Source organism: Chenopodium album, chromosome 6 (assembly GCF_948465745.1).
Source record: "Chenopodium album chromosome 6, dcCheAlbu1.1, whole genome shotgun sequence".
Classification (NCBI taxonomy): Eukaryota; Viridiplantae; Streptophyta; class Magnoliopsida; order Caryophyllales; family Amaranthaceae; genus Chenopodium; species Chenopodium album.
In genome coordinates this window covers 76,223,720-76,326,498 of record NC_137839.1, presented here as the reverse complement: position 1 = coordinate 76,326,498, position 102,779 = coordinate 76,223,720, and the positions used below count along the sequence as shown (strand labels likewise).

At 36.6% G+C, this 102,779-nt stretch overlaps 9 protein-coding genes and 2 pseudogenes across 11 annotated transcripts; 5 read left to right on the top strand and 6 right to left on the bottom strand.

Moving 5' to 3' along the window:
- Positions 1 to 1,309: 1,309 nt before the first annotated feature.
- LOC145636371 (uncharacterized) lies at positions 1,310 to 7,824 on the top strand. Of its 2 annotated transcripts, none has more exons than XM_081687912.1 (3): positions 1,310 to 1,421; positions 1,753 to 2,817; positions 7,690 to 7,824. In XM_081687912.1, exon 2 carries the CDS (start codon positions 1,893 to 1,895, stop codon positions 2,811 to 2,813), a length of 921 nt encoding a protein of 306 aa, XP_081544038.1. In that variant the 5' UTR covers positions 1,310 to 1,421; positions 1,753 to 1,892; the 3' UTR covers positions 2,814 to 2,817; positions 7,690 to 7,824. The 2 variants fall into 2 exon arrangements, with proteins under 2 accessions (XP_081544038.1, XP_081544039.1); XM_081687913.1 differs by lacking the exon at positions 7,690 to 7,824 and adding an exon at positions 5,745 to 5,862.
- On the bottom strand, positions 3,350 to 10,496 carry LOC145637296 (uncharacterized). Its single transcript, XM_081688761.1, has 14 exons — positions 9,574 to 10,496; positions 9,165 to 9,305; positions 8,944 to 9,062; positions 8,611 to 8,821; positions 8,272 to 8,509; positions 8,024 to 8,174; positions 7,620 to 7,948; positions 5,736 to 6,580; positions 5,455 to 5,595; positions 5,225 to 5,343; positions 4,941 to 5,151; positions 4,630 to 4,867; positions 4,386 to 4,536; positions 3,350 to 4,288 (listed from the first exon to the last, which is right to left on the bottom strand). Exons 1-14 carry the CDS (start codon positions 10,412 to 10,414, stop codon positions 3,959 to 3,961), a joined length of 4,065 nt encoding a protein of 1,354 aa, XP_081544887.1. The 5' UTR covers positions 10,415 to 10,496; the 3' UTR covers positions 3,350 to 3,958.
- Positions 10,497 to 11,722: 1,226 nt separating this feature from the next.
- On the bottom strand, positions 11,723 to 12,163 carry LOC145637295 (putative cysteine-rich receptor-like protein kinase 20). Its single transcript, XM_081688760.1, has one exon. It carries the CDS (start codon positions 12,161 to 12,163, stop codon positions 11,723 to 11,725), a length of 441 nt encoding a protein of 146 aa, XP_081544886.1.
- Positions 12,164 to 12,921: 758 nt separating this feature from the next.
- On the top strand, positions 12,922 to 21,279 carry LOC145637294 (uncharacterized; annotated as a pseudogene). The gene is made up of 14 exons (XR_014114160.1): positions 12,922 to 13,729; positions 13,881 to 14,030; positions 14,120 to 14,250; positions 14,404 to 14,614; positions 14,787 to 15,022; positions 15,880 to 16,030; positions 16,174 to 16,450; positions 17,724 to 18,539; positions 19,202 to 19,330; positions 19,438 to 19,568; positions 19,776 to 19,986; positions 20,070 to 20,307; positions 20,490 to 20,640; positions 20,781 to 21,279. The product of XR_014114160.1 is annotated as an uncharacterized LOC145637294 (transcript).
- A 14,183-nt stretch (positions 21,280 to 35,462) lies between these two features.
- LOC145636370 (cysteine-rich receptor-like protein kinase 10) lies at positions 35,463 to 38,686 on the top strand. Its single transcript, XM_081687911.1, has 7 exons — positions 35,463 to 36,283; positions 36,647 to 36,751; positions 36,883 to 37,004; positions 37,167 to 37,380; positions 37,454 to 37,691; positions 37,785 to 37,935; positions 38,340 to 38,686. The coding sequence occupies exons 1-7, from the start codon at positions 36,019 to 36,021 to the stop codon at positions 38,664 to 38,666; spliced, it is 1,422 nt and encodes a 473-aa protein (XP_081544037.1). The 5' UTR covers positions 35,463 to 36,018; the 3' UTR covers positions 38,667 to 38,686.
- Positions 38,687 to 51,137: 12,451 nt separating this feature from the next.
- On the top strand, positions 51,138 to 55,074 carry LOC145637293 (cysteine-rich receptor-like protein kinase 15). Its single transcript, XM_081688759.1, has 7 exons — positions 51,138 to 51,903; positions 52,072 to 52,203; positions 52,340 to 52,464; positions 52,587 to 52,797; positions 53,134 to 53,371; positions 53,758 to 53,908; positions 54,745 to 55,074. The coding sequence occupies exons 1-7, from the start codon at positions 51,138 to 51,140 to the stop codon at positions 55,072 to 55,074; spliced, it is 1,953 nt and encodes a 650-aa protein (XP_081544885.1).
- Positions 55,075 to 60,446: 5,372 nt separating this feature from the next.
- Positions 60,447 to 64,638, top strand: LOC145636369 (cysteine-rich receptor-like protein kinase 25). The gene is made up of 7 exons (XM_081687910.1): positions 60,447 to 61,279; positions 62,479 to 62,613; positions 62,727 to 62,854; positions 63,138 to 63,348; positions 63,440 to 63,677; positions 63,828 to 63,978; positions 64,086 to 64,638. The coding sequence occupies exons 1-7, from the start codon at positions 60,466 to 60,468 to the stop codon at positions 64,338 to 64,340; spliced, it is 1,932 nt and encodes a 643-aa protein (XP_081544036.1). The 5' UTR covers positions 60,447 to 60,465; the 3' UTR covers positions 64,341 to 64,638.
- A 2,699-nt stretch (positions 64,639 to 67,337) lies between these two features.
- LOC145637292 (uncharacterized) lies at positions 67,338 to 67,996 on the bottom strand. The gene is made up of 2 exons (XM_081688758.1): positions 67,779 to 67,996; positions 67,338 to 67,683 (listed from the first exon to the last, which is right to left on the bottom strand). The coding sequence occupies exons 1-2, from the start codon at positions 67,994 to 67,996 to the stop codon at positions 67,338 to 67,340; spliced, it is 564 nt and encodes a 187-aa protein (XP_081544884.1).
- Positions 67,997 to 71,530: 3,534 nt separating this feature from the next.
- Positions 71,531 to 89,101, bottom strand: LOC145637291 (cysteine-rich receptor-like protein kinase 8). Its single transcript, XM_081688756.1, is given in 8 exon segments — positions 71,531 to 71,824; positions 72,282 to 72,432; positions 72,591 to 72,828; positions 73,000 to 73,210; positions 73,358 to 73,632; positions 80,931 to 81,649; positions 83,607 to 83,638; positions 88,598 to 89,101. Coding segments are annotated over 8 exon segments (1,950 nt in total). The 5' UTR covers positions 88,628 to 89,101.
- A 1,837-nt stretch (positions 89,102 to 90,938) lies between these two features.
- On the bottom strand, positions 90,939 to 92,291 carry LOC145637290 (putative cysteine-rich receptor-like protein kinase 9). The gene is made up of 3 exons (XM_081688755.1): positions 91,508 to 92,291; positions 91,078 to 91,082; positions 90,939 to 91,007 (listed from the first exon to the last, which is right to left on the bottom strand). Exons 1-3 carry the CDS (start codon positions 92,289 to 92,291, stop codon positions 90,939 to 90,941), a joined length of 858 nt encoding a protein of 285 aa, XP_081544881.1.
- A 4,490-nt stretch (positions 92,292 to 96,781) lies between these two features.
- LOC145637289 (cysteine-rich receptor-like protein kinase 10) lies at positions 96,782 to 102,560 on the bottom strand (annotated as a pseudogene).
- Positions 102,561 to 102,779: the final 219 nt, after the last annotated feature.

The following is a 102,779-nucleotide window of genomic DNA, read 5'->3' as shown; positions in this document are numbered from 1 at the left end:
TTGAAAATGAGTGGACTGTCCAACATCACACACATCAGGCCCAAAATTAAGGCCCATTGGCTGCAATGCTTAAATGGTAGCTTTTTTTATTACCAGTTTTTTTCCTTTGGAATGAAAATTGTAATGGTCAAGACATACACTAAGAGCTTCATCTATTGATCTGTGTATATTATGACCAAACGTCCAAACAGTGCAAAATTCGGCGGCTTCAAGTTTGGATATAAGCAGCCTCGATGAAGCAGTACTATCGAGGGTAGACCTGTGTGATGGAACCCTCATTAATTGAACAAGCAGGCAATTGACTACTCGATTGGTTTGAACTATGTTCCGGTGAAGGCATACTTGGTGTGTGACTTCGTGAGAAAAACGCAGGTTGTGAAGGTACGTTGAGAGTGGTGGTGCTGCTACTTAGCATAAGACCTATTGAAGACGTCGTAGGTCTATTGGCCATGTTATGTTGCACACACAACAAACCAATGTGTATGCATCTCAATATTTCTGTACTAAATGCAGGGGATAATGTAGGATCAACTACATTCCATGCATTTCCTTCTAGCCAAATTTTCCATGCCTGTGACATCGAAATAACTTTGTTAGGCTATTTAATTTATTTTGTTAATTATCGATGTTTACTATTTAGTAATCATACTTACAAAGGTAAGCATATTTTCAGGATTGTCTCTAGATTGGAATGAGCTAATCCTTTGACCGCTTACAATCTCTAGGACAAGTACTCCAAAGCTGAAGACATCGGACTTCAGGGAAATGTGACCATGAGGCATGAAGGACGTACTCTGGTGCCATATATCCACCGGCAAAATCAAATTATATACTCCCTTCGTTTTTAAATACTTGCTTCACTTTCCTTTCTTGATTGTTTTTAAACCCTTGCTTTATTTTCTTATTTGGAAAACTTTTACAATATTTAATTCATTTTTCTAAACTAGTAGACCTATTATAAATCATATTTTTAATCATTTTATATTCTCTTTCTTCCAATTCTCTCAACTACTGGTAGTCTGGTACTGTTTAGAATTTTTTATTCTTTTATTTACCCCACTACCTCCATATTTTATTACTTTCTCCAAATGCTCCTAAAATTCTGCACGAAAAAATGGAACAAGTATTTAAAAACGGAGGGAGTAATTTTCTGTCCAAGTTACTAGCTGGACCGTATTATTGGGCCGTAGAGTTTTGGATTTTCAAGCCAAATTCGGGTCAGGACTCAAAATATATCGGGTATTATTGGCATTACGGGCCACTTAATCGGGTCAGAGTATTTTTTTTGTTCTTCCCTTCAATCAACATCAAACAACTGAAACTGTGCAAAAGAGTAACCATCGTTGACTTTTTTTTCGCCGGGTTCCTGAAGATCATTTCAGCACTAATATTTCATCTCAACCCCAATTTTCAATTTTCAGGTATCAAATCCCCAAATTTGTACTAAATTTTTGTGTTTTAATCTGATTTATCAGTGGAATTCCGCAATTATTATTGTTTATTATTGAACTTGGATGATTTTAATTATTTCTGTAGATACACCTATTTAGTTCAATATTAATCGAATTATTAGCGATTTAATGAATTGCGATCATTGATTCAGTCCAATAAGAAGAATTGAGTTTTATTTTGGATTTGTTGATTTCTTTGTGAGTTAGTGAATTATGCTGAGATTCAATTGATTAATTTCTACTTTCTTGAAAATTTGCTTATGAAATTAACATTTTGTGAATCATTGTTATGAAATTATAGGGCTAATTGAACTTGGGATTATTGCAAGTTTCCATTTTTGGATAGATTCTTTCTTAGAAACCAGAAATTCCATTGTTAAGGACAGCATAGTGTGATTGATTTGAGAATTGAGAGTAGTTTGTGTAAGTTGGTTAGAGGCAATGAAACTCTTTGATGCACATTGTCACCTTCAAGACCCGAGGATTTTAAGCCTCACCCCACGATTAATCAATACGTCTCTTGAATCCGGCATTGATTATTTTGTTGTTAATGGGGTTTCGGAGAAGGACTGGGATTCAGTCAAGCAGATGAGTGAGTCATATCCATCTGTTGTTCCTTCTTTTGGTGTTCATCCGTGGTTTGTTCCTGAGAGGACGGCAGACTGGTTTACCGTTTTGAGACAGTATTTTGAGTCAACACCCTGTGCAGCTGTTGGGGAGATTGGTCTTGATAAAGGGTTCAGAGGGAAAGAGATTGATTTTGATGTTCAGGTTGAGGTGTTTAAGAAACAGCTAGAATTAGCGAAACAGCTGAAAAGGCCGGTTTCTGTTCATTGTGTTCGTGCCTTTGGTGAGATTCTTGATGTGATGAAGGAAGTTGGGCCTTTTCCTGATGGAGTAATTCTTCACTCTTATTTAGGGTCTGCTGAGATGGTTCCTGAATTAGCAAGGCTTGGTGCTTATTTTTCGTTCTCTGGACATCTTATGCCAATGGAATCACAAAAGGCGAGGAACATGCTGAAAGCAGTGCCTTCTGGTAGAATACTGCTCGAGACTGATTCCCCTGATGCCTTGCCTAAGTTCAATTTGGGTGATTTGTATGTGGTGGAAGGTGATCCTTCCCTTCCTCCTGAACTTCAGACACTAGAAGAGAATCCACATTTAAGGGATAACTGTGACATATCAGAAGCTGAAAACGAAGCACAAGAATTGCCAAAAGGAATGTTGAATCATCCAGCTAATATTCATAATGTTCTGACCTATGTGGCTTCTCTGCTTGAGATAAGTACAGAAGAACTTGCAGAAACAAGCTACTCAAATGCAGTTCGCCTGTTCTCTTATGAAGGATCTAAAGTACTGTAAGAAGGTAAGTTTGTTTTAATCTGTGTTCTTACAAGACTTTCTGCATTATTTTCTTAAATAATGTTCATTCTGTGAACAAGTGATGCATGATCTTGGAAAACAAAACATAAAACAGGGTACTCATGTTTCCGTAGTTTTCTCTGTTATAAAACAAATGCTTTGAATCGAAGGCCTTTTTAATATCAATGATTCTTGATCTCGTAAAACAAAACATATGTAGAACCTTTCTAAACCATGAAAGGTTCATGTTGTTTTGCAGTTTTGCTCAAAGTGTACTCGTCTTTCTTAGTTTGTTTGAAATTTAGAATGCTTGAATATTTTACTACACTGTGCACCAGTAAGATTACATAGGTAGTAGAAGTTTTAGTGTAAATGAAGCATCAAGTCTCTATGAATTCATATATTCTGGTATGTTATGGACTTTGTCCACTTTTTTACGCCATATCTTTCTCCACTTCTTTGTATTGGTGCACAAATATAGATTATGTAGTGTAAAATGTAACTGACGTAGTAGCAGATTGAGAGATGTAGTCATGTAGCCTTAAGCTAATCATGTGCTTTGTGTCTTGTGTTATTTCTCAAAAATGGAAGCTTACATCTCTTGTAGCATCAACATATACTTGTGATTTATTTTAGTCTAGCATAACTATAAGACTTTAATTACTCTGTTGATTGAAATCTCTGACAAAACTTCTGCATTTCCTTCAAACAATGCTTCTCATTTATCCCAGATGATTGAAATTATGCCAGCCATATTCTTACATTTTAGGTTAAGGATTCAATTAACTGAATGGGTCTTTCAATCTTCACAATACATAAATAATGATCAAATGAACCAATGCATTTGTACACACCTCTTAATCTTCCTAAAATGCCTTAAAATGAAGAAGGTTGTTTAAATAATACACCTCTACAGCTAAATTATAAAGCTGAATGGAACCTGTTCCCTGTTGGCTGCTGTACTTCTTTCCTCTGCATCACTTCTATGTACAGCCATAACTGTTCATAGGAACTCTATTGCAAGCCCCTGCTTTCTTGCTCTCATAGATTATTTCAGAGTCGTATGGACTAAAAAAAACTGAAACTTTAATCATGTAAATAGTTTATAAGGATGTTCATCTATCAGAAGCTTCAAGTAGTAGGGTTTATCGAGGGTAGATTTCTGTCATAGAAACCTCATTTATTGAACACTCAAACATTCTACTAGTAGATTGACCTGAGGTATTCCCTTGAGAGGTTGCATTAGCTGGTGTATGGCTTCGAGTGAAAAAAGCTGGTTGTGAAGGCACCTGGAGAGAAAGAGAAGAGCTACTTAGCATAAGCTCAACCAAAGACATAGAAGGTCTGTCTGCCATGTTATGCTGGACACACAGCAAACCAATGTGTATGCATCTCAATATCTCTGTACTAAATGCAGGAGATAATGTAGGATCAACAAGATTCCAAGCTTTCCCTTCTAGCCAATTTTTCCATGCCTGTGACACAGAAAATATATTGTTAGCTTACTTATCTTGTGTGATTAATCAATGCCTGTATCACCTGAATGCAAATAAGATGATCATGTCCACTTACAAAAGTAAGCAGATTTTCGGGATTTTCTCCAATTTGGAAAGAGCTAATCCTTTGACCGCTTACAATCTCTAGGATAAGTACACCAAAACTGAAGACATCGGACTTCATTGAGACGTGACCATGGAGCACATACTCGGGTGCCATGTATCCACTGCCAAAAAACAAAGTATTGTGTCTCAAAGTTAAAAAATTGATAACAAAATCGATCATATTTGCATATAGGTATTATTTTAGTGATACTCACTAGGTTCCAACAATCCTGCTTGCTACTGCCTGAGTCTGGTCAATGTTAAACAACCTTGCCATGCCAAAATCTGCAATCTTTGGGTTGAATTCTGCATCTAGTAGAACATTACCAGCTTTAAGGTCCCGATGAATAATGCGCAGTCTAGAGTCTTCATGAAGGTAAAGAAGCCCTCTTGCAATGCCGTTAATGATTTTGTAACGTGTTTCCCATGGCATAGATTTACCTTGCATAGTATCTGTATTTTTGAAATGTCAGACAATCAGAGCATAACATGCAGGAATGATCGGTACAAATTTTTTCCTACTAACCAAATAGGAAGTTGTCAAGGCTTTTGTTGGTCACAAACTCGTAAATTAGAAGCATTTCATCTTCTTCCAAGCAGAATCCTAGAAGCCTCACTAGATTCCTATGCTGAAGCTTAGCTAATATCAGAATTTCATTCTTAAACTGTAAATCTCCTTGAACTGAATTCCTTGCTAGCCTCTTTACTGCTATTTCTTGGTGATCAGGTAGCTTCCCCTTAAACAGCGAAGATGATTCATTAACTTTAGTTCAGAATTGATTATTTGACAGATTTAGGAACTGATTTTACCTTATAAACAGTACCAAATCCACCTTCTCCAAGATAATTATTATCTGAAAAATCATCTGTTGCAACCTTGATGGTTCCAATACTGTATTGCAAGGACTGGAGAGTTTCAATTTCTTCTTCTATTAACAGACACATGTATAAAAGGTTAAAGTTAAACTACATAGTTAAAAACAATTAAGTCAACAAAACCAAAGTATATTACTTCATAAAAAAGTAGTGTTCTGGCTTACTGTTAATTTTTGTGGTTGACTGTTTTAGCTTCTTCTTCCTTAGTGTGAAACCGATTGAGGCTATGATTATGATGAGTACTAGTGACCCAAGGATTGGGAGAACGATGAAAATGGTGGTATGAGACTTTTTGCTCTGTTCAACTATCAGGAGAAATATAGTAAACCTATGTTATTTGTTCAATATCATATAAGTCCCAGAAATCTGAAGACATTCAGAACCTATAATGAAAATAACTGGTAATAAAATAACAGTTGATTCAAAACTTTTGTTTATCCTGTACCTTTTGCAGTAGTACTTCTGTTTGATACAAATGATGGTGGTGGTAGCAGTGGGGGTGGTGATGACGGAAGACCTACATCAGTTACATTACCATAAAAACTGTAGATTTCGTACCGAAGATTGCAGCTGGGCGTTATCAATCTTGCTCCTGCAGCTGTAAATGTAGGCGTAACAAACCACTTTGGAAAGAAACTGAATAGATCCTGTACACACACGACACAATCATGCCTAGACAAATCAGGAGAACACTGCACAAGCCCATACATTGTATTATTTGTACCAGTAAGATTAGTCTGTCCAGAAGCAGATTTCAGTTCAGAATTTCCTGAAGAAGCCTGATTCTGCAAGTTCTTCATTAAGGCAGTAAGTGTATTGTTGAACCCTATGATATCAGAAACATTATTACCATTCCATAGACCCCACCTTGGCCTATCTCTTACAACGTGAAAAGTAGCGTTGTTTGAGTAAAAGATTATGCAGTGATCGGAGTACCCAAATGCCTGTTTTTGATTCGGACAGAGCAATGGGAGATTGGCAGCCGAGTCACGCATACAAAGGCGACAAGTATTCACCGGGACATCTCCCCTACAGAGGACCATAGCTTCGACTTTGTCGGGCTTTTGCCCCACGGTGAGGTTGTAGTAGCCATTTGTCACTTGAGTGGTTGAAAGAGAGTTGAGGACTGTTTTGAGATTGGATTGGTAAGTGCTGTTCGGGGTGTAGAAACTGGTGTTTCCACATTTGCTGTAGAGGAATTGGAACTGGGCAGATGTTTTGGGAATCAATGAAATGAAGATGAATTGAAGGACTAATAAGAAGAGTGGTGTTAGAAAATCCATAGTGTAAATTTAGTTTAAGCTAGAGAATAGAGATTATATATCAAAGTGACCAACAATATGAAGACTTATGGATTGACTGAATTATCTAAGGCACCTTAATCAAATTGTATTATATATTTTTTTTCATACTTTAATTATTCGATCTATATGTGCTAATTTGCTCATACTTTCTGTTTATATATGTGGTGCTAAGTGCAAAGTCTGTAGAGGCTGCTATCTTCTGTTTACAATTAGCATGTAGGGCCATGCATTCTCATTCAATGTACGTGATTTGTGTTAATACTCGGCATTTTCCGTTTTGAGTAACATATACTCCGTAATATGCACATGGTAGAATTTTAAACATCAGATCTTATTTTTCTAATTTTAATTTATTCCATTGACTTTTGACTAAAATAGACTAAGGTTGTGTTCTCCAATTACTCCCTCCGTCCGCGAAAGAACGACCCATTTGGTCTAATTTTAGTCTCAAAAAGAATGACCCATTTACATTAAAACATCCACCAATTTGCAATAATATTTGTGCAAAATTAGCTTTCCCATACTAAAATTTGATTTTCCATGTAATTTTAATACCTTCTCTCTCTATTTTTTTTATAAACCCCATGTAAATTTATATTTTCAATATACTTTGACTTCTTTTTATTTAACTTTCTTAATACCCGCGTAATCAACCCAAATGGGTCGTTCTTTCGGGGACGGAGGGAGTATTTAAAGTAGTGGTAGGAATAAAATAAATTTCAGCAACAAGTTGATGTTAGTAATTACTTGGTATTTATTAAAGACATATAGACAAAGATTGAAAACAGCCAAGTGTAAGAAAACCACAGGATTGCAAATGCAAGTTGAGTAAGATACGGTCTATTTTGAATAGTTTTATCCACTCAAGACGGCATTGAATCTAGAAAATATTCTTAGGAAAAATAAATTAGAAAACAATTCTATGCTTTGTGGCCCAATTGGAACCGGGCTACGAATATTTTGTAGCCCAGATAGGTCCAATTCAAATAATTTGACCGTTTACTCCCTTCGGTTTTTTTACGTGCTATCTGGGGTATGGTTCTGTTATGGTGACCTCATTAACGGAGTTTCTTCTTGTTCTGCTGCTTGATTCAGTTGTAGTGTTCTGTTGGGGACGGCCATTTGTTTTAGAGATGCTCTCTGTGAAGAATGCAGGTTGTAATGGCCTTTGAAGGGAGAGAGACTGTCTACTTAGCATAAGATCAATCGACGACATTGTTGGCCTGTCTACAGGGTTCTCTTGAACACACAATAAACCAATGTGGATGCATCTCAGTATGTCTGTACTGAAACCAGCTGATAAAGTAGTATCAACGACATTCCAAGGTGTGCCATCTACCCAATTCTTCCAAGCCTATAAAAAAACACATTATGTAAATTTACATAGCTATAAACAAACACTAGTCACTTGTACTATAAACAAACTTACATAGCTAAGAAGATTTTCGGGATTCTCTCCATTTAAGAATGAACTAATCATTTGTCCGCTTACAATCTCTAGGATGAGTACACCAAAGCTAAAGACATCGCTCTTCATTGATACTTGTCCATGGAGCACATACTCAGGCGACATATATCCACTGAACAAAAGTAATGTATCTCAAAAATTAACTGTGATAAGAACAGAATGAAGTGCAACCTGAATTTACTATTTAGGTGGAAGTTTAGGACACTTACTAGGTACCAACAATTCTGCTAGCCAATGTCTGACTTTGATCAATGTTAAACAACCTAGCCATACCAAAATCTGCAATCTTAGGATTAAATTCCTCATCTAGAAGTACATTCCCTGCTTTAAGGTCACGATGGATGATTCGTGTTCTTGACTCTTCATGAAGGTAGAGGAGCCCTCTAGCAATGCCATAGATAATTTTATAGCGTGTTTCCCACCTCATAGTCTCACGCTGCACAGGATCTACCAAAAAAGAACAAATTCTAGAACTTTAGATGTACTTTTTTAATTAGGTAAAGATCATACAAGTGTTAAATTGAGTTTTTAGTGTTTTTATTGCTTACCAAATATAAAGTAATCTAGGCTTCTATTAGCAACAAACTCATAGATGAGAAGCATTTCTTCTTCTTGCAGGCAAAATCCTAGTAGCCTGACCAAATTCTTATGTTGGAGTTTGGCCAATATCAAAATTTCGTTTTTGAACTGTAAATCTCCGTGTGCTGAATTCTTTGTTAGCCTTTTCACTGCTAGCTCTTGTCCATTAGAAAGCACACCCTGAAATTGTAAATAAGAAAACACTATTAATTCACAATTTTATTATTTTTTCTCTTAGCAATCTTAAGCTCTTAATCAAGATATATCTGACAAATTTATCAGTATGTCGGATGAACAATTACCTTATAAACAACGCCAAATCCACCTTCTCCGAGCTTATTTACCTCTGAAAAATCCCCTGTCGCATGTTTGATAGTCCCCAAACTGAATTGCAAAGACTGAAGGGTCTCAATTTCATCTTCTGCACTTAACATAAATGGATAATTAGGTACCTTATCTTGAAACTGTACTTGTAAGTACATTGCTAATAATGAGGAGCTTCTTATTAGATTTCAGAGCTTACTGTTGAATTTCAGCATCCAGGCCTTTCTCAACTTCTTCTTCCTTAATGTGATGCAGAGGACAACAGCAATAATCATTGTTGTTGCGACAACGATTGGGACAGCAATAACACTAGGATTAAGAGATTTCTTTCTTCTCTTTACTACAAAAAACAGAATTTAATTCTATAGAACATCAGAGATAATATCCCATGTCAGAAGAACAACATAGGTAACTACACAATTTACCCAGTCTAGCAGAGTAGATGATCTAAATTGTCTAAATTAGACCTGCCCCATATTCAGTTTTCCACAAATGACTCAAATCAAACTAACCAAAATCAAAGGACTTGTTTGTTACCTCAACTCAATACCCACCAACAGTTCAACAAACACTTTCAGAATGTAAAAGAAGACAATTTTTATATATACCTGCAGTAGATGTTGAATTATTATTGCTTGGTGGCGAGGGAGGTCCTGGTGATGGTGGTAGTGGTGGCGGAGTTATATTAGGCACATTCCCTGTAAAATTGAAGAGCTCATACTGAACAAAGCAGCTCGGTATGACAATTGTTACCCCTGAAGCTGTATAAGAAGGCTGAATACAACATGTTGGGAGAATTGAAAGAGATCCTTGAATACATTGTATGCAGGCTAGCCTTGACAAATCCGGAGTACACTGTACAAGCCCGTATAACTTCTGACCTCCACCTCCAGTAAGACTAGCTCCTCCAGTAGCATATTTCAGCTCAGAATTACCTGAAGCAGCTCGATTCTGCAACGAGCTCATTAGAGAATAGAGTGTTTGGTTAAACCCAATAACACCAGTCACATTTTCACTAGTTGTCAGATACCATTGTCGCTCATTCTGCACAATACCATATATAGCGCGATTTGATATAAATATTTTGCAGTTTTGACTGTAACCAAATGCCTCTTTCTGGTTAGGACAAGTCTGAGGGATTAAACTAGCAGAGTCTCTTACACAAACCTGGCATGTTCCTAGAGGAACATCGCCTCTGCATACGACTAAAGAGTTTACTCTGTCTGGACCTTGTCCTGCAGTGAAGTTATAGAAACCATAGGTGATTCGAGTGTCCATAGCAAGGGAGTTTAGGACTGCTCTAAGGTTAGATTGGTAAGTGCTGTTGGGTGCATAAGTAGCGTCGCCACACCAGGTGTGGCGGAATGTAAATTGAGCTGAAGTTAATTCCGGAATCCTTAGAGCGAGAACGAAACAAAGTAGCAAGTAAGATATGTTTGATGACTCCATTTCTTTGAGTTGTAAGGTAAGAATAGAAAATATGAACAAAAGAAAGGTGGAGTTTGGTACAATATAGTTTTTAATTAAAAAGAAGTTAATTTTGCATAATTTGACTATTAGTACAGTTGTTTAAAGCTTACTTTTAGATCAATATGCCAAAATTTTATGTGCCATTCAATATTATATGATGTATCTTCTATCAGTAGCCAGTAGGGTAGGGGTTGCTTTGTCAAGTGGGAAATTAAATTGGATTTTTCCTTTTTTTTTTCTTTTTTATTTTTTAACGAAGTTGGTTGTATTTATAATGTCGATGATTATTGTAATTTAATTTTTATGTTTTAGATTTAGTATCTTGATTCTTGAATATAGAAAAAGAACGAGGATGCCCCAGTTTCTCATGGTGTCTCACATGTCATTTTCGTAAATAAACCAACAACTTTATTCAGTTGTGAAGCCCATAATAATGAAAAAGTTGTTGATTTATTCACGAAAAAGCCCCATGAGAAACAAATTTCGTTTCTCACCATGAGAAACAGGGAATTTCCCAAAAAGAACAGTGGGTGTAAAAGTAGAGTAATAACGTACTCTATAATTGACTTTCCCCTATTTTTTTTTTCTCTAATTTTTTTTTGTTACACTAATTTTGGAATGATTTAGAGTTAATTACTTACTTTCGAATTAATCTTTGATAATATCACGGAGGATCAGATGTTGATAGAGATGCAAAGTGTATTGACAAATCATTTAGTGCCATTGTTTAGCATGAGAAGAACATCAGTCATGACTCAAGAGGCATCTCATTAAATTCGTGTTATTGCAAATCTTCAAAACATTAATATTATTGAATTTTAAATTAAAGATTAAAGACATTAAAGGTTGAAATTTATGTTGACAAGAAATTTCATGGATGGTTGATCTCATATTATAACACAGTTGGCGGCGAGATGAGTTCGTTGCTTGTATAGGGTGTTTGTATGGACTCTTTTCTTCAAATTCTTAAAGTTGCAGATCATGTTTTAACTCGATAAATTTCTGCATCTCTTAAAAAACACCAGTAAGGTTCCTCATTCGTTTTAGGAAGGTCGATTTAATCAATTAATCATAATTTCTAAACATAAAGGCTCTTCGATATCAAAAGACAATTATTGACAAATTAAATAATGTTTGTTCTAACAGGGCGTGTTATCTTCTGACCTCCACCTCCGGTAAGACTAACTCCTCCAGTATCATATATCAGCTCAGAATTACCTGAAGCAGCTCGATTCTGCAACGAGCTCATTAGAGAATAGAGTGTTTGGTTAAACCCAATAACACCAGTCACATTTTCACTACATACCATTGTGGGTCATTCTGCACAATACCATATATAGCGCGATTTGATATAAATATTTTGCAGTATTGACTGTAACCAAATGCCTCTTTTTGGTTAGGACAAGTCTGAGGGATTAAACTAGCAGAGTCTCTTACAAAAACCCGGCATGTTACTAGAGGAACATCGCCTCTGCATATGACTAAAGAATTTACTCTATCTGGACCTTGTCCTGCAGTGAAGCTGTAGAAACCATAGGTGATTCGAGAGTCCGTAGCAAGGGAGTTTAGGACTGCTCTAAGGTTGGATTGGTAAGTTCTGTTGGATGCGTAAGTAGCATCGCCACACCAACTGTGGCGGAATGAAAATTGTGCTGAAGTCAATTCCGGAACCCATACAGTGAGAATGAAACAAACTAACAAGTAAAATAATATGTTTGATGACTCCATTTCTTTGAGCTGAAAGAGAAGAATAGAAAATATGAACAAAAGAAAGGTGGAGTTTAGTACTACTACCTCCGTTAACTTTTATTTGCAACTTTGGGGTATTATTTGTGAGACATAAAATATTTCAAGTTGCAAATAAAAGTTAACGGAGGTAGTATAATTCTACTATTTAGTAGGGCAGGGGTTGCTTTCATGCTTTGTCAAGTGGGAAATTATATAGGACTTTTCCTTCTTCTTTTTCTTTTTTTTTTTTATCGAGTTGGTTATATTTTATCATTTTGATGATTGTTGTATTTTATCTATGTTTGATCCATGATTTCGCAACAGGCTAGCTCTCTGATAACAAATGACAATTATTAACAAATAATGTTTTTCTAACAAGGTGTGCTAGCTTCAACCTTGTGACCAATGCCTAGTTAAACAGGGGCTGCTGCTTTATCAATTTGGCTTAATATATTAATTTTCTGATTACAATTTTGGCAACTTGGTTTTATTATAATTCGATTATTTTGAGTGTATGAGTTTAAAAATGAAAAAACATGGGCAATTACTAACCATACCAAATGACTATATTTCACAGTCTTCTTTACTTTCTTCTCTTGACTTGCAAAGTTTTTTTTAAAAAATTATTCAGGTATGAACTCTAATTAAACACGCGGTTTTAGATTCATATTATACACATTTTGCTAATTTTGCCATTTTAGCTAGTATTTATGATCCACCTAACGTCGAATGACAAAACAAGGAGCTGAGACACGCCAATGGGAATGTCTAGAGTTGTTCATATTAGCATTGTCATTCATTTTTACTTAATCTCCATCGCGATTTGCCAACCAAATTTCATAACTCATTTGTGTATAGACACTTATGGTAACTATACAAATTCCAGCACATACAATGCCAATCTCAATACCTTCTTCAATTCAATATCATCTAATTCTCAAATCAACTCGCGTTACTATAATATCTCAGTTGGCAAGGAACCTGACCGAGTTTATGGGGAAGCACTATGTGGAAGTGATATGACTTTCCAAGATTGTCATGGATGTCTCAATAACTCAATAAGTTTGCTTCCACGGCTCTGTCAGCCACAGAAGGAAGCTTATGGATGGTACGACGACTGTATGCTAATTTATGCTAATCGAACAGATGCATTATGGACTCTCAGTACAAGACAACCTTCCTACTATCTAAGCAATGGAAACTCTGTGAGTGATAATAATGTTGAAGAGTTTAATCGAGTGCTAGGATTGTTATTGAACAGGATTCAAAATGAAGCTGCATCGGGTGGTTCTCAGCTTAAGTATGCAACCGGAAATGCTACTTATGGAAGCTTAAAGAATGTTTATGCACTTGCTCAATGTGATCCGGATTCATCATATCAAACTTGCTTTAATTGTCTTGGAGATTGTATTAATAATGTGTTTCCTAGTTGTTGCAATAACAGCATAGGAGCACGGGTTATTGGACCTAAGTGCAAGATAAGATACGAGCAGGATCTGTTTTACAACATTACTAGTCCACCACTTACCCCACCGTCGACTGCACCATCTCCTCCTCCTCCATCAGGTAACTGCGAAATTATTCAAGTTATTACTTTATTTTGAACATCAGAATTCTCAATTACAAGTTGGAATGCTAAACTCTGAATTGTTAATGGGTTTTGAATTCAATTCTTGCTATTTATTCTATAATTTGAACATCATTAACTTGTACTTAGCTACTTTCTTAACTTCATCATCTGCAGGAAATGGAAGCAATAAGGGAACAATTGCCGTACTTATCATAGTTCCAATAGTCGTATTAATTGCTCTTGCAGTAGGCTTCACTTACTTGTGTCAAAGAAGAAAGAGAAGGAAAAATATTGAAAGTTTGAGTAAGTAAAAATTGTCTTGAATGTTTATATATATTGCTATTATGATGCTAGTCCTCTGATGATATTCTTAACCTATGATTTAGATGGTGAAAATTATGAAGAAAGCAGAGGTTACATGTCTCTACAATATGGTTTTGACACTATTAGGGTGGCAACAGACAATTTCTCTGATGCCAATAAACTTGGCCGAGGTGGATTTGGTATCGTTTACAAGGTACTTCTAACATTATAAGCTATTGAGATCAAAACTTTGTCTTTGATTAGTTCTAGTATAATTTGACTAATTTTTACAGATTGTAAAAGAATACTAATTCATAACTCAAGTTTGTGGGTCATTAAGCTGTATGTATATGTTTGCTAAAACCAGGGAAAATTAACAAATGGACAAGAAATCGCAGTGAAGAGACTCTCAAGGGATTCTGGACAAGGTGACGGCGAGTTTAAGACTGAAGTTATGCTAGTGGCTAAGCTTCAACACAGGAATCTTGTTAGGCTCCTTGGCTTCTGCTTAGAAAAAGAAGAAAGACTACTCATTTATGAGTTTGTTCCCAACACTAGCCTTGATCACTTCTTGTTTGGTATGGTTTATTTTCTTTTTTAAAGCATGACAAATGATGTACTCATGTACATTAAGTTTATACTATTATCTTTAGATTTTCTTAAAAAAAATTGATTGGCAGATAAGTTTATGCTAAGGAAAGTTGATGAATTTAACTTTATGCTAACTCCATGAGTATCATTTGTGTGCAGATGTAAGCATGCAATCTGTTTTAGATTGGCCCACTCGCTACAAGATTATAATTGGCATTGCTCGAGGAATCCTATACCTTCATGAAGATTCCAGACTACGAATTATCCATCGTGATCTTAAAGCCAGCAACATACTTCTAGATGCAGATGACTCCCAAGATTGCAGATTTTGGGATGGCAAGGTTATTTGGAGTTGACCAAACCCGGGGGGATACCAACAGAATTGTCGGTACCTAGTAAGTCTGCCAAATTAATTAATAAGACAGTTTCCTGCCCAATTGACCAAATTGGTAAATAAAAAAGACCCTTAGCAACAATTTGGTAAAAAAAAAAATTCCAGCGACAATTTGGTAAAAAAATTAACCCTAAGCGACAATTAGATAAATAAAATTATCTCAGGCGACATTTTACCCAAAAAATACAAAAATTTCCAACAAATTACTCGTGAATACCTAATTTAGTTCGTTTTTTGTGGTTATTTATCAATCCTTTTTTTTTATAGAAATAACAATTTCAAGAAATTACATGTTTAGTATCAATTTTCACTTAAGTTTCATACCTCCTATTAACGAAATGTTTTTAAAAAGGGGTAGGAAATAAATTTGGTATCAAGATTTAGCAAAATAAAAAGGAAATGGCATAGGTATTCAAAATTTATAAAAGGAAAAATAAATTTAAAATCACAAAAATAAATTAAATTATGATTTTTAAAGAGTTTGTCGGAAAAAAATAGATTTTTTTGGTCTAAATGTCGCCGGAGTTTATTGTTTTTACCAAATTGTCGCATATGGTTAGGTTTTTTTACCAAATTGTTGTCGGATCAAGTTTTTTTACCAAATTGTCGCTTGGGGTCTTTTTTATTTACCAATTTGGTCAATTGGCCACAGTTTCCTAGACTAATGTGATCATTTTTATGGATTTCTAAAAAAGGACATGAAACTATTAATTTTATTTGGACATGAAACAGATTATTTTTTTTGATAACACATAGATTTGACTATATGAATGAGAAAATCATGATAAGTATGAAAGCCTAATAATGTATGTAATTTGTCAAAAAATAATGTATGTAATTAATTTCCTTTTTATGCAGTGGGTATATGGCACCAGAATATGTATTCCATGGATTCTTCTCTGTAAAATCAGATGTCTACAGCTTTGGTGTACTAGTCTTGGAAGTTATCACAGGTCGAAAGAATTCTGGTTTTCAAAATGAGGAATACACAGAAGACCTATTTAGCTTTGTAAGTGGTCAAGAATAAAGTCATCATCTTAATTTGATGACCTCTTAAAAAATTACTCGCTTTCAATGCAAATTTCTATGTTGCATACTCTGTAATAATGTCCTGCAACTAATCTATGTCGCGTACATAATGTCTTTGCACAGGTATGGAGAAATTGGAGAGAAGGAACAGCAATATCGGTCATTGATCCAATACTATCAACGGCATCTAAAACTGATATAATAAGGTGCATACACATGGGGTTGTTATGTGTTCAAGAAAGTGTAGATGACCGTCCAACTATGTCTTCTGTCGTGTTGATGCTTAGTAGCAGCTCGCTCTCTTTGCCGGTTCCTTCTCATCCTTCATTCATCAGTGTCAATGCGAGACAATCAGAGAGTATTTCAACTAATGAGGTTTCAATCACTGATATCCATCCACGTTAAACCGATTGTTCGTGAAGGTCGCAGTTGTTTGATATCTCTTGTGTTGCATAAAAGTTTTACGTGATTGCTCTAATAATTTCAAGTGCTAACCTAGTCCTGGTCAAAAAAATTTAATTGAAGATGAGAGATGGTAACAATAATAGAATTAACTCATCTACCTTATAAAGTGAAATATCTCTCAATATTTCTCCAATGTGGGACACTCACAAGTGGGCTACAATAGGTTTCAACAATTAGTAATTAATTAAAGACAGTTAAAAGATGTTAGATTAACAAGAGCAGAAAGATAAGTATTTCATCTTTAAAAAAAATGTTTCTTTCTAATAAATCATAGATAATTGATCTAATAATATATTTGTTGGCGATCTTGTATTGTTGTATTGGTTCAAAGCATGTTTGTATGAACTTTTTTCCCCAAAGCTGTAAATTACAATTCTACATTTATAATAGTGGTTTGCTTGACTTCTCTAGTTCTCTCCAAAAAAACATCAACATGTTTCTCATTCTTATGAGGTAACAAATGTGGGCTAGCTCAATCTTTCTCTAAGAAAAACACCAATAGGTTTTGTTCCTTCTAGGAGATCACCCCAAAAATGTCGCTCAATACTTCTCTTAGCACCAATAGGTTTATCGTTACTAATAGAAAGGCACCCTACAAACGTCTGCTTGATCTTTCTCTTAGAAAACACCCATCCGTTTTAAAAAGGTCGCATCACAAACATTTGCTCGATCTCTCTTAGAAAAAACATCCATATTTTCCTCATTTGTTTAAAAAGGTCTTCCCAGAAACTTCTGCTCGATCTTTCTCTTTAAAAACGCCCATAGGTTCCTCGTTCGTTCTGGGAAGGTAGCGCCATTGTTTCACAATAGACTCTACAATTGACCAATAATGTGGTCGTTTCTAACAAGGTGTGCTACATTGTCATTAGTAGTCTAGTAACTAGTGGGACAAGGGCTGCTGCTTTATCAAGTGGGAAACTGAATTTTGTTTATTGTATCATTTTTTTGAGTAAAAATTTGGCAACTTGGTTGTATCTCTATACTCGAATTTAGAAATTATATAATGAGAAGGTACCAACCATGCCAAAAGACTGTTTTCCACTCTCTCCCATCTTTAGTTTCTTCTCATAAATTCTTCCTTTTTCTAGTCTTCTTCGAGTATGAACTCAACAAACGCGGTAGTTATACACGTTCTCCTTAATCATTTCGCCATTTGTAGCTTGTATACATGATCTCTCTTACGTCGAATCACAAAAGAGGGAGCTGAGATTTAAAAATAAGAATGTCAAGAGTTCTTTATATTTTGATTCTTATTCATTTTTACTTCATCTCCATTTCTTTTAGCCAACCAAATTTCATAACTCATTTGTGTATAGACACATATGGTAACTATACAAACACTAGCACATACCACACCAATCTCAACACCTTCTTCACTTCGATATCATCCAACACTCAAATCAACTCGCGCTACTATAACTTTTCAATTGGCAAGGACCCTGATCAAGTATATGGGGACGCGCTATGTGGAAGTGAACTGTCCTTCCAAGATTGTTATACATGCCTTAATAACTCAATTACTCTGCTTCCACGGCTCTGCCCTACGCAAAAGGAAGCTTCTGGGTGGTACGACAATTGTATGGTACGTTATGCAACTCGTTCATCTGCATTGTCGAGCATGAGCTCAAGACAACCTGCCTACTACTTAACAAACTCCGCTAGTGTGCCTGATAATAACGCTAAAGACTTTGATGAGGTGCTGGGATCGCTATTGAACAAGATTCAAAATGAAGCTGCTTCGGGTGATTCTAGACTTAAGTATGCAACCGGAAATGGTACTTATGGAAGCTTGAAGAATGTTTATGCAGTTGCTCAATGTTCTCCGGATTTGTCATATCGAAACTGTTTTAATTGTCTCGGTGATTGTATTAATAATGTGCTTCCTAGTTGTTGCAATAACAGTATAGGAGCACGGGTTGTTGGATCTAATTGCGAAATAAGATACGAGCAGGATCTGTTTTACAACGTTACTAGTCCTCTTTCTCCTCCACCGTCGACAGCACCATCTCCTCCACCACCATCAGGTAAATGGGAAATGTTAAAAGTTTTTACTTTGAAAAATCAGAATTTTACCTTATAAATTGGATTGCTAAACTATGTGCTTTCAAAGGGATATTCAGTCAGTTGATTAATATATATCTAGTTGTCTAACATGGGTTATGAAATCAATTCAACTCTTGCTATTTGTTCTATTATATTATTTTAGCTTAGCTAATTAAGCTTATCTTATGAGAAAATTATATGTTACTTTCAAATAATTAAAATAAGAACCTTGAGCATGTGGGAATCGAAGTGGTCAATGGACAATAAAATGAATAGGTACATATCACAAGAAGTCGAAAAAAAATATACTTGTATATTTTTCTTATAGAAAAGTTTATGAAGCTCACCAACTAGTCCTCTACTTATTAAAATTTCGAGATAAGTGCAAGTATAAATATAGTGATGGTGATACTATTATATTAAGGTTTGATAGAATAATTAATTAGAACACGTCAATGTATACTTATTAGATGGAAGTCAAGAATAGCTTAGTAAATTAGAGCTTCCCTCTTGGTTATAGGGGGTTTTAGAATCGATTCTCATTACATGTCTGGCTTTTTAAACGCCAAAAAATATATAAACGTATTGGATGGAATAATAAATCATATTTCAGCTACTTGATTGTCAACTTCATAATCTGCAGGAAATGGAAGCAACACGGCAATAACCACCGTACTTATCATAGTTCCGACAGTTGTATTAATTGCTGTTGCAATTGGCTTCATTTACTTGTATCGAAGAAGGAAGACAAGGAAAAATGTTGAAAGTTTAAGTAAGCAAAAGAATGTCTTCTATGTTTATAATCATTTATGGTACTTGTATAGATCTTGATATAATAAAATGATGCTAATCCTTTGATTTTCTTAACCTTTAATCAAGATGATGAAAATGATGATGAAACCATAAGTTATATGTCTCTGCAATATGGTTTTGACACCATTAGAGTGGCAACAGATAATTTCTCAGATGCTAATAAACTTGGTCGAGGTGGATTTGGTTTTGTTTACAAGGTACTTATAAGTTATAACATCGTAAACTTATAATTGAAAATACTAAGTATTATAAAAATTATATTGCAACGTTTTGCCCAAAAGCTTTCACATATTTGGTTGAGTGTTGCAACTTTTTTAAAGCAGAGGAATGAAGTTTTATTTGACTAAATTTTGTAGAATGGGGCATAACTCCATAAGTTATATGTGTATGTTTGTTTAAACCAGGGAAAGTTATCAAGTGGACAAGAAATCGCAGTGAAGAGACTGTCAAGGGATTCTGGACAAGGTGACGGCGAGTTTAAAACTGAAGTTATGTTAGTGGCTAAGCTTCAACACAGGAATCTTGTAAGGCTCCTTGGCTTCTGCTTAGAAAAGGAAGAAAGACTACTCATATATGAGTTTGTTCCCAACGCTAGCCTTGATCACTTCTTGTTTGGTATGATTTGACTTCTTTTTAAAGTATGATGACATAAATTTATGAAACATGAATTGAACTTTATGATACCTCCTTATGTGCAGATGTAAGCATGCGTTCTGTTTTAGATTGGCAAACTCGCTACAAGATTATAATTGGCATTGCTCGAGGAATTCTTTACCTTCATGAGGATTCTCGACTAAGAATTATCCATCGTGACCTTAAAGCCAGCAACATTCTTCTAGATGAAGATATGGCTCCCAAGATTGCAGATTTTGGTATGGCAAGGTTATTTGGAGTTGACCAAACACAGGGAGATACCAGTAGAATCGTCGGTACCTAGTAAGTAAATCATGCTAATGAGGACATTTCCCTAGACTTTTAGTATGTGGTCATTATATTAAACATCTAAAAAATGACATCAAACTTTAATTTGCTTTGATATCACATATATATGATCATATGAACAAGCAAACCATGAAATATATCAAAGCCTAATGTCGTAATTAATCTCCTTTATGTAGTGGATATATGGCACCAGAATATGTTTTCCATGGATTCTTCTCCGTAAAATCAGATGTCTACAGCTTCGGCATACTAGTCCTAGAAGTTATTACAGGTCGAAAGAATTCTGGCTATCAAAATGGGGAATACACAGAGGACCTATTAAGCTTTGTAAGTGTTCAAGCATTCTTATATATCATCTTTTACTACGTCCTTAAAATTACTCACTTTTAAGGCAAGTTTCTATGTTACAAACTCTGTAATAGTGTCCTGTAACTAATCTATGTCCGATATATATTGTTGCTGAGCAGGTATGGAGAAATTGGAGGGAAGGTACAGCAATATCAGTCATTGATCCAACATTGTCAACGGCGTCTAAAACTGATATAATAAGATGCATACACATGGGCTTGTTATGTGTTCAAGAAAGTGTGGATGACCGTCCAACTATGTCTTCTGTCGTGTTGATGCTCAGTAGCCGCTCGCTCTCATTGCCGGTTCCTTCTCATCCTTCATTTGTCAGTGTTAACGCGGCTATGGACACTAACTCTGATACTCATAAGGAAAGACAATTAGTGAGTTTGTCCACAAATCAGGATTCCATCACTGATCTCCAACCATGTTAAACAGATTGTTTGTAAAGACGCAGTTTATCTCTTGGGGGATAAATGTTCAGATTAAAATGATTGAGAAATTAAATTAGTGGTTAAGTTATTATTTTGTAAACACTTATAATCAAGATCACATATAAAGTGAACCACGATTAGTGATGTGATTCATGATCAATTATTCAAGTATTGCAATGAAGGATAGTTTTGCAATAGCTACATTAAAATTATAGCCATTATATTGAGTGAATCTTAACCCTCTAATTAATAAAATTCATCTTATCTATTTATTGATTGACATATAAAAAAACCAGTTATCAATAAGTTAAATTTAATAATACTTAACCAAAACCCAAAAAAAAAAAAAAAAAAAAAAAAAAAAAAAAAAAACAAAACAAAAAAAAACGTAACATAAAAATTAAAATTATAAAACTTTTTCTCTCTTTAATATTTTTTTTTTAACACGAACATAGGATAATACACCAAGGTGCAACTTGTGCATCCGATAAATAAAAAAAAAGGTGGAAATAACATACTTTGGTTTAACAAAGAACATACTCATGTTTGACAAAGAACATACCTACATATGTTTGATAATATGTTTTTTGAATTTGGCTCGTATTGAGGTAATGAGTGATGCACACATTCTTTTTATTTATTTTTTTATTATCATATATCTAAATTATTTCTATTATCATATGTTCTTTGAGTTTGATTAGTGTGTTCTTTAGGTATGAACTATATGTTCTTTACATTATACTTATGTTCTTTTAACTTATGTGATTTTGAATATTAAAATTTGAAATTTAATTTGAAAATGAATTTTTGAAATATTTTTAGTTGAAAATAATTTTTGAGAGTGAATATAAAATTGTTATGAAAAGTTGAATTTTTAGAGAGAAAAAAAAAACTAAATTTGGGGCAATGATATCTTTTGTTTAGGGTAATTTCACCCTGCCACGTGGCCCAATCAGAGGGTGACACGTGTCAGCCCCAGATTGGTCTAAAATGGACCAATCCCTGCTCGACACGTGTCCTTCCAGAAATCAAGGGAAAAGGCGGCCTTCAGGCCCAAATCCCGAGAACGCCGCAAAACGGCGCAGCCCACCAATGATTAGGGTTCAGTGACCTAATAAGGGGCACAATTCCCAAAGACCCTATAAATAGGGAGATGTCCCTCATTTTGAGGGCACGTTTTACCATTTATTACACCTGCATTCTCTTACATCAGAGAAACACCTGAGCTTGGAATCCAAGCAGATCCCCACCTCAATTTCCGTACTCTTTATTCCGTTTCAAGTTACTAACTTGACCGTCAGAGGAGGAGCTCCAACCACCCGGAGTCTCCGTTATTTTGCAGGTACAGACCAGCCAGACCAGACTTCGTGACATAACTCTCCCGAGAGACAAAAACACCCGAAACATTTGGCGCCGTCTGTGGGGAGAGTACCTCGAAGATGGTTCAAGAGTCTGTACCAGCCCCTAACCGTCTGGGCGAAGATCCAGAAGTCTTTACAGACCATGAGGAGGATGAGGATCCTCAAGTCGAAACCTCCACAGCCGAAGACGGCTCTCTCAGAGTCAAACACATTCGGTCCAGAGAGACTCTGGACCGGGGTGCCTCCTAGGCGGGTCCAAGTAGACCCACTGGGCAGCCGGAAGGGGCAACCCAAACGGCCGCTGGATCAGCCCCTGTCACCCGAGACGAACTCATGAGATTCATGACCAGTTTCAAGGGTGAAATCACATAGCTGATCACCAAAAGCCGGGCTGGCCCAAGCAAGGGTCAGTCGGCGAAGAAGACCCCTCCAGAGAAGGGGAAGTCAGTCAGAAACCGGCAGCCCACTCCCCATCCAAAGGAGAAGGCAGCCGGGACCATTGATTGGTAAAAAATTCTCCTCCCTGGGAGGAACACCAACAACACTCGCCGGCCTCAGCAGCCGGTGAGAAGCAAAAAATCAACTATTGATGCCCAGGAGATCATCAACCGGAAGAGAAATCAATCGCTGTCTGAGTCGGCTTCAACGTCGAATTTTCCAGACAGCTTCAACAACATTTCTGCAGGGAGTGCACCCTCCTTGCATGAGAGTCAGACAGGCGGTAATACCGTCCATTCTGGCCCTCATATGATTGGAGTTGTCCCGTATATGCCTACTCAGGCTTACGAGCAGTATCCTCCTCACTTCATGCAGCCGACCTTCTTTGGGGGTCAGGCGGCATATCCAAATGTCCAGCCATTGGACTGACAGCTTCGTTTGCTGCGCCTGGGTGAACAACCTTCTGCGTTCACTCGGGAGATAATCGAGGTGGCTCAGCCGGCCAAGGTTAAGAACGTGTTGGTTGGTACCTATGATGGTACCTCCAATCCAGAAGACCACCTCATGGCGTACACCAATCTCATGTATCTGCAGGGGTTGGATGATGCCACGTGGTGTCGATGTTTCCCGGATACATTGAAGGGCATTGCCCAACAATGGTTTGGCAATCTGCCAGCCGGGTCCATCGATAGCTTCAGGAAGCTCGCCTTTCTGTTTGCTTCCAACTTCTCAATGAACATCCTTGCTAAGAAAACAAGTCTTGATTTGAGCATTGTTAAGCAGGGAGAGAGAGAAGGGTTGCGCTCATATGTCAGATGATTCAATCTGATAAGAATTCAGATTCAAGGACTGTCTGACGAGGTAGTTTTTACAGACTTTTTCAAGGGTCTGAGAGACGGGTCGACTTTTAAGTTCGACCTCGTCAGAAAAGGGGCTTTCACCTTACAGGCGGCCCTGAGGGAGGCGGAGAGCTACATCCAAGCTACTGACCTCTGCTCGCCTGGTAGCCAGTCGGACTCCAAAAAGTCTGACAAGCAGAAAGACAGCCGGTCAGCTCAGCCGGCCAAAAACAAAGAAGAGAGCAAGAAAAAAAAGAAGTCTGGGCGGTTACTGACTCTGACCAGCCGTCCCAGAAGAAAAAGAAAGAGTTTAAACCGTACGTCCCCAAGTACGAGTTTAACAAAGACTGCAACTCTATCCTCATGGAGGTAAAGGACCGGCTGTCCATTGAGAAGCCGAATCCTATGAAGAGTTCTGTCCAGTCACGGAACAAAAATAAATTCTGTCAGTTCCATGAGGAAGTTGGCCATGACACCAACGACTGCTTTAGTCTTCAGCGGGCGTTGGACCGTCTGGCTGACAAAGGGCTGCTGAAGTCCTACATTACTAAGTCCCCAGCCGGGGCAAAAAAGAAAAACAAGGGTCAGTTCTCCAAGACTACCCCCCAGCCTGCTAGTAGCTCTGATACCGACAAGGAGCCGGTTTACACTATAGCAGGCGGGTTCTCATGTGGTGGCCCTACCATCCGGGGCACCAAGAGCCATCTTCGAAAGATGGACAAAGATGATGATGAGCAAGCGGAAGCCAGCTCCTCCTTCCCAGACGTCTTGACCACTGAGAAGGATAGGGGCAGCGTCCGCCGCCCGCATGATGACCCGGTGGTGATTGAATGTAAGGTTGACAACCAGCTGGTTGGACGGATCCTTATAGACACCGGCAGCTCATCAGACATCATCAGCCTCCGGTGCCTGCAAAAGCTGAAATATAATGTCAGCAGCATGCATCCGGTCACCCACCCCTTGGTTGGTTTTGGGGGTGGAATGGTCTACCCAGCCAGGAGAATTGACTTACCCATCCGGCTGGGAGAGAAGGGCCAAGGGCGACATATTGTCATCAGGTTCTTGGTCGTTGAGGAGTTGACCGCCTATAACACTATCCTTGGCAGGCCAACCCTCAATGTAGCCAAGGCGGTAATCATCCCGTCTCTCATGCTCATCAAGTATGAGAAGGATGATGGCACTGTTGGTTCCCTGAATGGGGATCAGAAGACGGCTCGGGAGTGCTACCTCTCAGCCATCAGGGACACTGTAACCCCAGGCGTCCAGGAACCAATAGACCTTGACAATGTCAAGGATGCCGATCCAGCACCTGCCCCACCAGCAGCCGGTAAGAAAAGAAAGGCACCTCTGCTGGTGGAGGTGAAGAAGGAGAAAAAATAGCAATCACTGACCGGTGAGCGGTCAGATGAGCTCCGTCCCCAACCGGCTAGCGAAAGCATTGATCTCGTTCTGGATGACAGCCGTCCAGAACGTACTGTTAAGGTTGGGACGGTCGCTCATGCTACTTTGGGTGCAAACTTGCACCTCCTGCTGAAGGAATTCAAAGACATCTTAGCCTTTGAAGTGGAAGAGATGCCAGGCGTCAGCCCGGATCTCGCTGTCCACAAACTCGCCGTGGATCCCAAAAAGAAGCCCATCCGGCAAAAGAAAAGAAACCACGGCGGGGAAAGAAGTCAGGCGGCAGCTGCCGAAGTCAAAAAGCTGCTAGACGCCAGGTTCATTCGGCCTTGTAATTTTCCCAACTGGGTGGCCAATGTGGTCCTTGTTAAGAAACCGAATGGGACCTGGCGCATGTGTGTTGATTACACATACCTCAACAAGGCGTGTCCAAAGGACAGTTATCCGCTTCCAAAGATCAAAAGTCTGGTCGACTCTATAGCCGGCCACGCCTTGATGAGTTTTATGGATGCCTACTCCGACTTCCATCAGATACCCTTGTGGAAGAAAGATCAAGAGAAGACGGCCTTCGTCACTGATCAGGGGTTATTCTGTTATACTGTGATGCCGTTTGGCTTGAAAAATGCGCCTGCCACTTTCCAACGGATGATTAATACGGTCTTTGTTAATCAGATTGGTAGGAATGTGGAGGCGTACATTGATGACATGATAGTCAAATCTAAACAGCAGATGGATTACCTTGTCGACCTCCGAGAAACCTTCACCACACTCAGGCGGCATAAGGTTATGTTAAATCCTAAGAAATGCGTCTTTGGTGTTGAGTCTGGGAAGTTTCTCGGATTCCTGATTGATCAAAGGGGGATAGAGGCTAACCCTGAGAAGATAAAGGCGGTGATTGACATGAAGTCACCCCGTTCTGTCAAGGAAGTCCAGAGACTCACTGGTTGCCTGGCCGCCTTGGGAAGATTCCTCAGCCGGTCAGGTGACAAATGCCTCTACTTTTTCCAAGCAATCAGGAAGAAGACCAGATTTGAATGGGGGGATGATGCTGAGGCGGCGTTCCAGAGGCTGAAAGAGCATTTACACTCTCTGCCTAGGTTGGTCAGTCCTTTGCCTAGGGAGACGTTGTACATGTACTTAGCCGTCTCATACCATGCCCTCAGTGCCGTTCTCCTTACTGAGCGAGACGGCGTGCAGCTCCCGGTTTACTTTATTAGCCATGTTCTTAAAAATGCTGAACTCCGGTACCCCATGGTTGAAAAATTTGGCCTTGCTTTGTATATGGCATTTAAAAAATTAAAGCCTTACTTTTTGGCACATCCGGTGGTGATCTACACGGACCAACCACTCAAGCGGCCAATGTCTACCTTGGACTCATCCGGGAGAATGTTGAAATGGGCTATTGAAATGCACAGTCTTGAAATCACTTACGAACCAAGAAAGGCAGTGAAGGGTCAGGCGTTTGCCGACTTCATTGTAGAAATGACTCGTCCGGTGGCTCCGGATAATCTTGATCAGGTTTGGAAAGTGTATGTAGACGGGAGCTCTACAAAGAACGGCTGTGGTGCAGGCGTAATTTATGAATCTCCTGAAGGGGACAAATTTGAGTATGCACTACGCTTCAAGTTTCAGGCCTCTAACAATGAGGCGGAATATGAAGCCCTGCTAGCCGGCATGCGCATGTGTAAGGCGGCGGGGGCCATGAAAATTGACGCCTACTCTGATTCTCAATTGGTTGTTAGCCAGTACGAGGGAAGTTATGAGGCTACCCATCCGGCTATGATCAAATATCTTCAGGCAGTCAAAGAAGAGGCCGGGGCACTTGAGGAATTCCGGCTAAACCAAGTGCCTAGAACTGAAAATAACCAGGCGGATGCGTTGTCAAAACTGGCATCTTCCGCCTGCCATGATACGCCTCGGTCTGTCTTTTGGGAAGTTCTGGAAAAGAGAAGCATCAATGAAGATCCCATTTGAGTTTTGGACCGAAGCTCTACCTGGATGGATGGCATCCGGGCTTATCTTTCAGACGGCACACTTCCTGATTCGCCACAGGAAGCAGCCGTCCTGAAGAAGCGAGCTGCAAGTTTCGAGTTGAGAAATGGAGAGCTCTTCAAGGCGGGGTTTCTTAGGCCCCTGTTGAAGTGTGTCACCCCAAAAAAGGGGAAGGAAGTTCTCGAAGACTTGCACTCGGGATTCTGCGCTTCTCATATAGGCGGCAGGTCCCTAGCCGTCAGAGCCAGACGACATTATTTTTGGCCCACTCTTGAGGCAGACGCCAAGGAGTTGGTTAAGAAATGTGACAAGTGCCAAAAGTTTGGCAAACTTATTCATCGCCCGGCTACTGATTTGACAGCCATCCACAGCCCAATTCCGCTTCCAAAATGGGGCATGGATATTCTAGGTCCCTACACGCCTGCTCCAGGCGGAAAGCGTTACATCTTAGTGGCGGTGGATTATTTCACCAAGTGGGTTGAGGCTGAGGCGGTTAAAAACATCAAGACCTCAGACGTAATTTCTTTCATCTGGAAGAATGTTATCACCCGGTATGGGGTACCTATGTCTATGGTGTTTGATAATGGTCCTCAGTTTGAGACGCCTCAGCTAAAAACTTGGTTGGGAGATCAGGGGATCTCAAGTTGCTTTGCATCTGTTGGCCGGCCCCAAGCAAACGACCAAGTTGAAGCCTTCAACAAACTCATCTCAGACGGAATTAAGAAGAAAATAGAAAGAGCCGGTGGCTTGTGGGCAGAAGAGTTAATCCATGTCCTATGGGCCATCCGGACAACAGAAAAAGGGGCAACCGGTGAAACCCCATTTCTCATGGTTTACGGTGCTGAAGCCGTCTTGCCCATCGAACGTTACGAGCCGACTTTTAGAGTCATGCTATATGATGAAGAGGCAAACTGGGAAGCAATGCGCCTGGCATTGGATTCACTCCCATAGCGCAGGGGCAATGCCGCCTTGCGTCATGAGATTTACCGTCTGAGAATGACTAGAGCCTACAACAAAAAAGTACACAAGCGTCCTTTGAAAGTTGACGACTTAGTGTTACGAAAAATGGAGGCAACTGGTAGGGCCAATAAGCTGGGAAAGCTAACACCAAATTGGGAAGGCCCCTACCGGATCTATGAAGAAGTAAGGGACGACACCTACCGCCTGGAAACCCCAGACGGCAGGCGCCTGCCTAGAACTTGGAATGTAGATAATCTGAAAAAGTACTACTTCTGAGAATGTAAATTTTTTGTAAACAAATCAATGAAATTAGACGTTTGCAAGATTGAGTTATTTTTTGATTGATTATTCATCCGGGTAATACCCAGGCGGGTCTCTCTCTACTCAACTAAGTTTAACACTTAGTAAAGGTTACATTGGACCGCCTGGGTAATACTCGGATACCTTGTTTATTTAAGTTTGACACTTTGTTTATTCAACCGCCTGATTATCCGCCTGGGTAATACTCAGACGGATCTATTTGTTTAAAAAGCTAAGTTCGATACTTAGTGTAAATTCAATACTAACTAGAAACTAAGCACAAAAACGTTTAGTGGCTACACAACCGGTCTCAAACAAGACCAGAGGCTAAATTGGCCGGATGGTTGCTCATTTTATAAAATCGCCTGTCCCAACATGGACAAAGGCGTCCGTCGACACCCCTCCGGGTGCAATCGTCGCAGAGAACGGAATATTTGTCGGTTCTACGTATCCATGCAGACGACAAAAATTGAATGACCAAATTGGTCAACTCATAACCGTCTGACCAAAATAACCTTCGAAGAACGAACAAGTTCCCAGATACCGGATGCCCAAAGGCATCAGTCAGTCACCGGCTGAAGTTCTCTCTTGGATTATTTATCTCAAAATTGCACCTCCCACCCCAATTGGGGCAAAAGAGTTGGTTAATGGCTATGAAATCTCTACAAAGACGGACATACGCCGTCTGTGTAGTGATCGACGCGCCTGTTGGTGTACGGCTGTGCACTTGGTTTGGGGCAATCACTACTGTGATTGATTGACTTACAAATGTATCATGCTCTTTGCAGCATCAGGCGTTTTCAAGTCAATCAACCAACTCCACTTGAAACCAATCACACAGCCGTCCAGGGGCAAGGACAACCAGACTATTGACTAGTTAGGCAAGAAATCGCTGCCGCATGCTTTTGATAAGTTAGGCGAAAATTATAATTTGCAAAAAATAAAAACTCAAATGTAAATTGATCAAAACCGACTCAGTCGGTGCATTTCATAAAAGTCCATCCAACCAAACAGTTGTAATGGATCAAATGTTAACCGGACCCCGTCCGGAAGAAAGAAATTGTAAATTAACCCGGCCCCACAGCCGGTAAATACACAGATACTCGGCACGCAGGCCGGAAAAAGCAAGTTTTGGCATACAGCCGCTGAACAAAAAGAAAATTAAAAGAAAGCAAAGATTGGCATACTGCCGCTGAGGGGTCACTTCTGGCCTGCAGACGGAGCCTCCTGGCCCTCTCCTTTCTCCTCGTCGTCTGAGGGAATTTCCTGCGCTTCACTAGGACCAGGAAGCTCAGGCGCGGACGGCTCAGTGGAGTTGACCCAGGCTTCAAAGGAGGCAGGCTCTGGCTCGCCTTGCTCTCGCAAGTACACCACGTACTCAGCATAGCTGTGCGCCATTGCCCAGATGCTGTAATCCGCGTCTGGGTATAAGGCTGCCCAAGCAATCTTCATACGTGCGTCGTTGTCAGCATCACTCTCAGCAACAAGGCGGTTTTGTTCCGCCTCCAAGGTTGCTGCAAAGTTTTTCTGAGCCTGCGCAGCATCCTTCTCCAACCTCTCAACCTTGGTCTTCAGTTTGCCAAGGTCCGCCTGGGTCTTCTTGAGCGCCTTATTAGCCTGTTTGGCGCTCTCGTCTGCCTTTTTCTGGGCCTCCTCCGCTCCCTTCTTGGTCGTCTCAGCATCCGTAGCCCGCTGGTTAGCCGCCTTCAGATCTAGCTCCAGCTGCTGGATTTTAGATGCCTGTGTCATAATTATTGCTTTAGTTTCAAGTTCATTTACGATAGTCGAGTGTAAAGCAATATTATCAGCGTCTATGGCAGACTTCTTGGCCCTTTTTACCTCTTCCCGTTTGCGGGAATAAGGACGTTTGAGCCCGTCCACCCGCAGCATGTCCTGCAAAAAGTCAGGCGGTATAAGTATTCCAGGCGGGATAAAACACTTGGAAAAAATAAGTTGAATTGACAAAGTTTCTTACCTCGGCCACAAGGGATAGAATGCGTTCAAGGTTGAACGTCTCTATCCCAGGGATATTGTCCTTATCCCTTTTCCGGACGGCCTCCAGCATGGCCTTGGCATGCTTCTGGACGTCTAGCCAGCAGGGAGATTGAGATTGATCTGCACCACAATCAATAGGTGATGAATGCGAAACTAAGGCGACACCTATTTGTATCCGGCCGTCTAAGGATGACGTCTGTTGGGAGTGGGATTTCACCCGCAAAGGCCACCCCAGCTCAAGCGGGGATTCAAAAGGGTTCTTACCTTCAGAGCCGGCCAAGCGGGTACCGCTTGCAGGCGTGGAGAACCCCCCCGGTCGCTGTAACGGGGTCAACGAGGTCAAGGCCCAGGCTGCCGCCTACCCTCTCGTTGCGCCCCGCTATCTGCATCTGTTGATGCCCGGCTGAGGCGCCAGGAGTCGACGCGGAGGCGGCCTTCTTTATTTTGTTGAGAACGGCTGGGGCCTCCTCCCTAGCCCGTTTGAGATTCTTCTCAAACGATTTCCCAACTTCTCCCCCCTGCGAAAAATAAGCAAGTAAAAGTTAGCATCCGGAAAGGACGGCTTTTAAATTAACTTATGGAAGGAGCATTAACCAAAAATTCAGAAAAAAATTCCCAGCCAAGTAATCGCAGTTTATTTTTTTCTCAACAATGGCAGATTAATTTGATTTTTGACCAGGTGTAAAGAACGAACCTAGTTTAATAGCTATGCTTCTCGAAAAATTCTTAAATTTTGCAGGTGAAAACTAGACAAAAAATTAACCAATTTGAAAAAAATAATCACCTCAAAATCTTTAGAAAGGAAGGAGAACCAAGTCGATCAATATGACATTCGAAACTGAGTTTTTTGACACAAATTGTCAAACTCGTCCCTCGTCAAACAGCAGCCACACCAATTTGATATGGATTTTGATGGATATAACCTTCAATCGCAGTTAAAAGGTTTGGAATCTTGAGTCTCGGTCAAGAAACGCTAAGCAACACGAGCTTAAAACCTAAACTAGGCCAAGAATACACAAGCACAAGCTTACGTAAACCTTTATAAATTTCAATTTGACAAAAACTGATTTTTATTAAGAGCCTAAATGCCATTATATAGGCTACAAATAATTACTAAGATTTCTAATTACATTAGAAGTCCTAGATAAAATCAACTAGTCAAATTCCTAAACACACTTCTAATAAAGATAGAACTATTTAAAAGATAAAATTTCCTAAACTTAATCTTAAACTTAAAAACTAATCAAAATAAAAGATTAAAATAAGGAAATAAATCCTAACCGCTTAAAACAAGAAAAACCCTTTCAAGTGAAAGGTAAAAACTTGTAAGCAAAATCTAAAATAACAATTAAGCTACTAAATTTCGAAGGTTCCAAGAGAGGTAAGATTTTTCACTATTATTCCATATCACCTTGGCCCTGAGTTCGGCCGCAACTTTCTCCGCAAGATCTTTGCGGATGGTCGCAGAAGACCGCTTGGGAGTTTTCTCTGACTGCAGCATGTTCAACGCTTCTTCTGCAAAAAGAAAGAAATTGGTCAACATCATAAATCAATACCGATAGAAAAATACTACAGGCGGTATGAACTCAGGTGCATACGTTTATTAAACATGTGCCCTAGCCCGCAGGCAGCTAGGAAGCATTCATCCCTGAACCAGGTGCTCTTGGGAATCCAATTCTTAGGGACTTTTATTGTTTCCCCGGTTGACAGAGTTGCGTCTGTGAGGCCGATAAAGTCTGCCTCAATTATTTTGTCAAAGTCTTGCTCTGGGATCCGGGGAAGAGCGCACTTCCTGCCCAACAAGTCAGGCTTCTTATTGTACAGACGAAATTCATAATTTTCCCGTCTGGTGGGGGCTGACATCAGGTAAAACCTGTGCTTCCAGCCGTCGAACTTTGAGACCTTGGCCAAGGTCATCATGTATTGCGGATGTGTGGTTAGAGTATACCACGCCCTCCAGCCGCCTGGGCTTCTGCTGAGGTAATGCATACTTGCAAAAGCCTCCCAGCCGGGGTTAAGCCCTTGAAACTCGCAGGCGGCAACATACCCCAGAATGTTGGTCCAAGAATTGGGGGTAAGTTGCCAGACCCCAAGGCCGTAGCCTCTCAAAATTGCCTTCACCGCCCGGTGAAGGGGGAAGCGAAGGCCGGCTTTGAACTCCGTCTCATAACAGCCAAAATAGTTGTTGGCGTTCTGTTGATCGTCCCCCCAGGCGATGGTGCCAAGCTCAGGCGGCACCCGGATCTTATACCCGTCTCCAAGCGGGTGCATTTGCTTAAAATTCTCTAAATTCTCCCCCATTTGGATCCGGTCCTTGGAGGAGACGTGGATGCTGAAGGGATCGTCCTTCTCACTCCACTTTTTCTTTTCTTCCTCCTCGCTATCCGGAAGAGGGGGCAAGTCGTCGCTGCTCTCAGAGGTAGAGGCGGAGCTGTCACTCTCCGTCTCACCCTCACTCTGTTCCAAGGGGGCAGAGGCGGCCTCGTCACCACCTTGGTCACACTCTTCCAAGAAAGAGTCAGCGGGTGTTGAAGGGGCGCGCGGAGGGGATCTCTCCAGAGCCGTCTGATCTCCCTGACCAGACGTTTCTCCCTCAGGCGTTTGGCCGCCTGAGCCTTCGCTTTTGTAATTTGGATCGGTGGCCGTCTGCATAGTCCAAGCCATGGTGTCCTGCACAGACACATAACTGGTCGGAATCCATGGCAAAGGGTGGTCCCAACACCCCGAGCCGGCACTCCCAGTCCTAGACTCAGCCGTCCCTGGTGACCAGCTGGACTCTAACCTAGGTTGTGCCGTGTGTGTTGGTGATGCATCCATTTATTGCAAGAAATATGTACAAGCGGTGAAAAAAGAAAAGAGCTGAGAGAGACAGAGACGGTATCTTTGGATTTGATATCTGAAGGAAGGCGGGTCCGGCTGGGTTGCGGAAGAACAAAGTTTCTTGCTCGCGCCTGACTCAAACGGATGACTTCTGCTCTCTCAAAATTTTTCTCTCTAGAAAATTTTTGTAAACGTACAAAACTATGAGGGTAAAACGGCTATATATAGAGGGTAAATATGGGGGCATTTCCGTAATTTACCCGGAAGGTGAACGGTTACTCTGTAACGGTAAAATTACCGCCAACCGGAGCGTGACATGTGTCACAGATGCCACGTGGCGTGCCACGTCACATCTGTGAGGGGCAAATGTTTAGGGTAATTTCACCCTGCCACGTGGCCCAATCAGAGGGTGACACGTGTCAGCCCCAGATTGGTCTAAAATGGACCAAGCCCTGCTCGACACGTGTCCTTCCAGAATTCAAGGGAAAAGGCGGCCTTCATGCCTAAATCCCGAGAACATCGCAAAACGGCGCAGCCTACCAATGATTAGGGTTCAGTAACCTAATCAGGGGCACAATTCCCAAAGACCCTATAAATAGGGAGATGTCCCTCATTTTGAGGGCACGTTTTACCATTTATTACACCTGCATTCTCTTACATCAGAGAAACACTTGAGCTTGGAATCCAAGCAGATCCCCACCTCAATTTCCGTACTCTTTATTCCGTTTCAAGTTACTAACTTGACCGTCGAGGCGGAGCTCCAACCACCCGGAGTCTCCGTTATTTTGCAGGTACAGACCGGCCAGACCAGACTTCGTGCATAACTTTCCCGAGGGACAAAAACACCCGAAACATCTTTGGTAAAAAAAAAAAATTGTTAATGTGCAATTTTTTTATGAAATTTTAATAAATTTTTTTTATCGCGTTCTATTTGTAATGTCTTTAAGTTCTTTGGTAATGTATGTGATTTGTCAAACACAAACATGTTCTTCGTCAAACACTTGTATGTTCTTTTTCAAACACATGTATGTTCTTTCCGCTTTTTTTTTTATAACTAGGTGCACCTTGGTGCACACATCAAGCATTAACATAAACACAAAAACTTTGTATAAGCACTACCACATTTAATTTTTTAGGAAGAATCTCCGGTTGAGGGAGCTTAATTTAATTTGTAAGATTTCAATTAATTGCGGTAGAAAAAACAAGGGAATTCTGTAGCTGAACACAATTACATATAAATTGTCTTTAATTTCGCATTGTAATTGTTTTAATTTCTCGATTGAAAATTAGAATTAGGGTTTATATGCAAAATTTGAATTTAAGATTTTGCAAATTACGGGAATTTGGGGCAATTAATGTATAATACCTGATTTAGGATTATGTAGACCAATATTGTCACTTAATTTGGGTTTTTTGGAGGAAAAACGGAAATTCTTGCCAGAAAAACAAAACGTGGTAGTGCTACTCAAAGTTTTGTGTTTTTGTGGTAGGTTTTTTTTTCTTTTTTTTTTCATTAAAAAAAAAATCTTAGTTATTTTTCAAAATGGTCATTTAAATGGTGATTATTAACAAAATTACTTTATAGTGACTTATAATTTTCATGTAGGTATAGTCTTCCTGCAATGAAGAACTTACATTTCCATGAATCTGGCAATTGTAAGCTAATTTGTTAGTCTTTTACTGTAGACAATCTTAAGTAGCATCTTAGTTGAATATAAGGGTGTGTAATTAGGTGTGTTATATTAAAATGAATTTTACTTAACAAAACTTATCAACTCTATTAAAAGTTAGTGGAAAAATGCAACTTGTCAAACCTGTCATACTTAGTGATTGAGAGAGTCAAGAAATGCAATGACCATAATGAAAAGTCTAAAATTTAAATGACACGCAAACACCATTTTAGTTTGCAAAAATCGTAAAATTATTATGAAAAGTGTGAAATCTTATCACGGCAATTTGAAGTAAAATCAAATGCTAGAGAAATTGAATGCAAAATCCCACTCGACGACCACTCAATATTTTGTACGTATTCTTCCGAAAATATATGCAATACAACTATACAAGTGTTACACTGCTATTATTTTCAGGTTCATCATATTTCATAATTTCATTAATTTATATCATTAGTGAGGGTGAAGGATATCTCAAGTAGTTACAGCTTCCCTCCCGATTCTAGGAGGTCATCGATTCTCACCCCCGCCCTTGTGACTCTCTAAACACCAAAAAAAAAAAAACAAAAAAAAATTTATATCATTAGTGTTAAACCAAGAACCAAAATGAAGGCATCCTTGTTTCTCTGTTTAGTTTTCTTTACACAAGTTACTTTTATCGCAGCTCTGGATGTATTAGCCTGTTTTAATTGTATAGATTCCGCAGGCAATTATACAAGCACAAGTGCCTACCGTAATAACCTTAACACACTTCTGTCCACCATATCTACCACCACCCAAATTGAAAACGGATTCTACAATATTTCTGTGGGTGATTACCCGAACCAAGTTAATGGAATCGCGGTATGCAGGGGAGATCTTTCAGTTTCTGACTGCCAAGACTGCCTGTCTGACACCACCAAGAGGCTCGCAGAGGATTGTCTCACACAAAAGGAAGCCATTGGGTATTATTTTAGTACGTGTATGGTACGGTATGCAAATCGGCCTATATTTGGAATCAAAGAACTTAGCCCGAATTGTGTACAAAGAAATTCATACAAGATACCTTCATCTGATGCAGAAAAGTTCAGGTATAAGCTTTCAATCTTGTTCGATGGACTAAGAAACAACGTGTCTGCAGGGGATTCCCGTAATAAATTTGCAATTGGATATGAAAATGTTACTGTTTCTCTCCCAAGTGTATGGATTAATGCAGTGCAATCCTGATTTATCACAGTCCGATTGTTCTGATTGCCTTCAAGTAGGGATTAGACAATTAGAGTCATGCTGTATTACTGTAAGTTCTGTAACTGGAGCTGGAATATATGGACCGTCCTGCAGTGTTGAGTTTGAGAACTATCGATTTGTCAACATGACTAGTAATTCACAACTGCCAATTCCATTTCCATCTGCTTCACCTTCAATTCATACCCAAAGTAAGCCAGGTGTTTTTTTTTTTTTCTTTTTATTGCTCATTGATTCTTGAATGATAACATATGCTCACATCACAAAAGCCACAGTTTTCATTGTTTCGTGTTTTCTAGATTTTTCTGACTAATTTGATAGGCTATAGTGATAGTAACGGTAAAATACTTAATTTCTAAAGATAGTTTATGCCATATTTTATTAATCAAGTACAACGATACTTCACCTCTAAACATCTCTTCATTTTTTTTTTTTTGCTAAATTTTCATCATCACATGTTGGGAAGACGTGGCATTACATTGACCATTAATTCTATATTATGATGTGCCATACTTAAATTTAAATATGTTGTTTGCTTGAATACTGTCATTCAGGAAAAGGATGGATTGTCATTGTTGTTGTCCTGGTTATTCTTTTAGCCGCACTTGGGTTGTGGCTCTCCGGAAGAAGGAAAAAAGCGATACATAAAGAAGTTAGGAGTAAGTACAACTACAATACTTGTCAAGAAAAATCAATGCTTCAAAAGTTGTTAGACATTATTTGCTACTCCTCTGTTTAGTTACCTTACTTTAAAAAAAATTCTAAACTGTTCTATATTTTTCCCTTCAAGACAATGACCAGATAACATGTGTTGACTCCTTGCAATTCGATTATATCACAATACAAGATGCAACAGATAGCTTCTCTGATGCTAAAAGGCTTGGGAAAGGCAGTCCTACGAAAGTATATAAGGTAGGTACTAATATCGTATAGCTAGCTAGATCTAGTTGTCTTGTGCAATGCATACAATTGATTTTTTAGACAGTTCATCATGAACAAACTAATAAAATTGAAAATTCGAATAATTTTCTTACTCTAAATTGATTTAAACATCGTTCCTTGCATTCTATATAGGGCATGCTTCCCAATAATGAGCAAGAAATAGCAGTCAAGCGGCTCAGAAAAAATGGCAGGCATGGTGAACTTGAATTTAACAACGAGGTTTGGTTGTTGGCCGATCTTCAGCACAGAAATCTAGTAAAACTCTTAGGTTTCTGCATAGAAAAGGATTCAAGACTATTAATTTACGAGTATCTGCCTAATGAGAGTCTCGATTGGTTCTTATATGGTAAGGCCTTATGTTTATGTTTAAACATCAGCAGCTTGAAATGTACTTGAATCTTAAAGTATATTGAATGCAGATTCTGTCAAGCGTGCAAACTTAAATTGGGAAATACGTTACCAAATAATTCTAGGAATTGCTCGAGGTTTGCTTTACTTACATGAAGATTCTCAAGTAACAGTGATCCATCGAGATTTGAAACCCAGCAATATACTCTTAGATTTAGCAATGAACCCCAAGATTTCAAATTTCAGCAAGGCTAGCGTTGTTCATGCAGACCAAACTAGGGGAGATAGTACCACAGTTCTAGGTACCTAGTAAGTGTCCTGTTCTAATAATAGCTGTTATTATTGTACCATTATCGGAACCACATTATATATGCTAATCATCATACGCGCTGCAATATGCAGTGGATATATGCCTCCGGAATATGTGGAACTGGGACATTTTTCTGTCAAGTCTGATGTGTTCAGCTTTGGTGTTTTAGTCCTGGAAATCATAAGTGGCAAACTGATCTCTAAGTTTTCGGACGAAGGAAGAGGAGAAAGCCTGCCGAGCTATGTAAGTAATAACATCAATGTTGCCAGATTTTTTCTTTCATTCTACAAGTTGACATGGGAATTAGAGATACTCCCTCCGTTTTTAAATACTTGCTTCACATTCCTTTTCCGGCCGTTTTTAAATACTTGCTCCATTTCTTTTTTTTGGAAAGCTTTTACAATATTTAATTTATTTGGTGGACCCAACATAATACTCTCTCTCCTCCTATTCTTCCACTACTTTTGCTTTTTACAATTTTTTATTTTCTAACTACCCCACTATCCCCATATTTTATTACTTTCTCCAATTTCTCCTAAAAATCCACGCATGGAGAAATGGAGCAAGTACTTAAAAACGGAGGGAGTAGTAATTAAAGAGGCCGGGGAATTGAATATGGAATTAATTAGTTTGCTTTCGGGTTTCAGGCATGGAGGAAATGGGTTGAAGGTAAGGCCGTAGAAGCGGTGGATCAATCACTTCCGCAACTACAGAGGGAAATGACTCAAATCTTAAAATGCATCAAAATCGCGTTGTTATGCGTTCAAGAAAATCCAACGAGCAGGCCTAATATGTCTACTGTTGTATTCATGCTAAATAGCAACCTAGTGTCGTCTATTGCTGAGCCTTCGAGACCTGCATTCATTATCTTTAGTGACATGTATCAACCGTCAAGTAGTTCTAGTAGTCAAAAAGACAAATCAAATGAAGCATCTGTAAACGAGGCTTCCATCTCTTATCTTGATCCTCGTTAAGTCAAAGCTAGATAGTTCAAATGTTCTACCAGTAAAAAAAATGTTCAAAGAAGCTCAAGTCTGTTTTAGATATGCAAATACATTTTTTTGGGGGAACACAAACTTTTAAAAAAATCGGGTGTACAATAATTATTGTACATCCATTTTAAATCTCTCTTAAAGTGATTAAAAGTTACCCCTAAAATGAATAAAAGTTACCCTATTATATATAAAAGTAACCCAATACAAATAAAAATAATCTACGTTTTATTGGTAAAAGAATCACATTTTAAATGACTAAAATTCAATTATTAGTGATTGAAAGTAATTTTATCACCCTTATAAAACTTTTCTTGTTTGATTTATATAAAAAAAATCATATTATGTTCAAAGTTACTCAAAAAAAGACAAAAAGTTACCCTAAATTGGCTTAAAGTTACCCCTATACTGCTCGATGTACACTAATATTAGTGTAAAGCGGATGTATGCAAAAGTTTTTGTTGGAGGAAAGATAAGTAACTACATACATATACACATATAGCTTAAAAGTTCCCAAAAAGATTTTTTTTAAACACCAGAAGGGTTTCAAAATAAAAGTAGACATACATGGTACAAAGAGTTTGCGTCCATCTTTATCTCGAAAAAATGGGGTGTCCTAACCATCCAACCACTATCTAATAGCCGTTATATCATTTGAGCATGCAAGTCTTGTGCGTAGTAGTTATGTACATATTGTAATCACATTTGTGTATGAAATTAACAAAATAACAGTGTGTTTGGATAAAGAAAGAGGAGGGAAAAGAAGGGGAAGGAGGAGAAGATGAGGGGAGGGATCGGAAGAATGACGAGTGATCATTTTCCTACAATTTAATTCATCTATGTCTCTCACCTTCAATTTGCCTTCCTTCTTCATTTGTTATCCAAATGAAAGACATCACATCTCTCCATTTCTCTTCCCGTCTTTTTCCTCCATTTCCTTTAATCCAAACACACCGTAAATTATTCTTCATTTTATTTGTAAGGTAACCTTATTTTTTTGTGTGCTCCCATTTTTATATACTTCGTACAAGTTATTGGGAAATTTAGAATAAAGAAAGCCATGCCAACAGAGTAATAATATAATATGAAGAAAAATGCTTTTTTCTTGCTTAATCAAAAGATTACTTCAATAGGCCTTAGGCAAATTACAACACATTTTATATAAATTCGAGTGTACATAGAGGTGGATTCATGTAGGGATGGTTTAATATTAAATGAGTAGAAAATTATACCTAATTAACAAGTTTAGCTAAAAGCCAGCTAGGCCAAGACCCCAACTAGATAATGGAATATGTGATCCACTAGCTACTTCCTACTCAATCACTCATTTAATCCCTTTTATTTGCACCATGAACGCAGTTTATGTGAAAGCTTTATGAGTCATATATATGGAGCAAAAACAAAAAGGGATAGAAGCGTATGTTCCATAAACAAGAAAAAATCAACCTAAGTCAAAGTCTAAATAAATAAAAAAAAAATATTAGTTAGTGGCTATTACATTAACTTATTGTTGCTAAAATAACGAAACGAGAAGTAACACGAAGGGTCTGTTCTGTTCCGTTGAAATTCAGTTCAGTTCAGTTCAGTTCAGTTCAGTTCAGCTCAGCTCCTAATTTCCTTCTCTTATAAAATATTCATTTCAGTTCAGTTCAGTTCAGTTCAGTTCAGTTCAGTTCAGCTGAGTTCAGTTCAGTTCAGTTCAGTTCAGTTGAGTTCAGTTCAGCTCAGTTCAGTTCAGCTGAGTTCAGTCAATCGGAACAGGCCCGAAGTGTATGGTGTACCTATAACAACACAAGTAACATAGAATAATTAAAAACAAAATTAACTCTATTTGTTTATATTATTTCAGCTAGTAAAATAATAACTCTAGATGTTTATATGAGTAATTCCTTTATCTCCATTAGATAAACGTAACCCCTATCTATTAGAAAAACCCAATTGATCATTGCTATAACCCTTGGCCTAGTACTCAATTAATTGTTATTAACCGTCATACACGTGATCGAGTTGGTCATACCATCCACTAATAATGTAGCAGACTAAATATATACTTCGTATAAGAATTTGTAGAAAGGAGAATGGAAAAAGATAATGATGTGGACGAATCCGATCCAAATTTTCCAAATAAATAATTTTCCATCAACGCGTTAAATTTGTTGAAGACTATTTCAACCATTGTTTCTATCGTAAAGAAAAATTTCTATCATAATAATTGTTAGTTTAGATGAACTACTACAAGAGGGGGGGTGAATGGTAGTAGGTTCCAATCGCGGAACTTAAGCGGAAATAAACAATTAAAACGTAAAGGAACTTAAAGCACACATCAAGTTTTACGAGGAAACCATCCAGTGCCTAACTGGAAGTAAAACCTCGGCCCTATTGGGACTTATAAACAAATTCCACTATAATAGGCAACTCTCCTAGTACAACCTATTACACAGACCTTTGCTTCGCAAGTTCCACCACGGACACTTGACTCTATGATAGGACACTTCCTACCAGACCTAAGACACTTCTCAGGACCCTTTTTCTCCCCTTACCCAGGACACTTCCTAGGTGACCCAAGACACTTCTCAGGTTCCTTTCACTCACTGTGCACTCACAGCTACCACTCGAATTTTACGAGATTTCAAACTCATCACTTGTGTGAATTTAAGAGAATTCACAATCTCACCCCAAAATACAAAACACTCAAAAACCCTTTTTCCCATTACAAGATCTCATTGAATATCCCTAAATACATATCTATGAATAAAGAGATAAAACTAATATGTTGAACACTCGAGACCTGTCTGGAACTCACTGGACATACTGTAACCAAAACCTGATAGGAACTTTGACCAGGAGAACTGACTTAGCTTCGTGGTGAAGGCTAAAACCATTAAGCACGACCACTACACTTCGTCAGCCTCAACTTTGAATGAATACATATGAGCATATTTATAGTACACTCGAATTATTCATTTCATCTTGAAAAAGATAGATTTTCTGAAAAGATAAGTTTAAAAGATATTTTCTAAAAACAAGTTTTCCGAAAATATATCTTTTTGTTAAGAATAAAATCTGTCAATAATAATAAGATAAACTTAGCATAAAATCAGCTTTTATTCCAATCTTATCTTTTAGTTTAAAAATACTTTTTAAACAAAATTTATCTTTTTCCAAAAGGGATTTATTAGAAGATAAATATCTTTATTCAGTAAAACCAAATCCCTAAAAGATATGCACGTATAAGGTAAATATATATATCATTAAAACCGACTTTTAACAACGTGCACACTTAAGTTCCTATTAGGTTCCTGAACTCTGACAGTCTCCGAGTTCCTGACAAGTCAGTTACTCTAATTTCATTGACTGTTTGGAGTTCACCTAGGTTCTATATAGACTTGTTCCAGACCGACTTTTATGTCCAACATACTTACATGAATCCTAGAGCAATATACTTCTATTTCTCTGTCTTCATGTTGCTTCTCTGAAACTCTTGTTCTGGAATCCTGTAGTCTTGATATATTCTGGATCTTAGGGTTTGCCCCAGCATTACACCAGAACCAGGTCGTTACAACCCGTTTTGAAGTTCCTGTTAAGAAACTTCTGGAAGTTCCATTTCTGGAACTCTTCTTCTAACTTTACTTGTATCCTCATGGATCTTCTAAAGTTCCTCTGTTTCAGTTCCTACTTCAGCCCTCAACGCTTACTGAACCTGCAAACATCACAACACTAGAAAATCCTTATTAAATGGAAGTTTGCTCAATTCTTAACATCATCATCAAAACCTCATAAGGGTCAACAAGTTGCCCCTTTTTAATGATGACAAACTGAGCAAACTTCTGAGGATAACAAAGTAACTCAGAAGGTTAGTTTTTTTCATTTATAAAAACAGTAAAGAAAACTAAACTAAATTAAAAGACTCCTACACATACATGACATATATATGTATAGGATACTTACCTCGTGAAGCTAACATATGTAAACACCTATTTACATAGTTACCTTCATGGTTCCTTAGCCATCATCATGCTTATCAACCGTAACACTTATCATTGTTCTTGTTCCTCTATTGCTTATCCTATATTGCTCAAGTTCCTTATATATATACTTGTCATTGCTCAGGTTCCTTGTATCCTGTTCCAAACATAACTTGCTCTTTCTATGCACAACTTAACATACACGTTAGATAGATAATCATCATTAGTTTATAATCATCAAAACCTAATTGCTCAACAATTTCCCCCTTTTTGATGATGACAAACTAATGATGCTTATCACATATTAAAGGATAATCGTTGTACATTTATTCCCCCTTAGTTTTTCAAGGAAATAACTTATGAACAAGTTAAGAACATACACAGGAACTTAACATAGTTAGGAACTTAGCAATACACATCATTTTCAATATATATATACTTTCAACGATCATGATGTAAGAACTTTAGACTTAATTACTGCATACCATAAGCATCATACATATTCTTCCCCCTTTTGTCATTATCAAAAAGGGTATTGTTCCACATGTTTGTTTTTTGTAAATTATACACACTTAAAGTCATATGTCACACCTACCACCATATAATAAGTAAATATATAATGGTTAAACACTTGTTGTTCCTAAAAGCCTCAAGTTACTCACTTTTCAAACACGGATGCCATTTTCACACTAATTTCCAACTCACAATCCAAAGGCCCAACTTCAAAACCCTTAATTGAACTTGACAAATAAGAGGTTAAGAATCAAGTAAATATCAGAGCTAAAAAGTTAGGAATGGACTGCATGAATAGACAAATGAAAGCGCAAGCTCAAACGATATATAAAGAAGCATATGGAACAAAATAAGTAGAGGGAACATGAAATGGAATTTGTGCTCTTCGTTTAGACCTTTTGAGATGATAAGGTTCTCCACATTTGTTCTTCATTTCATACTCTTGAACCTCCTGCTAAACACAACACATATTCATCTTACCAATTGATAACCAAATTCCCTTACTTCTACCACCAACTTCTTTGAGGAACATTCTGCATACTGGAACTTAAATAGATTTCAGTTTCATCATAGCCAAGTTCCTTCAACGTTTGTCGTTGTTCCTTCACTAGCTCACCAAGTATACGAGTACTCCACATCAAAGTCAATATTCTTCATCTTTAGATATCCAGGAAATTAAATATTTGATCACCCTTTTCTTTTTCTTTTCTTTTCTTTATTTTTTTTTTTTTTTTTTTTTTTTTTTTTTTTTTAAAGGGTGTCATTATACAAATTTTGCATACTTTCCTGGAATAACACATTTTTAAATCAATGAAGATATTACTTACTCATACACTTGAGTTCCACAACCAGATCTGAACCATTTTGATTTCTTGGTTCCTGCCTTATTCCCCCTGAGTCCCTTACCATTCTTCTTCCTTTTCAAGTACTTACTTCTTTATTTATCTTCAACTTCCCCCTCAAAATATAATCACCATTTTTCATGTTTCATCAAATCATAAAAAGATGATCAACAAACTTAGAGCACATGGGAATCAAGAATAAGAAGTAAAAGTGTGTGAACGGAAAGAGGAAATTGAATTGGGTGAATAAGAATCTTCGATTTTCTGAATATGGGACAATTAAAGTATATGCAACACGGACACACAACTTAGAGTTGTAGAATAATGTTGCGATCGAAGATATATGACGTGGATGCTTGAAAGTTGGCTAAAATATAGGTTAGTTCCCTCTGAAATTTAAACAAGTGAGGTGTAAACGGTCTGGGAACTTACCTGTCTTGTTCCATCAAAGTTTCTTTCATTGTTCCTTTGGCAACTTAGGAACTTCGTGTTTGACAGCACCCATAGTTCTATTATGAGACCTCTAATACTCTTAGGCAAGTAAGTATGTCTTTTACAACACAAGAATTAAGTGTGACACATAAACAATAAGCACATATTCTTTACTTTAAGTATTACATGCATAGGAACCCCAGCTTGACATAACTTATGGGAAAAATACTTTATACTCATGTTATGTTTCATCAAGTCTTGTTCTATTAAGCAATAAACAAGAATATGACAAGTCAAGACAAAACCATAAGAGAATCAATTCACAAATTCACATATTGCATTCATACCACAAATATATCAATTCAATTCATCTAATGCCGACATGTGAAAAGGAACTTGTATCTTATGTAGTCTCTTACCAGTAAAAATATAACTTTAAAGCATTGGTTGAATATGATGGCTTACCTTGGAGTTCTTGAAGTGGCTGTTATGTTCCTTGATGATCTCGAATCTAATATGAACTTCCACTTCTAACTCAAGTTCCATTGTCAGTGGTTAATGCTTACAAATATATTTTCTTATCATAAATTAGCAAAAATCAATGCACAATGGCTCGTTAGTAGTACCAGAGATATATCAATGTAAACAAGTACTACTAATAACTCAGTTCATCTTGAAAACAAAAATTGATACTTTTTAAAACTCAATTTTCAAGAAGGAACTTGGATAGCATTCTATCCTAGAGTATGTTCCACATAGACGTCTACAAAAATTCATATCAAGACATACAGGACATCTATGTGGTACAACTCTAATCCCATATAAACAGCAAGAACAAATATTATTCAATTTGCTTCAAGTCTAGCTACACACGCAACAAGTTCCTTAAAGACAATACATACCTTTGTATTGGTTGTTTCTTTTAAGAACCAACCTGGCCTTGTTCCATCCACGTGCCTTACTCAATAAGCATTTTCCAGAACACCCTTTTTAATCTCCGACCCTTTTTAGGTGTTCTAGAATAGGTTCAGGATGTGACATGCATCCTCTTCCTTTTAAGCTTATTAAGTTCCTGCTGCACATCTAACCTGATAACAACCAATTATATGTTTACATCAACCTTAAAAACAAACTTATCTTTTATACAACTATGAGTTATGAAGTCCATCTTTTTCAGTTGATATCTCGAGCTCTTCTCTGATCCTTGGTTGTTAAGGTTTTCCCTTTGGTTACATATGCATGAAAGACACTTTAGTTCCATAGTTTGTTGAGATATTGCTGGTCGGAACAAATATTATCTCAGCTCTGGAACTTCGTTGGAACTTGCTTTCTTGTATTGAGTTCTTTGAACTTTGCTGCATGAGTTGGAACTTAACATCTCGAAGTTCCTCAACATATGTAGCTATCCCTTGCTGTTATTCTTAGTGACATATTTCTTTACTAGGAACTCAGATAGTTCTTCAAGAACTTGCGAGTTCACCTTTTATCACCTGTCTGATGGGAACAAACATGTTAGTCTCAAAATATGTTCACTTATTGCACATTAAATAAGATAGGGTAAACTCTTTATGTTTTGCTGTTCTCGGCGTTTATGGATAAATCGCCTTGGCACTTCTATCATCAAACATCCCTAAGTGGAACATAGGGTGTCTTGTTAATCAAAGATCTATTGCTTCAGTGTTGATGATGTAGCAAGAGGCATTGAAAACTATTCCAAAGAACCTGCAAAGACCATTAGTATATAACTTTGTTCTCTTCTTGTCTTTCATGATTCAAAATTGAAAACTTGTTATCAATCTGTGTTCCTGCAACAAACACTAAACATGACTGGAACTAGGTTCCGTTGTTAGATCTATAACCTCATAGATGATGAACACTTAGCCACTTACCCTGTGATAGAAAAGACTTTCAAACAATTCATCGTCTCTTCTATTAAGAAAAGTAACCAAGTGCACATTTGCTTTCATTACTTATAAACAAGACATCTCTTTCAATTAGTCTCTACATATCACATGGTAAACATATCCATATCACTAAGATCCAATGGATTAGTGTTGCTTACCATCTTCCTGATGTTGAAAGAGAATGTAACATGTGTTTGATTCTCATGCTTTTCGATCTTAACCTGTTTGGAACTTACATATACATATACCTATTATCGAGTTCCTACTAGGTTTATCAAGCATGAAAAGATTTACATGTTCACAGTTTGAAGCATAGAAGTATCTCATCTTCAATAAAACCTAGAAATGTCAGGTTGTTGTTAGGAATCACCTTGAGATCCACAAATGATGTGTTCCCTTTTTGATTCCCTTCATATGTGACATTTCCACTCTTTATTGATGATGTCATCTTGAAGCCATGAAACAAATAGAGTTACAAGCAATTGAAAACCAGAATGTGCATTAAAAACTCGACGAGAAAAAATATTCACAATGGGATAGGAACTTGACTTACTAACTTCCTGTTATGTAGAAATTTTACCTTTCGTGTTAGTATTATAAGTCAAAGTTCTTCCATTGTAGGTTTATAGTAAGAGATACCTTGATTTGGCTATCATCATCTCTTTTGGAACCTCGCTGTCGAGATAATGCGAGTTCCCTCCTATTATAAACCTTCAACTCTTCCATGTTCCTTTTGACATAAAGTTGGAACATGTCTTCTGGTCCTTTAGACCATTGTATCTTGGGTAGAGGAACGTGTTGATTTAATCTCAAATTCTTCAACACCTTGTCAAAGTCCCTCATATTATCATTCAAAAGATATAACCTGAAAGTTCACAACCCAAGAGATTCCTTTGTGCCTTTAAAATGTCAGTAGGTTAGTCAAAAGAGATAGAAAAAACCTAAAGCATAAAAGTGTTGAAACATAAAGTTCCTGTAAGAGTACTCCCTTTTAGATGTCGTTCCATCAACGAAATGATGAATCTCCAACACGCAGTCAAAGATAATCATCTTAACTCATCATCCTTCATAAGAGTCTGCTACAGGAATTAATGCTTTGTTCCAAGGAACTTTGAATACTAAGAACTTAACTGGAACTTGAACCAGAATCTTTACAGGAACGTATACGCTAACTCCTATAGCACCTTGATATAGAAGCTTTGTTATTCCTGTATCCCTAATTCGTTCTATCATTTCAAGTTCACCAAGTTCCAACCAATTTAAGCACTGAGCTCCTAATGGAACAAACTTTTATGCACCAATTTGTCTCAATGGACAAACCTACAAAACAATCATTAATAACTTGCACAAAACTAGAAGAGAAGTTAGTTTGTCATGATATACATTATAAACATCAAAACAACTTCTCTTTTTATCCATTCACAAATAACCTTCATAAGAATAGGGAATTGAATTTCAATAGGAATTTGTGAAGGATTAATACATACCAAAAGCACATGACCAATATTTACAGAGAGATGTATAGGTGACTTACACACTTATCCATATTGTCGCTTCACCTACTATAACCCTCTTATAAAGGCTTTCTAGTGAGCGGAACTTGCACATAATTTCTTATATACAAACAACCAAAGATCATCGTTATTAATAAGTTGTCTTCACTCATATAGCCTGCAAAATCAGTCATCTTTTGGCTTTGGTTACCCAATATATATTGGGTACCTTCATGTTAGTAATTGACGTTAATAATCCATAATTAAACAACTACGGTTAAACCAACTATCTTTACTAACAATAAACATCATGTGTCTACATAATAAATATTCAGAATAACACATACACATGATAAGGTCATTCTTTGGCAAATATTCAAAATATACGTTCATTACCTTGCCCAAAGAATTAAGTTTCCATACAGCAGTAATCCAGGTTCCAAGAGACCAAATATGCATAATTCTACACAATACGTTCCTTGAACTATTTCTAGTAAACCGATTCTTTAAAAATAAATCAATTTGTAAATCTGACAAATACTTTTCACACTACAAATCAGATTTAAGGTTACACAGAATTGATTTGCAAACCTTCAAAACAAAATCCAAAATTTAACTAGAAATACTGCAAGGAACTTGTACACATAATATCATGCATATAATCAAGACTTCAAAGACGAGACACTTACCTCAAAGATGTTCATCTTTAAATCTCTTCTGCTTCACAAGCGGACTTTGGTCTTCACGTGGTATTGGGTACGTTCTAGGGTTGAGTTCCATTCGTTGCATTCTTTGTAGATATCCATCATAGCCTGGAACTTGCTCCTCGGGGTTGCCCGGTTTACCAAGAGCACCTGCTCTGATACCAATTGTTAGTTTAGATGAACTACTACAAGAGGGGGGGTGAATGGTAGTAGGTTCCAATCGCGGAACTTAAGCGGAAATAAACAATTAAAACGTAAAGGAACTTAAAGCACACATCAAGTTTTACGAGGAAACCATCCAGTGCCTAACTGGAAGTAAAACCTCGGCCCTATTGGGACTTATAAACAAATTCCACTATAATAGGCAACTCTCCTAGTACAACCTATTACACAGACCTTTGCTTCGCAAGTTCCACCACGGACACTTGACTCTATGATAGGACACTTCCTACCAGACCTAAGACACTTCTCAGGACCCTTTTTCTCCCCTTACCCAGGACACTTCCTAGGTGACCCAAGACACTTCTCAGGTTCCTTTCACTCACTGTGCACTCACAGCTACCACTCGAATTTTACGAGATTTCAAACTCATCACTTGTGTGAATTTAAGAGAATTCACAATCTCACCCCAAAATACAAAACACTCAAAAACCCTTTTTCCCATTACAAGATCTCATTGAATATCCCTAAATACATATCTATGAATAAAGAGATAAAACTAATATGTTGAACACTCGAGACCTGTCTGGAACTCACTGGACATACTGTAACCAAAACCTGATAGGAACTTTGACCAGGAGAACTGACTTAGCTTCGTGGTGAAGGCTAAAACCATTAAGCACGACCACTACACTTCGTCAGCCTCAACTTTGAATGAATACATATGAGCATATTTATAGTACACTCGAATTATTCATTTCATCTTGAAAAAGATAGATTTTCTGAAAAGATAAGTTTAAAAGATATTTTCTAAAAACAAGTTTTCCGAAAATATATCTTTTTGTTAAGAATAAAATCTGTCAATAATAATAAGATAAACTTAGCATAAAATCAGCTTTTATTCCAATCTTATCTTTTAGTTTAAAAATACTTTTTAAACAAAATTTATCTTTTTCCAAAAGGGATTTATTAGAAGATAAATATCTTTATTCAGTAAAACCAAATCCCTAAAAGATATGCACGTATAAGGTAAATATATATATCATTAAAACCGACTTTTAACAACGTGCACACTTAAGTTCCTATTAGGTTCCTGAACTCTGACAGTCTCCGAGTTCCTGACAAGTCAGTTACTCTAATTTCATTGACTGTTTGGAGTTCACCTAGGTTCTATATAGACTTGTTCCAGACCGACTTTTATGTCCAACATACTTACATGAATCCTAGAGCAATATACTTCTATTTCTCTGTCTTCATGTTGCTTCTCTGAAACTCTTGTTCTGGAATCCTGTAGTCTTGATATATTCTGGATCTTAGGGTTTGCCCCAGCATTACACCAGAACCAGGTCGTTACAACCCGTTTTGAAGTTCCTGTTAAGAAACTTCTGGAAGTTCCATTTCTGGAACTCTTCTTCTAACTTTACTTGTATCCTCATGGATCTTCTAAAGTTCCTCTGTTTCAGTTCCTACTTCAGCCCTCAACGCTTACTGAACCTGCAAACATCACAACACTAGAAAATCCTTATTAAATGGAAGTTTGCTCAATTCTTAACATCATCATCAAAACCTCATAAGGGTCAACAAGTTGCCCCTTTTTAATGATGACAAACTGAGCAAACTTCTGAGGATAACAAAGTAACTCAGAAGGTTAGTTTTTTTCATTTATAAAAACAGTAAAGAAAACTAAACTAAATTAAAAGACTCCTACACATACATGACATATATATGTATAGGATACTTACCTCGTGAAGCTAACATATGTAAACACCTATTTACATAGTTACCTTCATGGTTCCTTAGCCATCATCATGCTTATCAACCGTAACACTTATCATTGTTCTTGTTCCTCTATTGCTTATCCTATATTGCTCAAGTTCCTTATATATATACTTGTCATTGCTCAGGTTCCTTGTATCCTGTTCCAAACATAACTTGCTCTTTCTATGCACAACTTAACATACACGTTAGATAGATAATCATCATTAGTTTATAATCATCAAAACCTAATTGCTCAACAATAATGACCCACAATCCCACATTGACCAAGTCTACAAAAATTGTATGGCTTATATTTGAACACAACAGAATGCTAGATTCCAAATTGACATGCAATCTCAATGAGAAATTTGTGTTACACGCAAACACGACAGGTGGTAAAAAACAATTCTGTAGTATAATAAAATTTTAAAAATTTTGGTGGTAAAAAATAATTTTTTGATTTTTTTTTTTTTTGTGGTCAAAGTAAAAAAATCCAATCAGTTTCTTTGTTTTCTAATTTTTATAATACGTTAACAAGTGCAGTTAAGTACAATTACTGTATCTGTAACGCAAGATATATAACATTCTACTTGATTGCCTTCAATCATCAGAGACCCCAACACTCTCAAAACTCATCAATCATGTTATTTCTTATAATTATGCAAGTTTTTCTTTACTCAATAATGTCTCATACCACGACTGCCCAACCAAACTTGATATCCCACGTATGTCAAGACACATTTGGAAACTATACTGCCAATAGTGCATTCAAAAAGAACCTAGACACCTTCTTTTCTACCATATCATCCGACACAAGTATTGATTACGGGTTTTATAATTTCTCAGTTGGCAAAAACATGGACATAGTTAACGGAATTGGCTTATGTAGGCCTGATGTCGCTAGTGCTGATTGTCGCAGCTGCCTCGATGAAGCAGCACATGGAATTGTCCAAGACTGTCCTACCCAGAAAGACGGCATTGGATGGTATGAAAGGTGTATGATAAGATACTCGGATCGTTACATTTTTGGGAAGAAGGAGTTTGGCCCGTGGTATACCTTGAATAGTTCGTTATTAACTCCCGTCGATAAGAGGAGATTTAACCAAAGTGTAGCAACCTTGCTAACTAAGTTGCAAGCAAAGGCCGCCTCTGGAGACTCTCGTCGAAAGTTTGGAGCTGGAGAAGCTAATGTCACCGCTTCCTTAACCGTATATGCACTAGTTCAATGCACTCCGGATCTCGAAAGTTTTGACTGTTATGATTGCCTAGACAATGCAATATATATTACCCTCAACAATAACTATGGTAAAAATTCCCGTGTATTTTATACCAGCTGTAATATTCGACATGAGAATTATCCCTTTTACGATTCAAAGAGTTTAATGTCACTGGATCAACCACCGCCAAAGCCAGCCTTTCCTCCACCCTCAAACACTATAACTAAAAAAGGTATGTACATAATAGCAAAAAACATGTGCTTTGGTACTTCAATTCATATATATGTAACACTTTATGTAACTCTACATTTATCTTATACCAAATAGTCATGCATATATACACTGCCTTTTGTTAGTAAAATCACTTAGCACAATAGCTGTTTATCGTTTAATACTGTAGGCAAAGGAAGCAAGAAGGCAAGAGTTCTAATCGAAATTCTTCTTCCTATTATCACGTCCATGCTACTAGTCTCCGCTCTCCTTGGATGCTACTGCTTAAAGAGGAAGCCGAACACACAGAAGAAAGTTAAATGTAAGTTTGCTACTAGACCCCTAGACTCGCACCCTCTTTTCCACTATATCTTTCCCTATATATATAAAGAGTTGCCTTATACGACGACAAAGATGCTACGGATATGCGGACTTACTCTTTTCTTTTTTTCTTGAAGCTGGTAGTAAAGTTGTACGAAACCCTGAGTCTTTGCAAATGAATTTCGAAGTAATTAGAGCTGCCACTGGAAACTTTTCAAATGTTAACAAGCTTGGTCAAGGTGGATTCGGCGCAGTGTATAAGGTAACATACTCGACGAGGCATACTTCAATATTTTAAGACTAGTTGTAGTCCTTGTAGATTGTTTATGTTAAATAGAAATGGGCAGTTTATTAAACAACTTTTTTTTATATGTGATGATACAGGGTAGACTTCCCAATGGGCAAGCAATAGCGGTTAAGAGATTGTCAAAATTTTCTGGACAAGGTGAAGAAGAATTTAAAAACGAAGCTGTCTTAGTGGCAAGGCTTCAACACAGGAATTTGGTGCGATTCCTAGGTTTCTGCTTGGAAGGAGAAGAACGCCTTTTGATCTATGAATTTCTACCTAACAAAAGCTTGGATCACTTTCTATTCGGTACATAATTCTATATATTTTGATGCTACTTACATGCACATACACTATTAGCTGCGGTCAATCAAAAACTTAATACTAAAACAGACATCGGGAGTGACACATGTCACATCCTGATGCTGTTTTTTCCTTCTAAAACCCCCCTTCTCTTTTTGTTCAATTTTTTTTTTTTGTTAATATTTGATTCTATACGTAATAATATCATTTAAAATTTTTTGTTTTACATTATTTTATCAAATTTTATTAGTTGGATATAATTAATTTTGTTTTAAAAAAATTGGACTTACTAAGCTAGTTGTCTAATAAACCCCTTAACCAACTTGTTTGTGCCTATTTTAGATCCTATCAAGCGTGTGCAACTAGATTGGCAAACCCGTTACAAAATCATAAGAGGCGTTGCTCGAGGGTTGCTCTATCTTCATGAAGATTCACGCCTTTTGGTTGTCCACCGTGACCTGAAATCTGGGAACATCCTCTTAGATGCAGAAATGAATCCAAAGATTGCAGATTTTGGTATGGCGAAGTTGTTTGGTGTAGATCAAACTCAAGGAGATACCAGCAAAATATGTGGCACCTAGTAAAGTTTTTGTTAACTTTCATGCATAATTCTCATACATTTAGGGGGCGTTTGGTTGGTGTATTTTTTGAATTGGAAACGGATTCGATTAAACCAATACCGTTACCATGTGTTTGGTTTGAAGGCATAGTAACAATTACCATTACCTAAGGGTAATGTTTACCCCTTATTTGTTACCTCTCAACAACTTGGGGTAACAAATACCCTTACCCTTCTCTTAACAAATACCCTTTCTATGGTTAAACCAAACAAATGAAAAGGTAATAGCTAAATGATTCATTTCCCCTCTCTTATTTGTTTCCTTTCCACTCCGTTTCCACTTTTCAAACCAAACGCTCCCTTAGATGATAATATAGTATATAACAAGAAGTTAACATTTTATGCAGTGGATACATGCCGCCGGAGTATGTGCAACAAGGGCACTTCTCCTTCAAGTCAGATGTTTTCAGTTTTGGAGTGTTACTTTTGGAGATTATAATTGGCCTAAGAATAAGCAGCTATTACAATTCAGAGACTGGAGACACTCTTCTTAGTTTTGTAAGTATTGTATTAACAATAATTAAATTATGGAAATTTTGACAATTACCACCTTCTGTTTAGTCCATTTTAGCAATTACCACCTTCTATTTTTTGTTTTGAAAATTACCACCTTCTATTTTCAAAAACATTAAAAGTTACCACCTTCTTGCCTTCCAACTACCACATGACGTCATTTTGGGCTCATTCTTTCCCTTTCCTCCCTATTTCCCTCGCATTTCTCATTCCTAACTCGATTCTCATCCCCCCTTTCACTTTTTTTTCCCCCAAACAATAAAAAACACTTCAATTCACTCCTCCAAATCAAAATTGGCGAACAATTATTGGTGATTTGGGGAAAAAAAGTGAAAGGGGAGATGAAAATCCAAATAGGAATGAGAAATGTGAGGGAAATAGGGAGGAAAGGGAAAGAATGGGCCCAAAATGACGTCATGTGGTAGTTGGGGGACAAGAAGGTGGTAACTTTTGATGTTTTTGAAAGTAGAAGGTGGTAATTTTCAAAAAAAAAAAAAAATAGAAGGTGGTAATTGCTAAAATGGACATAACAGAAGGTGGTAATTGTCAAAATTTCCTTAAATTATATACTTCGTACAAACTATGATAATAATTACAGCTATATATATAGAACTATTTGTTGCAACGCAAGCTTATTTGGATACAATTAACTTTATTTTAGTACAGACAGGCTGGAGTTGTACAAATCACTACTCCATGTTAAAATTTATGCTATAGATCGCGGTCTTTAACAAATTTATGGTTTTTAAGCTTTCAAATGGTAAAGAAAATTTACATCCAATTATGTTTTGGTCTTGAATACTTCTTGTTCACTTTTTCAGGCATGGAGAAATTGGCTAGAAGGCACCCCGTTAAACATAGCAGATTCATCAATGACGACTGTTAATAATACTGCTGAAGTATTGAGATGCATCAACATTGGGTTGCTATGTGTTCAAGAGAATATAGCTCATAGACCAATCATGTCGTCGGTTGTCCTTATGCTGAATAGCAACACCATTGCTCCTCCCGTGCCTTCACATCCTGCTTTTCTCCTGGACAAGGATGAGAAATTCGAGCAATTAAACTCAAAGGCATCAACAGCTCGTAGAACTATAGTGCTTGATGACTCTGCGAATGAGGTCTCCATATCCGAGCTTGATCCTCGATAATGTGAAAGATTTTTGCTTAAGTTTTCAAGTGTGGGAATAAATGTGCAAGTCATTTTGGATGGTTAGAGGAGGGTATCTCTAAATGTGCAATGTCTTTACATCCTAAACAGGGGCAAATGGATATCTCTCTTTTTTTTTTTTTTTTTTTTTTTTTTTTTTTTGTTAATTTAAAAATTACGGATTCTGATATAATATAAAATGATGAGAGAGATAGAGAGAGAGAGAAAAAAAAAAAAGGGTGAATCTCTGTGTAAGTGAAATCCTACATAAAAAGGAAAGTGATATATTTAAATTGAAACTTTCTTTTTTAGAAATTGATACATCTAAAAAAGTACAATGAATTAATAACTTTTTTTTTCTTCGAAATTCAATCAAATCTGTTAAATTTCAAAACAATATGAAATGAGTCTAGGCAATCCGAACAAGGAAAAAGAAAATTTGGTCCACAAACTTGGTTTTGGAGCTTCCACACTAAAAACAATTGGTAATAGTAAGAGTAACTCCTTTACCTTAAAAAGTGGAACCACCTCTTCTCTTTCTCCAATATGGGACACTCACAAGTGGGCTACAATGGGTTTCAACAAAATCTACCCAATGAAGAATATCCCAACAATTATAGTGAAGTGTTAGACCACCGCTCCTAGAAGATTGTATACCAATTGTTACTGTAAGAATTATGCCATAGAGCAAAATCTTTCCAATTGTTATTATGTACTTGTATTTGTTTAATTTGATTTCTTAAATTTGTAGATATAGTATTACGGAGTAATTATGTTATAAATCTATTTTACTACGTAGTACCTCTCTTCCAAGTGATATACTTGGTATATATATACGGATATACCCATTCATTGTAGGCCGGTTAAATAAGTCAAAGTTTGACAATGTATTCTCACCAACATGTGTAAAAAAAATAAAATATAAAATAAAATAAAATATGGTTGATTTGTTGATGTTAAAATCGTTTTGATTGTTTTCAAAAGTAATATTTTTATGACTTTTGTTGATACAAAATTGAAAATATCATCGATTAAAGAAGTACATTAAAAAAAAGTTTAAATAACAGATTATTGCATTATAAAATAAAATGATGTAGGGCCTGTTCTGATTGACTAAACTCAGCTGAACTGAACTGAATTGAACTGAACTGAACTGAATAGAGCTGAACTGAACTGAACTAAGCTGAGCTGAACTGAACTGAACTGAACTGAACTGAAATGAGCTGAACTGAACTGAACTTATTAATTAGTGATTTTTAACTACGGATTAGTGATATTTGATTATTTATTACTATACATATGTGTATATACAAATGTACATATTGTTATTAATAATAATAATAATATTATTATTATTAATTATTGATTATTATTATTATTATTATTTATTGATTATTATTATTATTATTATTATTATTATTATTATTATTATTTATTGATGATTATTGTTATTATTTATTGATTGTTATTATTAGTATTATTATTTCAATTATTATTTTTATTATTATTATTATTATTATTTATTGATTATTATTATTATTATTATTATTATTATTATTATTATTATTATTATTATTATTATTATTATTTATTACTTATTGATTATTATTATTATTATTATTGTTAATATTATTATTATTGTTGTTGTTGTTGTTGTTGTTGTTGTTGTTGTTGTTGTTGTTGTTGTTGTTGTTGTTGTTGTTGTTGTAATAAGAGCTTAAAAGAATGAAATTTGGCTTTATATCATTAGCAATATCATTAGACGTAAATTAAGAGCTGAACTGAACTGAACTGAAATGAACTGAACTGAATTTCAACGGAAGAGAACAGACCCGTAGCTAAGTTTGAACTTGTCAAATGATGAACCATTATTGGCAACATGTACTCCACTATGTAACTAAGAAAGTCCAACTTCAAGGGAGCTATGGTAGTCATCCTATCTTACCACTATACTTTATTTTCATTAGCGGATTTATGAATTAATTTTTGTTGATCAAACTTTTTTAAAATGTACTTTTTCAAATATTTATTCCAATAAAAAAATTTATCCAAGCTATTTGAATTTGAATCTATTTGCTCAAACCATTCTTTAACTCTACTAGTCACTACCAGACTCATCAACACGAGATAATTTGAATAATTAACAACTTTTACAATTTTATTCAAATTAGAATCGTCGAAGATAATAGTAATCCAACCAGCTAACTTAAACTTGAATAGAGCTCAAGGATAACCCAACTTGAAATTTAATCACCACAAAGCTAACTCAAAATTATCTTTCGTAGTCATATTAAACTCGACTAGATATAATTGCATTTGAAATTAGACCTGATCCCAATTTGGCTCAAATTGAGCACTAGGCACACTGGCACCCAAAAATGTGTAGGAGTCGATATAAATTAAACAAAACTTGACGTGATTCAAACCAAAATCCGAGAAGGAGATTGGCTTGACCCAACATGACCGACCCCCTGATGGTCACAACTCACAAGACACCTGATTTAGCACAAACTCAACATTGATATTGAAATTTACAAGTCCTGAACTCAACATTCATATTCAAACTGACAAATCTAGTGGTATTGGGTGCTAACAAAAATCAATAAAGAATAACACTTGTAGGACAACATCGATAGATTTTCATATTGAAATTTCCTTGCAAATTGCGCTCAATTCAATTACTATATCACTTTGACAAAATATAATTGTGTACTAAATGGATCATAAAAGTCGTAGATGTTGTAACTTCATACGAGTATGTACAAGTAGAAAATTAAATAAATGAAGGTGGTCGGACTCCCGTCAAGCACGGTACAGAGAAAATGAGAACGATGGGATAGAATTAGTCCATTTTGATTATGACTGTGGTCTGTGGTGGAGGTGAACTGGTGATATATATGACATTAACGGTCAATTATGTGATGTCCCAGCCTTTACTTTTGGTCATGTAACAAACATTGATACTTTGAATTAATCTATGCATCTTTCCCTCAAAAAAAAAAAAAAAACGGTCAATTATGTGAGACCTTATGGGGATCGGAACTCGAGTCAAGCACGTTTTACGTTTAGCACTTGTCACCTTGACTGTTGATGGCGTGTGGAAAATTTAATACGTAGCATTTTCTCATTTCTCAATTAATTGTTTCACATCTATTTTTATTTTTTGTTTTAAGAGCTACAGCCTACAGGTGATGAGTCGGTCTCAAGATCTGAAATCGGGAAAGAGGCTCTAACAACCTCAACTTTTTTTTAAAAAAAAATGAAATAGGGAGGTGTGATTTCATTAAATAATAATAGTCATTCGGCACTTTCAATCATCCCTTAAGAGATATGAGTTCCCAATACAAATATTAAACACTCCTAAACTAATGACATCGCTTCTGAACTGATCCTGAATAATTTTAGATATCTTTGCATCGTTTTTTACGGGGCTCCATTGATGTATAGTCGCAAAAGTGATAAAACTTGATTGATCATCAAGATCTGCAAATCTGAAAGACGAATCTTCTAAATCTGCACCCCTATACCAACAGACTTGCATCCCCAAATTTGCAAGCCAAATCTTCCAAATTTGTATCCTGCACACACTAAAAACAGACAAACAAACAATACCAAACCCTATATCGAGCGACTGACTACACCATATATAAAGGGATTGACTATAATCATCATACTGTAGGTGATCTTTATTGTCTAAAAACATTAAATTAAAGAATATTTGGGGCTTACCATTGATAAAAATCAATAGAAGCCCCTATGTTTTACTGTAGTGACTAGCTTTGAAGAGAGAGAACTAAGAAAATTTTAGGATTTTTGAAGAAAGAGAATAATTATCCATTCTGCTTTATTCTCCTTTTATTGTTCACCTAGATTAGACCCGTGCGATGCACGGATTACAAATTTTATTGAAATGAAATTACATGAGTAACAAAATATAAAAATGAAAGCCAATTTCTAGATATCAATTTATTTATTCCAACCAAAAATAAAATTTATTTATTTATTTATTGACATGGTCAAAAGATTGAAATGAAAATGATTAAAAAAAAAAAATCAATTCCACAAAAAAAAAAAAAAAAAAAAAAAAAAAAAACAAAACAAAACACAACAAAATACTATATATGACATCATAAGTGCATTTGTCGGGAAAAATTTTCATGAGAAAGTGACACATATACATTTAAGAGAGAGGATAATGTCAGCAGATTTCTGTTTTAGTAATAGTTAATGGATTCCTTTTTTTTTTGGAAAAAAAAAAGAGTTCGTTCCATTGCTTTTCTAAAGTTACGGTTAAGGAACTTTTAGGGGTATTAAAATAAAAATATTTGTTTTAAGAGTTTATAAATATTTTTGATAAATGAAAATATTAATTTTGGGAGTTCCTTTGGTTCCTTTCCTTATAATTTCTTCGCTTTTTTTTTTTACACAAATTTTTATATGCGCCTATTATATCATGCGGCAGAAATTACTTAAGTTTGTCGCTCAGGGATTACTTGAGTTTTCAGGCTTACTTGAGTTTCTCGGTCATTGGTTACTCGAGTTTTCGAGGTTATTTGAGTCTCTTGGTCTGGAGTTACTCGAGTTTTTCGGTCATCGGTTACTTGAGTTGCCGGGGTTACTCGACTTTCTCGGTTAGGGGTTACTCGAGTCACAATTTTTTGTATGCGGCCTGACCGAGAAACTCAAGTGGTAACCCCTAACTGAGAAACTCGAATAACCCCTGACTTAGTAACTCTTAACCGAATGAACCCCTGACCGAGTAACCCAAGTAACCTCTGAGTAAAAAACTAAGGTACGTAAACCCTAGCGAAAAAAGAAAAAAAAAACTCAAGTAACCCCTGTTACATGGTGTGGCCTACTACATCAAAAAGTTGTGCTTTTATTGGGTTTTTATTTTTGAAATTGGGTGGCCTGGTGGGGGCTAGTGTGCGTCAATTTAGTGACATGGATCCATTTGATGGTCTTATAATGAGTTACCAATTAAGTCAAGATCGACTATTTTTTACATGAAAAATAATTTTTATTGAGAATATTTTTCGTCAAATAAAAAAAAAGGTAGAATTATGAACAATTTTATTTGTTAAAATATCAAAAATGATTATTTTTAGTCGCCAGTGTAATTCCTGTACCCTTTTTAATTTTCAATTGAAAAAAAGATGATGAGATAGAAGATAATAATGCGGACTACCAACAAGTTGTAAGCAGCGTACAATTAATGCCAGAAGTAGAATGATGCAATTAACTTAAAGTCAAGTCGTTACAAAAGAGTCTTAACTAGTACCTAGTCAGCTAGTCTACACCTACGATGCCTATTTGTTATAACACTCTACACTTGCATTTCCTTCGAAAAGCAACAAAATTCACAATGAAATCCTCATCAACCCAACACCTAATGCTGATTTTTCCCATCATCATCATCATCTTGTTTGCTTCCCCTTCAATCTCTCAACCCGAATTTTCAGCCTACGGATGCGTGGATAATCTTGGGAACTACACTACAAAAAGTGCCTTCAAATCAAATCTCCATAAACTCTTATCCTCCATCGTTTCCAATACTCACATCGATTATGGTTACTATAATCTTACTGTCGGCGAGAACATGGACGTAGTCAATGGACTCGCCCTCTGTAGGGGAGACATCCCAACACCCGGTTGCAAGCAATGCATTAGTGATGCAACTAAAAGGATCACCTTAGATTGCCCAAACCAAAAAACTGCCGTTGGTTGGTACGAAAATTGCATGATATGGTACTCTAATGAAAAAATATTCAAGGGGGTATCAGTTGACATCGGTGACCTCGTTTACAATATGAGTAGTTCAAAAGTTGCATCGAACCCCAAGAGCTTCAACCATACTGTTTCTACCTTAATGATGAGGCTGGCTAATAAGGCTGCTTCAGGCGATTCTCGCCTTAAGTTTGCAACCGGTGAAGTTAATGTTACCAACAAGCTCAAGATACATGCGCTCTTGCAGTGCATACCAGATTTGCAGGAATTCGATTGTTTGGATTGCCTTAATAGTCTTATTGGCTATGCCCTTACAGATTGCTGCTACGGCAAGGAAGGGGCTAGAGTCGGTGTTCCTACCTGTAACATTCGCTTTGAAAATTATGAATTCTACAAGTCTGCTATCGTCCTTCCACCACTATTGCAACCACCGCCTATATCGTTTTCACCCCCATCTAGTTCCATCACTAGGCGAAAAGGTACGTTGTCTTTTGTGAATTATTGTACTCTTATCAACATACTACATATATTATATATACATTTATAAAGGATCTTTTACCAAAACGGCTAGTTTGACAAAATTATTTACCAAAATGGCTAATTATAAAATTTAATTCTCAAATTAGCTAATTTATTAACTTGAAAGGAATTTATCTATTTCTTATTTCCTTTGAACCACTTTGGTTCACTTTTTTTTTTTTTTTTTTTTTTGGTTTATTTTTATTTCCTTAAAGATTTTTTTTAAGTTGGAAAATTAAAGCAGTATACAAAACTACGAAAAACGTAAACAGTCGCAGACTCGCATATCCCTAATTTTGATCAAAAAAAAATTAAAAGCTCTAATTTTTCATCTTGATAATATCAGTCACAAAAATTTGAGATTTCAAGTCTTATTGTTCTATCAAGATTACCGCAAATTTATATACAGCGATAAAAGGGATTTTATGGTATTGTTCATCTTTTTCATGTCTATTAAATTAATTGTATACTCTTTGTTTATGTCGGCTAGTATGAATTTTTTTTTTTTTGTTTAATGTGTATGATGAATCAAACTCACATATATTTATTTCTATCTTTATGTGTTACAAAAAAACAGTAGTATTTTTAATTTCTTTTGTTGATTGGAAGTTTGGATCATTTTTTTGAGTGGTTGTTTATGTTGTGTAACTTTTTCAAAAATTGAGAATTGCTGCATATATATTATGTTGATTGTTATTGTTCAAATTGATGGGATATTTTAAACTATGTCATTAGAATTTAAATAAAACCAAAAAAAAAAAAAAAAAAAAAAAAAAACAAAAAAAAACCATAAAGTGAACCAAACGGGTTCAAAGGAATATAAAAAATAAATAGTATCCTTTCAAATCAATAAATTTAGCTTGTTTGTGAATTAAATTTTATAATTAGCCGTTTTGGTAAATATTTTTGTCAAAATAGCCATTTTGGTAAAAGATCCCATTTATTATCTGAAAAATGTTTTTTTTTTTTTTTTTTTTTTTTTTTTTTTGAAACCGCGCTGTGAAATCTAAAAATTGTTTTGTTCATCCTAATATTCTATCAACATACTATGATGTTTGTAGTTTTGAACTTTTGATATTCATGTTATCTTTTGCGAAATTCCCTGTTTCTCATATATAGAAACGAAATTAGTTTTTCATGGGGACGTTGGGTTTTGCAGGAAAGAAAAATAAGAGATCCAGAGTAGCAATAATCACTACCATCCCGGTACTTATCTCTCTATTACTAGTAATCATCCTGGCTGCGGCTTGTCACTCAAGAAGAAGACGACAAAATTCATTGAGCAAAATTGCTGGTACGCACATAAAAATAATTCTACATTAACATATATACATCATGTTCGTAAATAGTAATATCGTTTTGTATGGCGTGTAATTCTTTCAAATCAATTTAAATTGTTGGTTGAAGGTGATAAGGAAGATGAAATAAGATTAACCAAGTCTATACAATTGGATTATGGTACCATCAAAGCTGCAACAGATAACTTCTCTGATTCAAACAAACTTGGACGTGGTGGCTTTGGTGTTGTTTACAAGGTTAAAATCATTCTCTTTCTCTTTTGTATAACACGAATTTCATTTTGAATTGTCTTGCAAATGATTATATATGAACTTTCATAGATAGATTTTAGATGTAGTTGTCGAAAACAAGTCTAATATTTCTTCTTATACTACCTCCGTTAATAATTATCTGCAAATTTGGGGTATTATTTGTGAGATATAAAAAATTTCAAAGTTGAGATAACCATTAACGAAGGTAGTACTAGTTAGCAAAAAGTATCTTCAACGGTGTTCTTTTGTACGTTGTTACATTTTTTAGGGAGTGCTTCCTAGTGGACAACTCGTTGCTGTGAAAAGGCTGTCAAGAAATTCTACCCAAGGTGAAAAAGAATTCAAAAATGAATCCTTGTTAGTGGCTAAGCTTCAGCATCGAAACTTGGTGAGATTTCTCGGCTTTTGTCTGGCTAAGGATGAAAGACTTCTAATCTATGAATATTTACCCAACAAAAGCCTTGATAACTTCCTTTTTGGTAATGTTCGACTTTGATCTTGTAAGTATAATTTATCTGAACTCTAAGGTAGAATCTAAATACTCATATTTCAAGTGTTTACTATGAATAGATCCTATTAAGTGCAAGTACCTACACTGGGAAAAGCGCTACAAAATTATAGAAGGAATTGCTCGTGGTCTTCTATACTTGCATGAAGAGTCTCGACTCTTAGTTGTCCATCGTGATCTAAAGGCCAGCAATGTGCTTTTAGATGCAGAGATGCACCCAAAGATCTCAGATTTTGGTATGGCGCGATTGTTTCAAGTGGATCAATCACACATCAATACAAGTAAAATTGCCGGAACACAGTAAGTATATACAACTTAATAACCTTGCATCGTTGCTTATTCCAAGTCCTATATTTATTGTAACTAAAAACTACTCCATCTGATTTTATTTTTTTGGTTAAATTTCCAAATAAGAGTTCTAATACCACAAAAAAATTCTCTCTTAAATAGTGGATATTTGGCTCCGGAGTACGTGAATCATGGGAACTTCTCCATCAAGTCGGATGTATTTAGCTTCGGAGTGCTGATTTTGGAAATCATAAGCGGTCAAAAAGTTAGCAAGTTTTCTCAAACACAGAACGGAGAAACTCTCCTAAGCTTTGTAAGTAGTTTGGGAAATTAAAAGATTGCTACTATATCTTATAACTATTTCTCAACCTTAATTGAATAGAGTTTATATAGTAAAAGTTTACTTGGTTTTTTTTGTAGGCTTGGAGAAATTGGCTGGAAGGAAATGCATTGAGAGTGATGGATTCAACGATATCAGCTGCGGATACAAATGAAGTGTTAAGGTGCATCCACATTGCATTGTTATGCGTCCAAGAGAACGCAACACAAAGACCAATCATGTCATCGGTTGTTCTCATGCTAAACAGTCACTCTGTCACCATTTCAGTGCCATCGAAGCCTGCTTTCCTAGCATCGAATGATGTGGTTGATCCTCTACTCGAAAGTGAGCAATGACCTCGCCTTGATGAGTCCATTAACGAAGCATCACTATCAACACTTGATCCTCGTTAATCAAACCAAGATTGAAACTCCTTAGTCCATATTACGTGAATTGAAGGACTTGGATTCTTGCTCAAGGCAATGAGCTTAGACTTTTCCTCTAAAGAGCCTCCTCTATCGTTATAATTTTATTAGGAAAACTTTTGTATACACTCGGTTTATAGTAATTTACTATACATTAGGTACACTTTTGTCAGATTTAGTGTCACTTTTGTCAAATTTAGTGTCACTTTTGTCAGATTTATCAATGAAGCATAAATAACTTTTATATACGTCAGGGTAACTTTTGTGCGTTTTAGTGTAATTTTTGCACAATTTTATTGTCATTTTATAACGGATGTTCAGTAATTGAACATCCGTTTTATTTAAAAGTTTGTCATGTATTATGGGCCTGCACTCGAATGGCTTATATTATGGGCTGATCCATTCCCGCAAGTGGCGTAAAACAATTTTTGTGAATTGTAACTGTTATCATTATTGATTAATTAATCTTCATTGCATTCCATCTTATAAAATTTTAACATTATACGAAAAACTTTCATGTATTCAATCCACTATAAAACGAACTACATACCGACATATATAGTGCATAAGTAAGCTAAAGTTAAGGAACATGATCTCATGATTATTAAGATCACGCTAACATTATTAACCGACGAAATCCACTAATGGACATTTTTTTGGTTGCCCAATCTCTCTCTAACCACTTTCTCACTCCTCCTCCCTATGGGCATTTTCTTTGTCATTTTTTTTCTACACCAATGGTCAAAAATTATAATCCCCACCATTCTCTCTCCTATTTTCAACCCTATACCCCACCAATATTTATCTCTCCTACACATCATTAAATTTGTAATTTAGTATTTCTTAATTTTATTGTTAACAAAATTTTGTATTGATTAAATTATTTCTGAGTACAATATTAATTATTTTTATTATTAATTTATGCAAAATGTATTTTTTAATAAAATAATAATATTTATTCTTTAAGTAATACTTATTCGATCTGTAAAAAAAAATATAATAAAAATAAATAAATAAATAAATCATTTTAACTAATTTTTTTTATTGATTAAATTATTTATGAGTACAGTATTAAGTATTTTTATAATTATTTTATGCGAAATTTCATTTTTCATTAGTACAACATTAACGATTACAACACATAATGATCGTACACCTATCATACAAACCAAATAAATTAACGATTACAAAACTATTTATTCATTTGTAAGATCGTATTTTTGCCAAATATGCTCAACTAAATCATCTTTCAAAGAAAAATGGGTTTGGCTATCACGCAGGGTAATTCTTCTTTGAATATACCCGTCAAAATCAACGTTTGGTGGTCGGCCAACGTCAAATTCGAAAGGCTCGTTGTTATTCACTGTGGCACTTGTACTCGGACCGGACCTTGCTCTATGAAGCTGAGGGCGATCTTCTTCATAATACCTTCTCAAAACTTCGGCACGAGTGTAATTGTGTCGTTCATCCTCGACAATCATGTTGTGCATAATGATACAAGCTTTCATTATGTCGCTCAAAATGTCTTCGTCGAAAGCAAGTGAGGGTTGTCGTAATATGGCAAACCTAGCCTGTAGAACTCCAAACGCACGTTCAACGTCTTTTCGAGCTGCAGCTTGTTTATCTGCAAATAACTTGTCCTTCTCGAGTTGAGGATATGTGATACCTTGTATAAAAGTTGCCCAGTTCGGATATATACCATCTGTTAAGTAGTATCCCATGTTGTACTCATGGCCGTTTACCATAAAACTAATTGGTGGTGCCCGACCTTTCAAAACATCGTCAAACATCGGAGAGCGGTATAGGACGTTAAGATCATTACAAGAGCCGGGTATTCCAAAAAATGCATGCCAAATCCATAAATCTTGATCCGCAACAGCTTCTAGGATAAGGGTTGCGTTCTTGCTAGGACCTGCGTATTGTGCTTTCCAAGCCATAGGACAGTTCTTCCACTCCCAGTGCATGTAGTCGATGCTACCGATCATGCCCGGGAATCCACGCATTTCATTTTGGTGAAGGATTCTCCTTAAATCTTCATCTGTTGGACTTCTTAAGTACTCGGCCTCAAAATGCTTGATCACCCCTTGAGTAAAATGTTGCATTGATTTTCTAGATGTTGTTTGACCCATGCGTATGTATTCATCTACGGCATCCGGAGCAACACCGTACGCTAACATTCTTATTGCAGCGGTGCATTTCTGCAGAGGTGATAAGCCAAGCCTACCAGCTGCATTCCTACGCTGCTGGAAGAATGGATCGCCCTCAACCACTTTATTCATAATCCAACAGAATAAGGGTTTGTGCATTCGAAATCGACGACGGAACTGATTTTCGGAATACACAGAATTTATTGCGAAGTAATCATTGTACAATTGCAAATGCCCTTTCTCCCTTTCTCTATCTCCCCTACACTGCGGGACAATTTCATCTTCATTTACAATTTCGATCTCGGATGGAGGTGGTTGAGGAAGCATTATGTTAGGTAAGTGATTTGTGACAAATTCGTCAACTAGATTATCAAATTCCGTATATTGATCTGAATCATAAGAATTTGAGCTTGAGGTTGAGCTTATGGAAAACATTTTCTGTGTTTGGTTTTTGAATGTTTTGGTGTTGTGGATCAATTTATGGATTTAACACCTTTAAATAGGAAAGCTTTTCAGTGCATGTCCTTCAGCTGAGTGTGAAAAGACTACCCAATGTATAGTAAAAACAAAATACATGACTACTCAATTCTTAATAATCAATACCATGCTTGTCATACGGTTCAAGTTATGTATGAAATGACTACTCAATGCTTGTATAAAACAAAAACTACAATTGGACTTGACTACATTTTGGGATTTGACAGTTCAACGGTTGATAAAACCAACCACTTCACTCATAATTGTATAAGACAAAATCTACACACACTAGCTAGTACTTCACTCATAATTCGACCTGTTTGTTTTTCCTCTTTTCCTTTTCCCTTTCAAGGTCCAACCTTTGTTGCCGTAAATTTGCCTCAAAGCTTCTAACTTCAGTACAAGCCTGTATCTGTTCACCAATACTTAAAATTGCACTATCATGAGCAATAGCTTTTCCCTTACGCTTAGCCTTTGCTTTTTTTACCCCGTCGGGTCTGGGTATACCTCCTGATGAAAACCCACCAACGGGAACATCTCCTTTAGCTTCAGTGTCAGTTCTCGATCTCTTTCCACTTCCACTGCTATCCTCGGTGTCCCCTTCCGAACGCAGTTGACAATCCTGTCGTTCCTTTAGTGACAATACCCATCTGAGTTTCGGCCTCCATTTGGGTCATTCTTTATCATTTCCCAAGCATGGGGTAAAACAAAATTGTGTGGTGGTTTGGATGATATATGGAACAACTTCGAGGCCTTTTGAATTCGATCAACTTCGTTGAATCCACTTCCAGTTAACGGACCCGCTTCATCATAACAACTTGTCCATAACAGTACATCTATCGCCATCCTTCTCCAACGGTTCTCCAAACTCTTCACATTTCTGGGTGGTAGTATTTCTGGCTGCTTAGCTTGAACCATGTCGTACGCCACAGATATTTGTCGCCAAAGTACAGCTGCTTTCATGCCCGTACCCACTATCGCATTTCCACTGTATTTTAAATATAGCCCAATAAGAGCTTCATCTTATGCGACTGACCAATTACGACTAGCTTTAGCGAGTCGTTGGTTGGAACCCACCGGCATTCTTTGAGTCGACGGAGGGTATTGAGGTGTCTCAGGCACATTTTCTTCTTGGCTATCATCGTACTGAGAGTTACTTCCTTGGTAGACAGGAGGTGATTGCTCGTAATCAGTGTTTTCAGTTGGAATTTGTGGAGGTATTTGTTGTTATGGAGGCATTTGTTGTTGTGGAGGATTTTGCAGAGAGGTGTTGCTCATTCTTTGTAGGAAAAGTTGAAATTGAGGTTGATTCATGAAATTCTCATCTAAATCATTACAATTTTGAGAAAGTAGTGAGTAAAAGGGGTTATTGGGATCCATATCTATTTTTTTTTATTAATTTCAAAAACTAACACAATAATAACAATAATAACAATAATAATAACACAAATAATAATAATAATAATAATATTAATAACAAAAATAATAATAACAACAATAATAATATTAATAACAATACTGCTAAAATAATAACAATAATAATTATACTTCCAATAATAATAATAATAATAAAAATAATAATAATAATAATATTTATTTTAATAATAATAATAATAATAATAATATTAAAAGGATGACTAATTATGAGGGAGAAATTGAGAGATAATGTAAATACAACAAATTTATGTGAATTTTGAAAATATGAAAATATAGGCAAAATGGGTCTCTATTTGTAGGGAATTTTTTTTTCTAGCCGTTGGTAAATTTTCTTTTTTTTTTTTAATTTTAAAAGCACAAAATACCCGTTACAAAAATATAACCGTTGCAATAATCTGGAATTTCCTGATTGGTCCAAGCAACCTGACAGGACGCGTGTCAGCGCCTGATTGGGCGTGCTGACGCGCCTGTCAGGGCTGCAAGTATAATTTTTTTTTGCTTTTCCTTTCCTCAAAACGCTGCGTTTTGAGGTAAGGTGAGCAAAAAAAAAATTTATTGGCAGCTATGAACGTGGGGCCCACTATTTCTTGGTCTGATTTTAATTTTGCCCGTACTTTGATCATAAAATGATTTGCCCATGGGCATTTTTTATTTAGCCCATTGATGGGGTCTTTTTTTTTTTGGATTAAAACCCAAAAACTACCCATGGGCATTTTTCTCCCCATTGGTGGCAATGCTCTTAGACTCCACTAACACACACTAATCACATAGTAGAGCGTATTCCTATACATTACAGTTAACTAACCACTACTAATTTGAAGCAAATATTTCAACAAATGGTAAGTTTGTAAGGGAAATAACCGTCAACTTTCGTGCATGGAAATGCTAGTCTACCCCAAATAACTTCATTTTACCAAATAATATTTCTTCGAAGTGGTAATGGATGGTAAAAAAAATAAAAATAAATAATATAAATAAAATAAGATTGCCTTAACCATGGAATCGCACGCAATGTAAAATTTATTTGGTTCTTTCTAATTTACACTTATATTCTTTCCTATTACCAACATTTATAACTGTCTATCAAACAAAACACAAAAGGTTTAATGATTTTCATAGTACTTCGAAATTGCATTTTCTAATTGTAGGAAGTAAATTGAGAACAATATATATGCTTCAATTGATGTCATGTTTATAGTGTTGCTCCTGAAATTAGATAATACACCCGGGTGCACCATGCTCATAGTGCACCCGTTGTAAACAAAAAAAGGCGTAAAGAACATATAGTGTTTGATAAAGAACATACCAATGTTTGACAAAGAACATACCTTTAATATGTTCTTTGAGTGTGATCAGTGTGTTCTTTGAGTAAAATTATATGTTCTTTACATTATAACTTATGTTATTTAACATATGTTGATAAACATATTTGTTTTTTTGGGTTTAATAATACAAAGTATGTTCTTTGAATTTGGCGTGTATGTTCTTTAAGGTCGTAGTGACGCCCAAATTCTATTTTTATTATCATATGTCATATTTAAATTACTTTTATTATCGTATATTCTTTGAGTTTGATTAGTGTGTTATTTAGGTATTAACTATATGTACTTTACAATATAAATTATGTTCTTTTAACATATGGTATTTTGAAATTTGATATTGAAATCTTAAATTATTTTTAATTGAAAATAATATTAGAGTAAAAAAAACTAAATTATTATGGGAAGTTAAATTTTTTTTGGAGAGATAGAAAACTATTTTTTGGGGAAATGATATCTTTGGTAAGGATTTTTTAAGAGGTGATCAACATTGGCATGACTCGCATCCCGACCCGATCCAGCCCGAAATAGGGTGGGTTTGGGCAAACCTAAAAATGCATTTTTAGTTAAAACTCAAACTGGGTTAGAAAAAAGCCCGAAAACCCGCTACTTTTCTGCGGGTTTGGGCACGAGAAATTATGATATGGCCCGGCCCTACTATATTTTTTATCACCTCTAAATTTTTTCCGTTAATAATGTGTAATTTTTCAGAAAATCTAATCAAGTTTTTATCTCGTTCTTTTTATTATATCTTTATGCTCTTTGGTAATGCATGTTTTTGTCAATTACAAACATGTTCTTTATCAAATACATGTATGTTCTTTATGAAACACAGGATGTTCTTTCCGCCTTTTATTTATTTATCCGGGTGTATGATGAGCACCGTACACCCGTGTGTATAAACCACGGATTAAAAAATAGGGTGGGTTTGGAAAAGCCTGAAAACCCGATCCCAGCTCGAATAATCTGAAAAAGCCAGCTATATTTTTTGCGAGTTTGGGCAGAATATATAATGTTATAGTTCGAACGAACTCGTTTTTTTTTTTTTTTTTTTTTTTGTCACCTCTAATATATTTTCTCCATTTTTTTTTCTGTTGACTTTGTTTGAATTTTGCATTGGTCACACACTACCTTTGACCTTGTTTTATGATTTATACGTAAGGAAAAATAGTCATCTAAGGTCTTAATTGAATCGTATTTCAATAAATTCTTTTTAATGTTTATTCGTCATAACTTATATTATAAGGAATTAAAAAATATTGATGATTAGATTTATGTATTGACAATTGTGATACATGAAACATATCAAGTAAATTTTTTTGGAGGAAATAGTAAATCTACACATACCCAGGTCAATGCATGTGTGCTTCAAATATCAAAACATGTATAATAACTCATGATGTTTTACATGGAAAAAAATAAAATTGTTTAAGGTTACATATATAAAATAAAAAAATAAAAAAATAAGGATACTTTAGGTATTCTAGACAAACACCAAACTGATAAGCTCCTCAAGGGTATATACACGTGCACTTCTTAAGAGCCAAAAATTACTCTCACAACAAGAGATACATCAAACAATTGCAAGTCGGGCTAACAATATAATTAATCTACTTCAGCCATCAGTTATTAATTAATTACAACAAAGAGGTATTATTATATTTATTATCGAGACATAAAATATTTCTTTGTTGCAATTAATAGTTAACGGAGGAATTATATATGTATCTTTAATATCTTATCACGGATGTAGACCAGTGATCGAGTCCTCATTTTTTGACATAGACCTTAGAATTCTCTCCTTAGAATACTCAGAGGTAGTAACAGTGACAAATGGAGGATGAGAAGGAACTGAAAGAGATAAAGATCGGCTACTGAGCATCAACACGACAGAAGACATAGTTGGTCGGTCCTCGACACTTTCTTGAACACATAACAAGCCAATGTGTATGCATCTTATCATATCAGTTCTTGATGTTGTTAATGTTGGATCTATGATAGATATCGCCGTATTTTCTCTCCAATTTCTCCATACCTATATAACATAAACATTAATTATTTATGTACCATGTATGTAATTAATATTCATTTAATTAGTTGCATTACATAACATTTTTAGGACATTAAATAATTTTATCATGGAGCATTTATATCGAAAGTTGCCTTAAAAGTGAGTATTAAAGAGGATAATATAGGATTATATTGAGGATAAATTTTGGTAGGATATATTTTTGGGGAATATTTCATATTATCTTTTATATTGTTTCCTAATTTCTAGTAACCTAAATTAAGGTAATTCTAGGAATTAGCATTGTATATATGTTTTGCCCAAAATCAATGAAAGTTAAGCTGTGAGTTTACATAATTCTACATGGTATCAGAGCCAGGTTAATTTTTTTTTTTCTCCACAAATTTTTCTTTTCGTGATACACCATGGCCGGGGGTGATGAACCACCACCGCCGCCACCTACAAAAATTATTTGACCACTTACAAAGCTTAATAGATCTTCTGTGTATTCCTCATTATGAAAACTAGAGTTCTTTCGACCTGTAATGATTTCTAGAACTAGTACGCCGAAACTGTAGACATCTGACTTTACAGAGAAGAATCCATGAAATGCATACTCTGGAGCCATATATCCACTGTAATGCATAAAGGAGGTTAAGTGTATTAGGCTTTAATTTGGTATGTACAAGAAAATTGTGCTCATTTTGATGACATTTAATGAATGAATGAATGAGCAAAAATCTAGCAATATATATATGCAATTTCATGTTTAGTAGTATGTTGATGCACTTACTAGGTACCGACGATTCTATTGGTATCCCCTTGGGTTTGATCAACACCAAACAATCTAGCCATGCCAAAATCGGCAATCTTGGGATTCATATCAGCGTCTAGAAGTATGTTGCTTGCTTTAAGGTCGCGATGGATGATTCGTAGTCTAGAATCTTCATGAAGGTAAAGTAGTCCTCGAGCTATGCCTGTTATAATCTTGTATCGCTTTTCCACATCTAAATATTCTCTCTTTTTTACATCTGCACACCAGGGTGATTTCAATTCATTATCATTACTTCATCAATATATTATTTAATTTAATCTAACGATACATATTATGTACATAACTGTATTATCTAGTTTAATCATATCCTATCATATATATCTTACACACATGCTCTAGAACTTAAGGAATTCGAATCAAAACATACCAAACAAGAAGTGATCGAGGCTTGTGTTGGGAACAAACTCGTAAATGAGTATTCTTTCTTCTTCTTCTAAGCAAAAGCCGAGGAGCCTAACAAGATTCCTGTGTTGAAGCTTAGCCACTAACAAAACTTCAGTCTTAAACTCACTGTCACCTTGTCCAGAATCCCTTGACAGTCTCTTTACCGCGACTTCTTGTCCATTTGACAATTTTCCCTGTTTTTGGCAAGCATATACATACTCAATAACCCATAAACCCTTAAAAAAGAATTTATTGTAACATTTTCTTTTCACAATTAAAGTATTCAAATACTAGTAGAGTGATCAATATTAAGTATATAGATCCAACTAGCTAATTAGTACCTTGTAAACGATACCAAATCCACCTCGACCAAGTTTATTAGCGTCTGAGAAGTTGTCTGTTGCCAATCTAATGGTGTCGAGACCAAATTCCAAAGAAACTAAAACTCTACTTTCATCATTTTCTTCTTGAGGAAGAGAGTAGGAAGCGACTAATTAAGCGACTAACTAAAACTCTACAACTGTTGGAACTACGATTAGGATGGCAATTAATGCCGTGTTATTGCTTCCATTACCTGAAAATGATGAAGTTGCATTGGAAAGTTGATGAAGCAAAAGTAATAGTGGTAGCATTGGTTATTTGGTTGTTTTACATATTAACTCATTCTAATACTCTCTCTATTTCAGAATAAGTGCCCCATTTGAAAAACAATACTTTAAGCAATAAGTAATTTGATTATCAGTGAGTATAAATGATAAAAAAATTGATATTCCAAACTATACATGGAAACTTTTATTTATGATAAGAACATAGTCAAGCATGTGCGATTTTGTTTAAATTGTCTACATATATATGTACTCCATATATATTTTTTTCCATAATATCAAATAAAGTTGTTTGATGGACTGTTTCTCAAAAATCTCAACTACTGAAACAAAATATGCAAGGAAATGATTTTGGCACACCTCCATGTGAAAGAGGTTTGAAAATTGTGCTCCCACAATAGGTGCCCCAAAATCATTTTTTTTTTGGCCTAAATCAATTTACCATCACACACGTAAGACTATCTCTCAATACCTTCTTGAAATAGTGATTAAAAGACATTTAAGCAAAAAAATTAAGATAAACGTGACGGGTTACATGACCGGTTGGGACTATTAGGAGCGGATTAGGTATAAAGGTGGGATTATTAAAAGGAATCCCAAAGGTGGGATTATTCCCATCAATTTTTCCACATATATATATATATATATATATATATATATATATATATATATATATATATATATATATATATATATATATATATATATATATATATATATATATATATATATATATATATATATATATATATATATATATATATATATATATATATATATATATATATATATATATATATATATATATATATATATATATATATTTGGATAACAAAATTAGATTTAGAAATTAGACATCGTAACAAATCTAATAAAATCTCAGAAGATTAAATTATATCTTTTTTTCTATAAGTATAATAGTGAAATGAAATTATAGTTGAGTGTATAATAAGTGTACACTATTGACATGTTGCTAGTAAAAAGTAAAAAGCGAAAAAAAAAGGTAGTTTTTATGGGTATAATACTTTGACCTAGTTCAATAACATAGTATATAGTAGGTTACAAAATATCCCAATCCAATTCATATTTCGAAGTTTTGATGTTCAAACTCAAAATTCCTTCCAATATATATATAATTAGTCAAAGTTTTGATGTTTATTAGTCAAAAGCTCTTAATTCATTGAATAAATTCAAAGTTTTGACATTTGAAAAAGTCTTCCTAATCCAATCCATGGATGGTGCAATATATTTAAAGACCGTTATTTATATAAGTCAAGGGATAAGATAGCGGTATCCACTTAAAAAATCTAGGGAAATTCTCTTTGGTGAACTCCAACTTTTTACTTTTCTAAGTGGTAAACGTTTTTAAAATTAATTATCAATGGTAAACCTAAATTATTGATTACTTTTAATAAAAACCCTTAACTATAGTTAGTTTTTTTTTTTTTTAATAATTAAATTATTATAGAAGTTTTTTTTAAAAAAAAAAAAAAACAATCACCAAACCCCTCCCCCACCCAACCAGCAGCCCCGACCACCAGCCCTCCCGACCACCAAACAACCTCCCAGCCCAACCCCCGACCACCGAAACCCCCACCTGACCTAACCCCAACCACCGAAACCACCATCTGACCTAGCCCCGACCCCTAAAAACGCCACCCCGATCCCCAAAACAACAACGAACTCCAACAAAACCACCGCTACCCCCACCGCAAAACCCTAACTCCAACGAAACCACCCCCACCTAATTTAAATTGGCCGGTCGCATTCCAAAACCACCACCTGACGAACCCATACCGCCCCTCCCCCTACCATCTCCTCCCTCTGAAACACCATGTTGAACCCCAAAATTAAAAGCCCAAAAATCGAATTTTAAGGCTTCGATTTTGGGGTTTTAAGGTTTCGCGTGGTGGTTTTTGGATGGGCGGCGGCGACGTGGGCCTGGGGGAGGGGACTTGGGCTGCCGACGAAGTGGATTTGGGTGGGTGTTGTGGGGAGGCTGTTGGGCTAAGGTGGCTCAATAGTGGGGGGTTAGAGGTGGTGGTTTGGGAGATGTCGAGATGGGTCAGAGGTGGTCAGGCGTCGTCGGCTCCGGGGGTTTGGAAGGGCCGCCGGCCGCCGGCAGGGGGAAGGGAGGCTTGGCAGTGGGTGGGGGAAGGGGTGGTGGATTTTTTTAATTTTAGTCTAATTTTAAATTGTTAAAAATAATAAAAAACCTAACTATAGTTAAATATTATTGTTAAAAAAAAACCTAACTATAGTTAAATTTTTAATAAAATATAATAATTAATGTCATAAGTAATAAGTATAAAAAGTTAGAGTTTACCAAAGATAATTTTATAAAACTTTGTTTACCACTTAGAAAATGAAAAAGTTGGAGTTCACCAAAGAGAATTTCCCAAAAGGGGAATTCTACTATGGTCATTCCTCACTTTGACCACCACTATAATAAAATTTGATTGGCCAATTTTTGCTATCCTTAATTAGTTGGTCAAACTTGTTTTCTTATTTTTCTATTTTTATTTCTTTTATATTTTCTGAAAATTATATTTTGCTATTTCGAAATTCTATTTTTATATTTCGAAATTGTTTTACTAAAATCATCTTTTAATTAAACCCAAAAATAAAATTAAATTAAAAATTAAAAAAAAATCTTTTTTCATTGTTCTTCGTTGTTCTTCAAACTTCTTCAATATTCTTCATCTACGGATGAATTTAACCTCCAATTAATGATCTTTGTACTTTAGAGGTACTTGCGCATCAATGGACATCAAATATATAGCCAAATCCAAACTGCTTATTCGATATATTAAGTTTTTCGAATTTTGAGTTTTAGCGCAAATGGGATTGATTTTTTTTTTTTTGAAAGGAATGAGATTGGTTTTTAATCCTTGAATAATTTGTTTTTACGGTACAAAATCCATCAATTGATGCGAAATTGTCGTCTTTATGTAATCGAAATCAAAATTTTAAGTTTTTCAAATATTTGGGTTCGATTAGAAATTATGAGAAGAAAACGATACAATTTTTTTTGCGAAACATATTTGATCTGCAAAAAAACGATTATGTAAATTTAAATATTATTTGTGTATATGTAACCCAGATACAAATTGGACATTACCTGTATAAAATATCTATATTAATTATTGGCTACGACCATACGTTCATTTGGACATTACTAATTATTAGAATAGAATGACTTCGAATGCCATTTAGATGATGTGATTAAAATCTAATTGGATTTGTACCAATTATACATGTCTAACTGCCGTGTATATTATGTTTCTGTAATTTCTAAATAATAAATTGACATTGCTAAATTGTATTTCCTTTACTTTGCAATTTTAAACTGTTAATATCCTACTACTATACCATTTGTGTCATAAACCAACTATACTGAAATTCGGTTCAATTACTATTATTAATTATACTATAGGTTAGTACCTATTGATTTAAAAACCCACAATTATTTTAGTAGTAGAAAATTATACTCCGTATTACGAGTATATCTTAATACCTAAAGATTAAACAACTATAATTATTGTTGAATGTATATATTTTAGTCAAAGGAGATAATTAGCTTTACAATTATCTTCCTAGTTTAAAGCTTCTGTTAGACATAACGTGTTTTATGGAGATTGATTCCTATTTTGTAGCCTAGGGTCAAGCTTATACTTTGTATATACTGTACAATTGAATGAGCATAGGAAGCAAAATATTCCCATCTTCTTTCATTGTATCAAGCTAATTATCTTCTTTGACTAAAATATATACATTATATCTAACAATTATCTTCTACTGTTGCTCATAATTATTACGAAGTACTGTATATTTTAAAATTTTGATTATATGAATTTGTTAAAAAAAAAAAAAGAACTTATGCATATAATAGATGTTTACGTGCTATTATTGAATATTGTAATTATAAGAATCCAAATTATATGAGATTATATTGAAGATATATTTACAGAATATTTTGTGAGATATGATTAGGATATTTATGTGGTGAATATCTTGTAATTAAATTAGTTGCTTTCCTAAAATTCTAGATTATCTTTTATTCTAGGTTTTAGTAAATCTTGTAACCTATAAATATTATTGAGCAATGAAGGAGAGGCTAAGCCGCATTACAGCAATTTCTACAGATTACTTTATGATATTTACCTTTCTCAATTGTAATCATTTATCCTATAAATAAGCAATCACCACTTATTGTCTTAGGTTAATGATGATGAAACTCATATGAATTACTTTCCTTTCTTTTAAAAAAATCAATCAAATTCATTTCTTTTTTTGACAAAAAAAAAATCAATCATAAAGCAAATCAATTACTCCGTAAATTCTTTAACTTTCTTTTTTTAAAATCAATTAAGGCAATCAAATTCATATGAAATATTTTGTTTACAAATAAAGGTATGGATGTAACATTGAATGTGCTATTGTTTTCGTAAAATTAAGCAATCAACAGCTAATCTTAATCTTATATTAAATATTAAAGGCAAAGTTTTTTGTAAACTAATCGGGAATTTATCACATGCCATTATTAATTAACTTGTATTGTATTTTTGAATAGTTGCTATAATTATGTGTATACATACACTAGTAGAATAAATATAATGGGAAGCCCCAAATGACAAGCGGTTTTGCAATTCCGCTTGCAATATTGTAAATGGCAAGCGGTTTAGGGTGAACCGCTTGTCAAATTGTAAATGGCAAGCGGTTTGGAACATGAACCGCTTGCCATTTGTTTAAAAAACCCTAAAATCTCACATTCTCTCTCCTCCTCCTCTATATTTCTCACGTTCTCTCTCCTCCTCCCCTCAGTTTTCACGTTCTCTCTCCTCCTCTATATTTCTCGCGCTCTCTCTCCTCCTCCCTTCCATTTTCACGCCCTCACTCTCTCCAGCTCTCCTCCATCTCCTTCTCTTTCTTCTCTCATCTCCGTTCTCCATCTCCATGAGTTTTAATTTCATTGCTTCTCAGTCCGGTGGTGGTGCGACCATCGAAAAATTCGACCCACGACCATATTTTCGAGCAAATTCGAGCATAGACCATCCTTTTCGAGCAAATTCGAGTTTAGACCATAATTTTCGAGTTTTTTAGGTCAAATTCGACCATAAAACTCTAGATTTAGAGTTTTCTTGGTCGAATTTGACCCTTAAAACCCAAATTTCAAGCCAATTTCGAGGTTATGGTGGAATTCATGGTATTTTTTTTTTAAGTTTTTTTTTTTTAATTTTATGGTGATGTGTGGTTGAATTGATTTGTTTCAGGCCGATCTGGTGTTAATGGGGGGTTTTGGTGGGGGTCGTGGTGGGCGAAGTAGGTTGGGATCTGGTGTTGGTGGGGGTTTTGGTGGGGGTCTTGGTGGGCGAATGAGCTGGGATATGATGGATGGTGGGGGTCGTTTTACGCGAAAATGGTTGGAATTTGGTGGATGGTGGTGGTGCGCGTGCGTGGACGGTGGTGGTGGTGGTGCATGTGGACAGTGGTGGTGATGGAGCAAGTGAACAAGAGCTGTTGTTTTTTTTTATTATTACTTGTATTAATTTTTTTTTTTTATGAAATGTAATACTTACAAGTTACAACAATCAATTAATTTATCTAAATATTATTGGTTTTACATATAGTTTGTTCGTGTATCAATTTTAGTGAAAAACACCCAAAAAAAAAATTATTTTTATAGCCATAATGGGCAGCGGTTTGGCGCCAAAACCGCTGCCCATTCACTACAAATGGCAAGCGGTTCTGAACCGCTTGCCATGTAAAAGGCTAATGGCAAGCCCCCTAAAAGCATGCGGTTCAGAATCGCTTCCCATAAGGGGGTTTGAACCGCTTGCCATTACATATTTTCTACTAGTGATAATACAAAAGTTGTCACCTGAAATATAATTTCATTAACTTGCTATCAGACAAAGGAATAGTTTTTTTATATTTACGTAATTTACGCATTGTAACTGTGTTGATACATGTCTTTGGACTTTTGGTTAGGTCAAAACTTTTAAATGTACGAAAAATGAATGTAATCAAACAATTAAGAAAAAGGGTAGGTGTTGGTATAAACTTGTTTAGGGTATTACCCTTATGCATTTATCAATACTTAAACATTAGGTCTTATACTACATATAATTATCATTAGCTTAGGTAAAAATCGTGTGGCAAATATATCACACGTAATACAATAATGCTAATTTGACTCTTGGCATGAATAGTTTTAAAACGATTATGCCCATGGAATTTTTCTAAAGGTGGGTGTTTTAATTAGTTATATTGAAGTATATGCTTACATAATTAATACCACTATAGTAGATATATAAGTTACCATTGATATTAAACCTTAGCTTGGTAACATGAAATGTAGTCTGTCAATCAAAGACCAAAGTCATATTCACTATCAATTAAGAATATAACAAGATATTAATGAATTAAAAAACAATACTTGGTAATGTCCATAGAACGTATGGTCGTGACCAATAATTAATAGAGATGTTTCATATAGGTAATGTCCTATCTGTATTTGGGTGGGTAAAATCTGATCCATATACACAAACACAATTTTAATTTACATATTTGTTTTTTTGGATCAAAGAGGTTTTATAAAAAAAAAACTGTATTGGTTTCTTCTTAGAATTTTCCGACGAACCTATATTCTTGAAAAACTTAAAATTTTGATTTCGATTACATAAAATCGGCGATTTCGCATCAATTGATGGATATTGTACAATCAAAATCAGTTATTGAAGGATTAATAAATCAATCCCATGTTCGCTAAAACTCGGAATTCGAAAAACTCAAAAATTTCGAATACACTGGTTGGATCTGGCCATATTTTTTTATGTCCATCGTTGCGCAAGTACCACTATAGGAAACTGGTCATTAATTAGAGGTTTGATTCATTCATAGACTAAGAACGATGAAAAAGCATGAAAAACAACGAAGAACACTAAAGAACAATTTTTTATTTTGATTTTTTTATTTAATCTTATTTTAGGATTTTATATAAAAGTAATTTTATTATATAATTTTCGAAAATAAAAAATATAATTTCAAAATCAAAAAATAGTTTCCGAAAAATGAAAAAAGAATTATAAATAGAAAAAAAAAAGGGTTTGACCAACTATTTAAGGAAGGGAAAAATTGGCCAATCAAATTTTATTATAGTGATGGTCAAAATGAGGAATGACCATATTAGAATTTTTATTCCCAAAAATCTAAAATAATGCCCTCGATTTTATTACTCTTTCAAAAAGATTTGGTGTATTAAATTTGGAGCACCTAGCCATCGTGTGCATATAGATCTAGTATTTACCCGATGGAGGAGCTGACGGTGGAGGAGATGATGGACTCGACACGTCGATGTAAAACAAATAATCCTCGTATCTTAGCTTGCAACTCGGTCCAAGAATCTGCGCTCCTGTGTTATTAGTTGAGCCACTAGGTATCATTTCACTAATAAAATCCCCAAGACAATTAAAGCAGTTTCGTTGCGACAAATCTGGAGAACATTGAGCAAACGCATATATGCTACCAAAGCTTCCGTAACTATCATTTCCAGTTGCAAACTTAAGTTGAGAATCACCCTTCGAAGCATCATTTCGAAGCCTATTTAATAACGTTCCTAGCACTTGATTAAACTGGTTAACGTTATTAGTCACCTTTTTTGTATTCCTTAACGTTGATGAAGGTTGTTCTTCTCGGCTTCCCAATATTGTCCGATTTGCATAACGTAGCATACAATCGTCGTACCACCCGATAGCTTCCTTTTGTGTTGGGCAAAGCCGTGGAAGCATAGTTATTGAGTCATCGAGACATTTATAACAATGTTGGAACGTTACATCACCTCCACATAGCGCGATCCCATTAACTTGGTCAGGTTCCTCGCCGGTTGAGAAGTTATAGAAGCGGGAGTTGATTTGAGTGTTGGATGATATAGACGAGAAGAAGGTGTTGAGATTGGCTTCGTATATGCTAGTACTTGTGTAATTGCCGTAGGTGTCTATGCAATAATGTGCAATAAAATTTTGCTGGCTAATTACGATGGAAATAAAATGAAATTGAATAAGAATATGAATATAATGAACAACTTTAGGCATTCTCATTTCTTACTCTTTTATTTTCTATATCACATTACAAAGTTTAGAATTAACGAAAATATATATATGCACATTAGATGAAGTTAGACGGTTCTACATGTATTAGGTGTAGACACTGGCGTGTTTGGAATTAATCTAGAAGACATTTATTGAACTTAGAAAAGTAAAATGCTACAAGTATGTACTACGTATAAAAGTGTAAAAGTCAAAAGAGAGGTAGACAGTGTGTTGACTAGTAATTGCCTTGGCATGGCACGTGGAATGTCAATGCCTTTTATTTACAACCCCCTGTATATTGAAATACGTGCACCTAGGCTAGGTTTTTTAATTTTAATTTTTTTTGCTCATTTAAATATTTTACAATGATCTAGTAATATTAAATGAGTAGAAAATATCCTAAGGTGTTAGTTTCTTACTTTCTTGCACCTGTTTGTAGATAAACTTTTTTAAATGATACGTAAGTCATGTTTTCACCTCATACAATATTTAATTGAAAGACTATACTCTACTCCGTCTTAATTGTTAGTGTATGCGTCTTGTAACTATTTTAAAATATAAAGGGAAATTCTCAATGGTGCTCTTAAGGTTTTATTTGTTCTCAATGGTAAACACTAAAAAAACATATTATCAATGGTGATCTATAATTTGTAGAACTAATTCAGTGGTAACAATAATGACATTAATCCATAATTATCAGCCTAACCTTAGTTAACTAATGATATAATGACTAATATAACCCTATTAATTAAGTAAAAAAATTTAAAAAAAAACCCAGCCACCCCAACCCACTGCCAGCCCCCTCCCCTACCAGCGGCGGTCGACGACCGGCGACCCTCTCATTCCCTTCCCCTGGCGCCGGCGACCCTTTCCCTCCCCTCCCCTAGCGCCAGCGACCCTTTCCTTCCCCCGTTTCCCAGCCAGCCAGCCACCCCTTTCACAAATTTCACAAATTTTTTTTTCTTTCTCAAATTTGTAGACCACACTCCCTCTCTCTTCGAATTTCCGTGACATTTTCTGGAGGACGGAACTCTGAAATCTCTCCCAAACCAAACTACACCACCAATAGAAAACTCGAAGAGAGAGAAAAACACTCAAAAATACCTTTAATTTTCTTCAATGGTGGTTTCTGATGATGTAACACCGATTTCTGGTCGTCTTAGTTAAGATACACCTACCGAATTGACCCGATTCGTTGATCTGGAAATTCGTAGCCTGGTTAGATCTTTATCGAAACCTAGAGCTATTGTTAATGGTAAAAATGATGATAATGATTGTGGGTGTTTTGTTTAATGGTGAAAATGATGATGTTCATGGTGGTGGTTGTGGGCGCCGCGAAAGAGAGAAAGGAAAGGATGGTGGTGGTGGGCGCCGGAGTCGTGGGTAGGCGGGGGCTGTGGGTTGTGGGAGGGGAGAAGAAGTGGGTGAGTTTTTTTTTAAATAGGGGTATTTTAGACATTTCTCTTTTTCTCCCTTTTAAAACATCAACCATGATTAATATTTCCTTAAAATGCTTAACTAATGTTACCACTTAATTAATTTTACAAATTATAGATTACCATTGATAATTTGTTTTTTTAGTGTTTACCATTGAGAAAAAATAAAATCTTAAGAGCACCATTGAGAATTTCCCAAATATAAATTAATCCTTGACTTGTGTATCCTTCAAAAAACTTGTGTAATTTTTTTTGTACAAAAAGAATAATAAAAGTTTTAATCCTTACAATTATGTAAAATGTAGTATACGAGCGTATGACTTTCTACCCAATATCACAACTGACTTTGCTGATGGAATACTCCGTATTATATTCATCTGTACTTTTAACTTTATTTATTTATTTTTTGAAACAACTAAACTTTAATTATTATTCCGTAGTTAGTAATTATTAATTAACTAATATGGAGTAATATTAATTATTGATATGAGCTGAGAAGAAAAATTTAGCTCAAAAGAATAGGGCCTAAGAAACCAAATTTCAATGATATATGGTTTCTTATGTTTGTTGCCACTATTATGGTACGAAATTTGTATTGTTATTAGAGTTTGGTTTGTTATATTTATGTTAATATTGTAAATTTGGCAAGTCTATCTTGTTAGGAGTTTTAGGCAAGTTAGGTATTCTATTGTATTGAGTATATATTTGTGATTAATGGAATACAGAAGGCTAAGCCGTTTTCTCCACAATATTCTTGAGTTTAACATGGTATCAGGCCTCTCTAATTTCTAGAGAATTTTTCGATCTTGGTTTGTTCTTCCGCAATTTATTTCCGCATACAATTCTTGATCTAATTCCGCAATTTGTATTGTTTAATTGTGAGATTAGGGCTTCGATTTTTCTTACACATATTATTTTTGGTCGAAATTAGGGATTTCATACCCTAATTTCGTTGGTTTGTGCGTGCTACTATTGTGGTACGTTGTTGGTTTGCTGTTGTCTTGTTGTTGCAAGGCAGTGGGTGTGTTCGTGAGTGTGCTGCTGCTAGTGTGGTGGTGCTCGTCGATTGGTGTAGTTGTGTTTGTGTGCTTCGCCTATTGCTAGCGTGGTGCGTGGTCGTTTGCGGTGCATTATTTAAGGTGTGCTGCTCGTGTAGGGTGTTTTGCATTGTTGCTGCTCGTGTGAGCAGTAGGTGCTTGGTTTGGTGTGTGTTGTGGTATCATGGTGCTGCGAGTTCTTTTTGTTCTTGTGCGTGTGGTGCTGCGAGTGTGGTGCTATACGTGTCTTGTGGCGGGGAGCCTTTCTTGTGGTTTTCCTCGTTCGTATTCTTTCTTGAGGTTGGTTTATGGTTTTTGCAATTTTTTTTACAGAAGAAATAGTTAGTGGCTTGCCTCTTCATTCTCATTGTTGTCTCACATTGAGATATTTTGTTTACCGTGTGGTGCAATATATTGGTTTATTTATTGCATTGTTAAGGTTGTTACTTACTATTTGTTTCCTTATTAATTAAAGGAATAAATAGTTAGTGCATTATTGTGGTATCCTTTTTATTAGAGGATATTAAGTTAGTGGCTCTTATCTTTATTAGAGGTATTCTTGGTTTGTTTGTGCAATTGTGGTGGTTTCTCTGCACTTTGGTGGTCTTTGTGTTGCGCAGGGTATCCGTGGTTCTATAGCTCGTCTCTTCGCTTATTGTTGAGCTGGTTTTGTGTATTTTGGTGAAGTTTGGTGATTTATTTATTGTTGGTGCGTGTGGTTGGTGCTCCATTGTGGTCCTTGGCTATTGTTTGAGGCAGTGTGCTGTTGAGCTAGTTTGGTGTTTTTTTTTTCAATGGGGGCTCAATCTAACCGTCCATTTGAGCATGTTACCGACGCAGATCGTCGTAGTGTTCCTACTATCTCTGATGAGCAATGGAAAGATCTTCTATATGTCATCCAAAGCTCGAGTTCTTCATCTATTCGCACCTATACTTCTATCGATTGGCTCATTGATTCTGGAGCTTCAAATCATATGTCTGGTAATATTGACTTATTCACTAATTTATCTGATATTTCGTCTCTTGTTGGTTTGCCTAATGGGAATAGCACTACTGTTACAAAAGAAGGGAGAGTTATTCTGTCTGATAATTTAGCCCTTGATAATGTTCTTTATGTTCCTGCTCTTAAATGCAACTTGTTGTCTGTGTCTCAGTTGTTAGAAAAACAATCCTATTCTGTTATGTTCACTGACAAGCGCATTATTCAGGACCACAGTTTGAGGAACCTGATTGGAGCGGGGGAGCAGTGTGATGGGGTCTATATTTTCCGTTCGGTTCGTGCTCGGAATCCTCAGGCAAACAAAGTGGTAATTTCAGATGCTAGTTTGTTATGGCACAAATGTCTTGGTCATCCATCAATGCAAGTGGTTAGTTCTCTTCCGGTAGTTTCTCGTAGTACTCATGATCATAGTAGTTCCTCTGGTTGTTCGTTTGATTGTGATATTTGTTTTATGGGGAAGCAACCCCGTAACTCTTTTCCATTGAGTATGAATAGAGCATCCGGTATATTTGATTTGATTCATTGTGATATTTGGGGTCCGAATAAGATTTTGTCTAGTAGTGGTGCTCGGTATTTCTTAACCATTGTTGATGATTTTTCTCGTGCTACTTGGATATTTTTTATGGTTGGAAAATACGAAGCTTCACAGTTGATTCGTGAGTTTTGTGCTTTGGCTAAAACTCAATTTGGCCGTAAGGTGAAATTTGTTCGTAGTGATAATGGTCAAGAGTTTCTGAGTTTGGGGTCCTTCTTTGCAAAGAAGGGTATCTTGCATCAATCGCCGTGTGTTGACATGGCTCAGCAGAATGGTAGAGTTGAACGTAAACATCGTCACATTCTCAATGTGGCTCGTGCTCTGCGATTTCAGGCAAAGTTGCCTAAGTATTTTTGGGGTGAGTGTGTTATGACTGCCGTACATTTGATTAATAGGACTCCGACTCCAGTTCTTCGTGGGAAAACCCCTCATGAGTGTTTGTTTGGTCAAGTGCCGTCTTATGATAGCATTCGGGTTTTTGGTTGTCTTGCTTATGCTTCTAATCGCCCTCGGATTAAAAGACAAGTTCGATTCTCGTTCTCGAAAGTGCATCTTTGTTGGTTATCCCAATGGGAAGAAAGGTTGGCGCTTGTATGACTTGGTTACTAATGAATTTTTCATTTGTCGTGATGTTCAATTTTTTGAAGATAAGTTTCCGTATCTTGATTCTCTTCCAGATGAACGACGAATATTTTTCAAACCCACCGATGTGGGATTACGATGATGATGCTGCATTTATGGTGAATGATGTGCAAATGGGGGACGAAAATCCCGAAGTACCCTCCTCCGCAGCCAGACCGCGGGAGGACGTGCTCAACCGCAGCCTAGCTGCGGCCCAGTCTGCCCAGTACACCCCGCAACAGTCTCCAGCAGAAGGAACCGCAGCCAGGTCGCGGGGAAAAGCTCCCAACCGCAGCCCAGCTGCGGACCTTGCTGTCCAGCTGCAGCAGCAAGGTGGGAGCGCTGCTGCCCAGCCCCAGCAGCACAGCAGCACGGCTGCACAGCTCCAGCAGCTAGCTGTGCTGCCTGCCACGACCGAGCCAGCCACCGGTGTGCCAGGAGATGACCGGCAGCCGGTGGTGGCGTTAGATGGTGGTTTGGCGTTAGATGGTGGTTTGACGTCTCGTGATAATTTCGGTAGTGTCCAGCGACCGACTAGTATTGTTGAGCGTGAAATAGTTGATGAAAATATTGTCATTAATACGGAATATTTGAGGGGGAGTTCGTCGGATAATTTCGGTCGTGGTCATCGTAAAAAACGGCCTCCTTCGTGGCATCGGAACTATGTCACTCATACTATCATTACTGAAAATATAGACCCCTCTACATCAACTGTCGTCCCTCCTCAATCACATTCCTCAGGTAAACCTTTCCCTATAGCTTGTCATGTTGAATATAATCGTTTTTCTAACAAACACAGGTGTTTTCTGGCGATGATCACTAAGGGAAAGGAACCGTCTTCATTCAAAGAGGCGGTTAAAGACGTCGGTTGGCATAAGGCTATGCAAGATGAGATTGATGCTCTAGAACGCAATGACACATGGACCGTTGTGGATCTTCCTCCAGGCAAGAGGGCTATTGGTAGTGGTTGGGTGTACAAAATAAAGTACACAGACAAGTCAAAGGTGGAACGTCTCAAGGCTCGTTTGGTTGTTCATGGCAACCGACAGGTTGAAGGTGTTGATATAATGAGACGTTCGCTCCAGTAGCAAAGATGACTACGGTACGTGTTTTGTTGTCTGTTGCAGTATCTTTGAATTGGGAGTTACATCAGATGGATGTTCATAATGCTTTTCTTCATGGTGATTTGGATGAAGAAGTATATATGCAATTACCTCCAGGGTACAGTACTCCGACACCTGGCAAAGTATGCAGGTTGGAGAAATCTTTATACGGCTTGAAGCAAGCCCCGAGACAGTGGTTTGCAAAACGGTCAAGTGCTCTGCGAGGTTTTGGGTTTAAAAACTCATATGCTGATTACTCTCTATTTAGCTATGTACAAGGCAGTGTCTCTTTGCATGTTCTTGTATATGTCGATGACTTGATAATTGCCGGCTCCTCTCATGATGCCATTGTTCGTTTTAAAGCTTATTTGAGCAAATGCTTCTATATGAAGGATTTGGGTTTGCTTAAGTATTTCTTAGACATTGAGGTTGTTCGGAGTCCCGCGGGCATCTTTCTTTCACAACGAAAGTATGCTCTTGATATTTTGATTGAGGTAGGAATGTTGGGTTGTAAACCCATTGATACTTCGATGGAGCAGAATCATCGTCTTGCTCATGCTTCCGGTGAGCCGTTCGCTCATCCGAAACAGTATCGTCATTTGGTTAGTCGTTTGGTTTACTTGTCGGTCACTCGACCGGAGTTGAGTTATTCAGTGCATGTTTTGGCACAGTTTTTGAGTGTTCCACAGGTCTCTCATTGGGATGCGGCCATTCGTGTCTTGCGCTATCTTAAGGGTAGTCCGGGACAAGGTATTTTGTTGCGACCTACGACAGATTTACTCTTGACGGCGTTTTGTGATAGTGATTGGGCGGCATGCCCGTTGAGTTGGCGTTCCTTGTCAGGTTATTTTGTTTTCTTAGGTCGTTCCCCTGTTTCTTGGAAGACTAAGAAACAGCCAACTGTAGCCACATCCTCATCTGAAGCCGAATACAGGTCTATGTCCCTCACTTCTCGTGAGTTGAAATGGTTGAAAATGTTGTTGTTTGTTCTTGGTGTTAAGCATTCAAAGCCTATGCAGTTGTTTTGTGATAATCAGTCGGCTTTGCATATAGCTAAGAATCCGGTGTTTTATGAACGTACGAAGCATATTGAGGTAGACTGTCATTTTGTTCGTGATGAGTTGATAAACAGTAATATTTCTACCTCATATCACTAGTAGAAAAATACAATAAGGCACCCCCATAAAGGCACCGGTTCAGGCCAAACCGGTGCCCTAAACCGACCCAAATTTGGGCGCCATTTTACACAAATATAAAAGGCACTAGTTGAGACCAAACTGGTGCCAAAAACTAAAAGGGCACCGGTTTGAACCGGTGCCAATTGAACCGCTCCTAAATTAAAAAAAAAAAACCGGTTAAACTTTATTATTATAAAAAAAAAACCCGCCCATATATAAACCCCCCCAAACCCTATTTCTCATTTCGCCGCTTCTCCTCTCCTCTTCTCTCCTTCTCTTTCTCTCTCCTCTTCTCCTCTCCTCCTCTTTCGCTCACCACTTCACCAGTCTTTCTCATCTCCTCCTTCCCTTTCTCATCTCCTCCTTCTCCCTCAAGACTAAGCTACCACGTCTCCTTCTCCTTCTCCTTCAAGCCCACCACGAAGACCACCACGGAGACCACTACGAACACCACCACGGAGACCACCAGGAGCACATGCAACACCACGAACACGTCTCCTTTTCCCTCAATTTCTGGGTTTTTTTTTTCCGATTTCACTTTAGGTTTTTTTTTTTTTTTTTTTTTTTTTTTTTTTTTTTTTTTTTGCGATTTTGATTTTTTTTTGTCAATTTCTGGTTTTTTTTAACTCGATTTTAATAGATTTATTTTTTTCGATTTTGATTTTTTGTTTTCGATTTTGATTTATTTTTTTCGATTTTGATTTTGATTTATTTTTTTCGATTTTGATTTTGATTTATTTTTTTCGATTTTGATTTTATACATTTTGTTTTCGATTTTGATTTTAATACATTTTGTTTTCGATTTTGATTTTTTGTTTTTCGATTTCTGGGTTATTTTTTTCCGTTTTCAATTTTGATTTTTTTTTTCGATTTTTGTTTATTCGATTTTAATATATTTTGTTTTCGATTTTGATTTTTTTTTTCGATTTCTGGATTATATTTTTTCTTATGTTTGATTTTGAATTTTTTTTTCGATTTTTGTTTTTGTTTATTCGATTTTAATATATTTTGTTTTCGATTTTGATTTTTTGTTTTTTGATTTATAGGTTTTTTAATTTTTATTTTTTATCTGGGTTTTTTCGATTTCAATTTTTTTTCGATTTCAATTTATTTCCATTTCTGGGTTTTTTTTTTTATTTCTGGGTATTTTTCGATTTAATTTTTTTTCGATTTAATTTTTTTGCGATTTCAATTTTTTTTCTGGGTTTGAATCTTAATTTTTTTCCTGGGTTTGAATCTTAATTTTTTTTCTGGGTTTGAATTTCAATTTTTTTTTCTGGGTTTGAATCTTAATTTTTGTAATTTTAGTTTACATTGAGTTTTTATTAATGTCGGTGTTTTAATTGATGCAGGTGAAGAATCAAGGTGTTGATTTTGGAATTTTGATTTCAATGTTGTAATTTTTTTTTCTTCGATGTGTAATTTTTTTTTTCTTCAATGTTATAATTTTTTTTTTCTGGATTTTGATGTTGTAATTTATTTTAATTTTTTGTATTGTAAAATAACAATATAATCATCAATATATTTCGTATTCAAGCTTGTTATATGTTTCTGGTTATATTTCTTATTTAATGATTAATTTTGATCAATATATCTTTGATTGTGTCTAAGTGGATAAAGCAAAATAAAAAAAAATAAAAAAATACATGAATTGGCACCGGTTAACCGGTGCCAATTGACTTTATTTCAAAAAAAAAAAAAAAAAAAAAGAAGTTATGGCACCGGTTAACCGGTGCCTATTTGACCCTATGGCACCGATTTTGAACCGGTGCTAAAAATTGGGTTTTTGGCACCCCCCACATTGGCACCGGTTCAAACCGGTGCCTTAGGCCGGGTTTGAACCGGTGCCAAATTCGTTTTTTCACGTAGTGTATGTTCCGACAGGTCATTAGTTAGCAGATATTCTCACCAAGGCTCTTGGACGTCAGCAGTTTGGTTTTCTTTTACGCAAGTTGGGCATTCGTGATTTACATGCTCCAACTTGAGGGGGAGTATTAGAGTTTGGTTTGTTATATTTATGTTAATATTGTATATTTGGCAAGTCTATCTTGTTAGGAGTTTTAGCCAAGTTAGGTATTCTATTGTATTGAGTATATATATGTGATTAATGGAATACAGAAGGCTAAGCCGTTTTCTCCACAATATTCTTGAGTTTAACAATTGTAGAGAGTCTAGAGACAATAAACTTATTCTTTCATCATTATTGACACCTCCATGATGGAAAGCAGAAGCCGCTAAAATTTAAGTTTAAGAAAGATTTAACAATTTATTAGCGTATGAGATAATCCTCATACATATATATAGGTGAAGTACAAATTTATTTGCATAGATCCATTTTTTTCCCATGGTTTTCGTCTTCCAAACAAGAAATAGATCTAGAGTCATACTGCAACAGCAATAACAAACAGAAATGTTGAGACTGTGATTAGGGTGGGAGTCTTCCCCGTGTTGCTTACCTTTCCTACAAAATCAAGTCGAAAATTAGCATAATTCAATTCTTTCGTTAGTAATACTTGCACCAATATGACTTTTGTACTCCGTATTATTTATACTTTGTATATATATTTCATATACTTCGTAGCATTCCAAGATAAAATATAATTTAAAGGATAATTTCATATACTTCGCAGCATTCTCCTACTATAAGGTATACACAAACATTTAAAAAATTCAATGTACAATAAAATATTGTACATTCGCTATAAATTTACTTTAAAATGAAAAAAAAATAAATTACTTTTTAATGAATGAAAGTTACTCAGTATATATAAGGAAAATGAAAGTTATTTATGCTTTATCGATAAAAGTTATTCCATAAAAGTTACCCTAAATTCAACAAAAGTTACCCCTATATACAGTAAAATTAGGCCACAAGAATTAACTTACCACTAGAGTGGGTGAATTCATCTGTTGGTGATGGTATTGGTGGTTCTGATGGTTGCGAGGATGGTGGTGCGGGAAGTGTTGACATATCGAAAAAAGGATGAACATCGTATTCAGCATAGCAGCTAGGCTGCAAAACCCTTCCAAATTGACTCACCGTAAATTTTCCAATAGCATCAACCAAGCACAAATTACAATCACTTGCGCTCAAGTCAGGTGTACACTGTCCCAACCCATATATAGTCCGAAACTTAGAAACTTTCACTAAATCTGTGGCAAATTTCTTCTGTTTCCCTCCATCAGCAGCTCTCACCGCGATCACGTTGTTCATCATGTTGTACATAAGCTCCATGAACCGGGTAGCATTACCCGTAGTATTTATGTTTCCATTGTACCACATAATCACCGCCCACGAATCATCCATCGTGTTAAAAAATGACTTGTTAGAGTACCTAACCATACACTCGTCGTACCATATAATTGCTTCTTTTCGGTTAGGACAGTAAAGGTTAGGGAGGTCCGTGGTGGTGGCCGTGGTAACACAATCTTGACACGAGCTGATATTCTGGTCTCCGCGACAAAGGAAGTGGCCATAAACAGCCTCGATGGTGTCTTTAGCATTCTCGCCGTTGCCTGAAACTGCTTGGTGAAAGCCGGTGGGGTTGGTCGAATTGGAAGAGAGAAAACGAAAGAGGGTGTTTAGATTGGCTTGATATTTGCTATTGTTATCGAACATAGTGGTGTTTGAGCAGACATAGTTTACACCGGATGTTGATTTCGATATCATAATTAGTATAATTAGCTTATGGATTATTAGTGTTACCAAAATTTGGATTATTTTTTGAGCCATCTTTATCCCTTTAATTTTGTCTAGTATATGATCATCTCATTGCTTGAAATCTTGAATATTATACAACATAAGTACTTGAATATATATTACACTAAAGTTTAATTTAATTTAATTTTTATTTAATTTTTGACCTAAGGTGATGGTATATATCAAATACATGGAACTATGGGTCAAACCCTTCAAATGAGTAAACCAATAAAAAAAAATAGTATCTTGTTTTTTCAGGTGGCATCTTTGTAAGTCTTTGGTCAAGTCATAACTTTAATTCCAAATTAATAGAGTGTTCAGAGTTAATAATTATGTGTCAAGCTCTAATTGGATTGACAAGTTCTAGTCTTATGGAGTAATAGTTAAAATTGGAAATAATTTAAGGAAGTAACAATTAAGTGGTTAAACAAGTTTTCTTACTTTAAGTGGTGGTCTTTTGAATTCCTTAATTTACCATGACTAGGATTAAATTAATATAAGTGGTCTTCTTACTTTTTTGTACTCCATTTGTATAATGCATTGACTCGTGAGGTTATCTCTAACGACTTGAATGTGATAAAAATATACATTATGACCTCTTCAACATCACTAATTTTTTCTTTACGTAGTAAGTAATTTTCCACTTACGGAATAAACTTTACCAAAATCAATTGATTGTTTTCAGGTTTTTTTTTTTTTTTTTTTTTTTTTTTTTTTTTTTTGGTGTTCAAAATTTTATTTTTACCATCTCTCATCTTCAATTACAAATTTTTAACCGGGAACTAGTTAGGATGCAAGAACTTGAAATTATTAGAGCATGAGCTAAATACTAAGTATCTAATTGTACTTAGAGGGAGCATTTTTTCTATGGAGGCGGATGCACGATGCTCTGTGCATCCATTTTCTCTTAAAAAAGGCGGAATGAACATTCTGTTGTTCAGTAAAGAACATATAGTTATTTCATAAAGAACAAACCAAATAGCTGTATTGTAATGAACATATAGTTGTTTTATAAATAACATATAACTATTTTGTAAAAAAAAACAACCAACTTCATCTTCTTTATATACATCTAAAGAACATCTGTAGAGGTGATCAACTTCGACCCGGCCCAAAAATAAGGGTGGGATTAAACAAGCCTAAAAATGCTTTTTTAGTTAAAAATCCAAACTCGGCCCGAAAAAAACCCGAAAATCCCTCTACATTTTCCGGCTTTTTTGGACACGGTATATTATGTTAAGGCCCAACCCAACCCGAATTTTTTATCACCTCTAATGATAATATAATGTAATGAACATTATTTTCATTCAACCACCATAATCTAAAGACAAAATTCAAAGAACATTTCAAAATAAACAACTAACATATGTCACAAATAAAAGTACATTATTCTGACAATTAAAGAACATGAAGATAAAAAATATTATTTAACTGCACGTTATGTTCTTTACAATTTTATAACATGTTCTTTGCACTTTAACTGAATGTTCTTTACATTTCTATACAATGTTCTTTACAATTCTATAATATGTTCTTTTCACTTAAACTAAATGTTCTTTATATTTCTATGCAATGTTCTTTCCGCTTTTTGTTTGGAAGAGATGCACCATGTGGATCGTGCATCCGCCTGCACGAACCATGCTTTAATAAACTATTGACATATATATATATATATATATATATATATATATATATATATATATATATATGGAAAAATGGAATTTAAAAATCCAACCTTTGCTAGGTCTGACAAAAAAAATCCAACCTTTAATTAATCTAACAAAAATCCAACTTTTGCACCCCACCTTCTTCCACAGATCCATTACTTGTTGATGACCGATTTTTGTAAGTTGTGTGCTATATGTCAGTCATTAATTGGTCAATTATTGTTTTAATTATTAAAAAACAAAAAAAAAAATTAAAGAAAAAAAAAACAGAAAAAAAAAAACCCAACACCAGCCACCCACCCACCTCCCTCACCCCACCGAAACTCCCCCCCAACCAACACCAGCCACCTCCCCCATCCCTCGCACCACCCCAGCCACCTCCCCCACTCCCCGGAAACTTCCCCCCACCCCCAACCAGCCCCACCATTGGGGTCGTCGGATTCCGACGATCTCCCCCCCACCCCTTGCCGCAACCTCCCAACCACCAAAACCCCCTACGATCTAAACCCTAACCACCACACCAAACACCCTATTCGACCCCCCCTAACCAGCCCAACCCCTCCCCGAACCTCCCCACCGCCGCCCTGACCCTCCCCGACCCATTTCCACCCCTCCCCACCCTAAACCCGACCCAAATTAGCCCCCTTAGCTTTCACCCAAATCCAACAACCCCCGATTTTGTGGGTCGAGTTTCGTGGGTGGCTGGGGTTCTGGGGTGGTCGGGGTTTAGCCGTTTAGGGTGGTTGGTGTTAGGGTTGCGTTCTGGGGTGTTCAGCCGTTTAGGGTGGTTGGTGTTAGGGTGGCGAATTGGTGGTGGTGTCTTGGTGGGTTGTTGGAGAGAGGAGAGAGAAAGAGGAGTGAGAAGGGAAATTAAAGAGAATTAAAAAAAAAAAAAACTTTTTTACCTGTTTAATAGGTTAAAGGTCAAATGGATCTGTAGGAGAAGGTGGGGTGCAAAGGTTGGATTTTTGTGAGATTAATTAAAGGTTGGATTTTTTTTGTCAGACATCGAAAAGGTTGGATTTTTAGATTCCATTTTTCATATATATATATATATATATATATATATATATATATATATATTTCTCAATTTACTTCCTAAAATTAAAATTGCAATTTCGAAGTACTATAAAAACATTAAACCTTTTGTGTTTTGTTTGATAGACAGTTATAAATGTTGGTTATAGGAAAGAATTTTAAGTGTAAATTAAAATTAACCAAATAAATTTTACATTATAATTCCCATGGTTAAGGCAATCTTATCCTCAAACATGTGTTTCTTCATGTTTTTTTTTACCAATTTACCATCCATTACCAGTTCGAAGGAAATATTATTAGGTAAAATGAATATTATTTGGGGTAGACTAGCATTTCCATGCACCATAGTTGACGGTGATTTCCCTTACAAACTTACCATTTGTTGAAATATTTGCTTCAAATTATTAGTGGTTAGTTAATTCCTAATGTATAGGAATATGCTCTACTAAGTGATTAGTGTGTATTAGTGGAGTCTTATAAGAGCTAGTAGTGGATTTCGTCGGTTAATAATGTTAGCGTGATCTAATAATCATGGGATCATGTTTCTTAACTTTAGCTTAGTTTTGCACTATATATGTCGCTATGTAGTACATTTTATAGTGAATTGAATACATGAAAGTTTTTCGTATAATGTTAAAATTTTATCAATGTATGGTTCGTGCAGGTGGATGCACGATCCACATGGTACATCTCTTCCAAAAAAAAAAGCGGAAACAACATTGCATAGAAATATAAAGAACATTTAGTTTAAGTGAAAAGAACATATTATAGAATTGTAAAGAACATTGTATAGAAATGTAAAGAACATTTAGTTAAAGTGCAAAGAACATGTTATAAAATTGTAATGAACATATATAATTTGCAGTTAAATAATGTTCTTTATGTTCATGTTCTTTGATTGTCAGAATAATGTACTTTTATTTGTGACATATGTTAATTGTTTATTTTGAAATTTTCTTTGAATTTTGTCTTTAGATTATCGTGGTTGAACAAAAATAATGTTCATTACAATATATTATCATTAGAGATGATAAAAAATTCGGGTCGGGCTGGGCCTTAACATAATATCTCGTGTCAAAACGGAAAAATGTAGTGGGCTTTTCGGGTTTTTTCGGGCCGAGTTTGGATTTTTTAAACTAAAAATTCACTTTTAGGCTTGTCTAAACCCGCCCTATTTTCGGGCTGGATCAAGCCGGGTCGGGTCGGGCCAAAATTGATCACCTCTAGTTATCATGTTTTTAATTAATATTATGGATGCTCTTTAGATATACATATAAAGAACATGAAGTTGGATGTTTTTTTTTTACAAAATAGAAACATGTTCTTTATAAAACAACTATATGCTCATTACAATACAGCTATATGTGATCTTCTTTATGAAATAACTATATGTTCTTTATAAAACAAATGTATATTCTTTACTGAACAATGGAATGTTTATTCCGCGTTTTTAAAGAGAAAACAGATGCACGGAGCATCGTGCATCCGCCTCCATAGAAAAAATTTCAAAATTTTATAAGATCGAATGTAATGAAGATTAATTTATCGATAATGATAATAATTTACAAAAATTGTTTTAGGCCACTTGCGGAATGGATCAGCCCATAATATAAGCCATTCGAGTGCAGGCCAATAATAAAATTATAACGATAGAGGAGGCTCTTTAGAGAAAAAGTCTAAGCTCATTGCCTTGAGTAAGAATCCAAGTCCTTCAATTCGCGTGATATGGACTAAGGAGTTTCAATCTTGGTTTGATTAACGAGGATCAAGTGTTGATAGTGATGCTTCGTTAATGGACTCATCAAGGCGAGGTCGTTGCTCACTTTCGAGTAGAGGATCAACCACATCATTCGATGCTAGGAAAGCAGGCTTCGATGGCACTGAAATGGTGACAGAGTGACTGTTTAGCATGAGAACAACCGATGACATGATTGGTCTTTGTGTTGCGTTCTCTTGGACGCATAACAATGCAATGTGGATGCACCTTAACACTTCATTTGTATCCGCAGCTGATATCGTTGAATCCAGCACTCTCAATGCATTTCCTTCCAGCCAATTTCTCCAAGCCTAAAAAAAAACCAAGTAAACTTTTACTAAATAAACTCTATTCAATTAAGGTTGTGTAATAGTTATAAGATATAGTAGCAATCTTTTAATTTCCCTAGCTACTTACAAAGCTTAGGAGAGTTTCTCCATTCTGTGTTTGAGAAAATTTGCTAACTTTTTGACCGCTTATGATTTCCAATATCAGCACTCCGAAGCTAAATACATCCGACTTGATGTAGAAGTTCCATGATTCACATACTCCGGAGCCAAATATCCACTTACAGAGAGTTTTTGTGGTATTAGAATATAGGACTGAAATAAGCAATGATGCAAGGTTATTAAAATTTTTATACTTACTATGTTCCGGCAATTTTACTTGTATTAATGTGTGATTGATCCACTCCAAACAATCGCGCCATACCAAATTCTGAGATCTTGTGTTCATCTCTGCATCTAGAAGCACATTACTGGCCTTTAGAGTTTAGATCACGATGGACGACTAAGAGTCGAGACTCTTCATGCAAGTATAGAAGACCACGAGCAATGCCCTCTATAATTTCAAATGCATTTATATCTAGTTGAGTTTAATATGACTATGAAAAGTAATTTCAAGTTAGGTTTGGGGTGGTTAAATTTCAAGTTGGGTTATCCTTGAGCTCTGATCAAGTTTGGGTTAGCTGGTTGGATCACTATTATATTCGATCTATGTTTGAATCACATTTCTAATTTGAATAAGATTATAAAAGTTGTTAATTATTCAAATTATCTTGTGTTGATGAGTCTGGTAGTGACTAGTAGAGTTAGGAAATGATTTGAGCAAATAGATTCAAATTCGAATAGCTTGGATAAATTAATTATTGGAATGTATGAACTTGCGAATGAATTTTTGAAAAAGAACATTTTGCTCTTCAAAAAAAAAAAAAAAAAAAAAAAGAAATAGATCTGAAACAATTAAATGAGAAACTATTAAATTTTCCACACGCGACCAAGAGTCAAGGTCAACCAGTATGACAAGTTGGTCTTCATTCAATGAGGTCTTGTGTTCAAACCTTATTGGATGTATTTTTGGTTAACCATGACATGGAACAAAAATGTGCTAGAAGTATACGTGGCATATTGAATGATGACGTGGCATTATGCTGGTGCAAGAATGAGATACACGTGGCACATTGACATTTTTAGGAACGTTTTTTAATATATAAGTATAGATATACTAATCTCTTTGTTTACACTTTGTTTTTAATTTACTTCTTTAATCGGCGATATCTCCAATTTTGTATTAACATATAAAAAAATTGTTTTTAAAAATAAATTGAGATGATTACCTGACTTTATAACATTTTGGTGAGATGTATTGTCAAACTCGACTTATTTAACCGGCCTAGAATAATAAATGGGTGTATCATTTGGAAGAGCCGAAGAGGAGGTAGTAAAATAGATACTACATCTATAAATTGAACCTATACAACTATATGACTACAAATACTATATATCAAGTACAGATTGAACAAATACTACTATATGACTACAAATAGATACTACATCTACTAATTGAACAAATACAACTAAAAAAGTATTCCTTTGTCAAACAACAATTGTCTAGAAATTCACAATTTGCGTGACCCTAGCCTCCTTCCCCTACCTTTTTTTGGAGTCCGGGGAAGCGGTTTGGGTCAAAAAGTAGGCCCGCTCCCATAACCCCACGGGAGGGTAAGGCATCCAGTTAAGGATGGATGATTACGCTTCTTCACCTTTGATGCCTCCTATAACTCACTCCATTGAGTTCGTCATTCCGAACCTGGGCAAATCCATCGCCTTCCCGGATCCGGCAGGCTTTTCTAGCTCTTTCTCTTCGGCGTCTCTTCCTTCGGTCGAGCATTTCCGTCTCAGAAATCCAGTAAAGGGGGAGGTGAATCAGAAGCAGAAGGCCCTCGCTCCTTTAGTCGCTCCGGCTGCTACCCGGTTGTCCTTAGGGGCGGTGGTCAACTTATCTTTCCGGTAGTAGAAGGGAAGCTCGTTAGGTTAGCTCGTCCGGTAAGAAAAAGAGCAAGTAGTCTTCCCTCATTCCCGAGTCGCATTAGCGCCCCAACCTCGAATTCGGATTTTCGAAGGACGCGACCGCTAAAAGCGAAGGCAGCTCTCTGGGTCCCTACCGACGCTCGGGTGCGGACCAAAATGGGCCCGCGAAGCCGGTTACCAGTAGGTCTAAGTCCTTCTCTAACTAAGTTGAAAAGCAGAACGAAGTGAAGCAAATGCAAACACTGAAGTCAGTGCCCCGTCGCGTCGCTCGTTTTAGATGGCATATACAAGTCTCCGGCGGACTCTATTGCCTGCCGGTTAGCTAAACTCAACTCCGTGCCAGCAGCCGCGGTAAGACGGGGGGGCTCCCTCGGCGCGGGCCTACCGCGCTTCGCGCCTGCGGCGTTTTCGCCAGACGGAGCTCCCTGCATAGTTTTGAATAGATTCGGGTTTTCTCCCGCCCCTCTTCTAGCCCCCTTCTTTGTTACCGGGGTCGATCCCAAAGCCATAATGTCTCAAAACGAGGAGGCCGTAGAGAAAGTCTTCTTTTTTCCTTTGTCTTAAACTTCGTGTTTCGCGCCGATTAATCGGACCATTACCCCCCCGAAGCCCCCCTTGGGGGGGAAGGAACTAAGACCCGAGCGCCCAGCTTGAAAAAATTTCCAGTCTTCAAGAGCAAATTTTTTTCCTGGAGGGGGAGCTTGAGCTCAACCAATACCATAACCTTTGCAGAACGCTACCCAGTTGTCCTTAGGGAGGTTGCCCGGGGATATTAATAATAGCAACAGGGCAACCTTAGCAAGGGTGTATTAGGACTTTTAACCAGACCTGCCCCCTCCGAGGGCCAAACTCCACTTCGCTCTGCTCTAAGGGTATAGCAGCCCAGCGCCATCGTCGCTTTCAGGCGTGTTAGGAGAAACCCCTAAAGGAGCCTACCCTAACGGATTGAATATCATCATATCGGCTATGACGTTCAATAAAGGGAGGGTAAGCGGTTTCAGGGTCTACTTCTACTGGTGTTGGATTCTCCCTGCCTAAGTGGCCGATCTTAGCGTGTTAGCCGCGAAATCTCCTTGCGTCAGGCCTATCTCTCATCTTTCAGGCTGGTTGAATGGATCATAGAAGGCCCAAGATGTGCTTCCAGAGAAAGACCCCCACAAAAGAGAGATATCCGCCGATGATAACGAGAGCTGTACCGCTTTTGCTTTCTTTTCCTCTGGCTACTAAGATGTTTCAGTTTGCCCACCACGACAGACTTCACTACCTCTTTGCTAAGCACAGGAATGCTTGATCGAGAAAAGCAAGTAAAAAAATAGCCTTGGGTTGAGACAGACGGAGGCATCCGCAGCCCAGCGAGATCCTTTTTCTTTCTTTTCCTATCAGCGAGTTCCGATCCTTTTGTTCGAAATTTCTTCTTAAAATCTTTACTGAACTATGACCGGCCACCATGCTGCTATAATTTGTTACCCCCGTCACGTCGCTCGTTTTAGATGGCATATACAAGTTACCGAATTCGCCCCAACCTCGAATTCGGATTTTCGAAGGACGCGACCCCCAACCCACGGGGGGAGCACAACCGAGTAACCACGGTGGGGTCTTCGACTGGGGTGAAGTTGTAACAAGGTAGCCGTAGGGGAACTTCTTAATGCATTTCTCGTTCGTACCTGTGTTCTTCCATGAAAGGTTCCGCTCTTCCGTACATGAGTAAGAAAACTGCTCTGGAAGACATTTTGTAAATCAACTTTATGGTTCCTCGTAAACATCCCCCCGAGGGGGTTTTGGGGGGAAACGTTCCTTTCCTGTCTCCTTCGATAAAGAAGGTTTCCATGTGACCGGAGGTGAGAAGATATGGGCTAGAAAAGAGTTCGACTGGATCATGCATGTACGTGGAGGAAGAAGGCTATGGTTGCGTGAGGAAATTCAGAAAGGATCTCGGGTATACTGACCGCTTAGTTTTATGGAAAATGGCAGTTCTTGTTGATTCTCGGCCCACCCTTTCTTTGAACCTTGTCAATGATCGAACTTAAAAAGATCTATTCGTTCTTTTTTCTCTGGCAGATGGTCAGAACTTCATCTGGGTGGGTCGAATCCAATAAGTAAAGGTCATGATCGAGTTAAGCTTGCGCTTACGTTTTACAGGCTGTGGAATCGCCAGGGCCTCTAGTAAAATAGTGGCGGGGATATTAATAATAGCAACGGGGAAACCTTAGCAAGGGTGTATTAGGACTTTTAACCAGTTAAAAGGCAGAAATTCAAAGATATTGCGTGACCCTAGCCTCCTTCCCCTACCTTTTTTTTGAGTCCGGGGAAGCGGTTTGGGTCACATATCGAGTAGCCGGCTCCTCACCATCCTTCACTCCCTGGGGGACAGAGCGGCGAGTAAGGGGCCATGAAGACAACCCGCCGCAGGAACTTGCTTTGCTCTCGCTCCGCTCGTTCCCACCAGCCTTCTTCTCGCTTGGGGAGTCTTCTTTCCAAAAGTCAGATATAGAAGTTCCGCTTTCTCCTTTAGATGCTATCTTAATACTCTATAAATCTTCAATAAAGTCAAAAGAATAGTCTGGGTTCACACCGGTTAACCCGCGTAGATGGCTGGTTTAGTTATTTTTTTTTTCTAACTTGCGAAGGTGTTCAAGCTTGTAGGAGGGTCACTACGCCTCCGTCTTGAACACGTTCACGACAGTAGTTCGCTTGGAAAGTCGTTTTTCGTAAGCAGGAGCGTAGCGCTTCGCGCGTAAAGGGGCAGGATTAGCTTCTTCCCTAAGTGGAGTAGGCGGCGAGTAGAGTGCATAAGTTTTAGAGTTACCGGGACACAGGCTCCCGAAGAGGGAAGCCCAACGAATGTCAGATGCAAAGCCCCGGCTAGTTTGGGAGATAAAGTACGTCCGGTTTCATGTACGATTTCTTCTAACAGCTATCAAGGCGTGCCCTGACAAAAAGAATATAGGGGCAAGGCTAAGATGGTACAGCGTGAGCGGGCGCGGAGAAGAAAAGGCCAAACACTTCGGCCGCGGTCTTCTTAAGCCTATGTCTTGTGCTCCCCCCGAAGCCCCCCTTGGGGGGGAAGGAACTGCAATAAGGCTGCCGGCAAAGGCCAACCGAGAGGGGAGAACGAATGGCTCAGGAATCGACTGGTTCCGTTTTGGAACCAATACAGATAAGTATTTATGATCTTCCTAATCAGAAGAAGAAGAGGCGTCGGGTTACTCAAATGTTTGATGCTTCTTGGGGCTTCTTTGGCGACCGTGAAGTCACCGGATGAATTGCCGCATCTTCTGGCCACACTTCCTCTGGCATTACGAACTTTCACCTTAAAGGTACGTAGTCGCTTATTAGAAGCTTTTGGCTGGTCTATCGCTATGAGCTTGCTGCTTTTCATTTTGTTAGGAGTAGGTGCTTGCTGCTCGCTGACAGAAGGAGCACCTGGTTCAGCACGAACTAAAGGCAGCCGAGTTCTTCCTTTCCTCATGACCAAGACTGACCCTTATAATCCACTCCATATAATGTATTTTTCGGGAGCTAGAGGGTAAAGGGCTTACTTTACCTAGCCCAACCAAAAAATTCTCAACGACCCATTCTAAGAAATTAATGAATCGTTAAATGTTGTTTTATCAGTAATAATCTCGCGGAGGTACCAGGGAAGTACTCCAGCCTCGAGAGGGCGCCTTTGCCCGGGCAATATGCGGAA

Bases quoted from the DNA above. Each gene is read 5' to 3' on its own strand.
- LOC145636371 (XM_081687912.1), top strand. From the start codon at position 1,893: ATGAAACTCTTTGATGCACATTGTCACCTTCAAGACCCGAGGATTTTA.
- LOC145637296 (XM_081688761.1), bottom strand. From the start codon at position 10,414: ATGGAGTCATCAAACATATCTTACTTGCTACTTTGTTTCGTTCTCGCT. The intron at 9,063-9,164 runs GTAAGCTCTGAA...TGTTAAGTGCAG, and splicing joins CTGGATGCTGAAATTCAACA to AAGATGAAATTGAGACCCTT. The intron at 8,822-8,943 runs GTAATTGTTCAT...TTACAATTTCAG, and splicing joins GATTTGGCGTTGTTTATAAG to GGTGTGCTTTCTAATGGACA.
- LOC145637295 (XM_081688760.1), bottom strand. From the start codon at position 12,163: ATGGAGTCATCAAACATATTATTTTACTTGTTAGTTTGTTTCATTCTC.
- LOC145636370 (XM_081687911.1), top strand. From the start codon at position 36,019: ATGAAAATGTTACTGTTTCTCTCCCAAGTGTATGGATTAATGCAGTGC. The intron at 37,692-37,784 runs GTAAGTGTCCTG...TGCAATATGCAG, and splicing joins ACCACAGTTCTAGGTACCTA to TGGATATATGCCTCCGGAAT. The intron at 37,936-38,339 runs GTAAGTAATAAC...TTCGGGTTTCAG, and splicing joins GAGAAAGCCTGCCGAGCTAT to GCATGGAGGAAATGGGTTGA.
- LOC145637293 (XM_081688759.1), top strand. From the start codon at position 51,138: ATGTCTCATACCACGACTGCCCAACCAAACTTGATATCCCACGTATGT. The intron at 51,904-52,071 runs GTATGTACATAA...TTAATACTGTAG, and splicing joins AAACACTATAACTAAAAAAG to GCAAAGGAAGCAAGAAGGCA. The intron at 53,909-54,744 runs GTAAGTATTGTA...TCACTTTTTCAG, and splicing joins GAGACACTCTTCTTAGTTTT to GCATGGAGAAATTGGCTAGA.
- LOC145636369 (XM_081687910.1), top strand. From the start codon at position 60,466: ATGCTGATTTTTCCCATCATCATCATCATCTTGTTTGCTTCCCCTTCA. The intron at 62,855-63,137 runs GTTAAAATCATT...TACATTTTTTAG, and splicing joins GCTTTGGTGTTGTTTACAAG to GGAGTGCTTCCTAGTGGACA. The intron at 63,979-64,085 runs GTAAGTAGTTTG...TTTTTTTTGTAG, and splicing joins GAGAAACTCTCCTAAGCTTT to GCTTGGAGAAATTGGCTGGA.
- LOC145637292 (XM_081688758.1), bottom strand. From the start codon at position 67,996: ATGAAAGCAGCTGTACTTTGGCGACAAATATCTGTGGCGTACGACATG. The intron at 67,684-67,778 runs GTTGTTCCATAT...GCCGAAACTCAG, and splicing joins CGAATTCAAAAGGCCTCGAA to ATGGGTATTGTCACTAAAGG.
- LOC145637290 (XM_081688755.1), bottom strand. From the start codon at position 92,291: ATGATATCGAAATCAACATCCGGTGTAAACTATGTCTGCTCAAACACC.